The 144,179-nt window shown below is 41.3% G+C and overlaps 1 protein-coding gene across 1 annotated transcript; it reads left to right on the top strand.

Annotated features, from left to right (window-relative positions):
* Window positions 1-63,572: 63,572 nt before the first annotated feature.
* On the top strand, window positions 63,573-135,649 carry MAP1B (microtubule associated protein 1B). The gene is made up of 7 exons (XM_074856715.1): window positions 63,573-63,840; window positions 69,262-69,363; window positions 114,685-114,767; window positions 119,648-119,788; window positions 124,015-130,516; window positions 132,660-132,898; window positions 133,631-135,649. The coding sequence occupies exons 1-7, from the start codon at window positions 63,663-63,665 to the stop codon at window positions 133,784-133,786; spliced, it is 7,401 nt and encodes a 2,466-aa protein (XP_074712816.1). The 5' UTR covers window positions 63,573-63,662; the 3' UTR covers window positions 133,787-135,649.
* Window positions 135,650-144,179: the final 8,530 nt, after the last annotated feature.

Genomic DNA, 144,179 nt, shown 5'->3' with positions numbered 1-144,179 from the left:
CCCATTGGCATAGGCACAGTGGCTAAGACTACAAAAGTGTGCATTTCAAAGAGTCTTAAACTTCACAGTTACGGAGATCTTACTGAGAACTAATCCTTCATTTCAGTCTGGATTTAGTAAATAAAGCACCAGTCTGGGAGAAATTTAATAATGATGAGTAGACTTCCTGCTCTACCCATAAAAAGGGTACATCTCGGTTAATTACATACTAAACATTCCAGTTTATGGGATAAATATTAAAATATCAATCCTTTTGGCCCCACAAAGATCATGCAAGAAAGATATTGCTGTCTGCTCTGGTAGATTGGCTGGGACAAAGGTGCCAAATCAGAGAAAGTATATATGTCAGAAACATTTATTCATAAGAATTGAAAGAATTTTTATATTCAGTCTGTGTGATATGTACTTACTTAATAAACCATATATTTCATATCTGATATGGCATATTTAAGAAATGTGTTTAGCCATGTAAAAGTAGCTATGTAAGCTGGATCACACACACATCTATATAAACACACACTCAGAGCTAGGTAGATAGATATAATATGGCAGAACGACCACAATGGCAAACTATTACAGAACTGTCTGATGCACAATATAAAACAAAGTAAAAATGTAAATGGGACACTTTAGGAAAATTGTGAATGCCTTCTATTTCTGCCTCTGGAAGCTGAATGTTGCCTTGCTCTGGGTCTGGTTTTCCCAAAGGTTAGCAAAGTGCTAATTACAAAGTGCAAGAAGCAATCAATTTCCTAACAGAATTTATTTTGAAACCATTTTTAGTATGAGCCTCCTATCCACTCTCTCCACAATTTACCCTCTTCAGTATTGTTCCTTCATGTTTTTTGGAAACAGTCTTTTAAGAACTAGAAAAGCTTCAGCAAATCTACCATTCAGAGAAAGGGAATTTCTGAAGTACTAAAACAGTGTAACATCTCTGTTCAAAGAAACACACAACTCAATCAATCAATGGAGGATGAAAAGCATGATAAAAATAGCCTAAAAGATAAAAAAATGTAAAAAAAACTTTCAGGGATTGAGACCATCCTTATTCAGTTAGCAGATTTTGGTTACTGAAATAGGAGCAGGAACAGGGCCAGTAAACCAAATCACAATGGTGAATGAAGGAAATATCTATGTCTACAGATCATAGCTGACACATTTTTAGCCTGAAATGAATTTTCTGGCTTGTAAAAGTTCTCCCACAAATCTATAAGTTTAAAAAGTGATAATATTTTGCAAGCAGACTAATAAACCTTTTAGGAAGGTTTTTTATAATAGGCCATACAATATAAAGAGAGGTTAATGAATCAGGGGCCAGTTGGTCTCATGAAGGATATTACCTATGTCAGATGTCATCTGGGCATTAGGGCTGTGATGCTCTGAGGCACCCAAAGAGGCAGGCTGAATTCTCCAGGGACAGGAAGTGTGCACTCAGTAGAAGGAAGGAAGAAACTACAGGTCTTGATTCCTAATCCTAATTAAAACACTGAACACTATGATCATAATACTTATTACTGCTAACAATTGTTACTTGAGGCAGTAGACATGCTGATCCACATGTGATGTGGAAAATGATGAATACAAAAGAGAACTCCCAGAGCATACATAGACTAACACAACGGGGAAAAGATCATGCTATTTCAAGGTTAATACGCAAAACTGTTGAAATGACTGAAGATATGAAGCAAGACACTTTTAAGATACAAATAAATTAATTATTGAAGACACATGTGAAAAAAAAGATGGATAATATCAAAAAGTTTTTAATTATTTACACTTTATTGCACTGAATCTGTAAGTGATGTGTCATGCTTTGTTTGTCTCACACCAGAGTTGTGTAGAGAGAGCAACCACCAAAATAACACCACCAGAGATTTCTCACCCATCAAATCTATGGTCCTACAGATCCACTTCCTCATTTACAAATGAGATTTCACCCAGGAATGACTTACTGAAATGTCACCTGCTGGGAAAATAGCTTCATGATCACTGGTCCAAGTGTGTATAGGCATAGCAGGCGGCTAAAAGGGTGTTATTCAGAAATATCCTTTATTATGAAAAGAAAACAAGGTTTATGCAATTTCTGTCATTGTGAAACATGGTACTACTTACTTATCTGGGTTTTTATTTTTAAGTAGTATTCTGATAGTTTGTTAGGTGTACTTCATTCTATTGAGTTGGGCTATGATTTCTTGGATTCTAATAAAATGTCTGATTTTTTTCCACTGATAGCTCTCACACATGCTTTCTCTCTCTCTCCCCACCCCCCTCCACTTTGAGGTAAACCCTGCAGTGTGCCAGCAGTGTTTGGCTTTACACATAGAATGGCATATCTCATTTGTGTTAAGGAGATTACACCCACTTTAATAATCTGTATTTTACTGATATACTTAGGCATGTGTTTTAGAGTAGACCAGAGAGAATATTTTAGTCATTATAGAGAAACCAGAGCCCAGTTGTAATGTTTCAGTTCTTGTCTGGAGTCATGGTGTGTTTGTTGGCTATTTACCTCTAGCAAGGGAGATGCTTGCCTGGGAGAAAACCTGCCTGAAAGTCAGCACCTGCCAGGTATTCCTGCGCTGCTCCTTACCAGGTCTCAGGCTTCATCCCTTCCATTCACTGAAAGTATTTTGGGGATCATGTGGCTTCACTGTCCTCATGGAGGCAGTGTACCCTAAGTGTGCCCCTTGCAGCTTGGTACACCTTTCTCCAGGAAGCTCAGATGGGAGTGCTGGTTCTTTATTTGATAAGACAAAAACTGAAGCATCTGGCTGAAAGTGTAGCAACAAAAGAGTACTAGTAAAATAAAATTTAAATCACAACTCTAGCTTAAATTTACAATGTGTTTAACAGTCTATTAATTAATGTTTGGCAATGTGTAGGGCAGTTGGATGCTATGGCTGTGTGAGACACCTACGCACTGTTGCTCTTTTATGAGTCCATCAGCAAACTGCTCCTTGGCCCATCAACGTGATGCCTGTCATAGTAGCTAAAAGGCTGTAATTATTTATATAGATCTGTAAAGTCATGATTTCTGAGATGTAATCAGCATGGTATAGGGTCCACACCTGATACATAAATGATACTGATGACAGAGTAAGAACTTCCTTTGCACTAGCACATTGCATCTTCTGACTTGAAAATATTGGTAATTCAGGATGAAGGTTTTACAAAAATGTTAAGTGCTTGTGTGGAATTCTCCTTCAGAGAAAGTGGCAAGTGCTACAAATTTTCTTGCTATACCAGAATCACAAAATTTGAAATGTACTTGTGTATTTCCCTTGAGTCATAAAAACCCCAGTCTAAAACTATTTTTAAAAGCCCCAGGATATTTTATTCTATACTAAACTAAACGTGCACTTCATTCAAGAAAATGATCCCTTTCTTCCACACAGCAAAGAACAGAGATTCAAACTGCTGGGCTCACCAACTTTTGTGAGCAGTCCTTGCTGTGCCCACAGCAAGGCAAGCCTATACTACTGTCAGATGTTTCCTTATTTCCTGTAACAGGTGACAGTGGAAGCCCCTGAGCTCTAGCCATGATTTGTGGGTATTCCTTCCTTATTGCTGCCCCACTTTTCCTTTCTTTCATGTTTTTCAGTGTCTTTTCCTTAGAAACAAATTGATTTATTTAATAAGCACTGATTTTAGGGAATGTATTTTTTCTTTTCCAAAGGGGCTGGAGCCCTGACTTATAGAAGCATTGACTGTCCCTAAGTCATCCTCAAGGACCAAGGTACATTGGTCTTTTAGAAAGTTACAATCTAAATTTAGTCAACAAGGAAAATCATCTGAAGAACCTGCTTAAATAGTGCAAACTCATTTTCTGAACTGTGTGAAATCTTACTGACGTGTCTGGGGGGAAAGAAACCACCGAGATGAGACTCTGAATGTGAAACATTAATCCTGAATATTACATTTCATTCAGAAAGTTGCAAACACATGAAGATGAGGGTTTCAAGTGAAAACACCTTTCTTTCTGACCTGAAAACATTTCTGGTGGACTGATAAACTCAAGATGTGCATGTATCTAGGGAATGTTTGCATGTGTGTGTGGACACACGTGTGCACACACAAACACACAGACAGACAGTCAGACACACGGACACACACACAGATACACACAAACAGTCTCTCTCTCTCTCTCTCTCTCCCTCTCAGTCAAAGAATTACCCAACAGCCTTTCATTTCTGACAGGTAAGATGAGACTGGATACAGAGTAATTGTGACATGCTCACATCTGACGTGTGGGTCCAGCAGCTGACATCACGTCCGCATTCTGCTGGAATGAGGAATGAAGTAAGTGATTTTTTTATGTCTTAATGAATTAGTTTTTGATGTGGAGGCTTTTCTCCAGGGGTGTGTGTGTGCACAGTCCATAACATCTAGCATGAGTGCATGCCTGAAAAACACTATCAGATTTTTATATCTTGCTGCTGGTACTCAGGTCTTCTATAAACACAAATCCTGTGATTACATCTCATTTGAATAGCACCTGTACATCAATCAGGGCTGCTGTTTCTGCCAGGCAACCACAAAGGTCAATCAGCAATGCACAGGAATTGCAATTATCATGGGAATCTCCATGAGCTCTTGCCGAAGATAATGAAATACCATGATCTTTTCCTATCACGTGTACCATGTTATTTGGAGAGATGCTGAGAGTTTGCAAAGCTATAAGCATGTCCAATGCCAACTCATGCATGAGATAACCTAGCTCTGCCTTTGAAAATGGCAACCTCCTGCACCTTTAGCAGCCCTGAGACTAAACATTTCAAACAGTGCTTTCCAAGCTCCCTCTATTCTCCTCCAAAGCTCCCAGTCTTTGTGACTGAAGTAATTCACTAGTTAGGGATCATTCACTAGAGAAATATATAAATACCTTTTCTATACCAAATCTTTAAAAACAATTGTTGGTGGTATTTTTGCTTCAGCTGTGGATCATAATTCCCATGGTGCTGTAATATGGATTCCCCTGAGCGCTGCCTGGCTGAAGGATTTTGTTTTTCATATGTCGATGCATGCTCTGTGATGATTTAAAAATACAACAGAAAAATAGCTGTGAATGGTTTTATCTGTGATTCTCACAAGTCTTAGAGGACTGTGTACATTGCCACATTCCTAATCACTTCTGTAAAGGCAGCTTGTTGTCTTTGCCCTCTGTCTGGTGAACTTTGGGAAGAAAGTAGGTAACAGCAGCAGAAAACATGCTCATTGGCAAATACTGCTAACATGAAAATAGCTCTTAATCCTGCTAAATATCTTCCTTTTTCTCAGATTTTTCCTCTGTGCTTTCCAATGGGCACTAAATGATGAAGGGCACACCAGGTACTGGGGGCACCACAGGGAGTTACGACCTCCCTCTCCATGGCCCCAGGTGAGGCTGCACCTGAGGTGTTGTGCAGGGTGTTTAGCCCCTTGTTCAGGAGGGATGTGAGGAACCTGGTGAGGGTCCAGCAGAGACCTTCTGAGACTTAAGGTCCTAAGGCATGTGGAGAGGCTGAGGGAGCTGGGCTTTCTTGGTCTGCAAGGGGGAGTCTAAAGTACAGTCTAAGAGTGGCTTGCAGTTGTTCAAGGGGTGACTGCCAAGGTTGGAGTCTGACAGCATCTGGGTAGCAGCAGCCGGTGAGATGAGACTGCAGCATTGCAGCTTGAGAGCTTAGTCTGGGCACCCTACTCACTAGGAGGTGGCACAGCACTGGCACAGGTGGGCCATAGAGGGTTCTCCATCCTTAGACGTTTTAAAGGCTTGGCTAGGCAAAGGCCCAGCAACCCAGCAAGCTGGAGAAAGTCCTGCCTTGCATGGGAGGTTAGAGGGAAGATCTCCAGGGTGTCATCCCAGCCAACACTTCTGTGATTCTCTGATATTTGAACCCATGTACCATGCCACTGTGCTTCAGACCTTAAATGCACAAAATATTTAGCTTTGTTATTTAAAAGTTAAATTCATGCATGATTTCTGCTCATTGTTCTACAGTCCTCAGTGCAGGAGGTGTACAGCAAACTGATCCTTCTGCCCCTCCCCAGGACTGTGTTCATTCAAATGTCCCCGACAGAGAGGCTTCCTGGATGTGAGGTTTGCTGTTTGTGCAAGGCTCATCCTTTCTCTCTGACCTGCCAGCTTGTAGTTGTGGAGCTGGATTTTAACCCTTTGAATGCATCTGAATGCAAATCACAGATACAGTGTAGGTGCAATTTTTCTTCAGAGCAATAACATATCTGCAGCAGCTAGATGTCTCAGCAGCAGATTTCAAGGTTTTACTTTTGCTTTTTCAATCTGAGAGTTCATGCAACTGTGACACAAGGGCAATGGGCCTGAGTTTCTCAAGCAGGATTGAATCAATTTGTGTGTACTAGGGAAGATTTTCCCAAGAGGATTTTCTGAAACAGTGAAGAAGCATGTAGTAGGCTTTCTCTCTTTGACATTGCAAAAACATATTTGCTCAAATTTTCTGAGATGCAGAAATTAATCCACAGGGAAAGTGATGAACCAACATCACACCGACCCACAGATGGAAATATCTCACATATGAGTACAGAAGCAGTATCTTTATGTCTATTTATATCTGTCTATTTATCTGTCAAACATCTAACAATGATGCTTTCACAGCAACATCAGAATTACATCTGAAATCAGTCCACCTAATGCCTGCACCTAGACTGCTAAAAATCACTCTCACTTCAATCAGCTTCTGCAACTGCCACTGGCATGAACTACTTAATGAAGACAGATCCGCACATGAATGTCTTCATCCAGGCATTTGTTCATTTACTTGCATAATTTTTATGGCTTTTTTGTAATGGGAAAGTCCTCTGTGAAGACATGTTAGCTAAGCTTACAAGCATAGAGGAACAGCGAAAGTAATCCCCAATGGGCAATGTTTCAACTCCCGCTGTAAAAAGGGATTAATTCAATTACATTAAATATATGGCATACAAGAATAGGGGTCAGGGTCAATGACAGGAACAAAATGATGGGAGCTAGTCCCTTAGTATAGCAGTGGTGAGAGAGAGGAGAAAAACCTATGGCAAAGACAGCCCTTCAGACAAAGTATTTGGGACTGATGTACCTTTAAGATTTTTGCTGTGTACCTTCTAAAGTAATTTATAATCACATAAGAATCTCCCATCTTATGTAGCTTCTATTTCTGGTGCTGCTTTTCAGTTACTTCCTAAACCAATGTAGTTGGTTGCTATCCTTCTTCTTTGCCAGTGTTTCCAGTCTATCTCCTCTTTATCATATTTTTTTTCTCGATAATAGTTATTATCGAGATAAATGTTTCAAAATAGATCCATGTAACCTGTAGACTTAGATCATTTGCAATAGGAGTAAATTCAAATCCAGTACTTTTTGTCTAGGACTTAACCTTAAAACCTACAAGTACCTCACAATGGAAGGCAACAATAACCCATCATGATTAAAATCTATGCATTTCTTCTTGCGTAACATGAGCACTTTTGTAGCTCCATCTGCATTTAAGCACCTATCAATCATCACAAGTTTTAGCCAATTCTGCAGGCAACTCCAGAAGAAAGAAAAAAGCCCGTACCTTTTCCCATTCTTTATCTCTGATAATATAACCAGCCATTTCTCTTGCCTTTTTCATCCTTGTTATTAGCTCTGACACAAAGTATTAGAAAATTCTAGACTGCTGCTTAGAACTCACACCTTTCTCAGAAAAATTGTTCCATCACTTTTCACAAGCTAACACATGTGGATTCACTGCATCAGGCTTTTGTTACAAAATTTACTGCAATATCCCGTTGCACTGTAAGAAGTATCCCAGATGTGACCATAAGGACACCTCAGCTTTAACCTTGTCTTTACTCTAAGTTATTCTTTACCCATTAGAAAATTTTCTCTCCAGCTTTTGACTATATTTCTTGTCTATAGCTACCTTCAGAGCAGGAGTTGGCACGCTCTTTTTGCAGGGATATGATTGAAATGAGACACCTGCAGTTTCTGCATAGTGTGTGCTCTTAAGTTGGAATTTCAGTATGTGCAAAAATACTGTCTCGATTGAGGGTTATGGAAAAAACTCCCTGTCTTTTTAAGTGGATGGCTATTTTAGCTCTGACTGCTGTCACTAAAAGGGTTCAGCAAATGTGTCTCTAAAAATATGGAGATTATTTTTCAGCTATAAATAGACACTTTTAGAAATGAATACAAACCTCAGAGAGATTTTAGTGGTTGCAGACACATGTAATGGCTTGTCCCATGGTAGATGTAAGCCACCTTGCACTTAGAGCAAGAGGTAAGAATGTGCAGCTGGGTGATGGATAACCACTGATGAGCTGCATGTACAGCCTTTTGCTCAATATTGTTTGTTTGGGTATCTGGCCTGAGTCTTTTGAATAAAATACAGCTACAAGCTTCCAGTCAAAGATGGTATGAATTCAGGGTCAAACTGAGATGCATCATGTCAGCCCAGCTGATGAGCTGATAAGTATTAACTCCACCATGTCAATAGGGTTCAGACCTATGGTTCATCCACCTGTGCAAAAACTACAGGAAAGTCTGGGGGATGCACAAGGGCAGTGCTTGTCCACTGCCCTGTGATGTCTCCTTTACAGCAGAGGTCAGATAAATCAACCAGTCACAACCTGAACTGTATTTGTCATCTCTGTCATGGTTTAGAAACATGCACAAATTTTCATAAGCATGCATCTGGCAAGGTAATGAGCAGTGCTATCTCTTGAGCATGACACAGTCCCCAAATAATGACAGCTTAGTATTTGTTCATTTTCTTTTCATTTTTCTAATGACAATAACAAAAAAAACTGACAAGAAACTACTGATGCTTCACATTATCAAAACTGAAATAACCAAAATTCAAAAAATGCCAGTTGAAGTGGTCTGCTATTTTTACATAAAATGAAGATGTGCCAGAAACTCCTGCAAGTGTATGAGGGGCTTCGCTAAAATCTGTTGATTTATGTGAAAAGCACTGAAATGGCAGAGTCTTATAAATGCCTCAGATCAATACCGAGCTTGGCTTGCGAAGCCCACAAAGGATGCTGGGGTTGGAAATCAAGAGCCACTGACTTCCCTGTCTGTTGCTAAACTGCTAGCTCATGTCTTTCTATTAATATTAGTAGTATTTTTAGAAATGCTCCATGTTACTCTTTTCACTTACCCATTCAAACATAGTTGTTTTCTCTTGACCTGTTAGCTGAACTGTAGTTACTATTTTCACATTTTACAGAAAAAGTGACTGACTTATGGAGATACTGCAGCATTCCTCTTGCTGTCTTCTGACTGTAAACTATGGGCAGGCTACCATAAAAACAGCATCTGCTGTCTTTGCTTCTGTTTCTCTCTGTTTCTTAATCCTTAACTTTTGCTAGGCCAATTAGTTTTTCGTGTCTTATTCAGTGCAGTTTGTTGAGAGAGGATGTTTTGTGCTTATAAAGATTTTAATTAAAGGCTAACTCAAATATCAGGGTTTAACAGCCTCTAGAACTCAATTTACTATATGCTGATCTGTCTGACCTAGCTAATCATGCTATGGGCTAATTAGGGCCATGACGGGCGTAATGCTAGCCGGGGCATGATGGGAGAGATGGGGTCTGTGCCTGCATAGGTAACCCATTTTGCTCAGTGATGCTGGGAGGAGCACAAGCTCTTTCACACAGCTTTGCTCAGGGTAGAAACTAGCATTGTGAAAGAGCAGATGACAGTAAACCTCATAGTTTAGCCTGATGCCCGTGGAGGGTAGGTGTTTCTTCCCAAACTGGCTGGGAATTTTTTTCAGCAAAGCCTCCCATTTTTTATGAACTTCTAATGGGTTGTCAAAACTCAAACTTTTCATGGGGAAGGGACAGTTTCCCTTAGTCTGAAGATTGGGTTGAAGACATTTCTGCTATGTGCACTTGGAAATGAGATTGTGATGTTGTACTAGATCTATGAAAGCATAAAAAACCAGAAGCAGTCCAGTAAATAAACTGATTTACTCAGAAAGAGGATAGGAAGAATGTAGTTGTAATTCTGTGCAAATCCCTGGTGTGCCACGTGCTGGATGTGCAGTTCTGTTTCTGTGTCTCCAAGGGGATATGGCAGAAGTCAGAAAAGTCTAGCCATGGGCAGGAGATGACCAGAGGCAAGGCACAGCCTCTACCCAAGGATTGAAAGGGTTTTACCTTGGAGAGGAGCTGACAGGGTGGAGGTAAGAGGGCCTTGTAGACACCTGAGAACTGCAGGCATGTGGGGAGAGGAACAACAGCTCAATGCCTTTTCCATCACATGCTGGGCCACAGGGACACTGATCTTCACACAGCCTGCAGCTGAGCCAGGGAACTCCTGGGCATGGGATACTGTAGGTGCGAAAATCCCACAGTGATGTAAAAGGCACTGAGCTTCCCAAAGCAAAAGCCACTGGGAGCTACACCCAGCTGCCCTGGCTGAGGAAGTCCTGTGCTGCCAGCTGCTACTGGGGCAGGGTTCAGGGGCAGCTTCACAACACACTTGCTCTGCCCTGCCCCAGCACTGGTTTTTGACAGCTGCCAGTGATGGGACGCAATGTGAGATGAAGATTTAGCCTAACCTGGTACAACACTTCCTATGCAATAACTTTTTAAAATTCCTTACCTGCTTTGTTTTGATGCTTCCTCAGCAGAAAGTGTAGTTTCAAAGAACAAAAATATTAGTTGATATCTGGATGAAATACTTAGAAATTATTCTTTGCACATTTTTCCTCACTATCAGGGAGATGCTTTGTAACCCAGCTGAGCAGGGCTGTGTGAGATGCCTGTTGGGAGGTTTCTCAATGACACTTATGTTTTAAAAGTCTATTAAAACTGAACACTTCTTAGTAAGAAAGATTTATGCACAAAGGACTGTAGTTTGCTTCAATGAGAAATGGAAATAAACAATTCTTCCTTTAAAGAGCTCTGCTTTTTCAATGCACATACCTTTTTCTATATGCACAGTACCAGGAACTGCTACTAGTGGAACAGCCCCTCAGACATACAAATATAAAACATACCAAGCATTAGACTAACAACTGTATAAACCAGACAAGGTTGAACTCACAGGATACCCGGTCAAGAATTTTGCACTGATTGATTGTAAAAGGGAAAAGATACAAATCTGCCAAAATGGGAAATCCTGTATTCCCCATAGAAACAAAACTTTCTCTCAAAGCCAGCATGCACAGAGGTAAAGCTCTAACTGCTATTACACTGGGGTGAAGAGAGTTTACTATAAAGAACACTAATGAAGCTATCAAGGGTGCAGCCTCATAAACCCACATCAGGCTACCTTCGTGGCAACAGACACAGCTCAGGATCTGACGTGAAGAGCAGTTATGGAAGCCTACTGGAAGCAACTGTGGATACCTATAAACTTGCTAGATTCAGCTAAAGCACCTCTCAAACTGATAAGAGAGGAGAAAGAGACAGGATCACATGCTCATATCCTCATCAACATGTTGCCTACTGGCCTATCAAGGAGGATACTACACAGTTATTTTCCTTTAGGGAAAATTCCTGATGGAGGGTGAGCAGGGTAAACAGCACTTTCTTCACCAAGGGGACAGGCAAGGCAATCCCTGTGGAGTACAGCCTGCAATTAAAAGCCTCTGTGACTGAAGAAGGGGAACAAAAATTGTATGATAAACTGTCTCCTGTCATTTGTCTGTAGAAGAGCATCCTGCTTTCACAGATTACAAGAAACAGGGCCAACAGTCTTTTAATTGCTGAAGGATACTGCATGGCTTTTAGCTGCAGGGATGTGAACAGTTGGGGATGTTTCTCACCCACATGGTCTAGGCTCTGGTGGAAGTCCACCCCGTGCTGACTGTAGCACAGGTCACTTGAGCAGGCATTGAGATGACCTAGGAACCCAGATAACAAATCTACTAGGATTTGCCACAGTGAGGTTGTCTGTGGAAGAATATTCTGCAAATGCCACCCAGGTTTGAACGTGCAGATCAGTGATGAAAATCTTGGTGGTGGATGGCAGGATCCACTGCTACTGTGAGGGCTGGTGGCCAGCTGTTCAGAGAAGCCCAAGGCTATGGTCTGGTCACTGAGATTTATGGTCTTATGTGATACATTTCTGAACCACAGACGGATAGCTGACAATTGCAGAAGGAAGGTGAAATACCCTTTTTCCCAATGGAGATGGAATTTTCTTCTGATAATATTTTGCAAGAAATAATGATGCTTGAACAGACGCTTTCTAGACAACTGTCTAGTTCAGTCACCTGCTCTTTCAGGAGTTGTTACTCTAGTTAATTACTGAGACCCCACAGTGTTTCACGTTTACAAGTAAGCAGACTTTGCTCTAAAGAACTGATGAGTTTATATATGGACAGCACAAACACTCAACTTACCTAGTGAAGTAGGACACACAGCTGTAACGTTTCCCAGGTATGTTGTGTGACCAGGTCTGTAGTTCTGGTACCTGCGACAGTCTTCTGGTTATCTACAACATCCATTTTTGCTTGTATTCTAAGTCCCTGTTTCCCTCTTTGCTTGTCAAAACTTATATTTTTTCTCACATAGCTCTTGTTTTGAATTTTTTTTCCCCCTGTGCTTTTATTATTTTTTTACAGCACTGGATAATTTCTAGCTTCTTACCCCAGGCACTGACTGTACTTTCCTTTTCATGTATTTTCATGGCATTTGTTACATTACGCTTTTCAGAAGCTCTGTGCTAAACTCTCACCTTCATCACACTACATGTTACTAAGAGGTGTGGGGAAAAGGGGGAAAACTAGGGAGATGAAGAAGGACAGTGATAAGGAGCAGGTGGAGGCCTGATGAAGAAGAGCTGATAGGTAGTAATGCCTAGTGGCATTAGAGCATGAATGAAGGAAGAGGTAAGAAAGAGGGAGTGTCTGGAAATGGTCTGATATCTCTGCAGCAACTGTGTGTCTGGATTGATGCTAGTGCTGCCAGTGAGCAAACAGGACCCAAGGGACCATGGCAGCAGCTGCTGACCATGGGGGGCAGGTGGCCTCAGGGGAGGAGGAAAGTGGCTGAGCTCTGCAATGCCCTTGGCATGAGGCCCCAGCGGGGAAGGTGCTCTTTCCCAGACTTCTTACTGCCTTTGGATGTCTTTCCTAGGCTTGCTGGTTTGGTCTTTCTTCTGATGGCATTTCTCTTCACTCTGTCTGCTGGTTTCCAAGGGACTGGTCACCGTGCCTCTTCTTGTGGTGCAACAGAGGCTAGCAGCTTGCCCCAGGGATGTGCAGCTCTCTTCAGGCTGGTTCCTGGCAGTGCCAGTCATGGGAACAGGGCAGCCTGTCCTGTGGAAGCACTGCGGTGTGCCTGGCCCCTCTCATAGTCCTCCCTGGGCACCTGCAGTGGCCTCTCCTGGAGAGAGATGGGAGATGGAGAGGGGAAGCAGAGTGAGGTCAGCACCATTGAAGAGGAGGTGGTCAGAGACCTGCTACACCACTTGGATGCACACAAGTCTGTGGGACCGGATGGGTTACACCCAAGGGTGCTGAAAGAGTTGGCAGATGTGCTCGCCAAGCCGCTTTCCATGATTTACTGGAAATCATGGCTAACTGGGGAGGTCCCATCGGACTGGAGGGTGACAAATGTGACACTCATCTACAAGAGAGGCAGAAAGGAGGATCCAGGAAACTATAGACCTGTCAGTCTGACCTCGGTGCCAGGGAAAGTCATGGAGCAGGTCATCTTGAGTGCCATTACAAGTCATATAATGGACAACCAGGGGATCAGGCCTAGCCAGCATGGGTTTATGAAAGGCAGGTCCTGCTTGACAAACCTGATCTTCTACGACAGGGCGGCCTGCTTATTGGATGAGGGAAAGGCTGTGTATGTTGTCTACCTTGACTTTAGTAAGGCCTTTGACACCGTTTCCCACAGCATTCTCCTAGCGAAATTGACTACTCGTGGCTTGGATGGGCACACGCTTTGCTGGGTAAAAAACTGGCTGGACGACCGGGCCCAAAGAGTTGTGGTGAATGGAGTTAAATCCAGTTGGCGGCCGGACACGAGTGGTGTCCCCCAGGGTTCGGTTTTGGGGCCACTCCTGTTTAACATCTTTACTGATGATCTGGATGAGGGGATCGAGTGCACCCTCAGTAAGTTTGCAGATGACACCAAGTTGGGTGGGAGTGTTGATCTGCTCGAGGGTAGGGAGGCTCTGCAGAGAGATCTGGACAGGCTGGAGCGATGGGCTAAGGCCAACTGTAGGAGTTTCAATAAGGTCAAATGCCGGGTGCTGCACTTGGGCCACAACAACCCCCAGCAGCGCTACAGGCTTGGGGAGGAGTGGCTGGAGAGCTGCCAGTCAGAGAGGGACCTGGGGGTGTTGATTGACAGCCGGCTGAACAGGAGCCAGCAGTGTGCCCAGGTGGCCAAGAAGGCCAATGGCATCCTGGCTTGCGTCAGAAATAATGTGGCCAGCAGGGACAGGGGAGGGATCTTACCCCTGTACTCGGCACTGGTGAGGCCGCACCTCGATTAGTGTGTTCAGTTTTGGGCCCCTCACTGCAAAAAGGACGTTGAATTACTCGAGCGTGTCCAGAGAAGGGCAACGAAGCTGGTGAAGGGTCTGGAGCACATGTCGTATGGGGAGCGGCTGAGGGAACTGGGGTTGTTTAGTCTGGAGAAGAGGAGGCTGAGGGGAGACCTCATCGCCCTCTACAACTACCTGAAAGGAGGCTGCAGAGAGCTGGGGATGAGTCTCTTCAACCAAGTAATAAGTGACAGGACAAGAGGTAATGGCCTCAAGTTGCACCAGGGAAGGTTTAGACTGGCTATTAGGAAGCATTTCTTTCCAGAAGGGGTTGTTAGGCGTTGGAATGGGCTGCCCAGGGAGGTGGTGGAGTCCCCATCCCTGGAGGTGTTTAAGAGTAAGGTTGACTTAGCGCTTAGGGATATGGTGTAGTTGGGAACTGTCAGTGTTAGGTCAATGGTTGGACTGGATGATCTTTAAGGTCTTTTCCAACCTAGATGATTCTGTGATTCTGAGATTCTGTGATACATGGACCTTTAAGTGAGGCCTTCAGTGACTCCTGTCATGCTTTTGCAACTAGACCACAGAAGTTAACCGAGTTAATCCTACCTCAGCTTAACTCCTGACATATCTTTAGAGAAAGACAGGGAGTTTTGATTTAAAACATTGAGGTGAGAGCATTGCCCTAGAAAATTGCCCTATTGGTTAATTACATTTACTGATTTTTAAAAAGGAGCCTTTTTTTTTACTTTGAATTCAGCTGACTTCTGCTTCTAGGCATCTGGTGTTGTTAAGTTTCTGCCTGCTGAAGAGATCTCTGCTAGTAGTAATCACATCCACATGCAGCTACTCCTGGACAGGGAGCAAGTCACCTCTTAACCTCTCCTTTGCTAAGTTGACTAGACTGTGCTTCTCTGGTAAATACCTTTACCTGGACCACCTATCTTTCTCCTTGGTTTCCTCTGAGCTCTTTTCAATGCCGCAATATGTACATCAAGGAGGCTTCCGGCAGCGGTGTGGGATTCCATAGTGGCTGTACAAATGACACGTATAGCTACAGGGTAATACCTCCCTATTTCTGGTCATAGTTCTGTGCTTATTACTAATTTTGTTAGGTATGCTGGCAGGGTGGCTTCAGTGGGTTAACCTCCTTGACTCTGAACTTTTTTGAATCCTGGCTTTCCAAACTATGACTGTATATGTGTGTCCTATAGCCTTCAGTCCTATATGCATATCTACAGACATAATGCAACATGTTAATATGAAATTGTTTTACCACTGGGATACAGATCTCACAGTAGTCATGATCCAATCTATTCATCATTCCACCACTTCTGCCTCATCTTCCAACTTTTCCAGCTGTATGTTTGTCATCATCTAGAGGAAAATACATCAAATAGCACTGGACTGTGAACAGAGTCCTCTGGTCCACCATAAATGTCTCCATTTATCATCTGTCTGTGTAACTTTGAGATCTAGCAGCAGGCAGACATCTGAATATGGGTCTGCCAAGCTGATACACAAAGGTATCTTCTGGCCAAGTTTATACTGGTGGGTAGGGTTTATCCAGTATCTGACTCAAAACTGGACTGAAAACTCTGCTGAAGTAATGCTTGGTAGAGATCCAGGATCTGTGTGCTTCATAATTCATTCCAGTTTTCAGACCATGGCCAGTCCCCTGTGGCTGATTAACAGTAATTTTCCAGAAGTTAAACTACGAAGTATATTATGAAGGCATGCTTAAAAAAAAAAAAAAAGAAAAGAAAAAAAAAAGGAAAAAAAACAAGCCAAAAATGGAGAAACAAAAACCCCCAAAAGAGCCCTTCCTGGATTTGGTAGCAGCAGAGTGAGAGCTGTGATGGTTCTAAGGAAGAGCATAGAAATGCAAGCTTGCTAGGTGTGCATTTCTGTGCAGGACAGATACAAATTAGGCCAGCTGTTGCCAGCTGTGTTGGGTGGGTTGGTCAGTTTTTACACTTGCTGATCTGAGCTCCTTGCCCAGCTCTTGGGACTGTTACCACCCAGGTAGCTGGGGCCAGGAGGAGTGGTTAGTTTCGTGCCCTCTGCCCTCCAGCCCCACAATAAGGTGCAGGGCCCAGCCCCAGGCATGCTTCTTCCTCTGCCTGCTGCTTTCTGCCCCAGGCACACAGGGTGCAGAAGGCAGCCTGCAACTTTTGGCTGAAAAAAAAGGCTTGGTAGCTCTGGCAGAGATAAGCAGGCAAAAGCCTACTTTGAGGCCAAAAGGGGAGCTATCACATGGGAGAGATTTCAAGACAGAGAAAATGAAACAGGTAGCAACACGGATGGGGAGAGTACCATCTGAGGATGAGGAAGGGTGTTTGAGCCTGTGTGATGGAGCTGGAGGGCATAGAGCTGGGGGAGCAGGCTGGAGTTGGCAAAAGAGGTTGTTTTGAGCTGGAGGCTGTGTTAAAGGAGAGGAAAACATTCAGAGCATCTCATGAAATAGTCCTCCACCTCTGAATACATAATGCTTTTATTCAAGCAAATGTCCCAAGAAACACTTGACAGAAGAAAGACATTCACTGTCAAAAGACATTCAGGCAGCACACACTTCAGTCAAAACTCCTCCTTTCAGTGGAGAGAAATAGAAGAAAAACTAGACTTGGGTAATGAGAGGTGAGCATTTAAGCAAAGGGGAAATTCAATGGGTTTGTGCCATCAAATATTTTATATCTTCTCAGCTTTATTGTGCTGAAGATAATGAAATAGAAGTAGACCACCATAGTTTAAAAGTGAATGATAGCTGGGAGGTTACATATGCTGTGTGTTTCTTAATGTATTTACTGAAAACTTCAATGACTTTGGGTATCTTGCACATATCAGTGCTTTTTGTAAGGTCCTATCTTTATGTGACAGCTCAATTACCTATAAAGTCAATGCAAACAGCTAGGGCTTTTTTTTTCCTCTGTAGACATTTAGATTTGAATTACTGATCATCAAACTAGGACCTGCTGGACTTTTGTGCATGTGGTCTCTTCACCTCTCCTTCTTCTCAATGAGCTGCGGATTGACTGCTTAAATATGGCTATTTTTGTCTTGTTTTTTTTTGTACCTATCCTGCAATGTGAATTCTTCCACAGTGATAAGAACTCATGTTGCTGCTAAAAAGAAGCTCAAACAGTCTGATATCATTGTATATTTATCACTTGTGAAAGTTAATTTCCAAATAAAGTCTTGTGTATTGTTCTGCATTCAATGGTGAAAAAACAAACCTGAAGAAATAATAATAGTTTTTTTTTTAAAAAAAACCCACACAAACCCACACAACAAAGTCTAGCTATTTACTGTGTAGTGTTTCCTAAAGGCAGAAAAAAAAATACAAATGTCTCATTAAAAAGATATTCTATATCTCAGAGGCAGCATAAACAACCATATGATGTGGCAGTTTCTATAGTGACTACTCGCTTTCCTTTGAAAGCTCGCTAAGCAGTCAGACAAAACCAGAGCGACTGGATGAGGTGTTGTATAATTATTTCCTCACTTCGCCCCGCCCCCCCCCCCCCCCCCCGAATACACAGATTTTCTACCCTTGAATTGGAAATGCCCCTCCCTGTGAAAGAGCCTTTGTTACACGATAGAAAGGAGAGGGAGGCTTCAGAAACAGCTCAGCGGTGGCGTGGAGAGAGAAAACCAGCTGAACTGTCTTCTGGCTTGTGGTCTGGCATTTGGCTGGCTCCAGCGGGACCCTCGGTGGGACCGCGGCCCTCCAGGCATGCTATCCCTGCCTCCGAGGCATCGCAGCCATCTCAGTCTCTGTTGTTGGAGGCAAATCACTAAGCAGAATAACGTAAAGAACATCAACAGAAACAGTGTTACACTTGGGCTTCCCGAAAACCTCTGGGCTGTGCTGTGGAGTGACACAGAGCGCAGTTACAGACCTTGGGGGAGAGAGACATGCTGGTAGTTTCAAGGAAAGAGAAAGGAAAAGCTGCCTTTTTTTTTTTTTTCTTTTTTCTTTTTTTTTTTTTTTTTTTCCCTTGAAGCCCTCTGTTCTCTTCCAACATCTTTGTCCTACTTTTATTTGATAGGGATTACTTTCTTGCTTTGTGATATGAGCACTTTATGGCAGAGCACTGAGTGAAATCACGTGCTTGATTCCTGCTGTAAGTTTTCAGCTGATTTTTATGAATGCCTTGTTGAGCACTAATTCTTAGAGAACGGAGAACAGAGACAGGCTCAGCAGAAGTTTAGGTTTCTTTTCCCCCCCATGGTTGCTCCTACTATATTAGTAGTGTCCTTCTTGACGTTGTCACTCAGTGCTTCAAGAGCTGCCAGACAATCCCCCGTGGCTGACAAGAAGTGGATATAAGCACTTTAGTCATGGAGAAAAAAAACCAAACCACTCGGTGTCCAAAGAAATATGACTCACCTGACAGAGCAGGCTGCAGTAACATTGAGTTTAACCTCACCTCTAAAGCAATACTGCTCCAAATATGCCCTGGCTAGTTCCAAGTAAATAATTCAGTGGTGCATGATTTTTTTTTTTTTTTTTTGCTTTGTTTCAGCTCTCCTTCTGCTTATAAAATGGTGATGAGACAATCCTGATTTCCTATCCTTGAATTTCTCAGTAAAATTTCCCCTTTCTTCCTGAACATTTATGATTTTTGGCCAACATTTTACTGTGAGAATCCAGTGCTTAAGACTGGAGGCACATTGACTAAAGCACCCATTATATGGCATTGCTCTGTTGTGTTTTGGGTTTCATGCCTTTTCGGGATGGATATAGCTTGTGATCAAAAGCTTGGGAGATACTTGTTCGGAGAGGGGTCTTTTGGGTATCAAACCTGTGAATTTAAAATTTGCTCTCTGCAAGTATCATGGGAATAAAGTGAAATTGCACCAATAATCATGGGAAACGAGCACAAAAGGAAAGAGTGTATTTCAAAGAATAGTAAGAGAAAAAAAATGTGCATACCTTTGCTAGTGGCACTTTAAAAGATAAGTTGGCACACTGACCGTTCTTGTGGTAATTAGTTCTGTTGTTTCTGAATGATGTTCTGGTGCTAAAACTGAGTACAATTATGCTGTGCCTTTGGAAGGACAATCCTGGTTTTGATGTATTAATATACTAATATGGAGTAGCACAAAAGCTTTGAAAAGGAAAAAGGGATGCTGCAGGGTGGGTTTTTGGAAAGAAAAGCATCATCAAAATTGTTGCTCTTCTTAACAGACAATGCACTTAGATAATGTTTCAATTGGAAAAAGAAGTGTGCTATCAAAGTAGATCTTAACTGCCTTTAAATTGAGGAGATTGTGTTGTGGATGAGATTACAATCTCAGTAACTCATCTTCAGTCTGATGCAGTATTTTGCTTCTGCATCTGTGACAAATCCAGCTGTTCTAGACACACTTCATAAAGAAGCACCATAAATTAATGTTGGTATCAACACATAAATACTAAGAAAGGGTGACAAGCTGGTAAAAATGGTGGTTTCAGCAGTGCTACAGAAATTAAAAAAGCTGATTTTAATATCTGACTCTGCCACAGACTTTCTCTGAGACCTTGAACAGATCTGTGAAGCCTGGTCAACATGAAGCCATCGGTGGTGCATGGTCTGACCTGCAATACTCTAGCTAACTGAGGTAGCAGTCTATAGGACAGGGTCCAAAGTGAAACTGGCATAAAGTGCTTTTTACTGGAATGGTTTGTTGCCGTCTCAGAGGGGAATATACTTTATGAGTGAGAACAATAGTGTTTATGGCTGGGATTCTCAGTATTTCTGAGCTGACCTAATTTTTTTCTGTGGGATCAGAATCAAGGTAATGCAAGCTGACTTTGAAAATCTAGCCCTACAGTGTCATTTCAACAGTACTGCTAGCATTAACTGGTTTGTTTGTAACAGCAACACAAAATGCCATCCACATCATTTGTGTGACTTCTATATTGTCATTGTAAAGGTGTTCAAAGAACATAAATAAATAATTTCATATCAAAGTTTGTTGGTTTACTACCTGCCAGGGTTTGCTTATAGATTGTAAATGAATACACTAAAGAAGAAGTCAGCTATGTGATTTATTGAAACATTTATAACCTCAGCTGATTTTACTTGATCCCAGATGCATTTGTGAGATTTACACGCAGGCTGGAGACCAGCTTGGAGAGACCTTGCATTTTTTTCAAGATGCACAGGCAGATTTTAATGTGAAACAGCATGTTCCGTTTCAGAAAACACCTTCCTGGTATGTATCCATTCTTCTCAGGAAACAAGAGCAGCAACAGGCCTTGCTGCTGTGACTTAGTTGACTGCTCTGTAATCCTGTGCTCTCTGCTACGTGGAACTAAGCTGCCACGTCAGCATTTTCTGCACCTGTAAGGAGTTGGGTTTCCTAGCTTATTTCCTCCCTGATCTCAGCCTGAGTCCCTCTCACAGAGTGTAGTGCCCTGTCACCCACCAGTGCCCAGGCAAGCAGTGGACTGGACTAGTTTTCCTCTTGCTATTTGAGCCTGGCCGTGCTGATGACAAGTGCATCTACACATTTCTATCACGCAGGGGAGGAGCTCTGGCAACTTTAAACGCAGGTCTAGGGTCTACTTCATTCCACACCAGGTAATGCCTCGCCCATTGCGTTTTTACATCTTTCATGCTTCGTTTTGCAAGTACATGTGCTTGCTTTCAATGAAAACTCTCGTTTCCATGTTGCAGAACTGAGTTTTGAATTGCTAGCAAGGTTTTGTCATCAGCTGAAATCAGAAGAGATATAAATGATAACAGGATTTTTCAAGTTACTGAATGCACCTTTGCAGGTTGCCCTGTGCAAATATGTCCCTTCACAGAGGGTATTAGGGTTGCAGTGACCTTACAGGCAGGTCAGATGGGATGCAAAACAGGCAGCACTTGCTTCAGGCAAGGGCAGGAAAAGGTTGTATACATGGTCTTGACTGATGTATATCTGGCGGGGGGGAGGGGGGGGGGAGGAATTCATTAAAAGAGCACTTTCCTGAGCTGCAGGTGAGTGCTGGGGCCCTTCTGAGGTAATTGCTGTGCCATGTTTTATGTCACGAAGAGGTGCCTGGAGCCTGAGCGTCATCAAATGATAAACTGATAAGAGACAGGAGGCACACTCACTGCTACGAAAGCTCCTACCTCAGCAAAATCTTACTTGTTGCAAAGAATAGCCTGAACCAAAACCTGAGATGTGAGTGGTTGTGAGTGCAGAAGAAATATGGAACCAAAGGTTGTGGCTAGCCCATCAATGGGAGTGTAGGAAGCCTGCAGGTACAGGTACCCAAAGATGTCACATCCCAAATCTCTCTTTCCTGAAGTATTATAAGAAACTCTGGTATATCTGGTATTAAAGAAATACCCAGTACTATAAGAAACTCTTCTTGCAATGACATTTGCATCATGAGAGTGGTTAAAATTCCCTGTCCACAAAACCAGATAATTTTTAGCATTGGAAAACTGTTCTGTTCCAAACAAGAAAGCAGAAATATTTCTCTTGGATTAGATGGAAAGATGCAGTAGCTGGAAATATCATGGTATCAAAAGAGGGAGTTCCCAAATTGTTAGTGAGACATCGTTTGTCTCAGCTGATAATACTTGCAAAAATTGTTTACACACTGAATTACCAAGGAAGTTTTTTAGCTAACTCTGGCTCTCTGTAGATACTTTTACTTTTTAAATAATGAAACAATATTGTTCTGCATTGTTGGAAATATTAAAAACCCAACTGGACATGCTCTGAGGCAACCTGCTGCCCCTGACCCTGCTGGGGCAAGAAGTGGGACTACAGGATCTGCCAGACAGTCCCCACGATTTTGTCATTCTTTTTTTCCTAATGCTAAAGGTGCTATTGATTTTTTCTTTTCCCCCACAGAAATAAATAGACTTAATAGGTGCATCTGTCATCTGGTTTTAGTGAGCAATTATAAATTATATAGAAAATTTAAAGGGAGATAAATAGGATTTTAAACTTAAAAATATGGATTAGAAAGAAAACTAAGGCTGAAAACAGTAAGTTAAAGCAAAAAGACCTGAAATTAGCTTATTCATTCATTGAAAAACATATCAGAGTATTCTAACAGTAAGTCCAGGGAAACTGAGGCAGTCCAGGATGGGCCCAGGTTGTCAAAGCTGCTATTGGATGCAGGGGTCCTTCCTCCATTAAAGACATCAGCAGGATGGCTGGCGGAAGGGAGAGCAAGTCTCCCTGGGCCATCAGTTAACATGAGTTAATTGTGCTGCTGCTCTGCTGCTGCTAATACTCAATTAGTACTTGTTGAACTGTACTGTGCCAGACCTTAGTCCAGGTGATAAAGTCAACAAAGAGTAAAACCAGACATTGCTTTTAATTCAGCTTTTTCAGTTGTCAAAAGAAATGTACCATTCTTCATGGGTGGGTGCTGATTATAGGACTTGCAAAGGAGTAAGCGGAGTAAGATTTCTAAGCACCTGGAACCAAAGGAACAGGAGTTAAATATGTAACTGTTCTTGCTGATGGCACCAGTAGAATGTGAGATCTATCATTTTCCTTGTGTTAAGAATAAAAGACAGGCGGCTTTGGCAGTCTTGATCAAAATCCTACCCTGAAGCAAAAAAGTAGGGTTCAGTCACTTGAATTGGTGATTTCACCCTGACCAATCTCTCTGTCAGGCCACCAGTTCTTTCATCATTTCTCAGTTATCCAGGATACTTTGGCTGCAGTAGCCACATGAGAAATGTCTTTGCATGAATCCTCTGTATGGTGAAAAGCTGCAGAACTGTAGTAGCCATAGTAAGTGTAGTGAAACTTCATCTCCACTTGTTGCAATAGATCCATGCCCTGTAATAAATGCTGCACAGGATGAAATTTCTACTACCAGCTGACCATGGCAAAAGAGCCGGCAACAAGTTTAATGCAGCAACGTGTCTTGCAATGAGATTTTATTGTGACCAGATGTCCATGGTAGTGAGTTTGTAATCAAAAATATGAAGGAAGAGGACAAAAATCAAAATGGCACTCTGTCGTTCCTGATGTCCAAAGGATATTTGGAAGAAAAATAATTCTTTTTGGGAATTAAATTAGAAAACACTGACATGCGTCATTAATTTTTAACACTCAACCTTAATAAAAAGGGGAATGCTAAAGGAAATTCAGAAGTGATTGATGCAGGCCTGGCACACTTCAATTCTATTAAGGCAGCGAGATGACTGGTAAGCCTGAAATGCTCTGTCAATGCTACTTGAATTAACTTGCCAACTCCAGTCCTTCTCTTGCTCCTGCATCTGTGCCGAGTCCAGTAGCCAGAGTGTGGATGCTGCTGCCATAGGAAGAAGCAACACTGTCATGTGCTGTGAGGACTCGGTTTGTGACCATTCCTCCAGCATGGCAAGATGTCCTGCTTCCCTCTAATGAGACAGGTGGGAAGAGGTAGAGGGACTGCAGGAGAGGCAGGGAAAACCCTCTTCTGTTCCGATAGCAAGATTTATTGATTCTTGAGAATGTTGCGTTTTACAGTGATCTGCCTCTTCCAGTTAATGCAACTTGAATCTGAACCTGTAAAATTTATGATGGCTTTTTAGATCAATACAAGCCTGCCCAGAAGCACATCATTTATGCAGTGACCAAAAAAGGGAGAGGAGACAAGGTTAGGTATTTCAGCTGCAGAGCAAGGAACAATAAATATGCTTTGGAGATGAAGCCTAATTTTGTTGTGAAGGGATCCAGCTGTTTGAGACTCCAAGAAGAGACCACAAAATATGCCACAGCATTCAACTAATCTTGTTTAACTGCAAACAAAAATTTTGAGCTAGGACAGCATTGAAATAACATCCTTAAAAAGAAAAAAAAGGCATCTCATCTCTTTCATGCAGTGCCAGAGACGACCTGTACAGTTTTCTAAGGGAAGAAAAGCATTGGCCTTAATAGTACAGCTGAGTTCTGAGGATGAATTTTCCACATAAACATGCAGTTTACACATTTCAGAAATCCTGTCTCCTACTGACATCTCAATCCTTCTTTGACAGTGGGCCAGTCTAGGTGGCTTGTGTAGGTCTCTACCAGACTTACCTTCATACTCAAGGCTGCATCTCAGGATCTGAGAGGTAAGAATACATGTCCCTTTAAGGCAAGTTATACCATAATTATCTATTATGTTTTGGGGTGGGTTGTTGATTTTTTTTTCTTTTTTTGGGGGGGGGGGGGGTGTTAAATCAAATCATTGCCTGAGATAGCCTGCTGAGGCAAATGAGAACTCATATGAACAGCTAGAAGAGTCCTGAGGGCTCCATACATTTTTTAGTTAAATTGTTTGATTTCAACAGCGTGCCATATTACAGCCATAAAAATAAATGCTCTGCAATGGGAAATACTTCAGTATAGGAATAATGATTACATATGGTAACCCTCCATGATATCTCATACCAGATAGAGTTGCCTGAACAATGGTATGTGATCAACAAATGGTTGAGCAGTGTTCTCTTTTAATTGTATTTTTTTTTCCTCTTCCTTTCATAGCCATAATGATGGGCATGCAAATTTTGAATATCTCTTCTCAAGGGCGTAGAATCAAGTGACACCTCCTCCCTACTCCTCCCTCTCCCCACCCCAGCTTAACCTTGATGAACTGGTGTTGCTCTGAGCTTTCAATAAACTCTGGTAAGCATGAATTCCTTGTTCTACGAGGATGCAAACTTAACTCTCAGTTGCATGGACCACACATAAGTGCCACTGTCAACTTCTTCACTGTGTCCTTATTTTTTTTTTTTCCCAGAAACATGCTCCAAACATACCTATCATAGAATCTCAAAGCCCTCCAGCTCCAAACCTTCAGGTTCAGCAAAGATGCTGTTACTGTTCTGGCCAGTGCCAAGGTCATTAGAACTTGTATGAGTTGTCAGCACTTGGCATATAGTTAGCAGGAGAGCCTAAGCACCAGCTCAGTAGCCAGGTAAATAAGAGAAGGCTTGTGCCACTGACCTCATTGCCAATTTTTTGTGTTTCAGCCCTTTGCCACTATGAAGGCAGTGTCCATTTAGGGGAAGCTGCCACAAGGATTCCATTTTGGTGCACCCAGAGGAGCAAATATATCCAGCTGTGGCCTGCGAGGGGGGCAACTGCACATGGCCTTGCCACTACACACTTCCAGAGCATTACCGGTGGAGTGGGGGGGCAGCAAGCAGAAAATTGGCTTAACCTGCACTTGTCTTCCACAAATTACTTAATCCATTGTCAGCTTCCACCTAAAACCCTGGAAAGCTGTGCAGCCTCCTAAATGGTGCTCTCATATAGAACTTCCTTAGCTCCAAGTCTGGGTGTGAAAAGGTTTTTGTTAGGCAAATATCTGCAGCAACGGCATACGCACACAAACATTCTCATTCCCATTCTCCTCCTGGTAAGCGTGCTAAACCATTCCCCTTGTCAGGGGCACCAGTGCAGAGCACCAGTGCAGAGCTCACCCTGCTCTGCTCTGAACTCAAGATGCATGCATTTCTTAAACTGAGAGCATCCTCTAGGTTGTTGAGAAACAAGGCATACGTAAGATCCTGAGTGGCTGCGGTTTAATGAATTGCTGAAATAAAAGCAAAATGACTTTTTGCCTCTGTTTTGTAACATGTGATGTCCTGGGGCTGCAGTCAGGTCCTTGCTGCCAAACACTGCGGAGGTCTGGCACTCACCCAGTACCTGTTCAGCTTCTGCAACACTTTGTGCAAGCACCTAGGATCCACTGAGGAGGACTGTGAGTCTCATGAACAGTAAAGACATGAAGAAAAGGACAGAAATGCTTTTAAAAGACTCAAAAGTAAACAAATGTGTTAGGGAAGATCAAGATGTCCATTCCCAACAGGCCTTTGTTTTTATTTCGATGAGTGTTTAAAATGCACTTACCTTCCAAAGGAAAGTTAGGGTCCTTGATAATAAACTTCTAATCTCAGGCAGTTTATGGTTTTCCATCACTGCTTTTCTGATACAACTGCAGTGGATTGCAAAGCATTTCACAGATGCCAAGCCCCCATGATTCAACCCTTTCTTCTGACAGTCTGCAGATAAATGCGTTCATTTTCAATAAAGGTCATAAGTTAAAGGGAAGCTGGAGAGCTATAAAATGAAAATGTATGCTGTCTGAAACACTGTGACAGAAACAATATAGAGCAGATATTGGTAATGCAATATAAACATTGGATGCAAGCCCAGTAACAAAGCTAGAAAAGCAGCATTTCAGATAGCAAAACCCTGAAAGAAGAACTGGAACTATGAGAAGGAGTTTTAAGCTTGTCAGCCTCTGTTTTGCCCGGATGGTTTGAAATTGCAGCAGCAGGGGTTCTTGTTTAGAAGGGACATCTTTCATCTCCATGCTGTCCGGGACACTGAAAGGCTTCACACATTTTTTCTTCCATGGCCACTTTTAACACTGAGGCAAATCAGAAGGGAAGGTGTATTAAGGACCTTTGTGGAAGAAAGGGTGAAATCATGTGGGAAAATAGGTAGTGAGCTGGACATGGCCTTGCAGGCTACTCTCCGCAGAGCCAGACCTGCTTTCATTTGTTGCTGCTTTGTGCTGGATGGGCATTTCCCAGGGGGAATGTCGCAAGGGCGCGCACATTTGTGTGTGTCTGTGTGTGCCTGCGTGTCTGTATGTCTGTGTCTATGTTCGTGCCTGTGTGTCTGTGTGTCTATATGCTTGCTTTTCTTATTCAGCTCTCCAGAGATGACAGCTGAAAATGGTGAAGATCCTGGTTAGCAGCCCCAATTTTGATTGGGGATGCTCACTTGCCAAGTTTAGAGTTTATTCAATGTTTGATCTAGAGGTTATTTGCTGCTTATTAAAGGTTAGACACTATGATGTGAGTATTTGGACTCAGTTGCAGAAATTCAGTACTGAATTAATAATTGTCCTTGGTTCGTAAAAAAATGTTGATAAATTTTCAATTTTATCTCTCCAAATGAATGGTAATTGTGTCTGCTGTGTTTCAGCTGGGATTAGTAACACTTTGTGCTTTCATCCAAAATAAATCATGAATAGCTTCACTCTATTGGTGCTTAAATGATTGCCCAATATCAGTAGTGTCACTTATTGCTCATATTTTGGATGAAAACTGAGCCTCCTCCTCTTCTTACTTTTTCTCATTCCTGCCTCTGAATTTGACCGGGTGAGTAGTAAAGGTCAAAATGCCAGAGATTCAGATATTTGAGTTCACGTGTACATATGCTGAACCTTCCTTTATTTCTGCTTTCAGAATTAGCATTTTTGTATGTGTGCAAAGGCCAGCTAGGAAGCATGTAACAACAAATGTATGAATTTTAATTAATTAATACCCACTTGCATGCAAAAATACATGCCTGTATGTTTAACATACAGTTTTAGAGGCAGGAATTTAGAAACTAGTACTGAAATTAGAACCTTGAAGTAGGTAGAAGTGGCAAGAGACTGGAGACAACTTCATGTGGTGGCTATAAAGAACTGCAGGCCTATCATGAAACATCTATGGTACCAAAGTTGACTTGCATGAGGGTAAACAATAGCAAAATTACTATGGGTAGTTCAGTGGGTAATGAGTTTCAGGTTTTTAATGCTGTGTCAACTATGGAACATACTATTACATGGCCAAAGGGGTTTGACACGAACAGTGATTAAATCTTACAACCCTTTAAGCAAATTCAGTATTAGAGATGCAATGTGCCAAATCTGTCACTGAGTGTTATGCTAATCTCCCATTGACTTTAGTGGCAGTTCCCCTTTCAGGGTGATGGCAAATGGCCAAGGGCTCTGAGGCAAGTGGCAGTGTCCCAAATAATATTAGAAATGGAAAAATAAGAAAATGTTGTTATCCAGCAACTTTAGGCATGTTGGGATTCAAATCCTGCTGCTATCTTTAAATGGATCTTTGTGAGGGATACTCTAGGAAGTACTTCATCCTCAGTTTGAAGACTCCCCAACAATGGAAACTGGACAACCCTGAGAGTCTCCAAAGGTTCTGGTAGATGACACTAAATACACTGACAGAAAAAGAGCCCAGAACATCGGAAGTTAAGTAAAGTGCAGTGCTTTTGAAATGAGAGGGGGAGAGTATCTGAGAAGACTTTAGAGGGCAGGGCAGACAATAAGATTCATCTTCTTGTCACTGCATCCAGGCAGTTTGTGAGAGCTGCCTGGGCAATGTCCTCTCTGAAGCCCTATGATATGAATGTCCTTACCTTAGAAAAGGGTGCAGGGACAGGCTTAAAATCCTCCCTTTTCATTAATTTGTTTTTGCAGCTTGTCCTGAGATGCTATTTATCTGTGATTTTGCTTCATACAAGTAGGGCCTCCATTGCCCTGATTAGCTGATTTCGTAGAGCTCAGGTGTTCCTTTCACGCGGCGCAGTAGGGTGGAGGGTATCATTTCATTACAGATCCACCGTGACTTGCAGTTTCCTGTTTCCTTGCATTTCTCCTGAGGGCTGTTGTTGCTCATTATTTAAATGCCCTCTTATTAGCAAACGTCCTCTTGTGTTGAGCCAGCAGACATCAGCTTTATTAAACAAAATTTCCTCTACAAATTTTGGCAATTATAAAGTCATTAGAAAACATAGACAGCAAAAAGTAAGTTAGAAAGCTCATTTAGCAGAATGGGAATATTAAAATAATCATTATGGCACATCAGTTTGTGCGGTAGTTCACACAGAAGGGTGCACAGGGCGGGCACCTCTTCAGAGGAGGGACATTCCACTGGCCAAGTGGAAAGGCCTGAAGTCCACATAACCCAGCAACCAGACACTGCTCTGTGACCCAAGGGCACTCATGCGGCCTGATCCTCAAGTCAGAATGGTGGGCACTCATCTGAGAGCAAAGGCTGCAGCTCCAGCTGCGGGGCCTGAATCATCTATCCCAGCGGTGGCCAATGCCTCCACCCAGACAGACCTGCTGAAGGAAGAGGCTGCAGCACAGACCTCAGACTGCAAGAAGGGCCTAGACCTTTCTCCTGGGGCAGGGACAGGCAGCAGACCTGCCACCAAAAGGTGTGCCCAGGTGGAGGAGCTCCTGCAGCAGGCAGTTGAGCTGCAAAAGGCATTGAGAAGGCTGCATGGCATCAGGAAGCCTCAGAAGAAGTTAGATAGATGGTTCCAAGCACAGTCTGTAGCGGACTCACAGCCCACAACCACACTGCCAAAAACTCCCTCACTGGCACACAGGGAAGGGAGGGGGGCCAATAATGCAGAAGAATGGAAGCTTGCAACGGCAAGGACCTGCAGGAGGAAGAGACTTCCTCTGAAGCCTGAGGTGCCCTTGCAGAACCACTTCACTGTTCTGCAGACTCAAGAGTAAAGACCTGTCACATCAGGAGAAACACTGGAGCTGAGTAAGGCAGCCTGACCTGCTCCCCATATACCAACCAGCACAACTAGGAAAAGGAGATTGGTGATAGCAGTAGGCAACTCTCTTCTGAGAGGTACGGAGGCACCATCTGTTGACCGAATGCACTGTCTAGAGAGGTGTGATGCGTACAGGGGGCTCAAATCAAGGATGTCACCAAGAGACTGCTGAGCGTCATACAATCCACTGACTATTATCCGCTGCTGTTGTTTCACGTGGGCACCAATGACACAGACAGGTGAAGTCTGAGTAGTATCAAGAAGGATTATAGAGCCCTGGGAGCAGTGGTAAGAGACTCTGGAGTGCAGGTAGTTTTTTCAGCAATCCTCTTGGTCAATGGGAAGGGGTCTGAAAGGACCTGCTGAATCTAGAAAATCAACAGTTGGTTACAGGACTGGTGCCACAGCCAAGGGTTTGGATACTTAGACCACGGGACTCGCTTTGAGAAACCTGGTCTACTGGGGGCTGATGGGGTCCATCTGTCAGAGAAGGGGAAGAGCATCTTTGGTCATAGGTCATTCCCAACATGATGAAGGTGCACAAGCTCATAGGACCTGATGAGATGCATCCACGGTTCCTGAGGGAATGGGCAGATGAAATAGCTAAGCCACTATCCATCATATCTGAGAAGCTGTGGCAGTCTGGCAAAGTTCCCTCTGACTGGAAAAGGGGAAATATAACCCTCATTTTTTAAAAGGGGAAAAAGGAAAGCCCAGAGAACTACAGGCCAGTCAGTCTCACCTCTGTGACTGACAAGATCATGGAGCAGATCCTCCTGGAAACTGTGCTAGGACACACTGGGAATAATGAGGTGATTGGTGATAGCCAGCATGGCTTCACTAAGGGCAAATTGTGCCTGAAAAATTTGGTGGCCTTCTATGATGCAGCTACAGCGTTGGTGGGTAAGGGAAGAGCAACAGAAGTCATCTACCTGGACTTGTGCAAAGCTCCTGACACTGTCTTACATGATATCCTTGTCTCTAAATTGGATGGATGGACCACTTGGTGGATAAGGAATTGGCTGGTTGGTCACACGCAAAGAGTTGCAGTCAACGGCTCAATGTCTGATTGGAGGCCAGTGATGAGTGCCGTTCCTCAGGGGTCAGTGTTGGGACTAGCGCAGTTTAACATCTTTGTTAGAGACATGGACAGTGGGATTGAGTTCACCCTCACCGAGTCTGCTGATGACACCAAGCTGTGTGGTGCGGTTGACACGCTGGAGGGAAGGGATGGCATCCAGGGAGACTTGGACAGGCTTGAGAGGTGCGCCCGTGCAAACCTCATGAAGTTCAGCAAGGCCAAGTGCAAGGTCCTGCACATGGGTCAGGGCAATCCCAAGCACAACTACAGGCTGGGCGATGAATGTGTTGAGAGCAGCCCTGAGGAGAAGTACTTGGGGGTACCAGTGAATGGAAAACTGACTCTGAGCCAGCAAAGTGCACTCACAACCCAGAAAGCCAACCATGTCTTGGGCTGCCTCAAGAGAAGTGTGGCCAGCAGGTCGAGGGAGGTGATTCTCCCCCTCTACTCTGCTCTCATGAGACCCCACCTGGAGTACTGTGTTCAGCTCTAGGGCCCCCAACATAGAAGGACATAGACTTACTCAAGTGGGTCCAGAGGATGGCTACGAAGGTGATCAGGGGCCAGAGCACCTGATTTATGAGGACAGGCTGAGAGAGTTGGGGTTGTCCAGCCTGGAGAATAGAAGGCTCCGGGGAGACCTTATAGTGACCTTCAAGTTCTTAAAGGAGGCCTATGGGAAAGATGTCGAGGGACTCTATCAGGGAGTGTAGTGATAGAACAAGGGGTAATGGTTTTAAATTTAAAGAGGGTAGATTTAGATTAGATATAAGGAAGAAATTCTTTACTGTGAGGGTGGTGAGACACTGGAACAGGTTGCCCAGAGAGGTTGTGGCTGCCCCCTCCCTGGAAGTGTTCAAGGCCAGGTTGGAGGAGGCTTTGAGCAACCTTATCCAGTGAAAGTGTCCCTGCCCATGCAGAGGTGTTGAAACTAGATGATCTTTAAGGTTCCTTCCAACCCAAACCATTCTATGATATGATTCTATGATTAACAAATGAGGAGGTTTGATCAATTTTGAAAGTCCTTAATTTGTCACAAAAGTTTTTGTGCTCACATTCTCCCTACAGTAAACATGTGAAGTAGTGGTTGGAAGTTACAGTATAGACAGTACCCAAGGCTGTTTAAAAAATGAATCTTGGAAGTATCTAGCCTGGAAAGAGAAAAGGGGGAAGAGAAGAAAGCAGCATTGAGAAGATATGAAAGATGGATTGGACAAGGTAAAAATCAAACACACCAAGACAGAAGAAAGCAGCAGAGATGGAGAAGATGTCATTTACAAAACCCAAACCTGAGGCTTTTCTGCAGGCAGAGGCCATGTAGGAGGCTGCTAGAGTAGAGGAGACCACCACTGCACTCTGTCACAGAGCTCACCTACTCTGCTCCTCTCCTGTTGTTAAGCAACAAGCAAGGGGACCAGCTCCCAACGCTCACTCGAAACCACACAGGCCTGTGCAGGTACTGTGTCCCCTGTAGTGTTTTGGATTTTGGTATTTTTTCCCACCTTGACTTGTAAAGGAGATTTTTTTGGGCATGGAGGAATATCTTGGGGAATGAGTAGTGTCAGGGCCAGGACGTCCTTGATTGCTTATAGCTGAGAAAAACTGGAAGCAGTATCTTTGTGGTTTTATGTTTTGTGGGACTCTTGTGAAGCCAGAAGGGTTCTGTGGAGTGTAAATTAGCAGTCAAAAATATAGATGGGGCTATTTCTGAAATGTAATAATAGACATATGGGGCCTGAATTATTCAGCTCTATGTTTTGCCTTCAAAACTCATAGCAAAGCATCATGTTTGCTCACAAAAACCCTAAAGCTACATAAGTGTGAATGGAGAGCTGGGATTTCATGTGCTCTTGAAGCCAATTCACTTTCACTGCTGATCAGTCCATGCAATTGGAAGCAAACGTGGTCTACAGAGTTTTGTATCTGCAGGTCTGGGACACCCTAATATGTCTATGACCCTTCCTTCATATTTCAGAGCTTAGAGGATGCTTCTTTATGCTTGGAAGAGAATAGCCTTTATAAAAGCTCAGCGGGTGTGACTGAGATGTGCGGGTGGGAGAGGGGCAACTGGTTCTTCAGGGTAGGAAAAGCCCTTTCCTCTGGAAGCCAGCAGCCCAAGGAGCCATGGGTTCAGCTCTTCCAGTGAGACTGCTTTGAGTCTAGGTCCAAAGGTTGCAAACCAAAGCTGTAGCCATAAAGTGAAAATTACATCACCCATTACATTTTTAGCCACTGCTTTATTTTAAGCAGTTACTTGCAAATGTAATTTTAAGAGAGGTTAGTCAATATGTTTGTTTCCTTCTGATACAAAGCTGAATAAGCAACTCATGCATGAGATACATCAGGGCTTGTTAATTTTCCATTAATTCTGTGAAAAGGAAATTTTCCCTACAGAAAAGGTGTTTATTACAATAATTAAGAACTAATGTGCTGGAAACCTGACTTTAGATCTCTGTTGCTGCCTTTCTCTCATGAATGTCCAGGTATACACTTTCAATATACCTTTAAAGGACTGTTCATCCTACAGAACTCTAATGTGTAGATGCATGTATGTAGAGAAAGGTGTTTGTGTCTGAGTATATTTGTGCATGTGTGCAGAGATAGCACATACATGTAGACATACATATTAGTCTCTCTACATAGCATATATGTTATATCTATATTTAAAGAACTACAGTTCAAGTGTACAACGTATATTTTTAGCATGGCTGAAATGCAGCCATCATGATGGGGCAGAAAGAGGACCATCAACAAACCACTGTATAGGAAACAGACTTTTCAGCCAAATGCATCAGGCAAATTCTCAGTCCTTTGTGAAACATGTAGGTAACAAGGGGGCAGGTGGTGAGTTACGCTGTGCACAGCTTATCTATGTCAACGCACGCTCAGGTTATCCCCATTTTATCCTCCTCCTCATGCATCTATTTGTTTGGGGCAATTGTTTAGTTCTATTATTTGTGGAAAAACATTGGCCTTGAATACTGCATAGTTCATGCTTTTATAGGAAGAGGTAGGATTAAACCAGAGAAGGACATTTTCATCTGTCTGAAGTAGTTACTGTTGTTTCCTTTAAGACTTCTGCAGCACCCAGCACCAAACCGTTCACCCTGGATTTGGGCTAGAGGGTAGATGAAGCAAAACTGAATAATTTAACAAAAAAAAAAAAAAAGAAAGAAAAAAAGATAGATTTTTCCAAGGAAAAAATATACTTCTAGCCAGGCGGAGTAAGTAAGAGTTTGTAACCTCTGTGTGAGTGTGTCTTTGCTCTGCATAGCACAATGTGCTTGTTTCTCACATTAGGAAAACTGTGTTTTCTTTATCATGGCAGACTTTCTCGAAGACTGAGGAATTAAGAGGTTATAACTTCAGTGTAGCTATGAAAGTAGGGTGAACTTCACTGGAAATTTTTATTCCCAGCCCCTTTGCAGTGTTTTGTGGGATGGATTCTTAGCTGCCTCTGTGCTTTCCCAGGATATTGGGTGGGCAGCAGTCCCACACACATACACACTGGACTGGGACTGGGGCAGGGTCCAGCCTTGTGTCCCAAAAAAACCCAGGAAAGCACTACCTGGAAGTAGTTACTCAGACTTCCAAACTCCTGCTGGCCCCTGGGTGTGCATCCAGGGAGCCCACAATATACCATGCATGAGGCATCACTTGATACTTGATCAGTTGATACTCTATTGTTGCCACTGATGGAGTTTCAGCAGGGATCTTACTGGGGAAGAAAGGCTATTGTCCAGCCTGGCTGCAGCTGTGGGGTGAATGCAAGGGGGATGGTGTTTTGCTGATTAAGGATACCAATTAAACTCAGACACCAGAGTGAAAAAAGTAGGTGTACTTTACTGGTAATAACGAAGTAATGTAACAGTGTAATACAGAGAACATGCAGTAAGAAGAAGCAGAATACTGCACTTAAAGTAACAAACAGAGTAATGCATCAAATCATTACTACACGAGAGAGAGAGAGAATAGTAATTAAGAGAAATACATCATCACTTGCATATATTATCATCACCATCCAGATCCGCAGTTGCTGGGGAGCCCTGGTTACAGCGAGGATTTGTTGAGCCTGTCCCGGCAAGTGGGAAATCCTACGCGGTGCGTCCACCCATAGGTGAGGCATCCGAAGTCGCTGCAAACGGGCCCAGACTTACATACCAGAGATCGACAAAACAGAATAGCTGGCACCTTTGTTTTGAGCGGAAAGTTTGTGGTTTCATTCTCCTGTTGGATTCCACCTGAAGCCTGACCAGGGCTCGGGGATGGAACCAAGGGAGTTTCTAACAAGGCCAAATACTTAGGTTCTCAGCCTTGAACAAGGCTGCAAAAGGAAAGTTGGATACATTCTATCCCCTCTACTGATTATATTTTGTCTTTCACTAGCGAGTTTACATATTTACTAATGACTACATGCTAAGTTAGCAGCTTCAGCTTGGGGCCTGTTGTTCAGGCTGCAGTATTTCAATGCTTTAGCACTGTTTACACCAGCATAAATAGGTTGTTATAACTTAATACAATACCTACTAGCACAATGGTTATCAGTTATAAAATATACAGGATTCATCTATAGGTCAACTCAGGCTTGGGCCTGTTGTCCAAGCCTTAGCACTTCAGATGGGTAGGGGAGCTGCATGGCTACTGGCGTCTCCCGTGCTCCCAGACATATGTGGGGCTAGCGTGCATGCATGTGTGATAACACAGAGCACATTTCCATACCTCTCCCTCCTCATCCTGTAGAAAAAAGGACATTGCCTGACTTCAGGCACATGGCCACTCAGATGGCGGGGAAAAAGGGATATCCTTAGAAGGCTGTGGAATAAAATGTATCTAATACAGAAGATCAATGTGCAATCAGAAAAAAAGTGCATATAGGACTGCTATTTTTCTTATTTTTAGATCCACATTGTAACTATTGTAAGTTAGTATACTACATACAAGATCCAGGCATATGAGCTCAGTTCTGATTTTTTTTTTCTTTTTTTTTTTTTTTGTAAATGAGATGGTTTCTGTGATACAGAAGCCACTTTGAAGTTAATCAAACTGTATATAAAAGGCTGGCACACATTTCATTTTAATATGTTATCCTATTCTATATTTACAGTAGCAGGCAGGATGGTGATCTCATGTCTACCAGTATGAATCCAGAATAACTCCACTGGCTTTAATGTCAACACATGGCAATGAGACTCTGACAGTGCAGAGTGCTCATTTATTTACCAGCTGTCACCTATTAATTGTGGTTGCATGCTCCTAAAATATTGTTTAACCTTAAGAGCAGCAGGGCTGTCCTAGTCAATCCTATGGCCTTGGGCCCAGGCCTTGCACATGTGTGATGTTATGTACATGCAGAAGTGCCTCTGACAGGACCCCTGTGCCTATGCAGAGCCACTCTGAGCTTCTCAGAGAGAGATGGTTCTGGGTAGTACGTCAGGCTGAGCTGCAATACCCATACGAGTCTCACTGGCCCTGCCTGCTGTGGGTGATACAACTAGCATCAAAGAAAAAGCTAGATGCTTTCTGTAAGGCAACCTTCAAATTCTTGGGTTTTTATGCGGGGAGGGTATGCATGGAAATGAGATGGCACTGAGTAGAAAAGTCTCCTTACCAAAGAAGAAGAGATTTTAACATAGCAGACAGCTAAATGCACATTATCTTGCCTGATGGTTCAAAAGGACATTCTTGCCTGAAGCCCTTAAATTCTGAAGAGCAGGAATAAGTCAGCTCTTCAGAAATCTCTAAGTCACTTCGGAGCCCTCGAGACCTCATTTTTGAAAATCCTGGCAGATGGGTTTTCTCTGCCCTGTATCTGAAACTTTGCTGAACCACTTCTGTCAGCTCAATGTAGTCTCAGAATAGCATCACAAAGTGGAAACTCTGCACTGTTTCTCATTTCATGAATAAGAATTTGACAAGCAGTGTAAATATTATGATCAAATCCAGTCCCATCATGATTCCTGCATGAATTTTCTAACCCAAATGCTAGTAAATTTCATCTGTGTGCAAAATTAAATAATGCCTGCTCCAGGGATGGGATTAATAAATTAGTATAGATCAGTACAATGTCTTTTGAAAGCAGTGCCCAGTCTCAGACTGATGCGATTGACTTTGGACAATAAGGCAGTGGCAATGTTTTTTCTGACAGAAGAAAGACTGCTCTGTAATTCTGCTCCTGGTGTTTCATTCTGATGCATCCAAATGCCTGCCAGCCTCCTCCAGCATCCACTGAAAAGCAAGATTTTTGAACATAAATTAATAAATAAAATAAAAGAACTGGCCAATATTTTGGAACCCTAACATTTCATTTATTTTCTATTACTTTAATCCAGAAGCATGGTACAGAAGCTGTAGCTGCTGTGAATCAGTGTGTCACTACTGTGATATGAAGCATATGTGTCTGTGCTTTGAAAGAAGACATCACTCCTTTGTAGTTTTTTCCTTTTGCCAGTTGTAGCATTAAAAACCTTAATTTTTTAACCTCCATGCATTAACTATGAAAGGTAAACACCATTTATCAGTAAAACACAACATGATTTTCCATTTTCACAGACAAAGGATATCTCTTGTTTATAGGAAGATCTCTGTATGCATCTAACTTTTTTTATTATTGCATTCCCAGGATTGCCAGCTGAGGCAGGAATGTGAACACCAGTGAAATGGAAGATGTTTGGGTTTTGGCAAATCAAGTAAAGGACTTTGATACATTGATACTGAAAAAGGAATCATTCCACCGAAGAGTCTGTGTTAATGGGCTACATTTGAGTGAAGGAAAGCCAAGTCCATAAGGTAATGATTAAATAAACAAGGGAAAAGCACAAATAATAAGGTGTCATTGTGGTTCAAAGTTATCATTAAAAATGAACAAATAGTGAGCCTTCACCACATATGTGAGCTATTTGTTGTGTGAATTGACAAGCACCACATACACAGATTCCAGTACACATATGCAAGAAAGTGCTAAATGACACACGAAAAATTCAAGTAAAATGACAATACAAAGACCATGACTCTATCTTAAAAGGATAGAAAAAAAGGGACCTGTAAAGGCAGGAGCATGGAAGTGTTCCTTTCCAGGACCTTAGATCATAAGCTCATGACTGCAGGGTATAAAAATCAAAATTGCAAGGAGTGACATGCCACAACCATAAGAAATCCCACCATCAGCCTCCTGGGATATCATTAAACTGATAGAGGAGACGGTCAAAATGGTCTGAATACTCATTTTCAGAGTTATACCGATGACATCCATCCAAAAGTTCCAGCATCACCCAGGTTGCAAATTAAAGAGTTGCTGTCAAAAAACATCTTATGGAATCTTAGACCATTGTTTTGCATGAAAAGTGCATACTTATACGAAGTAATCTTTGTGTCACTTTATTTTTTTCAAACATCGAATGCTGTTGTACATACATATCAAGCATGCAGAGACCCTTAAACTATATTTTAGCTCAGCTATCACCAGCATATCCCATTATTTTTTTGTTTCAGTGGAAGAGAGAGAATAATGAACATGATGGGTTTAAGTGAAGACAAAATTATACCAATGGCATATGACTCTTGAGTCTTGGCAAAAGAAGGAATGGAATATTTCTTCTATATTTATATTGCTACTGTAATATAAATTCTATATTCTATTCTACAAATACATCGGCAACAAAAGGAGTGTTAAGGAGAATCTCCATCCTTTACAGGATGTGGTGGGAAACATAGTGACAAAGGATGAGGAAAAAGCTGAGGTGCTTAATGCCTGTTTTCCTTCGTCTTTAATAGTAAGACCAGTTGTTCTCCGGGTGTCCAGCCTCCTGAGCTGGAAGCAGAATGAAGCCCCATAATCCAAGAGGAAATAGTTAGTGACCTGCTACACCACTTAGACACACACGAGTCTATGGGGTCAGATAGGATCCACCCAAAGTTACTGAGGTAGCTGGCAGAATTGCTTACCAAGCCACTTTCAATCATTTATCAGCAGCCCTGGCAAAGGGAGGATGGCCCAGCTGCTTGGAGGTTAGGAGGATCTGGGAATTAGACAATTCTACAAGGAAGATCTGGGAATTAGAAGCCTGTCAGTCTGACCTTGGTGTTGGGGAAAGTTATGGAGCAGATCATCCTGAGTGCCATCATGCAGCACATACAAGACAACCACGTGATCAGGCCCATTCAGCATGGATTTATGAAAGGCAGGTCCTGCCTGACTAACCTGATGTCCTTCTGTGACCAGATGACCCATTTATTGGATGAGGGAAAGGCTGTGGATGTTGTCTACCTTGACTTTAGTAACAACTTTGACACCATTTCCCACAGCATTCTCCTGGAGAAACTGGCTGCTCATGGCTTGGAGGGACGTACTGTAGCTGGGTAAAAACTGGTTGGATGGCTGGGCCCAAAGAGTTGTGGTAAATGGAGTTAAATCCGGCTGGCATCCTGTCACAAGCGGTGCTCCCCAGGGCTCAGCACTGGGGCCAGTTCTGTTTAATATCTTTATCAATGATCTGGATGAGAGGATCAAGTGCACCCTCAGTAAGTTTGCAGACACCAAGTTGGGTGGGAGTGTTGATCTGCTTGAGGGTAGGGAGGCTCCACAGAGGGATCTGGCCAGCTGTATGAGGTTCAACAGGGCTAAGTGCTGGGTCTGCACTTGGGTCACAACAAGCCCACGCAGTGCTACAAGCTTGGGGAATAGTCGCTGGAAAGCTGCCCAGTGGAAAAGGACCTGGGGGTGTTGGTCAACCACCAGCTGAATATGAGCCAGCAGTGTGCCCAGGTGGCCAAGAAGGCCAACAACGTCCTGGCTTGTATCAGAAATAAATGTGGCCAACAGCACTAAGGAAGTGATCGTCTCCCTGTACTCGGCACTGGTGAGGCTGCACCTTGGATACTGTGTTCAGTTTCGGGCCCCTCACTACAAGACATTGAGGTGTTGAAGAGTGTCCAGAGAAGAGCTACAAAGCTGGTGAAGGGTCTCGAGCACAAGTTTTGTGAGGAGCGGCGGAGAGAACAGGGGTTGTTTAGCCTGGAGAAAAGGAGGCTCAGGGGAGACCTTATCACTCTCTACAACTACCTGAAAGGACGTTGTAGCAAGGTGGATGCTGGCCTCTTTTCCTAGGTAACAAGCGATAGAACGAAAGGAAATGGTCTCAAGTTGCACCAGGGGAGGTTTAGATTGCATATTAGGAAAAGTTTCTTCACTGAAAGGGTTGTCAAGCATGGGAACAGACAGCCCAGGGGTTGTATCACTATCTCTGGTGGTATTGAAAAGACATGTAGATGTGTCTCTTAGGGACATGGTTTATTGGTGGACTTGGCAGTGTTAGGTTTACAGTTGGACTTGATAATCTTAAAGGTCTTTTCCAATCTAAATGATTCTATGATTCTATGTATTTTCCAGTTTCACGTGCTGGCAGTGAGAGGTAGACTCCTGACTCACTCTTCCTGGTATCATGTCCCAATTATCAAATTCTGTGCTTGGGCAAGTGATTATAAAGGTATACATTGGATATCACACTGAACAACAGCAGTGAACAAGCACGCATTTAAAACAATAGACAAACATTCTGGTCATTTATCTCATAAAAAATCATTTTAGTTAACGTCCCTTTGCAATGTCCCTGCCAAACTATTTTCATCTGAATCAGAATAATTCCATTGATCACCATGGCATTGTTTTTATTTTCACTAACGAGCTTGGGGAATAGCTCTGGTCCTCATCTATGGTTGTTCTTATCCAAGCCTGTAATAACTATTTCAGAAAGTCAGACCTGTTTGACCAAATTTGATTCTTAGCCAAAAGTTGATTCATCAAAGTGGTTGCTGTGCTTTGATCAGGAAAAAATAAGAACCAGTAACTGAAACAATTCAAGATGAGAGATCAGAGTTAAAGATATTATTTATTTGGGGGGGGTGGGGTGGTGGTGAAAGTGTCCGTGACAATACCAAAAAAGAGGCTCTATGGCTCTTATTTTATATCTGTTCTCATTCTCCTGTTCATTTTGGCAGAATTTGGCTCTTGGTTATCCATCAAACTGAAGAGGCTACAGGAGCATTACCAAAGAAAGATATTTGGCCCCAAGCAATAGGATATTCCTAAGTGAAGGGTTTGGGGATTTTATGTACTTACTTATTTTGCAACTGCATAGATTTGAGATTTTTTTAACCTGGGGAGGTTGCCTGTAATCCACGACTTACAGCTGGAGTATTCTTTATTGCTGCTTTGTAGCATATGAAGTTATGCAATGTCAAAGCTGTGCAGTGCCTCCTTAGGTACAGAGTGAGGTTCACGTCCCATCTTGGGGCAGTTCCATGTGACGTAGTCCAGGAGTGATGATGTTATTGTGTGCATTGTACAGGCTGTGTGCTTCATCAAGGAGATGTTATAATGATACTTTATGAGCTAGCTGCAGTAATCTAAATAAACCCATTCAGACTAAAATCATGTGTGAGCTGTGAAGATGCATAATACTGGATTTCATGGAATAACACAACAGTGTTGGGCTGGAATTTCTAATGCAACTGGAGACTGTTGAAAATTAGGGAGTAAACTGTTTTCAGCGAAGTAGCGTAATAAATCTTGAGAATTGTTCTAGCTATAGAGCAAACAAGGCACAAACTTTACTATCAGGGTCTGCAAATGTTCTTTGTCAAAACCCACATAGTTTGAATTACCAGACAAGCCTCTTTTTGTGCTGACCCTGATGTCAGTATTGCTTTGATTTTTTTCATGTGTTGAAATAAACAGACAATATTCCTGCCTGCTAGTGACTACAAGGGAGCTATAAGGCCCTTGAATAAACCTTCTCAAAAAGACCTTTGAACAGGTTCGGCTTTAGAAAACTACACAGAATTAAAAAATTGGAAGGAAAAAATAATTTTAAACTTTATTTTAATTTGGTAATCTTTAGTCTTTCCTCATATTTCAGCTAATTTGACTTTCAAGATTTCTACATTGCTCTGAATGTGGTATTTCTGGCCTCACACTTACTGGTGACCTTACCCTTAAAGTTACCCTTACCTCTATTTTGTCAGCTTGACACTCTGTTATGTTCAGGAGTACCTGGGGGCTACTTGCTCAATATCAGATCCTTTCAACACTCTGGTGGAGGTGGCAAAATTTACCACTGCTGTAGCACTTCTCAGAGTTTTTTACCAACAGTGAATTAAACTAGCAGCCCTGAAAACATTGACATTTGAAAAATCCAAGAGAAAGGATTGAAGAAATTTCAGGAGAAAATCTGTAAGTCATGGCAGTCTTTTTTCATTCAAAGTATAAGATATTGGGAATTTAATTATCATCTAGGATTCATATAAATGCATTTACCTTAACAGGTCATTTTACAGGTGTGGATATGTGATGTTTGTCTGGAGATGGATTTTAGGTTGGTCCCTGTGTGATAAATATAGTGCAAGAAAAGGGGCTGGGAGGCAATGATAATCTGTAGTTCATCAACTATTTATATTTTTCAAGACTACAAACCAGTGTTTCATTCTATTGTATCTCAGAAAAAGGCTGAAGCTTGACTTCTTGTTTCACCTTTCAGGCCATAAGTAAATGTTGATGGTAATCAGCAGACACAGGGTGACTTCTGAGCATGCCTAGTGGGGAGGCTTGTTTCTTCCAAAGCACAGTTTCTATCTTGAGGAGAGAAGGAGGGACCTGAGTTGTGCTGCATCACTCTTGTTGCAATCTGTTCTGGCACAACTCCTTGTGCTGTGTGAGGGAGTTCAGACATCCCCCAGCATTGCCTTCAGATAAGAGTTAGGGCTAATGAAGGCTAAGGACTAAAAGTGCTACAGCAGAAAGAGATGAAAATACTGACTTGTTTTTAGGAGGTAAAGGGTGAAAATATTATCATCTGTAGCCCCTTATTTTGTACAAGCCTGATGCTGGAATGCAATATTAACCTATTTTCAAAGCAAGGTACTAGTGAGAAGTCTCAAGGTGTCCCATTTCACTGGTCCAGATAAAATGTGAGAAGAGCAAAAATTACAAAGGAAATCTTAAATGCTATTGTTTGAGACAAGCAATTTTCCTTGCCTGCATCAAAGAGACTACTCTCCGTTTAGCTTCGCTGATTGCAAGCTTTGCTTTATCATCACTGCTGAGCCTCCAGTTGGATGGGATCCTGAAGCTAAAAGCCTGAAACTTCCAGAGAAGGAGCACATTTGGCAGAAGTTGCTGATGGTATAGCACCTTTTAGAGCAACTTGCTTCTGAGCAATCAAACTAGAAATTTCTTCAGAGCTGGTACAGACCGTGCTTGTCTTCTGCAGCCACCTGCAGAGGTCTGGTTTTAAACAGGCTTTTGAGCTCATCACACCACCAAGGAGAGCAGCAGAATGGGAAAACCTTCACTTCATTTCTTTTTTTTCCTACTCCATTCCCCATTTACGCTTTGTAGAAAACTTCAGGGACAGTGCTTCCCCTTGGGCTTAAAATAGCAAATTAAAACTTAAAGCAAGGGGTTTGCTGTGTTTGTGTGTGCTGTCCAGTCTCACACACCATGCTGAAAGTTTTAATCACAAGGTGATGCTACGTTGGGCTGACAGCAGTATAGTCACACACTGTGTTTTTTCTAAGTTGCCAGGGAAGCAAGAGGCAGCATAGCTATTCAGGGAAGGACCAAAGCTGTGAAAAGGAGAGCGGCGATAGCTCCACTTATCTTATGCAACTCTGCTCTTGGAAACACAGTTCACAAGCCTCTGGTGACGGTGTTACTATAGAGACAATGTCCTGTGCCACTCGCCTTTTCACTGCAGTCAGCAACTTGCATGAATGAAGTCTGCCAAAAGATTTCTGCGAAGTGTTTTGTCTAAGATGAAGGGTTTATATGACATGGAAATATACATTCAGGTGTTCTCTTTATTAATTGTTACACAGAAATTTTGCAGGTTCCTGATTTCCCAATGCAGAATGTCAGTTTTACTTGAATTTTTTCTTTTACAAAGTTGATTTAAATGACAGGTTAATATTGTACTCTGCCAACTTGTGCATGGGCTCACAACTCTCTGCCCGCAGCACTTACCTGTTTTTACTGCAGCCCAATTATTGATCACAGTTATGCCGATTATTTTATTTTCCAGGTAATTATTTTACTAAGTGCTACATCGAGTACAATTACAAGCAAAGCAACAGACCATATGGCCACAAATAAGAAATCAAATGGCATCTTCTGTCCCCAGCTGGTCCCTCTGCTGTAATCCACCTGACCAAAGCATGTGCAAGAGCAAGCCATTGTTAAACAGCCACCTAAACTGGTCTGCTGCTCAGTCAGACAATGAAAATTACCATTGCATGTTACAAATTCCCTTCCGTGTTACAGCAAATTGCAGAGACTAGTGGAATTTGAGCTGTGTTTCCAGCTGGGTTTTGAAGGGCGTGGGACTGGCGTGATGGCACCGTCTGTCTGTATGTCTGCCAGCTTCCCTCCTTCCTCCTCCCTGTGACTTCTGGACTTCTGGACAGGTTTCAAGCAAGTTTGAGAGAGTGGATGATGTCGCAAATACAATTAAGTTCTTGCACATGTTACAAGCATTAGTGGCAGGGTAGAGAGAGACAAATTAACTCCCCTGTTTCAGAGAATGACAGTGAAATGTGATTATTACAGATATACAGTGTGGCAGTAATCTGTGGCTAGCCCGTGGCTGTATCCTGCTCAGCTGTATTGTATGTGTAACACTTCACTAGACCCAGTAGGCATACTCAGGTAGCAGTACTGCAGAAAATACAGCAAGGCAAAGCTGGGCTTATTGTAGCAGGGTTGAAATAAAGGAGGCAAAAGATGCCAAAAGGGCTAGAAATTATCCTTCTTAGAATATTTACCATCTTGTAAAGGAAAATGCCTGCTCCTACAATCCTGTGAACATGAGACTGCTTTCATTTAACAACAGTTTCCAGCTTACATGTCTTTTGAGAAAAGCTTAGAAACAAGACCTGAGTTTCAAAAGACAAATTAAAAGAAAAAACCAAACAAACCCAACGAACTTAGAAAGTCTGTCTTTTAAAATACCATAATATTTTAAAAAATCTCTTGATCTGAGGTGAGAGGACAGAATGTATTCCTAATGCAGTAAATACACTTAACTTCATAAGACAAGATCTTTATCTAATGCTTTGCTGAGTCTGGTAACACATCTGCAATCAAATTGCCCATTTACTTCCTTGAGCTGAAACCTGCTATTCTGTGCACTGTTCTACAAGTAGAATAGTTGACATCCAAGGAGATGGTCATATGAAAAGGACAATTTAAAGCAAGTAGTGAGCTTGTTTTTCAGACAGTGTGTTTCTTCTCAAAAAAAAAAAAAAACCAAAACAGTTTAATGCATTGGTGGGAAAGCAAGTCAATAAACTTTATACATAAAATACTGGCATAATGCTTTTGATTACCAAGTACTGTATATAGATGTAATAATGAACTAAAAGATTAGCAATTGTGGCTCTAAAGATAGAAACAATATTTTACTATCTTTAAGCTTCATTTCTCTTCATGTTTGGAAACAATATTTTTCTTTTATGTGGGCTTCTTTTAAATTACCAATTTTAAAAACCTTTTCAGCTTTCATAGTGTGTTATCTGAAGACTGAAGGTGCTGAAAAGTGTATGTCTTTTTTATAGATTTTATGTATGTTTAGAAATATAAAGCCATTAAAGCAAAGTATGTGAAAGTTTAGAATAGTGAAAAAAAGGAGTTTACTTTTGACATTCTTATTGAGGTGTGAAGTTCTTATTAATATCTTGAAGACAGTTGACTCAGATTCCCAAAACACTGTAAATGCCATAGATACAAAGCTGTTCCCTTGTTTTCACTGATGCTCCCTTCACAGCCATGGTGACTGTGCATTCTGCATGTTGGGTTTTCCCCCTTGAGCCTCACTGACCACGCAGACAGCTAAACACACAGAGAATCTGTTAGAAGACCAGGGCTTCAGTCAGCAACTAAATACTTTCATATTTTATTATATTATGAGTTAAACATCAGGAAGGGTGTATACCAAATAGAGGACAACTGCCAAGATGCTCCGATGCTTGGGTTGAATATGTGAGGAAGAAAGTTCTAGGACTCAGAAAGGTTCAAAAGTTGCTCTGGACTTCAGTGGCATTCAATTGTGTAATGAGTGGGAATTTATATTTCTCTACAGTTTAGTTGGGAATTATCTTAGAATCATAGAATCATTTAGGTTGGAAAAGACCTTTAAGATTATCAAGTCCAACTGTAAACCTAACACTGCCAAGTCCACCAATAAACCATGTCCCTAAGAGACACATCTACATGTCTTTTCAATACCACCAGAGATAGTGATACAACCCCTGGGCTGTCTGTTCCCATGCTTGACAACCCTTTCAGTGAAGAAACTTTTCCTAATATGCAATCTAAACCTCCCCTGGTGCAACTTGAGACCATTTCCTTTCGTTCTATCGCTTGTTACCTAGGAAAAGAGGCCAGCATCCACCTTGCTACAACGTCCTTTCAGGTAGTTGTAGAGAGTGATAAGGTCTCCCCTGAGCCTCCTTTTCTCCAGGCTAAACAACCCCTGTTCTCTCCGCCGCTCCTCACAAAACTTGTGCTCGAGACCCTTCACCAGCTTTGTAGCTCTTCTCTGGACACTCTTCAACACCTCAATGTCTTGTAGTGAGGGGCCCGAAACTGAACACAGTATCCAAGGTGCAGCCTCACTGGTGCCGAGTACAGGGAGACGATCACTTCCCTAGTGCTGTTGGCCACATTTATTTCTGATACAAGCCAGGACGTTGTTGGCCTTCTTGGCCACCTGGGCACACTGCTGGCTCATATTCAGCTGGTGGTTGACCAACACCCCCAGGTCCTTTTCCACTGGACATCTTTCCAGTGACTCTTCCCCAAGATTGTAGCACTGCGTGGGATTGCAGAACCCGGCATTCAACCTTGTTGAACCTCCTACAGTTGGCCTCAGCCCATCAATCCAGCCGGTCCAGATCCCTCTGTAGAGCCTTCCTACCCTTGAGCAGATCATTGATACTGAGGGTGCACTTGATCCCCTCATCCAGATCATTGATAAAGATATTAAACATCTTGAGTGCCATTAAAAGTCATATAATGGACAATCAGGGGATCAGGCCTAGTCAGCATGGGTTTATGAAAGGCAGGTCCTGCCTGACAAACCTGATCTCCTTCTATGACAAGATGACGTGACTATTGGACAAGGGAAAGGCTGTGGATATCATCTACCTGGATTTTCAAAAAGCATTTGACACAGTTCCCCATAGTATTCTCATAGAAAAACTGGCTGCCCATGGCCTGGATGAGCGAACAGTCTGCTGGGTCAAGCACTGGCTGGATGGACGGTCCCAGAGAGTGGTGGTCAATGGAGTTATATCCAGCTGGTGGCCGGTCACAAGTGGTGTTCCTCAGGGCTTGGTGTTGAGACCATTTCTGTTCAACATCTTTATTGATGATCTTGATAAGGACATAGAGTGTATCATCAGTAAACTTGCAGATGACACCAAGTTAAGCGGGAGTGTCGATCTGCATGAAGATAGGGAGGCACTACAGAGAGACTTGGATAGATTGGATCGGTAGGCCAATGTTAACAGGATGAGCTTTAACAAGGCCAAGTGCCAGGTCCTGCACTTGGGCTACAACAACCCCATCACTACAGGCTTGGGGAGGTGTGGCTGGAGAGCTGTCTGGAAGAGAAGGATCTGGGGGTTCTCATTGACAAACAACTGAACATGAGCCGGCAGTGTGCCCAGGTGGCCAAGAAAGCCAACGGCATCCTGGCTTGTATTAGAAATAGTGTGACCAGCAGAAGTAAGGAGGTGATAGTCCCCCTGTACTCTGCACTGGTGAGGCCACACCTGGAGTATTGTGTCCAGTTTTGGGCACCTCAATACGAGGGAGATATCGAGGTGCTGGAGCGAGTGCAGAGGAGCGCAACGAGGCTGGTGGAGGACCTGGAGAATAAATCCTATGAGAAGCAATTGAAGGAGCTGAGACTGTTTAGTTTGAGAAGGAGAAGCCTAAAAAAAGCTACCTGAAAGAGCACTCTAGAGAGGTTGGTGCTGGTCTCTTCTCACAGGTGATTAGCAATAGAACAAGAGGCAATGGCTTTAAACTCCAACAGGGGAGGTTTAGACTGGACATTAGGAAAAAATTTTTCACAGAGAGTGGCCAGACAGTGGAATAGGCTGCCCAGGGAGGTGGTGGAGTCACCATCCCTGGATGTGTTTAAGGGTCATTTAGATGAGATTTTGGGGGATATGGTGTAGGGGAGAACTTTGTAAAGTAGGGTTGATGGTTGGACTCGATGATCCCAAGGGTCTTTTCCAACCTGAATGATTCTGTGATTCTGTAAACAGAACTGGCCCCAATGCTGAGCCCTGAGGAGCACCACTTGTGACAGGATGCCAGCTGGATTTAACTCCATTTACCACAACTCTTTGGGCCCGGTCATCCAGCCAGTTTTTACCCAGCAAAGACTACGTCCCTCCAAGCCATGAGCAGTCAGCTTCTCCAGGACAATACTGTGGGAAACACATTTCAGAAAATATCTTGATTTACCACACATTCCTCTGTGTATCTATGGCATACCTATTATTGATCAGTCTGTGATCATTTAAACCTGAATAACAGATTTACAGGACTCCAAGGACAAAAAAGATTAGAGAATGTAATGCAGGGAGACAACAGTGTTGGCAGTGAGATATGTTAGATGCCTGGTCTTTTCTGCTTTCAGTGTCTATAGCTGAAATACATGTTGGGATATGTATGTACAGCCAGGATTATTCTCTTTTTTTTTTTTTTTTTGTAGGTGTCTCCAGTAAGATTCCTTTGCCTATAGGAAAGCAGTGGGGAAACTTCACTTAAAAATTAGATGAAGCTTTAAATACAGTTATGGGTCTCTAGCTTCAGGTGCACATCTTTCAAAATCTCTGCTCTCATGCTCCCAGAGTTTGACACAGACGTGACTTGCATCAGTTTATAGCAATATTTTCAGAAAACATGGTCCTTTTTAGAATGACATGAAAGTACAATAAATCCTCTCAGTGCACACATGACTGTGGGTGTCCACACACATACTTGTGTTTGCAGATGATCACCATTTCCCTCATCCTGTGCACAAGGCTCACCACGGGAGCAGGTGTCAAGCTGAGGTTACAGCCAAGATACATCTCTTCACAAAGCTGCTGGCTCATGACTTGTAGAGAAGTGCATGCATAGACCCTGCAGGTCTCTAAGCATGCGGAGAGTGCATGTGGAGGGAAAAGAGGCTGATCAGTGTGGTTACCCCATCTGGCCCTGGGGTCCCACGGCTGAAAATAGCTGGGGACACTGTGCCTGGAACTCAAAACCTTACATAAAACATGTGAAATATTCCCTGGAAATACAACTGCACTGCTTGGATGTTTGTGACTGTGCCTGAATACAGCCCTAGTAGCCTGAGACTGGATAGGAATTAAACTTTGTATGTATAGTCTGAAATTTATTAATGTTGTATTGTGACCTTGGAATATGTAACTATCGTTGGACTAACCAGCAGGACTCTCAGCATAGAAATAACGTGTCCTTCCCACAGACTCTTGGGAATTTGTTCAAAGATGACTTGATGAACAGCTGATCCAAAGGGCTTGGCTTAACTTCTTGTGAAGTTCAGGAAATAGGTGGTGAACTGTGGGGTAAGGAGATGAAAACTGCCAAGACAAAACTTTGCTATGTAAAAAGTGACTAATTTGCAAGTGTTGTTTGGAAGCTCTTTCAGGAATTAGACAGCTTGTCTAGAGGCTTTCCTCTTCTTTTATATCCTGCTCTGTTCCTATCATCAGGTTGATCAATACATTGTTTTAAGGAATCTACCATATTCACCATCAGCCACAGACTCACAAAGGGAATAACGTCAATACAGGACCCAGTCAGACCTCCTGGGTAAGGATGAACACTGCTCTCATTTAGCACTTAGCATAAAAATGGGAAAAGAGCATGTTGTTTTTTCTGAAGGGATAACATTGTAGAATGGAGAAGCTGAGTTGCAGTTATTTGCCTAACCATGAACACTGTTAATTTATAAAATATCTCCATTCCAATTTTAGTTAGAAATATTTTTAAAGACAATAAACCTCATTTGTAACTGATGCAGAGCCTTGTGTTAATGCATTTACTGAATTTGCATTCTGAAGCATAGAAAAAGTAGTACTAAATGATGTTCCAGAGGCAACACTTGAGACAAAACTGCTTATAGGCCCCTGACTTATTAAGAGCAGAAAATCAATTTTCCTTCAAACACCTTATCGGACAGTACTTGTAAGCATGTGAATAACGGCATTATTAATGATTTTGTAGTGTGACCCACTGGTTCATAGTACAGAACTGGAGAGAGCTGAAAGCTTAGTAAAGTCCCATCAAGCTTTTTTCATTCAACAAGTAAAAACGCATGGCACAATCTCCTTCTCTTTGGAACTTTGCTCCAAAACAAGGATTTTTAGAAATCCAGCATAATTTTTATACTGCTCAGTACATATTCACTGTAGGCATTTGTGGTAGAGACCATAGTTAGAAGGCTTGTCTTTCTCACCTTTCAGTATAGTCAATGCAGTGGAGGGCAGGGGAGCACTTGCACAGTTTAGTTCAACTCCCTGACCTGCCCAACAGCAAGTAAGATTTAAGTAACCTTTCTTGCTACAGTGCTTGTCCTATGCACTGTAATGATGACATAGTGGTGGCGCAAATCCCTCCGTGAAAACAGGAAGAGCTAAATTGCAGTGCTGTTATGTCTGAGGGAAAGAATTTGTATTGAAGAGATATGAATGCAGTAATGAATTATTCAGTCACTGTTTGCACATTTCAGGTACCTTCCATTATTTCATTGAATTTCACTTTTGATACCAGTGAAACTTATTTGATAGAAAACTAACCTTTTATAGAATGATCTGCATTACAGAGTGGCTGTGACCTGTGTGTGTTGCTAAAGAACCAGGTGATATTTGGTGAGAACAAACCCAAATCAATATTATAGGATGATGTTATGGGTCAGCATCTACCAATGTGACATATACTCGGAGGAAAAAAGCCAAAGTGAATGAGCTTTCTTTCATCTAACGTATACATCAATGTTTCTTCCCTCAGGGCATCCTGGAGGTCAATCAATATTTCAAGAAGCAAAATCAAGAGGTTCATCTCCAGTCATTTCATTACCTACCTTTTTATTTGGACAGTTAAGTTTAGATGAAACTCAGAATGAGACCACTGGAAAAGTGACGAAGTGTTCATTCACTTCAGCTGGGTTTCCTTTACATACCAATGGTGGATATTCAGTATCTTCTAAGAACCAATGAGTTGTCATCAGCTGACCACCCAAAACTACTTTAGCATTCATTCAAAATTAGTAACTCAGCCACTTTCCATATACAAAACAAAATTTTAACATTATAAGCTTAAGTTACAACAGTTAATTTTTGAGGCATTTAATCTAGTGTCCTGAATGGAAAGGTTCAGCATCCTCAGTCCTCACTGCACCAAGCAAAGGAAAAGGGACGCTCCCACAGAATGCTGCTCACAGCACCCCAGTTAGGCTCCTGCTCTGAACACCATCTCATCCTCTCCTGAGGATACAGGGAGCAGAGAGAGAGATTTCCTTTCTAACCTAGAAATCCTAGGTTTCCTTCCTAGTCTAGAAACATTTGGTGTCTTTCTTAAGAGAGCTTGACTGTTCACAATATTCACAGTGCAGTTTTCAAACTTAACTTGTAATGGCTGTTGTTGGTAAATCCTGATGTGATAGTTACCCAATGCACATGTATGCAGCATAAGTAGTAATGCACAAGGACAGACCATTATGTTATTAAGGCTGCAATGAAGACAAGAGATGCAGTTATTGTGGTCTGGACTAGAGAAATGCTGCAAATTTTAACCCACTAGTATCCTGAAGCTGTAAAACAACCAGGCCTCAATTCTCATCCCATTAAAACAACTGAGACTTTTGCAGTGACTTCATTATGCTCCAGATTAGATGGAGTGTGAGATTAGATGGAGTGTGAGCTAAGGCTTGAAAAGGTGCACAAACACATTCAAAAACCAAGGCAATATTTGACTAATCTGAACATCAGAGGATGAAATGTCCATATTGAGGATATCCCACTTTCTAGAATTGTAACCCTTTAGGTCAGATTAAGTCAATTGATTGCAAAAATCTTAAGTATTTGAAAAAAAGACAACTAGAAGCTATTCACGTCAATTTACACATTGTTACAGTTCCTATGAAATGTTGAGCTTAACCAAGGATGCTCCCTTTTTCTGGCCCTTCCTCCAAACCTGAAATACCTGCAGTCGATCTCAGCTTATAATAACACCCACAACTGCATTTTGGGGCTTTATATGGGGACTAAGGGCCTACTGTTATGCCTTGGGCCATGTGTTTATCCCCATCAGCCATTAAATCAGCAGCATTGTTCACCCCTGCTCATTATTACTTAAGTCAATATCAGTCATGTTACTAAGCAGATGAGGTCTTACCAGGGTGATTAGGATGTGATAACTGCATAGCTGCAAGAAAATCAGATCATTCCCTACCACTATCCATGATATGTGTAAAAATAATTCTTCCAGGTGGTTCAAAGTAGTTGGCCATGTGCCTAACAACTCACCTAGGCATTCTGGGATGGAATAATAAAATACTACTTGTCATGTCTTATTGCTTAATTATTGTTATCAGCTTCCAGAATTTCAGTAAACTGGGCGTACTGCATAATGAGGTTATACTAAGCCAGAGGCACTGTATCACAAGTACAAAGAGAACTACCCTACTACATTGTGATGGATATACTATTATCCCAGCACAGTAAACTTTTTAGTCTCTTAAATTTTTTTCTAGTGAAAAAAAACCCAAACAGTTTACAGTAGACTTTTCTCCAGTGTGCCTGTATCTTAAATTATCTGAGAATATTTAACTCTCCGATATGATAAACTCCTTTTGTTAATATTATCACAGCATTCTTAAAATGTACTTGGAGAGTAGGTGAGGAGACCCCTCAGGCTAGAAGACAGCGAAAGGGAAAGCAAAAGGAGAATGATCATCCACTCATGTTATGAAATCTCACCTTCACTCATTTTCATAGTGACAACATCTCCCTGCTTTTTGAATCAATGACATCAAAAGTATAAATGCTTAAGGCAAAAAAACCCGAACAACTGAGTAACATCAGCAGAAAAATTCCTTAAAAGCAAAACATACATGTAGGAAAACAAGCAGAAGAACATAAATGTAAATAAAAATCCAGAGAAGAAATACCTCTGCTTTTGCTGTTCTCAGAGAACTGATATCTACCTTTTATCCTACGTATTTCAAACAGTTTTACAAAATCAAGCAAATCTGCAATTTATAAATGAGAAAACAGGAGAATAATGAAGGTAAAATATATGATTTAATATAAATACATCTATACAGCATACGTAAAATACATTGTTTCCCTTGGCAGGTGGGCTCCTCTCATTCTTTCAGAATTACCTAACTTTACTATACTCAGTAAAATAAGATTGTATTAATTTTTATTGCCATTAGCAGTAGAGAACAAATTCAGCTCTTGGAAAATGAGCTGGATTTTATTCTGGTTTATTTATCATCAAAAGAACTGTTAATTAAATTCTCAGTGCAAAATATCACTGTAGATGCAATCAACCCAAAATAACCCAGCTTGGCTTTCAGTGTTTATTAGATTCTGGTGTATGTTTCCCTGTTCATGCTCAGGAAAAAAATAGCAAAAGAAAACAAAACCCCAAAAAAAGCCTTTAAATTGAAACTTGTCTAGAAGCCACTGGAAAAAAATTCTCATGGAATGAAAATTTTGGTGGCTACCCCCAGACAGACAGCAAGGCAACACCAAGTTGGAGATGCCCATGATTAGTCCTTGTGCACTTGCTGCTGGTGCAATAGTGGATGGACAGGCCAAACCACCAGTGGCACAATGCAGAGATGGAGGTAGGCAGGGGTCTGCAAGCAATGTTGAGAAATTTCTCCCCAAAGATGTGGAGTTTAGAGAGATCACAGTGCACTCAGTCTGGAAAATGCTTACTCATGAGAGCATCCCATTAGCTTTTGGACTTGGAGCCAGAGCATGTTGGCACTGCTTGAAAAGAAGAGCAGCACTCTGTATAGCAATCCTGCAACATGATGCTGTGCTCCCGCTTTAGACAAACAGTCCTACTGATTGCAGCAGGGGTTTTTGTGTGGTCTGTAGGTGTATGGGAATATTCAGGTGCCCTCTCAGGAGCTGTAGAAGGCAACTCTGAAAGTCTAGTCTGTTGTCAATAGGTTTAAATTCTCACTGTGGTAACCTGCACCTCTGCAGGACAGCTCATACATTTGATAAAGGCTGAAATTGAATGAAATCATAAGGAGTTGTTTGCTCAGTCTTAAAATCCTGGAGGCAATTGGTGAGCACAGTCTGTGTCAGTCACCTTTCATAAGTTCCCAGAGGAGAAAATGAGCAGGGATCCTGAGAGTCAGCAGATGCCAGAGGTGCTAACTGCATGGTGGTGCTCTGCTCCATGGTGAACACAGACAGCTGTTGCTGCAGGAAATCATTCTGCTTGTCTGAGGGGATGAAGTGACTCTTTTGGCCAGTGCCTACCTGACTTACACTTTGTGTAATGCCTTGGATTTTGCAGGGTTGAGGCTGAAGGGGAGTTGTGCCAGAATCAACCCTCACCCACTGTTTCCCCCAAATGATGAATTCCTATAACACATCTGGGACACTGATTCTCCCGAGGAGAGCACATGGTAAGAGAAGTGATGAGGTTTAATGTTTGCTTAGATACCTGCTACATCTGTCCAAATTTCTTCCTACAGCTGCCCACCCTTTATTTATATAACTACTTTCCAAATTCAACTGAAAATGCCACAGCCCTCTTGCTAGTCACCTCTTTGCTCTTACTCTACTTTTCCCCCAGTGCCCACAGCCTGAAAGTGGGTACTAATAGGTATTACCACAGAAAGTTGCACAGTATCTGGGGCATCTTTCTCAGACAAAACAAACATGACTTTTGATTTCATGTTGTTCTTAGTCAGAAACTTTTTTCTCTTTGAAATATTTCACAGACCTTGATATTTACCTCTTTTCTGTGCTGGATGCTAGTAGAACATGGGCTTTATCAGTCAGCCATGCTCTTCAGAGCCAGACTAGCATGCTAGCCACCTAACTTGACTTTCTTAAAAGACAATGGCAAAAAAGCTTATCATCAACCCTGATCGTGCTTGGAGGACAAAACCAAAACTTAAACTTCAGAGAATATTTCCAAGGGAGAAAATATCTCTTTGTCCATTTTATTATAACTTCATCAATGTCTTTTGTATTTTGTCTCACAATCTTTTCTTCTTCTATTCATGACTCTTCTCAGTACTTTGCAGTGTAAGGTGGTTTTAGCAGTTTTCTTCTAGATATAGTTTTACTGGTCTTTCTACCATGGTTTCAATTTAGTTTTCTATAAAAGTGGCCATGGACAGCTGCTTTAAACTCCCTGCTGAGTTTGTTAATATCAGGTGAACTTGAGACACTAGTTGAACCTAAGGAAAATGCTCTAGTTGAACTGGAAGCCTGAGCCTACAGCTTTGAGATGTTGGAAAACGAAAAGGTAATCAGAGGCTCCTCTGGAGATAATCAAAACTTTTAATTGAATGAATCATCTATAATGATTTTAATGCTGTTAAAAACAGAATGTGTGAATGCAGGAATATAGCACCAAAAATTTTATGACCTGTGGGTCATAAGGAATTGTTTGGGTGTTTTTTCTCAATAACAACAAAAGCTACTGTAACTGAACTTACCCAGTGCAAATCCTCCAATGAAAACATATGGTGCTTGTGGTAAGTATATCTAGATAAATAACACTGTTCACTCAATTTATTAGTAAACCTATTTTGTATTACAGAGTTGACACTTTATGGCTTGTGGAACCAGGATTTTCTCAGTGAAACGTGAAAAACCAGCTCTGACCATGTGTTGTTAAAATCCAGAGCCTTTGTATTACCCCAAAATGGAGATTACATTCTGTCTGTGCAATGTAATTCCGTGACTTTGCTTGGAAAGGATATATTTGTTCACATCTTCTCACAAAACTGAGTGCAATTGCAGCATACTGTGTGTTATCCCAGAAATAGCAACATTTCAGTGCTAGAAAAAATTATTCCTGTATGTAAGATGTTGTAGTTGCAGAATTACTGGGAGAAGAAAGAGGCTTTACATATATCATGTACATGATATATACAAATACATATTATTGTGCCACATAATGACAATATAATAGCTGCTATCTCAAAAGTGTGTATGCAGGGTAACTGCAGTAAAATACATCAGATCTGGCTAATATAAATCTTGCCTTCCTTGAGTTTTGGACACTACCATGACCTTTCAGACTTGGAAATCAAAAAGTTGTTGGAACCAGCATAAAGAGAAGTTGGAAAAAAAATATAACCAAAGAAGTTCAAGCTATCTTGGGTAAAACTGAATGGAGTATTTGGAAAAGAACATTAAAAATAATGCTCCTTTCCTGCATTTTGAAATCTGCTTTGTCGTGGATCTATATTTTTGCATTGAAAATCATACTTTTCATCAATGGCTCTAACACTGTTGCTCTACTGCCTTTGCAAGTAATGAAGAACAAAATTCTCTGTATTTCAGAAATATGAAAACAGCACTCTAACATTACCCAAGAAAGTTATCATGCGACATCTGGCAAACAGGATACCTGTCAAAAATCAGGACAAATCTTAGAGAGAAGTCATGGCAGACCCTTGTTTGTCCCATGGCATGTTTCCAGCTGCACAAGGACTCCCATGGGTGCAAGGCAAACACTGACGGTGATCCCCTGTATATCAGAATGCACAGTGGTGGTGGTCTCTGCCCACTCCCAAAACAGGGCTCTTACCAAAATGCTCAGCTTTCTGCCCTCTCTGGGCAGCACTGCTGCACGCTTTCCACTCAAGCCATTCACCAAATTCTTCAGTGTGACATTTAGCACATCCCAACCTACTGCAAAATACTGATGACTAGGAATGACTTCTTACATTAAAGAGCAAATGAAGTAGAAAGGAAGAAAAGATCAGAGGAAAAACATACTTAAATCATCTTTACTTTGTATCAACCTACTGGAGTGAATGGAGCAGACAGATAAATAGTAGACAGAAGCCAAAAGGAAGCCAAAAAGAAGCTAAAATGATGTTGCAAAATTATACCAATAGTAATGTTGCCATTAAGTCACAACAGAAAGTGCAAGAAGGTGGAATGGAAATAAATGGTCAACCTTGTAGGTGGTCTGAATGAACAACTTTGGAATTTATTTTGAGAGACGTGTAGAATGAAGTTAACCGTTCCTACTGTTTATTCTGTAAGAGTATCAAGTTCTATGCAAAAAGTATGAGTTTTTGTTGTAGTTGAAATTATTAAAGAATAGGATTATTGTGGCAGGAAGACTACAGGGTACATCAACAGAATGGCTAAAACCTGTTTAGGCATATCAGAGTCACAAATTATTCTTGTAGGAATAGGCCACATTTCACTGTAACTTACTACATGTATTTAGGTGAAATCCAGAGTCTCTGAAGGACTAGAATGAAAGGCCCCATCCCTTGCAGGATTGTAGCTTGCATGCACAAAAAATACTGGACAAGTGCGCAAAATTATGCGCTACCCTGGTTGCAGCTATGAAATATGTGAAATAGCTGTAGCCTTGAAGAGCTCGGATGTTCCCAGTGCAAGATCATGGTCTGCTGGACCTCTGCAGTAGGCTGATCCAGCAGTTCTCCAGTTTCCATGTTCAGAAGCCTGTCAGTGCACTCTATGAAATAATACTTGCCTAGATTTCTTGCTTCCTATTCTCTATGCAGTAGCAATATGCCATTTCTATCGTAGTATGCTCAAGAGAACATGAGGACCCATGTAAAATAACAATAATCAGCAGTGTTAAACCCCACAGAACTAGCGGAGCTAGGCAACCTCTGCAAAGTATTTTAAGGCATGTCTTAAAGCTAGATGAGAGTATCATAAAATATCTACTTGCTGTTGGGTTCCCAGAGGCAAATTTAGATTATTCATCCTGGGGGGAAAAACAAAAAAAACCCACCCTTTGCTCTAGAGCACCTCCACGTACTTCTGCTACCCAAGTAGCTAGGATGGAACAGTGTGTGACCAACAGCCCCTCGATATTTCCCCCCTCTGTGGTTTCAGACAAGACTAACACCTGGCACAAGACAGCTGATGGTCTTCCAGCTGGGCCACAGACAGGGTGTGCTGCCAGGGCAGAGAGGTTTCGGGCAGTCTGCAGCCAGGCTGATCATCGGTGTTAGAGCAGCCAACACCACCTTGCAGGAACTCGCAGCTACCCTCCAAATTAAGCAGATGCGTATATACACAGAAGCATATATACATATAATCACTCAAAAACCACAGCTCGATTTGCCCTGCCCTTAAGTCAAGAGGAAGCTCTAAAACTGGCTTGAAAAGAAGCGTATGTTGAACCTCTGGACTGCAGGGCTGCTCATGTTGGTGTGATAGGAGATAAATTGTATTTTGTCCCTAGAAGCCAAATGTAATTCTGTAACTTGCAGTCCTTCAACAAGAATTAAAAACCTGCAGAACCCACCTCCTGAAACCCAAACTACATCCTGTATCAACAGATCATTCTTCTCCATTTGGAAGGATTCAAAACTGCTCAAAGGAAGCTCAAAACTACCATCTGATGTCAATTCACATTGTCCTAACATTGGTTTTGTTGCTGCTGCTGCTGTTTTAATTACACATCCTGCTTTGTGGTACAATGGGTATCATTGCTTTCAATGTTTTTATTATCATTTATTGCTGAATTTTAAGTGTCATCCTAATTAATAAACAGGATCTAATTACTTAAAACTGCCTATTTTCTCCCCAACAGTGGAGAAGCAATCATTTTATTTTATTGCAAAACTATGTGTTTTTTCAGAGCAAGTTTCAGGATAAGTTTATTCAAAATCATTAATTCCTAATTTGTCTTTTTTAATAGTCAAGCAGAAATTCATTTTTTCCCCCATTTCATTCTCACTGAAGTTAAATAAAGTATTTTTCCTTTTTATTTTTCTGTTTTTTACTTCTAACTTCTTTTTCCACTGAATAAAAATGGGGAAATTACTCTGATTAAAAAAAAAATAAAATTAACTTTTTCCATTGGGAACTGAAGCAAAATGTTACTTGGTGTTATTTTTCTCTCACTTCTAGAAAGAAAGTTGAAAGTGAGAAAAAACATTATTTTTAAAAGCAATAGTGTTGCTTTCCTCTCCTCTTTTTTCTTTAATATTTAACTTTTCTATGGAGAACGTGGGACGAGTGGGAAACGACTGAAAGACCGACTGAAATGGATACTTCACTACAAACAAATAAAAACTTTCTTTTGCTATTTAAAAAGTAATAATTAAAATTGAAGTGATATAATTTAACATACTTGAAATGAATGTCAGACAAGTAATTTTTATTTTGCATGCAGTTAAATATAAAGCTTGCCATCTTTAAAAGTCAAGTAAGCATTTCGCCTCTTAAAGAGTCTCTCCCAGAGTCCAAGTCCCTGGCTGCTTACTCAGGTACAGCTCACTCTGGTGGCCCTGGTCTTTGCCATATCACTGCTGCAGGAGAAGCTCCTGCAGCACTGCCAGCTTGAGGATGTTAGGGATGAGGATGCCTCCCTGCCTAAAAAAATGGGGGAAGGCAAGAGGAGTTGTCTTTAGGAATCACACAGACAGGTTCTTGCAGGGGCATGCCAGGGTCCTGACATCATGGCCAGGGGCTGCAGGATAACATGTCTGTTCTGCTGGGGTCAGGGAGATGTGTTGACTGTCCCTCTGTGCCTACACTGCTGCTGCATGCTCTGCTGGGTTGCCCTAAGGGAGCCCTGGATGTAAAGGCTAGACCATGTAAGGATGGTGGAGCTGCTGACTGCAGGAAATGGGACTTTGGGGTCACACATGGGGGAGTGGGAGTATTGAGAGTGACAGTAGGTCACATTTGGAAGGCATCAGGTAAGGTACAAAATGTTATGGGCGTTATTTGCTATAATATTGGTGGCATATTCTTGACTTCATCATGCATCAGGAAACACTTTTTCACAGTGAGGGTGTGAGAACACTGGCACAGGTTGCCCAGAGATGGTGGAGTCTACATCATCCATGGAGATACTCAAAGCTGACTGAACACAGCTCTGAGCAATCTACTGTAGGTGGGCCTGCCTGAGCACGGGGATTAGTCAAGATGACCTCCAGAGGCCACTTCCAACCTCAGCCATTCTGTGATTCTGTCCCCTCTGTCGCAGACTGGCAAAGCTTAATCTCTAAAATACGTTATGCCTTACTGCCTCTCCTTATGAAAACCTATCCACTTTAGAAACCTGCTTCATGACAGACACATTGTGCAGTCTTCAGACTGACATTTCTCTTGGTGAAGACAGCCTTCTGAACCACTTCACTTTCAGTAAAGTTCTTAAATTGGTCTGAAGTAATGCACATGGATATGTATTTCTTTTATGCTAGGGATGACATTTGACCTCAGACAAAGGGCTAGCCTAAGGGTTTGTGCATCTCTGAAACCTTGTTTAAAACCTGAAGAGAGGACTTGAATGAAACCTGAATATCAGTGAGTAACAAATGGCACACACCACCAAGAAGTATTTAAAACTTTATTTAAAACTGCCTGTTTATTTTAAAGAAATACCAGATCCGTAAGAAAAATACAGCTCTACATGTAATTCAGGTGGGGAACACCAATTTGGTATAGAACATACTAAAGGAACAAAACCAAACTGAAACAAAGTGAACAAAAGCCAGACAGCAGTAAGTATCAATCACTGTGTCTTTAAAACAGCAAGACATATTTCATAGTCTGCCTGAGTTTTGCTGTTTCTCCTACTGAAGTGGTGTATCTATGTGATTTAGTTGCAGCTAGGAAGCTGGTATTGCTTTCTAACAGTGAGGGTCACATGACACTCAGTCAGCTTTATACAGCACATCTCCACATTTCACCCAGCAGTGGATCTGTTGATATGCTCCATACTGCAGAAAATAAATGGGTTTCCAGATAGGGAAAGATGATGACAAACAGAATTACCTGAGTGAGATACCAACAGGGCAAGTCACAGCGTGAACACTGACCATGGAGCTGGGAACCTGCAGCTTCCTCAGAGACAGGAAGTTAAAGCATCTTTTCTTGTCTAACCTCCATCTCAGATGAAGCAGCATATGCTTGTGAATAGATAAGGGCAGAGGTCTGCATCTCTTGAGGAGTTTAGTGTAAGACCATTTTCTTCCAAAGGCAGCCTCTTGTCCTTAGGGTTTTAATGTGTGTGACATCTCCCATCACAAGACAGTTTGACTGTAACAGTTCACCTTTCTATTTTCTAGCTGCATATTACTTTACAGTGCAATACAGAGGACTACCTCAGCAGGCTACTTCAAACATCTGTATTACCTACTTGTATGTAAGCATTTTCTTCTTTGATACAATACATCCTTTTCACCTCTTACTTTTCAAATTCACGGGCATTTTTCCAGTTATCTATGTCTTCATTTTTTCTTAAAATAAGAAAGTGCTAAAAAGCACATATAATATATTTTGTGTACTGGTATGCATTTCTCAGAGTAATGCATTTAATCTGCTGTGCTTGTGAGGAAAGTAATTGTTTTACCTCTATGTCTGGGAACCACTATAAGTCTATTCTGCAACCAGTCAGTAAGTCCCCTTGGCAAGCCCCTTCCATGCTCCAGAGACCAGCTGCTCTTGTTGGTGATTGAAATAAAAGCATGCCCCAAAGCTACATATTGCAGTGGGAGAAGCCAGAAGCTGGCTTTCTCAAGCAGGCATCATGTGGCAAGTCTTGAGGGTATCAATAATTAGAATAGATTATTAGGGTGGGGGTCTTAAAGGACATGGCCACAGGGGAGTGGACATTATTTCTAGGCAGTCATCTGTACTACTGCCAGGATCAGCAAGGAAACACCAAAGTCACAGCTGGGCTCAGATGAACGGTGGTACCCAAGGAGCAACACTCCGTACCTATGAATACCTCACCAACTTTAGAAGAACTGCTGCTAGTTCTTCTGTATCTACACCGCTGCATTTGTTCTATCAGCTGTGTCAGCTCTAGTGAAGAATGAGCACCATTGCTCTCTACCTCTGTGTCATCTCAGCCACCTGACATGGCTGTAAAAATGCTTGTCTGAACTCTACAACCTTCAGACTAATGGCAGCTCAGAAAAATAATCTACTTTGGATGCAACATCCAAACGCATCATGCCGTATTAGCCAAGGCTCTCAATGCTGTATTTGCAGAGACGAACTATTCATACTAAAAACACTAGATGTTATAGGCAGATACAACGCTATGGACCAGCACCTGCAACAATGGTGTTTCAATCTTCATGGGTGCCTCTAGACAAGTAAGACAAATAACTTAGTGGTGACAACCTGAAATGCACGTTAATTAGAAAGAGTCTAGTGTGCCCTGGAACAAAGTAGCTAGTCTAAGAAAACAGGGCTGATGTATTGGTTCATCCAGGCAAGCTCTCTGTGCTTCTGAGCGGCAGACAGTCAATTTGAGCAGTCAGTACTGCTGAAGGAGCTGCACACAGAGGAAGCGTCTCCTGGGTCAGGGACCAGCGGTTATCTTAAAATCCAGGCTGTAAAAGTTTATACCCTTTCCTGGGTCACAGCGACATTTCTTACACATCGCTTTAGCCATATAAACAAGGGGCTTAGTGTAAACCAGTGCCTTGCTTCTCTGAGTAAAGTGAGAGGAACATCTCAGAGGCTGATTTATCGGACTGCTCTATCCCATTTTAGGAGAGGATATAACAGTTTTAGGAGGTGATTATCTCTTGAGTGGGTCTTGGTGAGTATTGGGCAGCAGATGTCTAACCTTTACGTGGAGAGGAACGAAACCTTTGGTTTTGTAATTGTAGATGTTTTCCGATACCATTGCTCCCTGGAGTTGCTTGAGCCTGATCAAAATTAGTTACCCAAAGCCCTTTGACCTTCTGGAGCCTTAAGAGTATGGTTTTTGGCAGCTTGTCCAAAACCAGCGCTTTTCTGGTGTAAGTTGTATATCCATAGGCCTTCAATATGTGCAGAAAGGCTATGTTTGAAGTACCGTCTTACGTAAACTGCTTTCAAATGAAAAAAGGCAGCAAGCATATTCAGATTGCTGGTTGCATGTGTGGGGGAAGTATGACTCAAAATTCTGCTGCAGTGTTACAGCGAGGTGCAGGAGACAGGACCCTCGGCCTTGGGCAGTGGTGCTGCTTTTTCACCGTCGGCGTCAGGGGTGCAGCTGGAGCCCCGATGCCGGCTTTCCCGGAGTTACTCCCCAGATCTGCCCGGCCATCCCCTGCGGCTCCTCACCGCCGTGCTTCAAGGCCGGGACGCCGGGTGGGCCTCGGGAGCCGCGGCACCAGCCCCAGACCCCGGGACCGACCAGCCCGGCGGGCCAACGCCCGGGAGGCCACGGACCCCACGACCGGCGCCGCCCGAGGGGTGCCGCCGCCGGGGCCGGTAGCCGGGGCGGACCCCCCGGCGTCCCCTCGGGGCGTTGTTCGCCCCCCGCGTCCTTTCTGCTTCCGGGGGCCGCCGCGGGGAGGATTTGCCGCAGATGACATCAGCCGTGGATGCTGGAAACGCGGCGGCGGCGCGGGGATGCGCCGGCTCCCCCCCTTCCTCTTCCTCCTCCTCCTCCTCGCCAGGTCCCTGCCCTGCACCGTCTCCGTATAAAAGCGCCGCCGCCTCCCCGCCCGCCCTCACTCCCTCCCTGCCGCCTGCGGAGCCGCCGCCGAGCGGCCCTTCTCCCCTCAGCGCCCCGGAGCCGCGGGGCGGAGCGGGGCGGCGGCGATGGCCACCGTGGTGGTGGAAGTGGACTCGGAGCCCTCCTGCAGCATCCCCAACCCCACCTCCCCCTCGCCCAGCCTCTCCCACCGATTCCTGGACAGCAAGTTCTACCTGCTGGTGGTCATCGGCGAGCTGGTGACCGAGGAGCACCTGCGGCGGGCCATCGCCAACATCGAGCGAGGTGAGGCAGCGGGGAGCGGAGACACCGCCGGCAGCGCCGCGGCGCCACCCTCGCCGGCGCCTTCCCCCTCCTCGGGCGCAGCCGGGGCTCACCCCCACGCACCCCCACCCTACGGAGGGCTCAGCACACGAGTCGCCAGGACGCGATCTCCAGCTCTTTCCTCCGCGAGGGTCCCGCCGCAGCCGCCCCCCCCTCCCCCCCCGCCCCGCCGGTGGGGTGCGGACGCTGCGGAGCAACGGCTGCGGGCCGGGCCCCGCTACCGCCCGCGCAGAGAGCCGCCGCGGGCTGCTGGCCCGCCGGGCCAGACCGGCAGCCAGCGCCCTGCCCGCCTGAGCGGCGGAGGGGCCGGGGCGGGAGCGCAGCCCCCGCGGCGGGCGGCCGCCGCCGCCGAGCCCGTCTGCCCGGAGACACCGGCGGGTGGGCGTGGCGCAGTCCGCAGTGCGGTCCCTATGGCAGCCCGGAGCGGACAAAGGGCGGCCGCCGCGCCGGCGGTGGCGATGGGGATGCGATGGGGATGCGGCTGCGGGGCGGCTGCCCCCGCATCCCCCGTCCTCCGCCGCCAAACCGAACCGGCGGCGTTCGGGGCGTTTTCCCCCTCGGCGTCAAAGACTGCCCGAGCGGGAGCGCAGCCCTGCCTTTGTGTCTAACTTTGGGCGGTGAGACTTTTCTCTTGGCTGGAGAATTTTTTCAGGACCCAACCTTTATATGCGCATTGTTTCTATTTCAATAAAGAAAAAACATGTGGGTAACAAGACTAATACCTGAGTGCTCAGCCTCATTATTGTCCGGCCACGGGCTGCTTTGACTCGCTGTTTATTTGTCCTTTTCTTAAGACGGCCATACAGGAAGGTATTGCAAGTGAAATGACAGTTTTATTAAAAGTTCTTGATATGGTTTCTGATACAATAGATTGCAGTGTAACTGCAGCAGGGGGGGAAAAAAAAAGCCCTCTTGCAGTAATAGTGGTATGAAGCACAAAGAAAATTATTGCTGGACCCCACAGTTTGTTAAACTCAACTGATACCTGATTTTGTAACATATATTTGTGTTCTGTGAGGGTGAAAGCAGAGATTTCAGAAACCTGCCATTGTTAGAGGAGAGGAAGAGACCCTGCAACAGGGAACTGGTAGCAGCCTTGTCATGTAGGTGTGGTTCAGCAGTCCAGCTAGGACTTCATTTGTCTCTATTGTTGCTTTCTCAAGCATTGTTGCTTTAGCTGGCTGTTTCTGGTGATTATTTTTTATGACTGTTTGTGGTAAAGGGCTGCCTCATCACAGCTAACCAGCTTCACCACGACCTGTTCATCTTTATTGCTACCATTGTCTCCTAGGGAGAACTACTGAGGCAGATGCTTTGTCATTCAGAGCCTCTTCAGCATTGCACTTTCCTAATTCTATCTAATTTTCCGTTGTGTCAGAAGTGAATTGGCTGCATTTTAATTAAATTATTAAAAATTATAGAGCAAATGGATAAAACTTCTGCCCTCCAGACAGCTGATGTCATTCTTCCTCTGAAGAAATGCTCTTCAGTCTCTTCTTGAAGCTTCTATTGTACAGTTGCTGCTGCATAGCTCTGTTGCTGCTGCCTCCTGCCACTAAGCATTACACCCATTTACAGTTTTAGATGTTCAGAGGAAATGCTTAGGCCTTTTTATTCATCATTTTGGATTAGAAGTCACCTCGCTGCTCCTGGTGTCAAATGATCTGATTGAGATTTTTGCCTGCTAGGAAAAAACCGTGATCAAATTTTGAGGTGCATTGTTCTGGATGAGTACACTGGGAGTCTGAAGCTCTATCTGCGTGAGGCAAATATGGGCTCGACTAATCTCTTTCTCTTTGGAAAGTGTGCTATAGTCTGGAAAAACCCGCTGCTTTCAACCTTTATTTTCAACAGAGCCTTAAATGCATTTTGGGTTCTTGATAACTCTGCTTCAGTGTCTTCTCTGGTACATCTCCCGAGTACCATCACTGAAAAGTGTGGATTCATGCGCCAAACTGCAGAGCAACGTGTCAAAGAAAACATCTGCTGATAACACATCAGTGGTGTGATGCTACGCAACCTGGTGGAATGCAGAGTCATTTCTTAATATATCATGAAGAGGAAATGGCGTGGTGAGATGCATTTTCAGTAACTACATTTGGGATGTGACTTTGCTAAGGGGACAATCCTCCAACCCACCATCCACCAAAAAAAGAGGGCAGTGAAGAGAAAGCTTCAAGATTTTTCCACTGATTTGGCAGATGCCCTGCTGGGTGTGCCCTGCCTGCTCTCTGATTAGTCCTGTGTCTAGTGGCACTGTACTCCTAAGACTGCAGAAGGAAAGAAATAGCTCCAGTTCAGCCATGCTTCCAGTAGTTACGTTCATGCTGTTAATGATCTACATCATTGGACTGACCTTGGATTTTAGTTCCAGATTTACCTCCGTTCTACCCAAACCTGAGTTGGTTATATAACATATATAATACATTATGCTACTTTATAATGTACATGCGTAATTTTTGCATCCAGACTGCTGAATCATGCAGCTGCAGATTTGGGATACTCTGTCCAGGTCCCAGCTTCAGTTTCTAAGACTGCTGTGCATATGGGGCATCTAGGCTTTTTTGTTGTCGTTCTAGCTATTTATTTTGTGTTGAGTCCTGTATTTTGGACATTACTGGGCTCAGCAGTCTTGACTACACCTAGTCAGAATCTTAACCCTACAGCAAATTTGGATGCATGACAAAAGCAGCTAGGGATGGTGGACAGGCCCTATCATTAGCAGCATTGCTGAATCATAGTCCATATTGCTCAACTGACCTCCAGAAAGCTTTGTAGTCTCCCTGCAGAAGCTTGCTGTCAGAGGCCAGTGAGCTGTTTATCTTCTAGCTTCTTGAAGTTCAGTGTTAATTCAATGCACTTCAGCTTCGTAATTGATGTTGGTTTACTAGTTATAGTTTTCATATGCACTGTACGTGCATGGGATTATCATCTTTACTTTCTTGCTCTCAAATACTCCAACACCTGGATAACATTAAAGCCTGCTGAGCTGTATTTGTCTGCCAGAACTATGCCCCAAGAATGTACCATATGGCCAAGAGATTTCTGAGAAATGAGAATAAGGATACGTGCAGAAGAGACTCACTGCTTATGCCTCTGAACAGCGATGTATCAGTCAGGAAGTGGAGGTGGCTGGTTATAGCTCAGTTATTTTTCTCTTAAGTGGTTATGAAACACAGGCAATACTGTATTTCCAAATTTGTTTAGAGTTTCAGATGGCAGCTACTTAATAGCTGGTAGCATAGCCCAGTAGTAAGCATGCACCTACCTGGACAGGGATGCTGAGAAGGAAAAGCCCTGGATGAATTCTCCCTGAAGAGGCTTCAGGCTCTTCAAATACAGATGTTTATATTTGCATGAAGAACCTACCCAGAGCTGCAATGGGAGATCGGCACCGCAGATCTGGTTTCTCTGCTCTTCTCCCTCTTGTCATCCTTCAGTCCTACAACATGGCTTCTGCCAGCATGAGTCCTGATATTTCTGCATGGGAGGTATTACTGACAGTAACATTCACAGCCTGAAACCCTGACCGAGTTACCAGCAGAAGTGTGTAGTGTTAGTCTCACAGTGAGGGGTTGGCTACACACCTCTTCAGACATCTCCTTGCCAAGCCCCAAAGTGATTTAACTCAACGATTTCATGCAAAGGCACAGTCAGGCATGTGGGGAGGGGCCACCAGACACTTCCTCGCCTGCAGTCCCTTCTGTGTTTGCCAGCTAATCTGTTTAAGTCTAATGATGTTCATTTAGGAAAAAAAAAATCACTGTAACATTGGTGTTCAAAATGGCAACAGTGCCTGGACTTACCTGTAGTTTAACTGCCTGCTCATTGTTTTTCAAAAGGAGAAGATTTTTCAGAACAATTTCAAAAACAAGAAAATTACAGAAAAATGTTAAGCATGTTCTCCTGTTTGTTTGGAGGTTTTTGGTTTGTTTTTTGTTTTATTGAGGTTTTTTGGTTTTTTTTGTTTGGTTGGTTGTTTTTTATTTAGTGATCAAAATCTGATGGAAGGAAATTTGTCTTTTGGTTACAATGTTGGGTTTTTTTGCCTGGTCAAATTTCAGTCCTTAAAAATATTTTTTGGAATAATACATTTTTTAATCATATGTGTGTCAATTGGCTCACTTTCCAAGTAGCTGGGGGGAAAAACAGTAGGGACGAGAGATCTGGAGTTTAGTTTTTAGAAGAAAAAAAGATGAGGCATAGCATTTTTTAATCTCAAAACCAGAATTTTGATACTTCATAAATAAAAGATCACTTAAATTTTAATTTAAAATATGGGATGCTTCAAAGCTTTTGACTGAAGAAGTCAGTAATTTAATACTTTGTATTTACATATTAATTTGCAACATGCTAGGTGATGCTGTCTTTTTTTCTCAGAGGGACAAATACAACAGTCCTGCAATGTGACTAAAGTGTCCTCTGAGTGATTCACTCTTTCAGTTTGGTAAATGTCGTGGTTTAAACCCTGCTGCCAGCCAAACACCACGCAGCTGCTTGCTAACCCTCCCCCACCGCAGGGAATGGGGAAGAGAATTGGAGACATAAGGGTAAGGAGACTTGTAGGTTGAGAGAAAAACAATTTAATAATTGAAATAAAATAAAATGAAAATAATAATAATGATGATAATAGTAATAATAGAAAATACAAATAATAGTAATAATAGAAAATACAAATGCCTAATGCACAACATGATTGCTCACCGCCTGCTAGCCATCCCAGAGAAGCAAAAATGCTGGAACTGCAATCCCAGAAGTGAGAGGGAGCTTCCCAGTCAACCCTCATCCATATACTGAACATGAGGTTGTATGATGTGGAATATTCTATTGGCCAGTTTGGGTCCATTGTTCTGGTTGTGCTCCCTCCCAGCTTCTTGTGTACCTGTGCATTAGCAGAATATGGGAACCTTGATTTCTTAGCAACAACTAAAACCATCAGCATATTATCAACATTCTTCTAATTCAAATCCCAAACTGAATCCAAAACACATCACTATTCTAGCTTCTAAGAGGAAAATACTAGCTTTATCCCAGCCAAAACCAGGACAGTAAATCAGTGTATTTCTATTTTTAAAGTCAATTCAGGGACATCAGTAACTTTTTGTAATGTGGCTACTAGGATGTGGGACCAGGAGTCCTAAAGCAGGGGCCTTAAAGGATGGTCACCCTTTGTAAAGGCAGATTTTCTCTTGCTAGTGACTGATTCCTGTCCAGAGTGCTCCTTCTGAGCACTCAGCACTTTCCAAAAAATAGCTGTGTGCCTGGAAAGGAAGAGAGGCTGGGTTTGGAATTTAGAAATACACAAATAGCATGAATGTCACTCAGTGACAACTTCCAGCACCCATGTATCAAGCTAGATGTGTTTTGTATTTTTAATTTTAGGAATCCGATCATGGGACACAAACTTGATTGAATGCAATTTGGATCAAGAACTGAAACTTTTTGTGTCTCGCCATTCAGCTCGATTCTCTCCTGAAGTTCGAGGTAAGTTTTTGGTGGTGTTTGACAAAGGTTGGTTTTGTTTGTTTGGGTTTTTTTAAGAGCAGAATTAATAAATACACTTTGGAATTGTATTCATTTATGATTATTTACAATGAGTAGGTTTTTTTCCTTTATTTTAAAATATGGCTTGAAAATTATAATTTGTTTTAACTTTCTCACAGCTTAATTTTAAAATAATCAGCCTTTTAGGTTAGTTTCATGTATATCACCATGATTACTTTGGTAGTAGATGTTAGCTTTAGGGCCACACTAAAGTTAGGTAAAACTCAATTTTTGGCTAACAGTTTGTTTACGTAGCACCAATCGAGTAGTCCCAGAGACTGAAGCTTATTGGGGTAGGTAGAGCACATACCAAAAAGTAACCTGGAAAGTTAGCTCTACAGTTTGATAGACTCAGAAATAGTGTCACGGTTGTTGTGCAAGTGTGACTCAAGCCCTGTGTTTCTTCCCAAAGAGCTTAGACTTTTCTCTTTCGTGGTATGAAAAGCTGAGGGGTGGAGGGTTTACCTTGATTCACAGGAATGTTCTTTGTCTTGTATGAAGAAATTAGAAATTTACAGCACTCATAAGTCTAAATCTCTTCGCCTGCCTTTTCTTCAAGCCTGTTCTTCCTTTAGAGGATGCATACAATAAAGTAAAACAAAACAAAAAGTCCCATTTTGTGAAGTGTAAAAATTGATTTTGTTCTGGTTGCATGGGAATCAAATGCCTGATAAGCTTTCTAACATCTTGTTACCTTAACACAAATGCTGAGTGACCATGTGTGAAATTAGTCATGGTTTTCATGTAAAAATATATAACCTTCTCAAAGGAGTAGAGGTTGCTTTCATTGGTGAAATCATGGTGGCCATGTGCACATTGACTAGTACTAGCACCTAGTACTGATGAGTGTTATAAATTCCAGCTTCAGGAACATCTCTTAAGTGTGGTGAAAAAGGGCTATGAAATGTTGTATCATGCTACGATATAACATTCCTAGAGTCAGTTGATACACACTGACAAAGAGATCCTGATGTCTTGCTAGCATGACAGTATTGACATGATGGTTTCAAATAATGTACAAAAATGTCTTATGTAACTATTTCTTCCTCTTGCAGCATAGGTTATAGCAGATTTTGCCATATTTCCCCATATCTATAGAGTAAAACATTGCCAGAGTTAAGGAAAAAAACAAAACCTCTACAATTCTTCTGGTTTGAAAACCAACAGAACCAATACAACAATACTCAGTGTGACGATTTAGAGTCAAGGCATGTACTTCCTGATTTACATAGAAGTAAACTCAGGCCTAGAATTCATGTCTTTCATTTCAGTTTAAGTGTCATGAAGCCAATTCAACTTCTCGGTGGCACTAGTACCCTTGTTTTACAGAGAGGGTATTCTGATAAGTGAAATTATCACAATTTATCTTTAAGGAATGCAAGATGCAGTGCATCCCATTTTTAGCATGTATGTGTTTTACTTTAAAACTTTAGGGAGAAAAAAGATCTGGGGGTTCTCCTTTAGCAAAATATTCCAATGTGTCTAATATTTTTTGCTGTCTTGTTTAGATGATAAATCCTGATACCATTGCATGAATTAAAATAAAGCAAATGCTCTGCTTTCATATGGTAAATAAAATAAGATTATGCACACCTTTTTTCAACAGAAAGATTATAGAATCCTCTAGGAATTTTTCTCTAGGAATTGTATTTTGGGTTGATTTTTTTCTTGTTTGTCTAGACTTGCCTGTTTAGTCTGTCATTGTGTTGAATTACAGCTTAATTGCGTGGGACTGGAATTCATCAACATCTCTATGACAAGCAGTAATGAATGTGTTTTTCACCACTGCTCAATCTTTAAACAATAAACAGCCAAACTCTATTTTGAAAGAGCGTTAAGGGAGCCTGAAACTTGGATAAAGGGAACATCCAGGAGTAAAACTAGCACTTGACCAATTTCATGTCTAAAATTTTGTGGGGAAGCACTCTAGAATCCCTCTGCACAGGTCAGATGATCATTTATTTTAGTTTCTCTCTGTGGTTCTTGGATGAGGCTTCTTTGTATCCTTCCTACTGTTTCTTAGAGAGAAGGGTTTTTTGTTGCTGTTTGTTCATAAAATTTCAGAATGTTTGATTTGTGTTACAACACTCAAATATTGGATTTTGAGTGTTTAACCAGTGAAATGGTTAATGTTCATACTAAAGAGATTATTTTAAGTGCATATTCCTTTATGGTCCCAGACTCAGAAATTCTTCAGAATTTGGGTAACTAGGTGACATTTTGTCCAAGGAAAGTAGTCATCCAAGGTGACAGGGTAGTCTGGGTTGTAATTAAACAGCCTTTTTTTAGTCCTTAGAGACTGAACTCTTTGTGAGACTCATACGTAGGGACAGTTTACTCTTGAGGAAGGGTAAAGTCATCTAGTGTGTCTGCACAGCTCCTTGTGTAGTCAGGTCTGACTGCTGACTGAAGCCTGTTTGATTATAATGTTTAATTATGGTAATTGCAGTGCTGGCTCAGTACATGCTTGTGTGCTTCTCAAAGCAGCTCGAGGATATGCACAGCAGCAATGTGGAGGGTAGGACTCTTTCCCTCAAAGAAAGCTTGGAGGAAATGGGGCCAACCCTGTCCCCATGCCATATGCCTGTGATGTTGAAGGAGACACATGTGAGAGAATATGTCTGTCAAAGCATTCATGTGTTTTCACTTGGGGAGTTCAAGATCTAATCCTTCTCCCTGGGTAGTGAATAGCAGTCTACATGTTGATACTGCAGGGAGCGCAACTGGATCCCAACACTCTTTTTGTGTTCTTTTCAAGGGAATGGATTGTGACAGTGGTATTTGTGCATCCTGTATTCAGCTGCTGGGCAATTTATGGAAGATTTATGATTCCTGAAAAATAGGATTCAGAATGGAAATGACAGCAGATCTTTTCTGATACCTTGTAAAGCAGCTGAGTTAGCAGACTCCTTAATAATATCAAATCTTGTGGAGATGGTGTCAGCTGCTGGTGAAAAATGAGTTAACAGAGCTGGTTGCCAAGACAACAGGCAACATAACTTAAAATGGGTGCTCCACTACTTCCTTCTGTTTTCTCTGTCATGTACTGATAACTTCCATCTTATGTTAACATCGCAAGGACAAAAAATTAAAGCAATGAGTTGTAACATGTACGTGCTGGAAAAGGGAGTGTGTATCTGGTAGTTAGGCAGTGCAAGTGGAGAGTCTTGGAAAGAGCTCTGTTGACATTGCAGCTATACAAACCAATCTCTTCTTAATTTAAAAAAAAAAAGTTTCAGCTGCATTAAAGCAGCTTCACAAAAGACCGAGTAAATGAGTTTTTGGGGTGGGGGTGGGGAAGGGTGAAGCCATTGAGCGTCAAGACTTCCACACCTGCTGTTTTGTCCCTCAGCTTCCACCTGGGGACACTTGACTGTTGCATTGGTGCGTATTCAAGCCCTTGTCTAGATGAAATCCATTTTATTTAAATAGCTGTTCAGTAGATAGTCATCCATAACCTTCTAAGAAACACCGCTCAAGCAATGCACTCTGCCTACATTGTACTTTCTCCTGTTGTTATGAAGAATTGTGTCTGTGGAAGACATGTTTACTATATGAGTAGTACCGGGAGGTCTCCTGTTGCCTAAATCAGCAGTTGGTGACTGCACTGGCTTCCTTATCTGTGCCCAAGCCTATTTTCACCAGCCTGCCTGTGGCCAGGGGAGACCTTGGCAAAGTGCAAGACATGTTCAGTATTCCCTGGGCAGCCACCTGCATCATCATCAGCAGTGGATTTGCCTCCTTTAGGCTTCCTAAAGGAAGTCATTGTTCTCTGAAACTGTCATGACCCCAAAAAGCTTTAACAGATGTCATTCTGAAAGTTACTGTTTCAAAAGTTACTGTTTAGGACTGTTAGTATCCTGTGAAGAATTTTTGGATCTGGGAATTTTGGTCATCAATGCCCACTGCTCCATACTTTGCCCAAGTGGTGCATGGTCCCATTGCCTTTGTCAAAGCAGATCTAAAACCAGTTAATATCACACATAGTAGCTCACAATGTGAGCTTGTGGAATTGCTGATAAAATCCTGAAGTTTTAGTGCTCTCTTACTGAAAACTTCAGTTCATCAAAATTTGTTGAGAGGACACAGGTACTTGAACAAAACCTGTCACTTAAAATGAAAGAAAGAGAAAAGACCCAAGAAGTGAAGACCAGACTTCTCAACTGGTATGAGAGCACCATCACTAAGTGCCTAGGAGTTAATTTTGCTTAAAATACCAAGTAACCCGGTGTGCACATTTAGGGACGTCCTATAAATATGATTCTTCAGCTATTAGAGACTGCAATAGCTGGAATAGCTATCAAGTGGAGGCATTTTAGCTCATTCTATGTTTGAGAGGTTAATTTTATTTGGCTACCAGGCTTGGTTTGTCTCTCAAAGTATTTGTGCCTTGGAAGAAAGAAAATGGAGGCAGAGTAGTACTTGAACAGGGAATTGAGCTGACTCATGCTGCTGCGGCTGTGAATGGTGTCACTGCAGGGTGTTGCTGCAGTGGTGGGGACCCCCAGTGTCCTCACTGGAGCAATTGGCTGGGGAGAACATGCAGCGCTCTCATCTGTTCCCAAGTTTTCTTTGTGTGGGATGCTAAGATTTCAGTGGCTCAGGAGAGGATTACAGTGTAACAGGCTATATGTTTGCATGAATTGTCAAAGGCTTCCTTTCTTAGTACTAACCAAAATTCCAGAGATGGGCTAATAAGTGACTTTATCTTTTTTCAGTGAATAAATTGTTGCACTTATGTGACAATCATTCTGACACTGAATTCCATTTCTGCTTTTTTAGGAATGATCTCAAAGAAAATTAGCATGAATTTACATTGCAGCCAAAACACCAGTACCTTCTGGTGCTAAGCTGTTAGTGTGAATCAGCAAAATGACTGAGAGGTTTTTTTTAAATGCCTTGTATCACAAGTACATACAATGAGTTCAGTGGCCTTAGAATAATGCATATTTTATGGCAACAGGTTTTTGACCTGTGTAAGGCAGCTACCAGAGACATGGGATTAAGTTAGCTAGTTAGAATTTTAACTCCACTATGAAATTTGAATCCCCATTCCTCTTTATTAGAATGATAATTCAGTATGCCTAATGGTATATTCACAAGGGTTATTTTCTTAAGGGTTATTTAACAAAAACTTACAGAATTATAAATTTTAATTTGCCCATTATGACACTCCTCAATCTTTCTTTCCTAACATTTTGTCTGAAATGGAAGATTTTTAAACAACATTTTATTTTTGACCCTTGCCCAGTATCATTTACAGATGACCTATCTCTCATCTCTTCTATCATGGATTTATAATAAATGTGTAACCAGAACATCATTGCCCCTTTTTTCATCTCGTTTCTCGTTGCCATAGGCAACATCTTTCTCAGATGTCTGTTTTTCTTAATTTTGTTAAGACTTACCTTTTTTTAATTGCCTGGATTTTCTGTTACTTTCTGGTACAGTTTATCAATCATGTGAGAGAGATATTAAATGTTTGTAATTGGACTTTATAATGAGAAAAGACTTGATCCAAAGGCCACTGGAATAAGTGAATTGGATTTTGGATTAGAGGAAATACTATCTAGTATTTTTAAGGTAGAACAAGGGCGAAATTTTCACATAACGAGGGAGAAAATGAATACTTAAACTTCTTTCTTTCCAGATAAAAAGTGGTGCTTTATTTGCAGTGAGTTGCCTACCACTGTATTAAGTAATAAGACCAGACCCAGAGAAGAAGAGTTTAGACACTCCTTGTCTCTAGACTGAGTGGAATGGGCAGCACATGTTCATCCCTGTTGCCAGCTGTAGAATGAGAGTTGCCACTGTGGCTGCTGCTATCAGCCTTGCAACAGCATGAGGAGCTCCAGCTGACATCTACCTTGTAGAGACAAATACAAGAGATGCATTAGTGCTGGCTGCAGATCCAGGTGCTCCTGTCTGTAGACTGCTGGGAGTATCCCATAGTACTTCACAGTCCTTATGACTAGGTAGGGAAGATACACACCTTAGTCAGTGACAAATAGAAAGCTGGGTAGTTCTGTAACAGAGACCCATGCTTTTGCATCAAACCCCAAGATGGTCCCACCAAAAGGACATGATAGTCACTTTTAGGTCTTGTAGTTGCTGGTGGCAATCTGTTTCTAGAGTTAAGAAGAAAAGCCAGTGCTCCTGATGAGCTTGATTTGCATGCTGTCTGTGTGTGCAGCGTAGACTCATAAATGTAACGACATGATTCTTCTGGTTCCTGACTTTTCTACTGGTTGCAATTAGTCTGTCTATGATTCAAAACTAGTTGCTGATACAAGACAAAATTAAGTTTAAAAAAAATATTGAAAATCTGTGTGAATTTCAGCATTATTTTGATGTTTGTTTTGACATTTTGACAACTTTAAATTTTGACAACTTTATGTATTTTGGTACTTGAGAGCTTGTCTATAGTGGTGAGATGAGTCACTGTCCTGTGTCCCTATGTCCCCATCTCCTGCATAGTTGTATGTGGGAGATTCTGCCCATCAGAACTCTGGGAATCTTAGGGCTTTTTTAAAAAAAACCAAAACCACACACACCAACAAAAAAACAAGCTAAAAAACTCTTCCAGTGAGAAGCCGTATTCTTAGGCTGTGTAATCTCTTGAGTGATTCTAATGAGCTATGGAGACTTTCACCTGGAAGTCAACACCCCCTGCCAAAGGCAGACTTTGGAAGCTGTCCCAGTTTTATGGCATTTCTGTAGCTCTTCTGGAGAAAAGACTCATCTCAGCTTCAGCTCCCATATCCTGAGTCACAAATAAGCTTTTCTAGGTCTTGTAAACTCTTTATGGTGGATTGAGTTGTGTTGTCCGTGTCATAATGTCCTCCCACCAGCCCCCCAAGGGACTAGAAAGCAAAAGCAAGAAAATGCAATAGGTCAAGATAAAGATGATGTAATAGGTGAAGGAAAGAGGAAAAAAAGAACAAGCAAAGCAAAGGAAATCACTCACCACCTCACACAGGCAGACTAATGCCCAGCCAGTCTCTGAACCTTGGAAACGAAAACCACCACGTTCTTCCTCTACTCCAGCTTTGGTTGTTGAGCGTGATATTATATGATATGGAACATCCCTTTGGCCAACTTGCGTTAGCTGTCCCATCTTTATCTCTTCCCAAATTCTTGTCCACCCCCAGCTTACTCATTGGCAGGGAGAGGGGGGCAGAAGAAGGCTTTGGTGCTGTGTAAGTACTGCTCAGCAACAGCAAAAACGTTGGTGTGTTATCAACACTGTTCTAGACACAAATCCAAAACACAGCACTTTACTGGCTTCTGTGAAGAGAGTTAAGTCCATCCCAGTCAGAGCTAGTAAACTCTTCTAGAAAGAGTTGTTTCTTAGCATTCATATGTGTATCCATTAAAAGAGCAGGGCTTCAGTCTTGGGTAAGTCCTTTCAAGAGACCATCAGGAAATAACTGAAGTTTCCTGGATCACTGTAAGTGTGAGGAAATTGACATCATGAAAACTGCCCTGGTCACATGGGACAGACAAGACAGACAAGACTACAAAAATATTCAAACGGGGAAGAGAAAAGCCTTGCTTTCATCTTTTTGTGTTCATGGTTTTTTTGCTGGCACTGTTGTTGAACTTCAGGAAGATAAGTATGGGATGAAGCCTGACAGACCCCTAAGAAGAGAGCCCAAGTAGAGGGGTCTTGCTTCTGATCTTGGGGCTTTGAAACATCCAGCACACATCCTGGCATGGGTATTATGGCCATCCAGCATGCTTTCTTAACCTCAGGCTGTGTCCTGAAGTTTTCTTGGTCTTCTAGAACATGCACAGAATTTAGACGAGTACTTTAAATAGATACAGAAGGCAATGCCTTCAAGAGTATCTCTGGATAGGATTTAATGTTTGTCACAAGCTAATAATTTAATGGCATTACTCATAATCATTTATCTAGCACTATTGCATTTTTCAAACTTATCATTGCTAGCTGTAAAGCTCAGATTCAAAAAGTTCATTAGACTTGGAAGATTTAAATATTTTTCAATACTAATTAGGCTTTTGTACATTTACCATTTCCTAACAACTTAATAAATTTTAATATTTCTGTCTACTTTTTCAGTAATTGTATTACAGAAGGCCATTCTTTTTACATTGCAATCCACTATATATAAAAAAGCTTGAAATGGTCTTTTGTTTATTTTATATTGTGCCCCACAACGTGAATTGCTGGATCAAATGAAAAACCTACCACCTTTCAACATAACACATGGAAAACATGGAAGTCATCAAAAAGAAATCCAAATGGATATGGTGTATTATTTAAGTGAGTCTTTAAAAGTAAGGATGTGCTCCTTTGATCATAGCACTGTCTCAACTGTATAAGTAGTTTGGCTGCACCAGTTGTATTCCTGAAGAGTTCCTAGGGGGAATAGTTACTCTGCACCTAACAAGCCGCTACACCTATTAAAGCCTGTAATTACAACAAGAATTACAATTTGTTTCCAGCTTTGGTGGGGTGATGTCATTGTATGTCAAGTAGGGGATTATCATGTGGAAGGAGACCTTGCCACATTCTCGTTTTGTGTTGAACAGGAGGATCTGATAGTATTAATCTGTTAGGAGGAGCTGTTGAGTGGGGAAAAGCCATTTATTGGCCTATGCTAATGGGTGCTGGTGCTTGTGGTGGTTTAGCCCCTGCCGGGGTCTGAGACCACGGGGCCACTGCCCCTCCCCCACAAAGGGAGTGAAATACAAAGCCCCGGGCTGAGATAAGGACAGGTTTAATACAACAGTGCGACAGCAACACAACAAACAACAACAATAACAGTAACAGTAATAACAATGGACAGAGCAAGATATCTACCGATACAGCAGTGAGAGAACCGGCTGCACCAACCCACGAGCTCACCGATTCTTCCCGCGCTCTGGCGCCCGGACATGACGGCATATGAATAACCCGGCTAGAGCTTCCCCTCCACTGCTGGGGAAACTTAACCCTATCCTGGCTAAACCAGGACAGTGCTCCACAACCATTTATAGACAGCAAACAGAGGAAAGAGGAGATGCAAAGCATTCAGATTTCCTTAAGCAGTAGAGACTTACTATTCAGTCCATTTAACAGTATAATACAGCCATGGATTAGAGCCATGCTTACCTAAAAAGGTATAGTTTTGACTTCTGGATTGTTTCATGGCCTGTGTGCTCCCTTTGTAAATAAATTGTTTTAAACTGAATGCAAATTCCAGGCCAAGGAATCAGTTTTTTGCAGAGAATCTGGAAGAAACTTAGAGATTTACTTTATTTTACAGGTCTCTTTTTTTTTTTTTTTTTAGTTTCCCAAAGCATGTTATGTATTTGCAGAGTTGATGCTCCTCTAACTTCCAGTCCATTCCTAACGTGTCTTTTTCCCTGCTGATGTTGGAAACAGCTGGGCATCTATGAAATTACCTGTGTTCTCCCATGCTTTTCAGGCCTTCCTGGAGACCTCTGAGACTCAAATGAGTTTTTAACACAGCACCTGCTGCTTTCCAGGTGGGTAGTATTTAGTGTGGTATGTTCACCCCAGGGCAATGTTCCGGTCCTGGCATGGTAACATTTTCTCTCTTCTTGTCTTGACTTGACGTCACAAAAAATCAGGGATGACTTTAAAAGAACAGGCCATTCTAAACACTTTCTCTTGCTATTGGAAGTGAAAGAGTGGTCATGCAAGGCAGCTCTATGTAGAGCTACCCTACCAACTCCAGATCAACTGGTACCTCTACCCAGGACAGTGCAGCTCTATGCAGATGCAGCCCCAGACTTCAGTCCTAGGGAGCAGAATGATCTCTTCAGTGATGGGCCACTCAGAAGACCATCAGGAGGGTTTTATCACATCAGTATTTAGCTTTGCCATAGCTCTGAGTTGGCAGGGCTCTACTGTCATGTTTCAGAGACAGCTTTGGTGTCTCAGCAAGGGCAGTTTTTGCATGTACAAAGCATAAATCAAAGGCTTTATACACTGATGTCCAAAACTAGTTTTCCCATTTTCATGATTTATATTTTTATTTCTTCAGCTTATTTAAACACTGTATCCTATTCCCTTCTGCTTTCCTAAAATGAGTGAAATGCTGAGTTTTGATATTAGCAGATGCTTTCAAGACTACAGAATAGCTTGTGTTCATCCTAGATGGCACTTTTCTTCCTTTCCCCATGCTGTTCCTTCTGCAGTCTTCCTGTATGTCACAGTGAGTCATAGTAATTTAGTGGTAAAATATGAATGGCATCTTGTCATTACTGGGCACTTCCAGGCTTGCTGCCTTTCTTGGAGCCACACCACAGCTAACAACAAAGACATGTTTACTTCTTTAAGAGATGAGTTTAGAAAAAGCTGTGGTCAGAGATGTCTCTGCTCACAAATGATGTTTTGTAGTTTTTCCTTCTTCTACTTCTGGCTTCCCTCTGATATAAAATATGTTGGAGGCTACTTCTAGCACTTCCAGATTTTTGTTGGTCTTTCTTTTGAGCAGATTGCTGCCTCTTTGTCAGTGACTGTTACCTTAATCTAGGCAATGATCAAATTACATTTAGTCTGAAGTTCTTGCTGAACTCCACCAAGTATTACTTCCTGTACTATTCCATGTCTGTGACTTACTTGCAAAGATGGGACACTCTCAGAGAATATTGGGTCGATATTAGACCAACTATTTGTCATTACATAGTCTAGGTGACCTGGTTGTTGGCTAGGTAGGGACTGGACACAATGAAAAATCTCATCAATAACCACTGGGGAAAAAAAAAAGGAGCAGATGTTTTCAAACCAGCAGAGATGTAGCTTACATGGATCTGCCTTGCCATAGTACTATGACAACAGTTACTGCTTTGTAAGTGGAGTTAACAGGACAGATATTCTCCACAGAGATGATTATTTATGATCAAATCACAAATTGGCCACATAAAGCTTAGAATCGCGCTTGCTATAGCTGATGGCACAGTAACAAACAGATTCACTGTTGAGTTTGAGGCTTTTTCAGATTTTAATGTCAAAGCATTAGACTGAATATTCTCACCAAATATTTAAAGAACTCAAGAGTAATTTTTGAAATCCTGTGAAATAAGAGGAAGCGTAGGAAAGCACAATCAATCTCAGTCTTGCAGCTGTCATTGATGATATTTTCTCATTACCTCTGATGTCTTTTGAGTTGTTAGTATTTTCAAACATTACCCTTTTCTGGTACAAAATGAAGTTGTAATAATATACATCAGGTTCAAAACTTTCCCACCAAAGTTTCTACACAAAATTCAGCATCGTATCATGCAGTTACAACTACTTAATTTAAAAATGCAATTAAAAAAAAAAAAAAAAACAAAAAATGAGCCATATCATGTTTTCTTACCCTTTCCCTTTTTTTGGAAATTGCCTGCCATAGAATTACCCTCCCTCATGCTTTTTTGCCAGTAGATGGCATTCTCAATACCCATACTCACTGCTGTGCAGTAAATGAGCATAGACTGAAGTCAGTATGAATACTTCTGTAGTGTTTTTAGGTCATAGTACTCAATATGAGACATGTTTCTATTTTGCTCTGAGATCTTGCTTGGAGTTTAAATTTTATACAATTCAGCCCTGTTGACTGTGAAGGACAAATGCCTCAATGTGAAATGAGGTTGGCAAACTTCAGACCTCTCATAGACAACAGAGGAAAAGCAGAGAATAGCTCATGCAGGGTGAGAGCTCTCTCAATTTGAAGACCACAGATAGTCATCATCTATGAAAATGCTTAACAATACATTCACTCTGCAGAGCCAGTAGGGAGAAAAACGAGACCATTATACATACAGCTACATTTGTGCATAAATTAACACATGCTGTAGATATAGCTGAGGAAATCAGCCTTACAGATCATGTATTCTCTGTATTTTCAGAATGCCTCTTAAGAAACCTGAGCTGCTGTTTTGAAGCTGCAATATAACCACACCAAGACATATAGTAGTGCCTCCTCTCCCATGCTGAATTTAGAGCACAGCATAGAATAAAAGTCCTGAGACCTAAGCATGTAGACTCTGACTCACTTGTCAAGCTTAGTATATCTCAGTTTTCTTCCACTGTCTCAGTCTGCTATGAATGTCTCTTAGGAATATAGGAATACAGTAGTATGTAGTTTGACAAAGCATTTCAGTATTGCTGTCTAAAAATACTTGCTCATACAAGTGAAATCCCAGTGTGGCCTTTTGCCTTTCTTAGGGATGGAAAAAAAATCATGGCTTTCTAAGTGATTGCAGAACACATGATATATTCTAAATCAAGAGACCTGAAGTTTAGTCCTTAACTTTGCCCTTCAACTACATCAAGAGTGACTGTGGCTATCACACTCAGATGCTGTGGACAATCCTTGATCTGGATTATTCAGTGGCAAGGATGTAATGACATTTAATTCTTTTTGTCTTGCTTCAGCTTCCCATTGAGGACTGCTCTGCCAAGTGTGTCAGTAGGGAATCTAATGTCAGTGATTTATGCAGCGTGGTCTTCATTAGAATTCAAAATGAGGCCACCAGCTCTCTTCAAATAAGCTACCAGCCAGATGTTAGAAAGTAATCACTACAGGAATCACTCAACTTGATTTGAAAATAACACTGAAGATGAAAAGCTGAGATTAGCCATTCGCCAATTTGTGTAATTCCTTCAGATTTCTGAGCTGTATTAAAAAAAAAAAAGTGAGGAACATTTTGTGAAACTGAACACCTGCATACATCTGCGTGGGCAAAACATTTTGATATATGCAAATACGGATAAGTGGACATTCAAATACTTTTCTGTTAATTTGATTGCGGGCAAAATAGCAGAGCTCTGGATGCTCACTGGGAGCAGCTGTCTGTTACCACTTATTAAAAAAAACAACCCAAACAAAAAAGAAGAAACCAAAAATGCCCAAAAACATAGCCAGCATTTTATCTTAAATTGTGATTATTACATCACTTTGAAAACTTCTGCTTTTAACAAGTGTAAATTATGGGTAATTTTACTGAAAACAGAAGGGGTGTCTCCAGGTACACCCCATTATATGTCAGGGCAGCATTGGAGTGCTGTTGAAGAATTGTAATTTGTAGATCCCATCTATAGAGAGTTGGAGGGAAATGGTTGTGGGGAGCTGGTCTATAGTTTGTAACAGGGTTCCACGTGAAATGAAATGCAGCACTGCTGGGTTGCTGTGGCACCACTTGAAATAAAGCCCAGCAATTCTCTTCTGGGTGGTGCTGGAGTTGGCAATAAACAGCTGACTTCTGATAGACCGAAACCTGTGTAGGAAGCTGAGTGTCTGTGCAAAGCATAAGCCAAGCTGGTGAAATATTGTCTGCCATCTCTAACAAAGCTCCATGTCAAGTGGGAGTGAAATGCTTTTAAGCACTACAGCATGTCTGTGGAAATGTGTGCTTTATGATTACTAAAACGTTCTTGCCAGTCCTAAATCCAGGAATGCTTATAGGGTAAAAGTTAAAATGCCATGGGGAGATGAAGTAAATGACATTTTGATTACCCCTCTGAGTTTGGCTTAGTGACTGACACAACCTTCAAATCCCGGGGGAAGAGAAGTGGCAAGGAGTAGTCTTCTGCCTTTTGTCACCTCTGCTGTGCCATCCCAGCCTTTGCATGGCTGCTTATCTTGGGGCCAAGGGTTAATTAGAAGACTTTGAGGATGAAGTTGTGGAAGGGAATTTAAATTGCATCTGTATGGATTACGATCTGGTGGAGTTCATTAGCATGCAGGCGGAGTTCATGCGCTTCTCTGCCTCTCCTCCGACAGCTCGCGACTTCCAGGCATTTCCACACTCCAGCAGATCTGTTGTGCCTTATGGGCTTGGCCCGCATTTTCATATTAGCACAGTTTAATTAGGCAAGGAGAGATTGATCTGTCTCCAGAATGATCTACAGATACGATAGATCAGTATTTATTACAAAAATTCTTCCAAATAAATGTCTGCTCTGTTAGACAGGTTTGCTCATTCGGAGGCCCTAGAGCCATTTAAGAAACAATTAAATCCTCTCTGGTGTGAAGCAGAATATTAAAAAGGATTAAGACTGACAGGCTACATATTCTCTCTAGTTTCGGCTGTGTTCCTATGCCTTGCTATTCTCATCTGATACGTAGCTTTTGATAGAGGGAGTTGGGTTCTGGAACTGCTCTGTAGAGCAGAAGTGTAGCAGAGTAGAGCATAAGTGAGGAGGTAAAATGGGTAAAGGCATTGGCTAAAAATGATCAAGCCCAAACAGAAATATGTAGCTACAGAGGAACATACAAACTCTCTGCTGGGAAGAACTTCTGATAGCTTGATTCCATTAAATTTATCCTGGTTATCCACATTTGATGTGAAAGTCAAGTGTGAAGTGATCCAGTCTTCTAAACACTCATGTGAGTAGCCAGGGTTACAGTGGCTGTCCAGTAAATGCCATATGAGGAGAGCTTCCACGATCAGGTCACTGTTGATAATTTTTTTTTCTGATTTTTTTTTTCCCCAAATTAATTTTAGAGTTCTGTGCAAGGGAAGAAGTTTTCCCTTTAGGGAGCGTGTTGGAACAATATGCAAAATCTACTCATTTGTGAGGATTCACAAAGGACCTTAAACAGCAGCGGTAAATCAAAACTTTTTAACAGAAAAAGTCAAGGTGAAAGATGTTGTGATGTCAACTAATAAGAAGAAATTATTTAAGTTGTACAGAAAACAAACATTCCCTTCCTAAGTTTTGTGCAATTTGGATTTATTTACATGATTGAGTTTGCTACTCATGTCATTGTGAATATTCCTTTATTTAATATATAAATATACATATATTTTATATAAATATATATAAATATTTAATATGTATTTATTTAATATCTTTACAATACTGTATATTATAAATATTCCTATTTTTAAGTTTGCATTTTTTAGGTTAATGCCTTATGAACTACACAGTAATGTAACTTTGTAAAAGTGTAGCCATCTCAAAAAAATGCAGTAAGTACCACAATCACCAAGTATGCTCAAACTGGCATATACAGCTGATTTGACTAGTTCAGCATAAATTAACCTCCCTTTTCTTTACTGGAGTCTTCAAGTATAAACTGAATTTGTAACAATAAAAGTCTTTTATCCAATATTACTCCTATTGGGAATTGGTCAGAATTTTGCTCTTGATCCCAGTGAAGGCAGTATCAACCTCCACATTATTTAATATTCCTGTTCTCCACAAGTAAGTACTTTTTTCTTAAAAAAGAATACTTGTGCAACTGCACAAGTATCATAAGGTATAGGGCAGTTGATTAATATCTAATAAGAGTTCTCCTTTTCGTGTAACTCCCTTAGCAAATTAAGTGTGCCAGACTTAAAATGTATCACGTTTCATATGGAAAAAGAAAACTAATGCAACTCTGCCTATCATGCAAGTCAGTGGAAGCTTCTGAAGGAAATCTAATGGCAAGGTTTACATTTCTTTGTTGAGACAAAATATTAAAACTCACAGGATTTTTCTTCCCCAAAAAGATAAAATAAATTAAATTGTTTAATCTTTGGCTGAAAAAAATGCAACTATATTTGTATTGTGTTCCTTAAGCTTTCCCCTGCAATGTTTTTTCCAAATGATGATGATCCTAAAAGTGTACTTGAGTTGTGTTCTTTTAATACTGGGTGGGTTAAACGTCTCACCAATGCTGACACTTTGTCATTCTAATGAAGTACAATTCATGAGTGTCTGTAATTACGCAGCCTGTGAGCAATCAGCAAGATTTCTAAAGGGAGTGTATCACATCTAAAATTTTCTTCATTGCATAGTCTAATTTCGCCTGACATTTGCCAGCCAGGACACAAGCTTTCTGCAGGAAGCAGCAGAGTATCTCCGGTCTCCTTTAGACAAAAGAAGGTGAAAAATTAAGTTATTATAAATCTGCTTCTAATTATGTTAATGAAGTATTACATCATGTAGATCGACCTGCTGTAGATCTTAGATACTTCTTTTATTGTTTTAGTAATTTGGTCTATTTGTTATGCATGAAAAATGCTTTTGATAAGCCATGTCGATCATACTTGCTAATGAACCAGTGCCTACAATTATTGCACTTAAGGATATATGTTCAGAACATACAATGTTAGAGGGTTGATAATAAGCACAACAGTAGCTGAAGACACTGATTAATCTAATCAGGGTTATTTTGCCTGCTGCCAAAGTGTAGGAGGATGGATGCTGCCACTAAGAAAATGCTGGAGCATTTAACCTGTGGGTATGTATTTAGGGAAAAAATCAGTCCAGGCAGCCTGTTTCAGAAACATTGGTAATGCAAAATGTTTCCTCCATTATAAAGGCAGTGGCTATTTACTACCTTGTTCAGATCAATTTATTATGAAGCAGCATGACAGTTTGTACTCTGAATCTTAGTAATGCCCAAAGGCATTCAGATGAAAATTGCTTGTTTAATTTTTACTGGATTACTTTTCTCATTTAAACAATAATAATGTAAAATTTAGTGCAGAGCTCCAATAGCTTGCAAGGGTCCTTTCCCATTATTCTCAACCTAATTTTGAAAGATGAATCTTTTAAAATATCAAAGATCAATTTTTGTTTTCCCTTATGTGGAAAGCTGAATATTTGATACTAGTTCTCTTAGTTCAGCCAAAGCAGTGTGCTTGTCACCAAAGGATAAAGGACATTTTTTAAAGCAAAACTTCTGTCAACCCATCTGATTGAAAAAAAATGGGTAATACACACAACTTGCACTAGGTTAGTGATTTCCATTGTCAAAAAAAGAGGCACAGCACAACACTTATATCTATGTGGTTGGAAAGCAGACACATAAAAGACATACTTTGTCATTGAGATGGATACTGCTAATGGAATTGCCTGTGAGAGCGTTGTCTGCCAGATGATGAATAGCCCAGCCCTAGCACAGCCTCTCAGAGGCTGCAGATACCATCCTCTAAGGCAGAGGAGAGCAGCTCTCGAGGGAGGGATGATAGGAGCTGAGGAATATATCAAGGGGAAGATCAGAGGTAAACAGACAGACTGGATATCTTTTACTCACCTTCTATGAAATCTCTGGATGTCCCCTGTGGCTATAAAAGAATAAAATGGCAGAAATTTACTGTCATTGTATCATTCACTAATAGATGGGTTGAAAGAATGTCTTTCAATTCCTTTAGATTTACTTATGTCCAGTTTTCCTATATTTTCATGTCAAAACAACATGAAGAATTTTTCTTTTTTCTTTTTTTCTTTTTTTTTTTTTTTTTTTTTTTTTTGTGGCTGCTACTAGCAGAAGCCCTGGAGAGACAGAGAGAGAGAGGGATTTTTTGCTTCCTCTTCTGCCCTTTGGTGTGCTATTTCTAGCAAAATGTGTCCAGTCATCTCCCCGTTGGGCAGGGGCTATGGTCTGCTAAGACTTCTTGTGGTACCTGGTCACGTGTCTTCTGACAGGCTCAAGCGTTTAATGAGAATGGCCCAGCAGCTAAGATGATGTTGACCAGAGACCCCTCAGTTTTCACAGCTACCAGCTGCTTTCTTGCTCTCTCAGTGATAAGTACAGATCACAGAAGCCAAAATTGATGCAGACATTAAAATAAGAGCCAAGTTTGCCCACTACTTTTCTGCATTTTCTGATTGAACATCATCCAGGTAGGACTGCAGAACAAGAGCTCCAGAATCACTCTGGATGTTGTAGAAAAGGCTTGGATTTTTCTCTTGTGCCAGCTTTGTTTTGAGATAGCTTTTAAAACAAGACCACCCCAAAGTGCTAGACTTCATACGTCCATCCACCCTGCAGCTAGCCCTAGAAGAGAATTGGGTTAATGCTGACTGAGAAGAAGACGAGAAGCAGGTGATGACGGAGACTAGAAGTAACTTTTCTTTTCCTGGGTATTACTCAGAGATTCACTGAGCAGGCTTTACTCCTTATTAGGGAAAACGTTTTCTTGGTTATATCAAGCTGCAACATAACTAATATCATAGAATCATAGAATCACAGAATCATAGGATGGTTTGGGTTAGAAGAAACCTTGAAGATCATCTCGTTCCACCTCCCGGCCATGGGGAGGGACATCTTCCATTGGATCAGGTTGCTCAAAGCCCCATCCAACCTGGCCTGGAACATTTGTCTTCATTTATAGAAGAAATAAGAAGTATTGTCTTCATTTTACTATTATTTGAAAAAGCTATTTTAAAAAAAAATGTTGAATCTAGACCTTTAAAAAGCCTGTTATTTCTCTGGTATCAACCCAAAGGAAATCTTGCTATTTCCAAAGTAATATGAATTTTTCCCTGGAGGCAATACTGATTAATAGCCTATACTGAAATTCAGACCTGGAAATTGCTTTTGTGTTCCCATTAAAAAAAATCAGTGCAATACATACTCCATATTACATCTGCTCTTCAGACATCATTTTCAGGTTAATCAGTACTAAAGGAGAATTCTTAGAAAGCCTAAACCTTTAAAATTTTACTAGGTGAGTGGCTCTTCAGATCAGTCGCCAGTGTAATAATATTTGAGGGTAGAAATAATTCACTACTGTTTCTTTATAGTTGTGGGTTTTTTGTGATCCCATTCCTTTGCTAACAGCTCCCTTCTACTGTACTAACCTGATAATTGGGCATAAATTGCAGCAAATCTTGACATGGTCACATACTTCAGAACTTCAAATGGTCGGTTTAATTATGAAGAAATCTGCATTTGTTAACAAAGTAATAAAATGCAGAAATAGGGAATAAGTCCCCAAGTGGGAGACCATACATGTTACTACCAGTCTTGCACAGGAATGCTTGCTCTGCATAAATAGCAGTTTATATGTATATGTATAATTTGCATAAACAATGTAAAAGCCAAAGTTGACACAAGATGCTTTGAAAAGTGATTTTAGTATTGTTTTCCTTTCCTCTTTAATGAAACATAAAAGATGGGAAGCCAAGCCTTTCCTTTGTGCCTTATTTAAACAGATTTCCATTCTGAATTTCTGTAGGAAGAAGGCTTAAAAGATTGTCATTAATATCAGAGGAACTCGGTATAGTCCATGTATTATCAAATATGACTAGTCAGTTCTGCTACAAGCTGTTATATCTATAGATAACTCTGCTGATGTCACACTGGTTATATGGCCAACAAGGTTATATGGACCGTAACATACTGCTCGCTAACAGAAATGAAGGTATATAGGGGATTTGATTCCCCCTGTGGAGCATCCAGGTGTGCCCTTGTTCTCTAGGAATCTGGGACCCCGGGGACCTATGGTAGTGCTTGTCCTCTTGGACATGTGTGGTACTCCCAGCCTGTCAGATCTTTCTGCTGGCAGCTGCCAACTCAGTTCCTCTTCCATGGAAAAGGATCCCCAGTCTGCAGTGCTCTCTGTCTGTGTAACCTCAACACTTCCTTGGACTCTCTCATATGTTTCTTATGTTACTCCATGTCCTTTGTGGGTTTCCCATCAAGTTAGGCTCTAAACCTGTCAGCATAGGAACTATATAATTTTCTTAAAAGACAAGACCACCAGATTATTATAAAGGCCAGAACTAGATGATTCACAGGAAAATTTTAAGCTGAGGGAGATAATTTTAAATGAGAGATGTCTTTTTCTTTATTTGTAGAAGAGATAAATACAATTTGGGCATTAGAAATGTAACTAAAGCCTAATGTTTTGGTGAACTTTTATTACTCATTTAAAAATAGTACAAGAGACTTTTATCTTTCCATGCTTTTTTCTAAAGGAAGCAAACTACAATAGTCAAATTATAAACTACTCAAAACCAGTAGTTTATGAAAAAAAACCCTGAAAATATTTTATTTATATTTATATTCCTGAACCGTTCCTCTGATGAGATTACAACCTAGCTTTGACAGATATACTATAAAGGATCTTATACTGTCAGATAAATTCTGAGTAGAAATATATCCAGATGCCAGAAGGAAATGCAAGAAAACAATTTTTTGTCAGGAAATTATATTATGGTTGTATCTCATTCTGTCAACTTGCTTCGCTGGACCACTTCACATAGGTTGCCATGGCTCCAGACATTGACATCCAGACACTTCTTCCTACTCCACACTGAAAGTAGAGGTGGCAGCTCATGATAGGTCTAGGTGCAAGTCCTTTACAGAGGTAGTGAAAGATCCATGATAAGAAGCTCAAGGCTTTGGAGGCCTTGTTGTGTCTTACTAATGGTAAGTTTCTTTACACTTCCCTTCAGACTCCTAAGCAGCCATGGCATTAGAGTGGTTGTCCTTGATCTTGTGCTGACATCTGCCCATGCAAGGAAGATTCACACTCCAACTGGAAAGCCTGTTGTCTCCTTCACAGACTGTCATAGAATCATAGAATTGTTAAGGTTGGAAAAGACCTTTAAGAACATCAAGTCCAACTGTTACCGTAGCACTGCCAAGTCCACCACTAAACCACGTCCCCAAGAGTCACATCTACACATCTTTTCAATACCTTCAGGGATGGTGATTCAACCACTTACTACTTCCCTGGGCAGTCTGTTCCAATGCTTGACAACCCTTTTGGTGAAGAAATTTTTTTCTAATATCCAATCTAAACCTCCCTTGTGCAACTTCAGGCCATTTCCTCTCTTGTCCTATCGCTTGTTACATGGGAGAAGAGACCAACACCCACCTCACTACAACCTCCTTTCAGGTAGTTGTAGAGAGCAATAAAGTCTCCCCTCTGCCTCCTTTTCTCCAGGCTAAACAATCCCAGTTCTCTCAGCTGTTCCTAATAAGACTTGTGCTTGAGACCTTCACCAGCTTCGTTGCTCCTCTTTGGACACACTCCAGCACCTCAGTGTCTTTCTTGTAGCGAGGGGCCCAAAACTGAACACAGTATTAGAGGTGCAGCCTCACTAGTGCTGAGTACAGGGGGACAATCACTTCCATAGTCCTGCCAGCCACTCTATTTCTGATACAAGCCAGGATGCTGTTGGCCTTCTTGGCCACCTGGGCACACTGCTGGCTCATATTCAGCTGGCTGTCAACCAACACCCCCAGGTCCTTTTCCACTGGGCAGCTTTCCAGCCACTCTTCCCCAAGCCTGTAGCGTTGTGTGGGGTCGTTGTGACCCAGGTGCAGGACCCAGCATTTATCCTTGTTGAACCTCACACAACTGGTCTTGGCCCATTGATCCAGCCTGTCCAGATCCCTCTGTAGAGCCTTTTGACCCTCAAGCAGATCAACACTCCTGCCCAACTTGTCATCTGCAAACTTACTGAGGGTGCACGTGATCTCCTCATCCAGATCATTGATAAAGATGTTAAACAGAACTGGCCCCAACACTGAGCCCTGGGGAACACCACTTGTGACCAGCTGCCAACTGAATTTAACTTGATTTACTACAACTCTTTGGGCCTGGCCACCCAGCAAGTTTTTTACCCACTGAAGAGTACACGTGTCCAAGCCATGAGCAGCCAGTTTCTCCAGGAGAATGCTGTGGGTAATGGTGTCCAGTGTGTTTAAGTAAAGTCTAGGTAGACAACATCCACAGCCTTTTCCTCATCCACTAGGTGGGTCACCTTCTCCAAGAATCAAAAACTCCATCATTTCATGATTACTATGCCCAAGGCATCCTCCAACCATCATATCGCCCACAAGTCCTTCTCTGTTCGCAAACAACAGGTCCAGTGGGTCACCTTCCCTAGCTGACTCACTCACCAGCTGTGTCAGGAATTTATATTCCACACACTCCAGGAACCACCTCGACTGTTTCCTCTCTGTTGTGTTGTATTTCCAGCAGACATCTGGGAAGTTGAAGTCCCCCACAAGAACAAGGGCTAGTGATTGTGGGACTTCTCCAAGCTGCTTATAGAATATTTTATCTGCCTCTTCATTCTGGTTGGCAGACTTCCACCATGATGTCTGCCTGGTTGGCCTTCCCCCTGATTCTTACCCATAAACACTCAACCCTATGACCATTATTAAGCTCTAGACAATCGAAACACTCCCTAACATACAGGGCTACCTCACTGCCTCTCCTTCCTTGCATGTCCCTTTTGTAGAGTTTATAGCCATCATTGCAGCACTCCAGCTGTGTGAGTTGATTTTAAAATAGCTCTGTGTAGGAATTGTTGCCTTTTTTCTCTATTGACACTCAAGGCATCTGAGGACAATTACTAGTTGCTAGTAGTGCTTGAGACGGCGCTGCAAGAAGTTGAGATGTGTCAGAAGACAACAGTATTTACCCTTAGGGATGAGGATAGAAGTCTGACCAGGCAGTTTGTTTATATTTAGCAAACCTCTTTCTCTGCTCTTGTAGAGTATTTATTATAGATTTATCTTTGAGTCAGTTGATAAGCTGTGTACTGTACAACAGGAGATCACAGAGGACAGGCATAAATAAAATCAGACATGCTAGGAGGTAAGAGAGGGAAGTGAAATAACTTTTCGTCTTTCACTTGTCCTTAAGTTGGATAAGTATTTGGTATGATAGGACTTGTCTTCAACAGCAGAAGAGAACATAAACTAGAAGGTACAGTTTCTTTGTGGAGCAAAGAAGCATGGCAATCTGGGTGGTGATTTGCATGTACACTTAGAGAAATAAGCACATGCGAGAGTTAAAAAGTAATGATTGAAAATAGTTAGCACCTTCCCAAATATATTTCTTAAAAATACATTTTAAACATTACCACAAGACACAATAAAAAGCTAATACATGGGATGAATAGATATGAAAGCAAGAGATTGTCTTCTGAATTTTTAGAAAAACTTTACTATTACAATAGCTATACTGCTACATGGTTGCATCTACTCTGAACTTCTTTCTCAGGTGACTCATACAGTGGACTTACAGATTTGGCTGGATCCTATCCTTCAAAGATTTAAGCACTTGCTTATGTTTTAGCATAATCATTTAACAAAGATTTTTAAAATAGCACTTTGAAGTGTGTTTTTTAAACTTTCCCTTGGTCTTCTGATTTGTCTCTTTAGTCTGATTTTGTTGAGAAAAGCTTGAATGAGGTGATAAAAAAGGACATACATATCTGCAGGTGCTTGGATCTAAATTAGTAAAATTAGACCAATGCCTTTAATTTAAATCGGTTTTAAGCATTGTACTGAAATGCTGTTTTTTCTTTACACTGTGTACTACAGCTCTCAATTAATTTGGTAGACAAGCCAGAGAGTTTATGCTGGGACTGCTGCTGCATGTGTATATTGCAAAACTTAGTCCACGGGAGCTGTTAAGTTACTGAAGACATTCTTGAGTAGAATTTCTTAGGCCTATTGCTAAGTGCGTGCTAAACGCAGGGTAACTGTGAATTCATTGTTGCTATGCCAATTTACATTAGGTGGAATCTGAGCCAGAGGCTAATTTCCATATAGAACTATATGGAAGAGGATGAGTAATTTATGTCTGAGTTCACAATATTACACCAAGAACCAACTCACAATTAATTTATTCTTGAAGCCATGAGAAAATTCACATTGTGGTACATGGTGAATGTATTAATTCATTGAAAATCTGTCAATGTTAAGTTTCCTTGGGATTGCTAATTAACAAGTTAAAATATTTTTGGCAGTGTGAAAAATCCTGTATTTTTATCTTGTAAAACATATTTTCTAGACTTGTTTTTAATTATGCTATATCTTTAGTGAGTTTGTCCAAATCCCACTGAAGTCAGTGGAAGAAGTTCTGTTGTCTGAAGGCCAGTTGGATCAGCCCTTATTTGGTGTAACTTACGATGTTTTTCTGTTTCCAGCATCTGTGATAGATGGTGCATGAGAAGTATATACAGTTGAATTATCCCTGTACAGAAGAACAATATCTTATATTTCATAGTGCTTCTGTTCTTTTTTATTATAAATCCTACACAATAGCCATAACTGGAACAAAGACCCTTGTGCACAGCAAGTTATAAAACACAAGTATTTCCAAAATGTTCATTAAACAACGTTACAAATAGAAATGCAAACAGTAAACAGACATTACCTTATTTGAAGTGCAGCCATGGAGCAAAATGTGTGATGACTTTATTAACAGCACCTAGAAAATTGTCACAAAAACTAGCAAATATATTAGCTAGGGAGATACTAAGCAGGTGGAAAACAAACTACTTCTGGGCAGGAATTCAGTTGTGACACACAAACTGTTCTGGAAGATGTTAAGAGATGCCTTGTGGACAGGACCTTGGTTTTGAGTCTAGCTGAGTCACCACAGCTGCAAGTGCTTCCTGACATCTACAAAAAGATGAGATGAGATGCGATGAGTCTAGGTATCCTTTGAACATTTCCCATCAGGGACTGGAAGGCAGAATAGTAACCTTGATTCTGCCACTGTTTTGCAAAGATGATTTGTCTAGGCCTACCTCAACTCTGAAGAGGAGAAAAAAGGGAAAGAGTCGAGGGGAGGACTAATGTCTTAATTATTCAAACCGAAGGTACACTGAAGAACCCAGAGGTCCATTAAGAAACAAAATACTCTCGCTATTAGTGTTCCAGCCATCAGTTTAAGAGGTCTGATGTCATAGCCACAGGCTCAGTGTGGCCATTTCAAATCCCAGTGTTTCTCCACTGCCCCACTCCCCAGGGAATAGTTTATTTGGGTTTTTTTTATAACACTGCCTGCAGTTACTCCATTATATCCAACACTAGTCTCCAAAGTAAGTTTTCAAATTCTGGATCAGTGCAAGTGAGAAATGACCTAAAGGTCATGGGAATAGGGCTGAGGTAGGTATCAATCTATGAATTACAAATCAAGCTTCCTGATAGGAAATGCAGACTTCTATAGCACATGAAACATTTGGTAGAGCAGTATAAGATACTTGGGGGAAGAGGAAGAGTTATTAAGCCTCAAATTCTTTTGTATTGCACTGGTTTTGGAATCATATTTTAATCTGTTTAAGCTTGGCAACAGAGGTGATTACCTATTGAAGACTAGGTTACCACCAGCTGTAGAAAAAGTTTCCTTTCTAAATTACAGTTTTTGACTGTTGATCTCACCTGAAATGGTACTCGTCATTACAGACTGTGCAATCCTATCAAGTTTTCCATGTTTCAGTACTTCAGCAGCTGAGTCAGATTAATAAAAGGCATTTTTTTTTCTATGCAGAACTTCAATTGATTTTGTAGTTCATTGCTTCCATTGATTCTGTTTGAAATGCAAATAATGGCAGAAACGGTAGGCCAACAGCTGCAGCTGTGAAACATGGCACTCACTCCAAATGTAAATGCGGCACACAGGGACTAACCAGCACACCCCACCCCCCCAACCCCGCCGTGGCCCGGAGGGGTTTTGTCAGGAATAAAGAAAGCAAATGCTCCCAGGAGCTGTAGCGGGAACTGAACTGTAAGGAACGCTGAAAGGAAACCAAAAGTAGAATTTTTACCTCTGTCACTAAAAATAGAGGCTGCAAAGCTGGTCAAAGATTTTAGCTATGCATATTTTAATTGAAAAAACCCTTTCCATAAAATCAATATTCTGCTAAAATATCTTTTTTATTCTCCTTAGATGAAGGATTTTTCAGATATAAGCTAAATGTGTCAAATCTTATCTTCCTTTTGCTGCTCTCACAATTTCCAAACTGAACGTGGTGTAAAAATTCAGTTCCATTTAAAAAATATTCAGAAGAGCATTGTTTTCTGTATAGTGTAAGACTGGCATTACCAGGGACATTTGTACAAAGGGTTCCTTTCCCCCAGTCTATTCAGCGAGCAGGGTGAAGGAGGAAGGTCTGCACAGCTGAGGCATGGGACTTACTCAGGTCATAAGTAGTAGTGACAGCTGTGGCCTGATGTGCTGATACCTCCCACATCCACTCCTCTGGGGGACCTGCAGCCAGAGAATGTCCTGGCTGTCTACATTGCCCCAACACACCTAATATACGCTGGGCGCATGGGCAGCACGTGCTGCTTTTGTGTTACTTGTTTATATTGCATGTTTGTGTTAGTTCACATACTCTCACAATAGTTTTTGCCCTTGAAAATTACAGATAAGACAGAAAGAGCACAAAGCAGAGAAAGGGACGAGTGAGGCAAGGATGAAGGTTTTGTAACTAATTAGCACAAACATATTCAACATTTTGCGAGGCTGGTGGTGCAAAGGAAATGAAATTCCATGGTGTAAAGTGTGGGGTCCACCTCAGCCTGGTTGTAAGAGAGCCAAACCTTCCCAGGGGATCTAGTTTCTTACAGCTTTCCTATTTCCTTCCAGTCATCAGGAGCTGCAGGTAGTCAGCACTGGATTTGACCAGTGAAAACAGACCCTTGCAAGCTGCCAGACTGAATAGCAGCAATTCCTCTGACGGGTCTTCAGACCTTTAGTTTACTAACAGAAAAGAGGCAAATGCTGGAATTAAGTTGTTCAGAGCCTAAGATCTTTTGTGATTCAGAAAGGTCTAGAATTTACTGTCTTACAAACTGTGAAGATGTGCTGCAATCTGTAATTGAAATGAACCTATTGTTTAATATACTATTTGATGCTAAGATAGGTAATGAATATTTTTCTTGGAGATTAAAATGACAGAAAGGAGGGCGCTCTAGGAACTGTGACTATGTATGTGGATGTAGAATGACATATATAATAAGTCTGACAATGGTGGAGCGATAAGTGCTATTTGGAGTGGATAGGGAAAAGGTGGGCATATTAAATGTTAGCATAGATTAACTTTCAGAGACATGAGAATGAAGTACCATCTCATAGGTATGTTAATATATAGGAATGTTAATATATAGAAGTGGGGGAAAATAATTTCTGATATAAGATGGACCAAACTGTATCAGTGTAATTAAACTTCAAGTCAGACCTACTAACTGATTTTATGCTCGTGAATATATCCTTCCCCCAAACATAGTTTGCACACACAACTCACGTGGCTTGAAAACTGACATGTACTCTGAAGATACAAAGAGGCCCTTATTACTTTTAGGAACTGTCTGGTCTGACTTAGTTGAATGTTATAAAGTGTTTCTGAGAGTTTTTCATGCATTATATGTAATATTACAATGCCAGCTGAATTCTCAGTATCCCTAAACAGATTATGAAAGCAATTTATAGCATTCAAAGGAGAGTGTTATGGGACATTTTATAACTATATTGAAATAACAGCAAACATGCTGTGGCTTGATGATACATCTATAAAATATAAATCTACATGCTTTGATCTGAGGGAACAGCAGAGATGTGTTTACAGTTGCATATCAAGATCTAATATTGACTAACAGCAAATAGATTAGATCTATATACAGTGAGAAGTGTGCCAAAGAACTTGTGTTTTTGTTTTATAGCAACCAAGCCAAGGACAGTTTGCAAATATATGTGCCAGTTTTCTTGGGATTCTTTGATCATTTCATTTTTCAGTCTTTGGCATATGAAAGAGAAAATATTTCCCTCAACTGTAAATATCATTATGAGGGTTTTATTGATGAACATATGAAATGTTAGTGCCAGTCTAATATTCACTCCAGACAATATCTGTGCTTAGAATTTGATTTGACTCTAGCCTGTGCTTCGTTGTCTTCAAAATTAAAAACAAAAGCACATTTACTGTCTCACAATACTTGGGGAAAACAGGGTAAGGAAGACCTGTAGGAAATCCATGAATCTTGCTGAGACTTTCAAACTGGGAAGTAAGGGAGGCTAGGGAGGGAGCCAGAGGCATTGTTTTGAATCTAAATCTGATTTATTCCTACCCTGTTAGTGATTACTTATAGCACTGGAAAGTATGACTCTGAACCACCAGGTTTTTCCTGGAAGTGATGGTGAAGCAAATGTACCCACCTTGGCAAATCTCCCTGATCTCAGCTGATCCCAGTGCCCATCATCACCGAGGATGGGTCCTAAAACTGGGATGAAATGTCCCCATGGATTTCTGGTATGAACTATCCTGAGGTAGTGATAAGGCCCTCCCATGTCTGAGTGATACCTGCGCTCCTTGAGGATGACCTTGGTTTGTTGCTAAAAGCTCCATGCCTTGCAGATCAGTAAATGGGTCGTCTTCTGCTTCTCTCCTTTAACTGGGTGTATATACGCAGCTTTAGGATAAGTGCTGAGTGTTCCCAGCAGTGCAGTCTTGGTGTAAGGATAAACATATATGTTTTTCTTTTTATCTTTCTTAGCTATATGCAAAGAATAAATAACCTCTGTGTGAAACGATACAGTTGCTTACCCCATGCCTGCCAGTAGTCATATCCAGTTTTTCCTTTGGCATTCATAAAAAATGAATGAAATTTTGTGCAATGACTTATTAAAAATTGAGTAGCAGTGTAAGGAATTTAGCCCGCACTGCTAGGCTTACATGGGGAAAGCCACTGTAACCAACAGCTCTTTTTATAATGACTATTTATTTTTTCCAGGTGCTTAAAAATCAGCTATTTCAGTGTTGCGCTGTGTCAGTTCTGTTTCAGATGAGGAAGGTACGTGGTTCTCAGGATTGGGTGAGGTTTTCATCAGTTTAGGTAGGACTGTGTAGTAATGAGGAGTGTGGGATATGGAGCACATTCTGCAGCACTGTGTGGGCTAGAAGTTGAATAAGAGTCATTTTATATATCAGCTGAAAATTAAAAAAAACCCAACTCTGCACTGACTGTTCTTTGAAGAGGAAATTACCTGTTAAGAAGTTAAGAAATGCAGGCAATATAGAATGCTTTTTTTCTTAGAACACAGTGAGATCTCACCCTTTGTGCAAAGGTGATGTTGCCTTGCTTCCTGCCACATGTGCAGACCTAGTGCATACTGTTCACCATAAGACACATATGGCTTGAGACACATTCAGTCTGAATTTGTACAGCACTCGACTGTCCTAATGCTACTTCTGGACTTGACTTTCTTCATTTATGCTGTAGACATCTGTTGTTAGACAACACACAGCATTACACCATTGTATCTGAATCAGGAAAATGTTTTTCTCTTGATTTTTCCAGAGGTCTTCTTCAAGGTGTCTTGGAATGGGCCTTAATTTGTGCATGCCTGTCCAAGGGCACACTATTAAAGCTTATGAATATCCTCAGGGAATCTTGCCAAATGCTATAAAATTCCCATTTTTGCTCCTCTAGATTCAGCAGAATTTTGTGGGGGAAACCCTACAGGAACTTTTGAGACTAGATAAATCAAAATTAAGATCTTGGTTATTGATAAATGATTTATACGTACAAAATTTCAACAAAACTGTCCTTACTCTTGTCTACTGAATTTACCACACTCCCTCATTCTCATCTACTGAGAGCTGAGATTTTTTTCCCTGTTATCTGGATCTTCTGGATATCACCGACTTTTAAGAAACTCCCAAGACCTGTTTTTTTTCTGGCTCTCATGTTCCCCAATTGTTGTATCTGGGGAAAACACAGCATGAAGATAATTCCAACAGTATGACCCTTGGGGCTACAGATAAGAGCCTCTAGACTTGACGACTCCTGGACCACATTTCTAGGGACAATCAGTGCAGGGGCTTGGAGGGAGCATCTTTATAAATGGCAAAGTGGGCTGGCTTTCTTTAAAAATCTGAACTTTTCTAGATCCCCTGATTTAAAGAGAACTTTTACATCTCTAGGATCCACCCCATATGGCTCAAGAGCTACCACTTTAATAAATTATCAGTGTCAATCGTTATGAAATCCCCAGATGGAATATGGATACAACACATCTTTTAAAACATGCGAAATAAAAGTACTGTACTTTTCTTTCTTCAGTGTTTCAATTTTAATTGCAGCCCTCATTTTTCTGTGTCTGTATCAACACATCAGCTCTATTAATACTATTCTGCCAACACATCTCTAGATTTCAGTTTTGACATATTTGTAAGTGCATCCTCTCTAATTATCTTTAAAGTCTCATCTTGGCAGGAGACTACTTGGTGTCAATTGCCGAAAGTAATTAGATGAAATTTGTTTTAAAAGTTGGTGATCACCATTCTTCCTGCTTCTACCCTAAAGCGTCGCAACTGAATGCAAGACAGAGAAACTAATTCTAATACTGAGCCTAGTGTGAACTAGTGTCTTTCTTGAGTTTGATTTTTGTAAATGTCTAGATTTCAGATAGAGGGGTTGCTAGCAGTAAATTTGTTTTCACAGCATGCTGAAATCTGTATGATGAAACCAGCTTTAATTATTCAGTTGGTGCCTGTGAACAGTTGCTTAGTGATTAACGGCCTTTCTGTTCAAATCTGCAGTAAAACTGATTTGTGGGCTAGGTGACTAGCTGTTTCAAGTCGGCATGAGTCTGCTGATTTAATTGGTATGCACTAAGTCAACCTAGTTAAAAATATCTCTGTGTATTTAAGAATAGTATGGATAACTTCTATAGACAAGACAATGCTGACCGGTAAAAGAGACATTGCATATGGTTTTCAGTGTACTAGTTTCTCTTTTACAGATGCCTTTATTTTCTCTGATTGCTGTCTTGAAGAGTACTTAAGATCAGTCCTGCAGCCATTTTACTTTTGGAAAGTATGAGGTGAAGCCGACCATATGGTAACTCAAGAAGACAAGCCTGTGTGAAGTTTGCACTGAAAAGCAACACAATATATTCATTCCTAACAAAACACCTTTGTATTTGAATCCATGATTCTTCAAAAAAAAATTTTTAATGGATTTGTGTAGTTAAAAATTAATTAAAAGTGCTCTATTGTTTAATTACAAATATTCAAGCTGAAAATAAAATCACATGTTGTTCTCAGTGGGAGAGAAAGTGTCAGGAGAATAGATTCATAGCAGCTTACAGATTAATCTCCTAAGGAGGAGAGACTGGTCTGTGCATGTGTTGTGGAAGCAGCTTTCCAGTTACAGGGCACCAGGTGGTCACCTATGGTTGATTTAAGAAGCAAACACTGCCACAAATGCTATTAGTAGTGTGTAATGAGATTAACTCCTCATAGCACTTGCAGTATCTTTGAGGTTTTACCTAAAGCAGCGCAGGGCTGATCACCACCTCTTAAACAATGAAGAGCTTAATCTTTCATAGTTGAATGCACCTAACTCTCATTGGCATTAATAGGAGTTAAGCATGCACATAAAAGGAAGAATAGGCCTTAAATTTTAAGTAATCATGGTAACCTAAAGGTTTCCAATAATTTCACAAAGGACCAGGACAAAATTTTACTACTATTCCTACTGGGTGACATTAAGTGTTTTCAGATATTTGTATTTTTGAAGCATAAAGGGTGATTAGAGATTCCAAAAAAGCAATGAAGATTTAGGAAAAGGTAAGATTTAGCTGCAAGAGACAGAACTTGAGGTAGAGCTCATATTTAATTAAATGTTTTTCCTTTCCATGGCAGGGTAAGCTTTTGCTTTCTTTCATTTTACAGTAACTGGTTTTGATGTGTACTGAGGATCGCAGTGAACTTCATGGAAGTTTGGTGGATGCTTATCTAGTTAGAGGTGACACAGTTCTCTGCAGCAGTTCTTGCATAAACAGGAGAAAGCTATTTCACTAGGTGTGAATTCTGTGCCCTCCTGAAAAAACTTGCTGTGACTGTGTAAGCAGAAGGGATCCTACTATTATGGGTTAGCAAGGATAGTCCTCTGCTTCTCTGCCCAGAGGCTGCCTGAACTATTTCTAGGGGCATCGTCTTCTTCCTAGGAAGAAGACTGCGACTATGAAAGGGTATCAGAAATGGTAATTCAAACACTTGAAGATTAAAATAGGTGTTTTCAGAACTAGGTCTGTTCCTCACTTATTTTTCCATACAGAAGGTAGGGCCTGTAGTACACAGTACAGGGCCAATAAAGATAAAAAATAATCCAAGCTAGACTCTTGACTGGCCTCTGGAGTCTGTCTACTTTGTCATTTACAGGTCCAGCTTTTGGTTTCACATTTGCCAGTTCATTGATTTCTGATTTCCAAGCCCTTTGACTTCTGTTAGCTGGTATTTTTTTCTTGTATCGTATCAGTGGATATGAGCTATCACTATCTGTTTTTCATACATTGCTTTTTGATATTACAGTTTCTACTACTGACTAGGGTAATTCCTTTGTTAAATTTTAGAGTTTAGGTATTGAAAGACATTGAATTTCAAGATAATGTTTGGCTGTAGGTTTGTATTTCTTGAAGAATCTTGCCATTTTTTTCCTCCCTCCCTGTTTTTGATGTTCTACTTACAGGATAGCATTGACTTTTCCAATTTTATAACATAGTCCAGTCGGTTGTACTTAAGCACATCATCAGAAAATTTAAGGCCAAAGACTGGAGAGACTACTTTACAGCTTGTTTTAATTCCAGAAACGAAAGCCAAAAGAATGTTCCCTTTGTGCTGAAACATCTAGCTGGCAGGTGCGCCTTCTTATTTTCTTCTTTGTAAAACCTGGAATTAATTAATAGTACTTGCCTGTATTGCACACAGGGGTAATTGGTTTCATATTACATTTGCAATCTGTATAAAACCATCACTATGGAGAATTCCACACATCCAGTAGAGAACCAGAGGATGAAGGTGTTGTGAGGCTTTCAAGTGAAATCCCTTGGCAGAGTGAGATCTCTGCCTTGCTCTGCTCTTTCAGACCAGGAAAGTGCTTGCTGCTAGAGTAGGACAGTGAATCCACATCCAGAAATTGATTAACAACACTAGTTGTCTTCATGGCTTTTTCCACTAACTATATGAAAAGCAAATGAAAAACTTTGGGCAAATTGTCCTATGGAGCTGGAAAGCCGGGTGGTTGACCAAGGAAAAGCTTAAACCCAGTTCTCATTAAAGGCATTCAAATAGAGCATCTTGTTAGGTTTTGCAGCAGTTGCAGAGGCTCAGGGATATTCCACAGTTGGTAAATCAGTTGATAGTAATAGTACGTTTAACAGAATGAATAGTTTCTAAAATACACAAAAGTAAACCCAGGTATTAAAAAATAGAAATTTTCCACTGTAATACAGCTATTATGTTTGTGTGATTTGTTCAGGAAACAGCAATAAAACTGTGATGTTACTTGTGAAAGAAGAAATTCACAGTCCTTCAAAGAGCATCTCTAGCTAAATTATGTTTAAGGAGGTATTTTGGCAAACATCTGGGATTTTTATTGTACATAATAAACATTACAGTACAAGTATCAAGGGTAGGTTATAAACTGTGGGTTTTTTCCCAGGAAAACTTAGTGATTGCCAGACTGTAGAAAGATTCAACCATAAATAATTTTATATACTGCAAAGTTAAGTGTCTAATCTGGAGTGCAACGCTCCCTGAAACAGCCCTTATTGCGTGCAAACAGATTTGTCATTCATTATTCATAGGTAGCCAAGGCAATGAAATCTTTCTCTGATTTGAACTAGGAGGAAGGATAGAAATTATGTGTAAACTGAGAAACTTTAATAAATACATCTCAAAGAAAATGTACCTGAGGGAAAGAATGGATTCCCCGTGTGTGAAACCCCTATAGGTTGTATTGACTTGTCTGACTTTCAGCAGGGATGGCAGATGAATGTAAAACTAAGTTTCATATGCAATAATGACCCCAAGACTAGAAATATCCCCCAGAGGATTTCAATTGGAGCTTTGGGTTTGGCTTCAGCTGCCATAGTGGTGAAAACCCATTAGTAAGTAGGCTGTGGTAACGTTTGGAAACCTTAAGGGAGACCTTCTGAAATGATCAAAATTCAGAGACTTCTCCCTGAAGGGAGGGAGTAAAAGACTAAAAATGTATTCAGGTAGAGATGTCTGGGAAGAGGAAAGGCAGTCTTCTGAAATTATTTTTTTCTGATGTATTCATTTCCTTATTTATCCCTTTGCTGCACATTTTGCATTTACATCAGCTTTTCCCTGATGCTGCTGTGCTCCATTTTCCATATGAAGGTGGGAGTTGCAGTGAAGTGCAAGGAAGCATCTGCACAGTGTGCTGCAGAGAAAAGGAAAAAACTCTGAGCACACTTCCCTTCCCTGGCTGTTGGGTTAGTGAGGGCAGAATGGTACAGCCAGGCACTGCAGCACAGGGAGGTAAAATAGAGGGATGTAAAAAGGAGGTTTTAGCAGTGGCAACATTTGAAAGGAAATAAAGTACATTTAACTGAGGTTGTGTTTGTTTGTGTTTTGTTTTGTTTTATTTTACATACAGGAAGTATCTTGTCTCCTTGCTTGAATTCCATTAAGGAGGAACATAATGGTAATGTTCTCTTATCTTTTTTTCAACATCAGATATTTATAATCAGAGAACCTTTTCCATTCCTTATTGAGTTCAGTGGCAATTTTCCAGTAGAGTGCACTTGGATTTGCGTTAGACATTATGTTATTTAATGCAGATTGGCACAATTGTAATTTGTTATAAGAAGTCATTAAAATAAATCTGATGTTTGTTTTCCATAAAAAGCAGCCCTTGGAAAAAGTGCTAAGCACTTTTCATTTGATGCACACATTCTCTTAGTCTTTAATAGCCCAGTAAATGGTTTTGTTTGTAGTGTGAATATACTGGGTACTGGGTATAAGGAAAGAACATTTAAGCTTCTAACCAGTCCTGTGAATCATGATGTATGGTGCTGTTCGATAAACAGTGGCATGTGAGCCACAGAGGTATTGAGAAAGAAGTAGTATTTTTTCCAAACAAGATTTTATTTGGCTGTTTGACAGTTAACACTGAGTTGGAATGTGAAAGAAAGATTCCTTTTCTGAATAACTGAGCAAAGTTAAAATATGACATTGTGGAGACTATTGCAAATACATTATACTGGGAAATTGTCTGTTCTGTTCAGGATTATTTTAGTTTTTGGGTCTGAGCTGTTTTCCAGTAGTAAAAGAAGACATTTCCTTCTTTCTAGACAGAGAAGGTTGTTTCTGGAACAGGTTTGATGTTGCACAGCTCTCTTTGTCTTCCCTGATAAGTAATACACCCAAAAGCAGACTCAGACAAGGACCTTCATTGACCTTCAGGACTGATGAGTCAGCTCTGTATCACTGTAGTCTCCCATCACGGTGCATGTTGGCTGCCAGTTTCTATGCAGTACCAGTGCAGTGTGCTTTGCAACTGAAAACTAAAGCTCCAGGTCCACGGATCAGTTCTGCAGCGTATCATAGAGCTGCCCTTGCCATTTTCTATTCATCTAAGGTTTAAGGGTAGGAGAGAGATTAATGTGAGACAATGGAAGGATTACAGCCTAAAAATATAGGCCTGACCGTGGTATACATGACATTAATTTACTAACTTGCTGTTAACAGCTTTTTAAGATTATTACCTGTAATGGAGCCAGGTAATAATCTTAAAAAGACAACTGCTTACAGAGAATCTCACATTTGCCTACCTGCCTGCCTCAGGTTTATGAAATGCAAAAACTGAGAGAGGAAAAGATCAAATTGCTTTGCTTTTGCCTAGATAGTCCTAGACAAATTTCTCATGGATTTCAGTGGTTGGTTGTTTCTGTTTTCTGCTGCCATTTGTAGCTAGAGTTTCAAGGTCTGCAGTGATAACATTAGTATTTGTTAAATAATATAGATATCTTAATAGCTGGGCAAGTAGTTAATGGTTACTTATGGGGTTTGTCTAAAAAATTAATCCATTATGCACAGCTTTTTAAGTATTCAGTATTTTCTAATGCACAACATAGTAATGTACTTTGCAGAACCAAAAGGATTGTGTAGCTGCAGCACTCTGCATGGCTTCTAAAGATTCAGGTTTGTGTTTCTATATGACCCCAGAAATTGTTTCCTTATCTCTATTTTACGGGGTTAAAATACTTTCACACCTATCAATCAGATGTGTTCTAAAGATAAAATTCATTGTTAAAGGAGTTGCTCAGAGATCACAGTGTCTCAAGTTTTAAACTACAAAACCAATATGTGGAAATATTCCTAAACAAGATTAAAATATGCATTTCAGGAAGCCACTCTGAACTGTGAATATTTTGGAGGAAGGTCCTAAATTTTGTTTATATGGAGCATTAATAAGTGCTACATTTTGCCTTGAAAATAACGGAAAATATTACACAATTTATATAAAAAGGCTTTAAGGTCAAAACAATTGAAGAATAAGACAAAGGTACATATGAAGATTTCCATGTTGATGAGTGCAGCGGTCTTCTAGATTTGTCTGAAACCTCTTGTTTCAAGGCTGGAACGGTGATTCCTGAAGGAGTTGTTAAATTTATGTAGATGAATTGTTGGTGAAAGTCCATGTCAGACACTTGGGATGGGGCTTCTCAAAGCCATGGTGACTACAACCATGCTACTTAACAAGTCAGTTCTTATGACTAGGGACATTGCATGGCCCTCTGGTAAACAGTCATCTTTCTTCCCTCTCTTTCTCCCCAGATGTTAAGCTGCTCTGCTCTGTAAACTCTCCTTTTTTTTTCCCTTCCTGTAATTACAGGAGATCATTTATTGGAGTAGGGTCATAAAGCTGCACTCACCTGTCTGCAGAGCGTAATTCCAGCTGTGCCAGTTCAGATTTATGTCCTTTGCTTGCCATCCTCTCACAGAAATTGCAGTGCTGCCAAATAGTGGCAGATAAGGCTTCTGGGATTTGAGTTTCATTAACCATGTGCATTGTAGATGACACAGGTCAATGAAGGAACACCAATGGCAGAGCTCAGAGACAGACATGCCTGACTACAGCAACAATTAGGCATCAAATAAGAAAACAGACTGCTGCCATGGACCTGCTATCTCTACAACAACTGGTTAGGATATTGGGTAGTTGCCCCAGAAATACGAAATCTTAGGTATTGGGAATAATTGGTTGTCATAGGATGGATAAGGAATGTTTGGTTTCCTAATCAAAGAAGTATTCCAATAATTAAAGGCAGTCACTTACTTCAAGAAGAGGCTTGTCTTTTTCCTCTCAGTAGCAAATTTTAATGCTCGATAGCAATAACTTGCAGCTGAACTAATTGAACAGATTGGTCCTGTTGACTGACTACTGGATATATTTTTTTCTTAAGTGAAGTCAAGGGTGAACCCATTTATCAGGAGCATTGGATTCCACTACTGTTGCAAGTTCAATATAGAAACATGAGGTGTATTCTTGTTCTCTTTGACTGATTTTATCGAGTCTTCAGCAATCCTGGTTTTAAATTTCACTCCTGTCCAGAGTCTCAGTGAAATCAATAATGAAATCCTTAGGGTACTTGATTCAGTTTTTGTAGCATATTCCCATTTTGGGAGATAAACCTATTTTAGTAGGCATTAAAAATATGATATATATACTTTTATTGTTATTGTGCTTTACACTGATTTGCTTCAACTTTTCTTCAGAGTACTTTTTTAGTACTACTTTATTCAGAAGATATGATTAATGCTTTAACAGTCCTTCGTAGAGCCCTGAAATTATAAAACATCAAGAATTATGTGAAAAATACTGTTTCTGGAGGTGAGGAATGACGGTTGAGGGTAATAATTTGCCCTTGACAGTAACAGATGGGAGTGAAAGGCCAGCAGTTTGCTTCCACTTGATAAATGGTTGTATTTTGACAGCAAATTACATGTCACACAAAGTTGGCAAGTAGTGCAAGAAATCAATATTTAGTGTGAAAAGTTGATACAATTAGTCTGTTGATCAACAAGGTGTGTGAAAACATGATTTAATGCCTTGAATTTACTAAGAGATTTCAGTGGGAATGGGTTGCAGAGCGGTGAAGTCCCCTACAATCACTTGTAGTTCTTGCAGCAGCTCCTAGCACAGCTCAGTTCATAAGTCTGCAAGTATTAAAGATTAAAGTTTGAGGCAGAAGATACAAATCCAGCTATAAATATTAGTGCAAACAGGTCGGCTTGCTTTCCCTCACTGCTGTTTAAGAGTCCTGAGCAAGGATTGGTGGACTGGGTATGTGTACAGTAACTGGAGACTGAATCTTGCAGTTACTGGTAAGGCTGCATCATCATCTTCTGCCTAGCCTTCTTCCACTTTCATGGCTGTATTATTACCTGGATGTATAAACCCAAATGAGATGTGACAGATAAGGACTTATCCGAGAACTAAAATGAAATTACATGCAACTAGCCTTATTTCGTTAAATAAGCATGAGCTTAAAAATCCTAAAATACAACATGCTGCAGGACAGTGCCTCTCAGGACTTGTAGTTAATAAACTGTTGCAAGTCAGATGTGAGTAGGAAAAACATTTAACTATCACCAGGCTGCAGCTGAACCATATGAAAGTTCAATATGAATTCCATTTACACAGGAAGAGGGAGAAGATAAAACAGTGATCTGTGCTTCCTGCAGAGTCACAACACAGTTCAATATTCCAGCAGATCTGATGCAAGAAAGATTAACCTTACTCTGAGGAGACAACACATAATTCTCTATAAAAAGCACATAATATTAGATATGAATCTGAACTAACCATTGTGTTCAGAGCAAGTGGGTTCAAATAATTTCATGGAAAACAGTCACACTTTGCAATCAGTGTCACTGTTCCAAATCTTTTCACCATCACAGGGCTCAGCAATGTTAGTAGAGCTGACTTTTTGTTCACAGCTGTCATGCCAACTCAGCATCCTAGCAGGTATGGATTTTATTTTCACCTAGAAATGTGTAGAGTACTCCAGTATTCATACATATCTAAGAGTTCTTGCTGGAAAACATTACTATAACTTCCTTGCATCCAGTTTAAATTTAAGAAGTCATTGGGCTGAATTGAGCCCTGGAGGCAGTGAATCTATCTTCTCTGATGTAACTGGAGTTGTGCCTGTGTTATGCACTCCCCATCATGTCAGCTAGTTACAAGATTGACTGATTAGGCTCTGCAGCCCCCCGCAGGGCTTTCAGAGCATGCCTGGAAGGGGCTTTCTGAAGTTCTGCTCTCATGGTCCAGTGCCTGGACATTATACAACCGTTTCTCCATCAAGTCTGCAAATAATTTTCTTCTTACTTTCAGATACAGAACTCCAGATTTTTACAACATCAAAATTTGCATTAGCAACTCTGTAAAATCCACCACCTCGCTTAATGCTCTGCACTTACCTATTCATCCAGCTTGCAGTTTAGGTCAGCAGGAAACTTAACATGCTCTGATGGCCCTGTCTCAACAGAGAAAGTGAAGGGGATGGAGCACTCCATATCATTTATGCAAGATTTCTTCAGATAATTGATAATCTGCTGTAAAAGGGGATCTTGATCCTTTCTCCTTGGCCTGGAATCGTTGCAATGTAGTGCCTTCAGGTTGACAGTTGGGAGGTCTGGGAGCTGGTCACAATTACAGCATTATTTGACAAGTTATGTCCATTGATCTTTGTGTTCAAAACAAGGAAAAATAGATTTATTCAGTTAGTATAAGAAATAGTAACCAGTCATCCAGAATTCTGAATACTCTGTTGATAACATAGAATAACCATGCTGAACAGTCGGTTAATACATCATTTTTGTAGGACAAATTTCACAGAATCACAGAATCATCTAGGTTGGAAAAGACCTTGAAGATCATCTAGTCCAACCATTAACCTAACACTGATAGTTCTCAACTACACTATCCCTCAGCACTATGTCAGCCCGACTCTTAAACACCTCCAGGGATGGGGACTCCACCACCTCCCTGGGCAGCCCATTCCAACACCTAACAACCCCTTCTGGAAAGAAATGCTTCCTAATAGCCAGTCTAAACCTTCCCTGGTGCAACTTGAGGCCATTCCCTCTTGTCCTATTGCTGTTAGTTCATTAAAGAGACTCATCCCCACCCCTCTGCAACCTCCTTGCAGGTAGTTGTAGAGGGCGATGAGGTCTCCCCTCAGCCTCCTCTTCTCCAGACTAAACAACCCCAGTTCCCTCAGCCGCTCCTCCTACGACATGTGCTCCAGACCCTGCACCAGCTTCGTTGCCCTTCTCTGGACACGCTCGAGTAATTCAATGTCCTTTTTGTAGTGAGAGGCCCAAAACTGAACACAGGAATCGAGGTGCGGCCTCACCAGTGCTGAGTACAGGGGTAAGATCACTTCCCTGTCCCTGCTGGCCACGCTATTTCTGACACAAGCCAGGATGCCATTGGCCTTCTTGGCCACCTGGGCACACTGCTGGCTCCTGTTCAGCCGGCTGTCAATCAACACCCCCAGGTCCCTCTCTGACTGGCAGCTCTCCAGACACTCCTCCCCAAGCCTGTAGCGCTGCTGGGGGTTGTTGTGGCCCAAGTGCAGCACCTGGCATTTGGCCTTACTGAAACTCCTACAGTTGTCCTTAGCCCATCGCTCCAGCCTGTCCAGATCTCTCTGCAGAGCCTCCCTACCCTCGAGCAGATCAACACTCCCACCCAACTTGGTGTCATCTGCAAACTTACTGAGGGTGCACTCGATCCCCTCGTCTAGATCATTAATAAAGATGTTAAACAGGAGTGGCCCCAAAACCGAGCCCTGGGGGACACCACTTGTGTCCGGCCGCCAACTGGATTTAACTCCATTCACCACAACTCTCTGGCCCCGGCCATCCAGCCAGCTTTCTACCCAGCGAATTTGAAGTCCTCGCTAGAAAAAGAAGGTGAAACAATTAGAAGTTCGAAGTTATTTAAAATGTATAGGTTATTGCATTACTATTGGCTATGCAAAAAGCTGCTTTTTTTCTGAAGTAATTTATTGCTTTAAATATATCATGTGCAAGGGATATGATAACCTTCCAATAACCTTCATTAGACATGGTAAATTTGAAACAGATGTAGTTTAGATGATTCTTGAATATCAGTTATTGCTTTCCAACACAGTGTCTCACAAACCCCAATACTGTCTTTCAGAGTCTTAGCAGCTCAAAACCATGCTCCATCTGGTTCAGTGGTGAAGACTTTTGTTGTATTCCTCAGGCTATTTTATTACTTCCAGTTTTGCTAAAGGCATGTTTTCTTCTACCAAATTAATTAAATGTAAAAGAGTGTCTGATTTGCCCATGTCTTGACCTTTAGTGCTTGGATGCATAGAAACAGAGTGTAAAACCCCTCCTCTCTTCCCACCTCAACTCCAAGACCCCTATATACTCACATATATGAAATCCTTAGCTGGATCAGTTATCCAGCTCTTGCTTACCATGGATGTAAATGCAATGAGAACTAAAGCTTTTAAGATACTACTCTGTGTGGATATCAATAATCAGGGTATTGTCCTGAGTAGGAGTTAAAATACACCAAACCTTTCCTGACATCTATACCCAGAGATATAAAGGAAAAGGTTGCACATTGCTGCTCCTCAAACGCAGCATTGTCCTGTTGAGAAAATGTCTTTTCCTCAGTGATTGTATTTGTCTGTTGAAGACATCTTCTCAGAGTTGAAGAAAGAACGCTAGGAATGGATGTTTTATGGTTCATTTTGAAGGATTTTTCTCCCTTCAATGTACAGAAATTTGTCCATGAGACAGGGGCAGCTGGGGGAGCCCTGGAGCTATTTTCAAGTGTGGAGCACTGAACATTTCCAGCTGCAGAGAGTTCACTGCCTAGTCATGGCTGATGGAAGTTTTGTCAGCAAGCCTCACAAGCTGTGCCATCTGCTAATGCCACCACGGTGACTGGTGTAACACAGCAGTCATGTCTTCTGACAGTGAAACAACAAAGTTCTTTACAATGAAAAAGAAAAGATGTTTACAGTTGCCAAAGAGTTGTGTTTGAATGCCAACTCAGGTGTCAAAGTTACTATCTTCAGGGAGAAGGTATTCTCCCTTCACCCTCTCTGCCAAGAATTCTCACAGGAAAGATTTCCTTCTTCCTCTGTGTTTACTTTGTGTGGGAATGGCACTGATGGGGAGCGATTGAGTGCTGGTGTCCATCCTGAGTGGAGGGAAGGGCTGATGGGAACCCCTCTGTTGAGTAGCTTGTTGCCTACAGTGTGCACTCCCATGGTCTGCTGTTGCACAGGCATGCCCAGTAAGAAGTGTCAGTAGTGATCCTTGATTAAACGAAACTTGAAGGAGGGCTTGCTTTCTTTCCCTTGCCATTCATTTACATGTTGTGTTTGCACAAATTTAACATAATCACTGTTAAAACTGGGCCCCATGATAATGCTGCTTGATTAGCCTGGAAAGATCAACTGTGTAAGTTAGGAATCTCTTCAATCACTTCTCTAGGAAATGTTACTGACACCATCCCCATCTCAGTAATCCTGCTATGAATGTCATTGATATTTGACTGAGTAGGGAAACAATAGGATCCTATGGCCATAGGAACTGGGATGATGCATGTAGAAATCATCCTTTAAGCAGTTGTCACATGCTGTTTACTTCTCCTCTCTGTTCTGGTTCTGAATCAAACAGCTGCCAAGACTATTCATATCTGGTTTTAATTTGAAGCTTTACTTAATAAAATCAAGGATGAGCAGATACTTAGACTTCTTCCAAACACAATATTTATTTCTGAAAGTCTTTAGATAGGACTATGACTTGCTTTCCAGAAACTATAAGCAGGTACAGTCTATCCACTCAACCACTTCTGTGCAACCTGGAGGTTTCTGCCTTTCTTGAAATATTCTGTCAAATGTGTAGAGATGAACTGCAAAAATCCAGTAGGGTTAATTTAAATCAACCCCAGATCTTCTACATGAGTCTCAGATTCTCCCACTCCATCTGTGGTTTAGCAAGTTGCTGTGCCTTGCCAGTGTGTGAAATACTGCTGCTGCTTTCTGCTCCCACGGTGTGATAGTCTGTTTCTCTTTGATAAAACTGTTCCTGTGGAAGACTTCTTCATTCCAGCTGGGCATCTCAGTGCATCAACCTGGGCAGTAAGCCTGTGTTGCTCTTACAAAATTGTAAATAGCTTTTAAAAAAGAGGTATTTTTTTATTTCTCAAGCAACGACACAGGCTCATGTTACTGGTATCAGCAAGTAGCCACAAACTTCCCAAGTTTTATGGGGGATGGGAGCCCTCATAGTGACTCATACCCTGCCAGTGCCGAGTCCCCACCCTCTGCGATAAGCAGCAACACATGTTGGTGCTGAGGAGTCAAAGAGGGAGGCAGCCAGGCATGAGCTCTGAACAGGCACCGTGTATATGGTGCAGACCTCTACTCTTGCCTCTGGGAATCAGTCTCAAGGTGTATGAAACCTTGCAACCACTGGAGCTGGGTGTCTGGCCCACAGGAGCATAGGATGTAAGTAACCACCATCAGTGCCGGTTCAGCAGGAGCTGTGACTCCTCAGGTCAGATTCCTCCCAGCTACACGGATACATGACTTGGAGCAGCTTCATTGAAGTCCAGAGTGGGTGTTTTGAGTCAGGTGGACACTGTGCCTATTTGTCTAACTTTGCATGTGGCTAATTGCGTTTTTCTACCTGTGTTTAATATGTTAATGTCTAATCATATGTGAGGCTTAGTCTAGCCTGTAGCAAAGTGTGTGTTTGGTGTCACTAACTATTAAGCGAGAAATTTCTGTGGCAACTAAAGGGTGATGATTTCTTTTGTTTCCTTTACCAACAGTAAAGACTAGGTTGAATAAACTCTGCCTAATCTCTGAATTTGAGGGAAATTTGTAGAATATCAAAAAATTAAGATTGCAGAGCATCTTCTGAAGGAGTCTGTGGTAACAGAGCCATCTGGATGTTTTTTGAATGTAGCCTTATATATGCATTCCTGTTAGTCAAGAAAGCAGAGCTATAAAAATAAATTGAATTACAAAGGGTAATGCCAGAACTGGATGCTGCAGAGGGAGATCTACCCTCGCCCCCTTTTGTAATATGCAGTCTGTCTCCTTCTTTCAAGGAAGTATAGCAAAAGCAATGTATGTTAAGAAAACTAAGTTTCTTCAAATGAATTAGATTATTATCTGCAAGTCATGCACAAGAGAGTAAACTACAACCCCGTCTCACATTTCACTTGAGAGATTAAATTCTTTTCTTCTCCTTCACTTTCTGTCATTTGATTGTAAGCTCTTATGCTTATAAATGCAGAAGCTTCCCCAGACCAACAGCAGAAGATGCAGCACATAGCCAGCTCAGTGGGCAAGGCAGAGGAGGAGGGCAAGAGGGATGCAGGCAGGGCAAGGTGGAGGAGGGCATCCCTGGCACAGGCAGGGCTCTATGCCTGGGGGGGGGCTGCCCGGGGAAGGACCAGGGGCAGCACCGACCCAGGCCTGAGGCAGGGGCGGTGTGGGAAAGGCCGGCTGCCCATCGTCTCAGGCTTCCTCCACGCAGCCTGGCATTCTCGGAAATGCAGAGCTCCTTTCAGCGTGGCCATCCTCAGCCTCGTTATTTTACATGTCTTTGCAGGGGAATTTTTCTAAGTTGGTAAATAAGTGGATTGTTCTGTGTCCCTCGTACTTCCTTGTAAGCACAATTAATTATTTTAATTGATTAATATTGCACTGAGCAGTTTGCTTAGAAGGGACAGCTCTTCTGGTTTTTTGGACTAATTACCAGTCTGGATTGCTGAATGACAATACGGCTGCTAATTAATCTCACTGCAGTTCTCACAGAAAGAGACCCTGATAAGAACTTGCCAATTAACATAAGAAAAAAAAAATGTCAAGAGTCCTGTTGTGTTTTTCTGGCATCCACTCCCAGTCAGATGAATATCACTATTAAATACAGAGACAGACTAACAACTAAGCAGGAAAGCCAGCAGGCTGTGAGGCAGCTCCAAACTTGCCCAGACGTTATTCATTCATGAGTTAGCTGTTATTTGTATGCCCGTTCACTCTTGTTGCCTAACATTGGTTGCTATGGGTTTTGTAAGCAGAAGGGAGATGAAGCAGGGCAGAGCAGCAAGTGTCTGACCATCCCCATAGGGAATTTCTCACAGTGTCCTGATGTTAATCAATATTAGCAGAAGGCTGAAAGGGGAGTTTTGGCAGGGTGGGTCCCAGGTCTGGTGCATATGGGGACCTGGAGTCTGCATGGGGCACTGCCTGGTTTGGGAGCACTCCCACTGTGCATGACAGGGAGCATGTGAGTGCCGTGCAGGACAGTGAGGGTGGGGGTGGGCAGCAAGACACCCTGTGACTCCTTTGCATGTCTCACAAATTGTGGTTGTTAGCCATGGTGGGCAGCACCAGCATACAGCCCAGGTATTGGCTTTGCTTCTTGCAGGGGAAGTTTGCAGCCCGTGCTGACTTTCCTGCTGCTGCGGCTAAGCCGCTAATAGTTCCTGGAAAAACTCATTTAAAACCACCTGGGCATGGTACAGGACTGTGTAATCTCAGCTGTGGTGTAAGTACATTCATGAAAATACAGGGCCAGATGCTCAACTGGTGACAGTTACTCCCGTCCCTGATCCACATCAGCTCTGTGATACCAAGGTGAGTTACAGGGACTCCTCCAGACATGGGGAAGGGACAAGACCTGGTGCTGTTGCCAGTTTGTTTCCATTACCTTGAATTTTCTGTAGCCGTGTTTCTGGCCCACACGACCACATGCCATGGGTGTTTCCAAAGAGATGAGCCGTGCAGCAATTGCTGTGGCCGGTGTGCGCTTCTCTGGGTGACCAGAGAGATGTTGCACAGTGAACCATACAACAAGCTCATGGAAAGTGCTGCTTTAAACCATGCTGGTTGAATTTAATTTCTTTTTTTTTCTCTCTGTGTTTGCAGGTCAGAAGATTCTTCACCACAGAAGTGATGTCTTAGAAACTGTAGTCCTGATCAATCCCTCAGATGAAGCAGTTAGTACTGAGGTAAGTCAGAAATACTTCTTTGGATGTGTCAGGAAAGCTCCATTAAGTGGACAGGATGAGAGCAGTGAAGCAGATGTTGTTGAGATGCTTCTTGAATTACAGTTACTGCCTTCCAGCTCCCAATGCTGTCTTTCAGAGTCATAGCGGACTAAGAGCAGGTCCTAACTGTGAATGAAAGGATATGTTAGGAGCAAATACCATGAAAAATATTGGCCATTCCTTAATTTTCTTCCTAGTTTCCTAGACTCCTGACAAAACACCAGAGGCATAGGGCAGAAATAGACCTCTGATCCCAGCACTTCTTTTCTCATAATGCACCAAATTCCCTTCTTCATGAAGTGCAGGCAGGTGTGGTGAAACTGCATCTGCTTTTCTTCTGCTCCTCCATTGTTTGGTAGCTCTGGATGTCTATTTTACACGTGAAAAAGGTGACTGGAGGTGCAGTGAGACAAATTTAGGTCTTTGAGAAGAATTACCAGGTATGTGGTAGTGACTCTAGATTGATCTATATGTCCTTATAAAAGGATGTGACATGATCAATGGACTTTGGAGAGTGCCCCAGAAGACTGCCAATTCCTCATGAACTCAGTAGAGCAGAGTCAAAGAACTGAACGTGTAGCTCAAAGACAAAATTGACACATCTGACTAGTGAGACTGAAGGCTGAAAAAATAGGGATAATTGCTTTGCTAGCCTATGCTGGGAACTGCTGACATAGTACTGTTGGGAAATGAGGCAGCTCTGTTTGTAATATGTAGTGAAAAATCTGTTCTGTTACCAACCTTAAGTGATATTAAACACAAACAGGAGGAGGGACTCCGAAACAAATGAAATTTGTTTAGGTGGGAGTGTTGATCTGCTCGAGGGTAGGGAGGCTCTGCAGAGAGATCTGGACAGGCTGGAGCGATGGGCTAAGGACAACTGTAGGAGTTTCAATAAGGCCAAATGCCGGGTGCTGCACTTGGGCCACAACAACCCCCAGCAGTGCTACAGGCTGGGGGAGGAGTGGCTGGAGAGCTGCCAGTCAGAGAGGGACCTGGGGGTGTTGATTGACAGCCGGCTGAACAGGAGCCAGCAGTGTGCCCAGGTGGCCAAGAAGGCCAATGGCATCCTGGCTTGTATCAGCAATAGCGTGGCCAGCAGGGACAGGGAAGTGATCTTACCCCTGTACTCGGCACTGGTGAGGCCGCACCTCGATTCCTGTGTTCAGTTTTGGGCCTCTCACTACAAAAAGGACATTGAATTACTCGAGCGTGTCCAGAGAAGGGCAACGAAGCTGGTGCAGGGTCTGGAGCACATGTCGTAGGAGGAGCGGCTGAGGGAACTGGGGTTGTTTAGTCTGGAGAAGAGGAGGCTGAGGGGAGACCTCATCGCCCTCTACAACTACCTGCAAGGAGGTTGCAGAGGGGTGGGGATGAGTCTCTTTAATGAACTAACAGCAATAGGACAAGAGGGAATGGCCTCAAGTTGTGCCAGGGAAGGTTTAGGCTAGATATTAGGAAGCATTTCTTTCCAGAAGGGGTTGTTGGGCGTTGGAATGGGCTGCCCAGGGAGGTGGTGGAGTCCCCATCCCTGGAGGTGTTTAAGAGTCGCGTTGACATAGCGCTGAGGGATATGGTGTAGTTGGGAACTGTCAATGCTAGGTCAATGGTTGGACTAGATGATTTTCAAGGTCTTTTCCAATGTAGATTATGCTGTGATTCTGTGAAATTTAAGTTGTAAAAGTTTAAATAAGTAAGTCACCTTACTTAGTGGCAGCTCATTCACTAAAACACTATGCATGAAAATCTCTTACAAGGCATTAGAAGTACTTGGTAAGGAGCAAGGAGGGTCAGCTGGGCAGCAGCTCTTAATACACTAAGGCATTCAGAGTAGAAAGCTATAAACTCTGTGTGTGTGTGTGTGTGTGTGTGTGTAGGGAGGGAAGAGCCAAAGGAACTGCCAAATGTAGGGAAATGCCCATTCTGTTGCTGTTGCTCATTGTACCTTTGATGGATGACCACATGGAAGAGGATGGTCTGAGGCCCATTAATGACTTCTGAACCCTGGCTTTACTCCTTTGGCTCTGAAAGATGTTTGGCTAGGTTACTGTTAATGTCCTCTTGCTAGACTGTGGGAGGCAGTGTTCTCTTTTATCTTGCTAAACTGGTCACAGATAGAAGTTACAAGCTGAGATTTACCTTGGCTGGCTAAGCAAGACTCAGCTAAGCGAGACCAAGACTGGACACAAACCAGAAAAAGACAATAAGAAAGAGGCAGGAGATTTAAATTGGAGGTTGGAATAGACATGTTCTGCCCATTATGGCAAATAGAAATCTTAGTTTCATATATTGAGAGATTTTCAGGTTGCATCTGTTCAGACAGTGATATACCATGGAGCTCTAACTTCAACAGAAGAGGAACTTAAATCTATCCATTCAGAAAAAACAAAGGAAAATGATATTAAAAGAAATTCCTGCTAATCTCTCTGGTAAGAGCCATGCTGATGGTAGTCTGAGCACAGTTCTGCCCAGAGCTCCTGTCATGTTCTGTCAATTGCCAAAATACCTCCCAGAAGAGAGAGGCCCAAAGGGAGAGAGACTGTAGTTTCCCAAAGAAAACGAATTTCTGAAACCTCCATGAACAGTTACTTCCTTCTTAAGAAGACCCCACGCCATTGCTTTAACACTCCTGCGACTGTCCCATCAGTCTGGGAAACTGCTTATCTGCTGACTCTCCTGTCTCTGTTCACACTCCAACTTTACCTCCATTTTGACTGAGGCTACATCTTGCTGTTTGCTTCCAACAATTTGGGACTTCAAGCAAGTGTAAAGCTGAACAAAATCATCACCTTGTTACTTCTGAAATGGAGTGGTTTTGAAATCAGGAGATGAATTTCTGGTAGTCTTTTGGGAAGCCTTGGTTATACCCAGACACAGAATTTATGTGTCTCTTGAAAGTCTTCTGTGTGTATCATACATTATGCTCTGTAATCTGCAAGCATTTATTTACTTTTTTCTTGCCATAGTTTGCTAGCTCTGCAGAATGTATTTCATCATCAATTAATAAAATAGGTTGAAGGGGAATTATGTGACAGTCACACATCAGTGATTCACAAGTCAGGAAATAATTTGGCTGTTGGAAAACGTGGTGGGTTTACACATAAGTTGGCAGACTGCCCAGCACTGCTGCCAGCAATGAGAGAAAACATAGAAGAGGAAGCCAGTTCTGTCATGGTTTTAATACAGCTAAAACAGACAAGATTTTGAGCAGCACACATCAGACAGCCGGCTGCACTTATCTGTATTTTTATCTGAAATAGAAATAGATACACTTGATCCAGCAGGGTTATTGCTGATTTTATAATTACGTAGTGACAATTAATGACAGACCAGCATTAGTTCTGCATTTAATTAACAGAACTTTCTGCTGCTCAGCATCAGGGTCACTTATTTAATAAAACAACAATGAAAACGTGGTAGAATTAGGGTCTTCTTTCAGATACATACTTTTCAGTGCCTCTTTTCTACTTGTACTGAAAATGCAAGTTGTTCAGCAGAGAATCAGGCTGAGCCTTCCTGGCTCAGCCTCCCTGGCGTGAGCAGGAATTATTTAAAACAGCTGATTGCTTAACAATCAATATAAAAATTTGAAAGAATAGCTTGCTAGGAGAGCTGAGGTGATTATGTCATCTCCATAGAGATGAAACTTGGATGCAATGTCATGTGGAGTTGTTCCAGATGGACTCTGCTCATGTAGTTTAATACGTCGATAGCCTTGTTCTAAAATCACTGGTTTAACTTAATTCCTCCTTAAACAGAAGAATTAGTTACTTGAAATTCACACCTTACCATAGGCTGAACTGATTTTTTGGTGTTGGACAAGATTTTTGAAGTATTTGCAAAAAATGTACTCAACAGTACAGAATCTTACACAGGTTTTGTTTAGTTTTGTTCTTAAATTGAAGTTGAATTCATCCAACAGAAGTACACCGAATATATGGATTTCTCTTAGCATGCAAGTAAATCTCCTCCCAGAGGGGAAAGAAGAATTATTAGTATCTGTAGTGAGGGTCAAGTAAAGTAATGAGTATCTACTTTAAAATAGTTGAGTTATTTCAAAATGCAGAAGAACATTAGTTCTCAGTAGCAAGCTCATTTGTGCCATCAGGCATCCACTTAATTTACTACTGTATATTAAAAAAGGTCTTGGGTTGGCACACTTAAACTTACAGTGTTGATAGTGAGATCATGAGATGTAAATGGTGCATGTGACTGTATCTGTGTGCTTGAAGTTCAGGTTTATGATTATGGCGAGCGAGAATAATCCCTTAACTTTCTAGATTATTCAGGTTACAACAGAATGACAGTCTAAACATGACACTTTTGCATGTGATTTGTGGCTGTTACTTTTCAGTGATGTTTTCGCAACTGAATGCCAAGTAATGCTGTGCTCTGGGAAAAAAAGAGCAGCCTTCCAAAAACTGAGTCTGACACATGCAGTTGTCCCTCATTAGTGTCTGGGACACAGTTTACCAAGACTGTCCTGATACAGTGCTATTAAAATTCACCGAGTCATACAAGGAATATGTTTGTTCATTGAAAATATTATTTTTTCTTTCAAATTTTATTCTGTTCTGCTCCTTGCTCTTTTTTCCATGTCATTAGTGTGGTTTATTTATCAAATCTTTTCTCTAATTGCTTCTTGTCCCTCCTTTTTTCCCTTTACACCTTTCTCATTGTGATTTGTAAACAGCATAATAACTTGACAATGTTTTGACAGTCCTGGGAGACTCTGGTGCAAAATATGTTTTAAATTAGGAGAGCTACACCGCACATTCCCAGTGGAATATAGAAACACATGGTAGCTCCCATTATTGATGTATTTCTCTCCTTCGCTCCAGGTGCGCTTAATGATCACAGATGCTGCAAGACACAAGCTCCTTGTACTAACTGGGCAATGCTTTGAAAACACAGGAGAACTCATTCTTCAATCAGGATCCTTCTCCTTCCAGAACTTCATTGAGATCTTCACAGATCAAGAGGTGTGTTCAGAAAAGTGTCTTGCATGCGTTGTCATGTGATGGCAGAGGTTTCTAGAAGACTAAAACTGTCCCTCTGTGTTGTTAGAATTAGCATCAGCAGCCTGATGCTGATTATAGGCTTTCTTTCAAAACATTTAACTTACTTTAGATTTGATGTAAATTAACAAAATAGATTTTAATTTGGGGAATTAAATTGTAGCTTCCAGAAACAGAAAATCAAGGAGCCTTTTAACAATAGGAGATAGTGCTGTGTTTAAAATACAAAGCAGTCAAATTGAACTTGACACCATGTTCTTGTCTGGTGGCAGCTAAGTAATAGGTGACGTTAAATAAGACAGAGGCTGTCTGTTGGAATAGCTGTAGTTTTTTGCATCACCTACCTGCTTGACTTCTCTGTAGTAGTGTTTAAAATTTGGCCCATGAAATCTGTAAATCTTGTGATTTTTGCATACCAAAAAGATAAGTATGAAGTATACCAGTATTTAATGCCATTCGTTTCATGACTTATTATTTTGCTGTCTTGCTTAATGTACTGTGTCTGAAAGCTCCCATAGGGCAGGAACCCATAGTAAACAAGCTGTCACACTTAATTTGGCTGCTGTGTAAAGTATATATTTAAATAAACTATATGGCTGCATCCCTAGGAATTTAGTTTCCAGAATTAATTAGGAGCATGTCAGTGGAGTGAGATTTGAAAGTTCAGCACTGAAAAAGCAAAGTTTGCATGAGCTCCAGCATGACCTTATTGTATCCATTTGATCCTATTCTCAATGCCTCTTTGTTCAGCATATGGTTGTAGGGTTGAGGAAGAGCTGGATTTCTGCTCTCTGAAACAAGTGTGACACCTAAAACTCACTGGCAGTTTGCGGAGTTACTTTTCTATGATATTGCAAACCCAAGTTCCTTGCATATCTGGCTAATTAGTGACACATAATTACTTCATGACTACATGCAAAACTAGGGGCAAATCCTACCATCACTGTAAGGAAACAAAATTGTTGGCTGGAAAGCGGAGGGGTAGTGATTGCATATAGGTTAAAACTGCCAAGGGATTGCCACAGTGGTGGGCGTGCAAGGTGTACTCCCGTGGGTTATGAGTAAGGCTCACTTGGCTTATCTCTGTGACTGGCAGCATGTGCACCAGCCAGCTGGCTCTTTGAAAGTGTTGGCTTCCAGCTTATTGTTTCTGAAGCCTTGGGCTCTGACTGCTTCTATAAGATTTCACAAAAACAAAGAAGGGTCACTTTTGCCATACTGCCTGTGTATGTGACATCTTTTAAAGGGTCTCATTACAGGGAAATTTTTAGGTGGTCTACAGATTGGAAAAAAAGGTTAGAAAAAAGGGCTAGAAAAAAGTGATTAGTGGTTTTCTAAGTGCTGATCAGAAGAAAGAATTACTGTGCTGTCCTGACTCTGGTGGACTTGGCAGTGCTAGGTTTACAGTTGAACTCAATGAGCTTCAGGGTCTTTTCCAACCTAAACAATTCTATGATTCTATAAGCATGTAAGGTTTGATGAGTACTATGCAGAGTTGGTGTTTCTGGTCTCTGCTCATTTTTACATCACGGGACCAAACCTGAACTATGGTCAAGGAATGTGCTTACAAATAAGTAAATACCCTTTGGGGTATACTCCTATGAAGTCTCATTCAGAAATCCATCTCTAGTGTGTAGAATTCCATGCAGGCAATGCCTGAAAGTGGTGTTTTCAACCTCTCCTGTGCCAGAAGATTGAAGATGTCCCATTTCACTGCCTCTGCAACAACACCTAGCAGAGGAAAAGCTTTCTTTTTACCTTAGTGGTCCAGGATAGGAAATGTGTTTTCTCTGAGAAGTCAACTTGCTGTTTGCTTTCAACAGCTGTGGCACCTTTAAAACTTGAGGATTCCTCAACAGGTGTCTCTCAGTGCTTGAAAAGATGATTAGGTTCACAGATACATGTCATTGCTCACAGAGCAATGACTTTGAATGCAGACTTTGAATCCAGACAAGAGCAGAAGTTACATCTCTGTGTTATCAAATAACATAAGCAGTGGAACTGTCGATATCCTTGGTGTCACCAGTTGAAATGCAAATACATTGAGGCCTTTTCTGGGGCATTCCTGTACTTGCTATTCCTAACAGATATGACCTGTGTCGGGAATAATTTTTGTCCAACTTTTCATTGGCCTGAACTATCACTGGCTTAACACTGTCTGCATTATGTGTGCCAACTTTTAGGAGCAAAGAAAGTCAGAATTTTTGAGTATGAAGCAGAAATCCCAATATGGTATAATATAAACTGGAGAGGAATAACCCCCAAACCATGGCCCAGTATATTCATTATCCCAGTGTATTGCTGTATGATTTTTTTGAAAATTTTCCCTACTTGAGAAATAGTCTGTACTCAAATTATGTGTGCAACAGAGTTGGATTTATTTGTCCAGAGGAAGTGATATTTTACTACTTCTGTCTTTCCCTAATAATGTGTTTTCAGCTCTGATCAGAGTCACAACATAAGGGTTACACTCAAGATCCTAAATCCATGTCAGAGCTGTAGTTTGTGCTGGCTCTCTTTTCTTATTTCTGCAATAAACAACAGGAATGATTCTCCTATTTTCCTTATCTTTCATCCTTTTCTCCTTTTATTTTGTTTTGCTTTGTTTTTCCCTTTGCTCCTTTTCAGACAAAGCCATATCTGACATATGGGTGAGATTTATTTATACCAAGTGAGGCTGACAAAGATAGAAGATATTTACTTTCTGCTTTAATTAGGTATTGGTTGGATTATTTTTCTTTGGATAACAGCCATTGCTTCTTTGTTGACTTTTCTTTTTGTAAATGCTGAAAATAAATTATGTACAACAAAGGAAGTGAGACATACACACATGGAGGCCCAAAGAGATCTGATGCAATCAAACATCATTAATTTTTTATATATTAATTTCTTCTGCTGATTCAGCTTGTGGTCCAAGACTTTCAAATTATTCAGCTGTAACATATTCTTTATCATCTTTATGAAAACTGTTCTTACAGCTTGAACTGACAGTTGAGTCTCTGCAAAGAAGGTTGTGGTATTTTGCATGATGATGTGCTGACATATTTTGCACTGATATTTTATGTCTGAATTACTTCTTTAAAGAAGTTTACATAATTTGATGGTCTCTTTGTTAAGATCAAATAGAACAGAAATGGGCTACATTTAACCTAATTGTCAGTTAAAAAGTAAAATGAAAGTATTTCTGGAACTGGGAGAAGATATTATATATGTGATACTTTCTCAAGTTTGTCTGTCTACTATTCTGGAACCATCAAATATTGTATTTTAGATCGGACTGGAACAGAACAACAGCTCTTCATACTATGGCGTAGAACTTGTTTCCTGTGCCTTTGTTTCAGCATCTGGTCTTGGTACTAATGTTACCAAATACTGTCAGAATTAATGGAGTTATTCTAGATTTCAACTTTTGTGGTCCATGAGTTTAAAATCAAAATAATGACAAGAGCATTTTTAACCGTAACACTTTTTTTCTGGCTCTTTCTTTAGCCCTGTACCTCATAGTCTCAGAAATACAAACCTTGTAGCTGTTTGCATTTCTGAAGCAATAACTAATTTCTTAGTGTTCTGGAGAGTCAAGTCTCCTGCAGTCAAGTCTTGCTAATCTGGGAGCCATGCTGATTTTTCAGGAGCCAGCCTGCAGGAAGAACTGCAGCAACAATGGTGTAGTGGAATATATCCCAAGAGAGAAGAGGTGAGGAAGGCAGCTGCCCCTGGGAGAGTGCTGGCCTTCTCTGGGTTGCAGTTACTCTCTGCCTGTTAAGACGATATGCTTTGTCTGTTAGATATTTGACTGGGTCTTCTGAATGGACTGGGGCAGCAGGAAGTCAATGATAGAGGTAGTGGCAGGTCTGGCAGTGTTAGTCTCATAGTCCTCATGCCTTACCAATATAAAAGCTTGAACTATCCTCCTATAAAGGGTGGAGGAGGTATGGGGAAGTTTTGGGGTAGTGTTGTCCTTTGGACAATAGGGAACAGGAATAAGGTCTTCCTTTGTATTTAAAAAAATACAGTAGTAAACTAATTGCAGTAACAGGTTCCTTTAGCTTCTAGGACATTTACTCACCAGTGCAGAAGCAAATGAAAACAGTTTTTTTCTATCTGATCAGGAAATACTATGTTCTGACACTAATTGTCATTAAAAAATGAATTTACATGAATTTTGTTGTGTTTTTGTTTTACAATCCTAGATTGGTGAATTATTGAGCACCACACACCCTGCCAACAAAGCCAGCCTAACTCTTTTCTGCCCTGAGGAAGGGGACTGGAAAAATTCCAACCTTGACAGACATAACCTTCAAGACTTTATTAACATTAAACTCAACTCAGCTTCCATATTGCCTGAAATGGAAGGACTCTCTGAATTCACAGAGTATCTGTCAGAATCAGTAGAAGTGCCATCGCCTTTTGACATTTTGGAACCTCCAACCTCAGGAGGCTTCCTGAAACTCTCAAAACCCTGCTGTTATATTTTCCCAGGGGGAAGAGGGGACTCTGCATTGTTTGCAGTGAATGGATTCAACATGCTTATCAATGGAGGATCCGAAAGAAAATCTTGCTTTTGGAAACTTATCCGGCACTTGGACAGGGTAGATTCCATCCTGCTCACTCACATCGGAGATGACAACCTGCCAGGAATCAATAGCATGCTTCAACGAAAGATAGCAGAACTAGAAGAGGAACAGTCCCAAGGGTCTACTACCAACAGTGACTGGATGAAAAATCTGATCTCACCCGATTTAGGAGTTGTATTTCTTAATGTACCTGAGAATCTGAAGAACCTGGATCCTAATCTCAAAGTAAAAAGGAGTGTAGAAGAAGCTTGTTTTACGCTCCAGTATTTAAATAAATTGTCTATGAAACCAGAACCTCTTTTCAGAAATATGGGAAGTACCATTGACCCCATAATTTTATTTCAGAAAATGGGAGTTGGCAAACTTGAGATGTATGTGCTTAATCCTGTCAAAAATAGCAAAGAGATGCAATATTTTATGCAACAGTGGAGTGGTACTAACAAAGATAAAGCTGAATTCCTGCTACAAAATGGCCAAGAACTAGACATTCCATTGTCCTATTTCACCTCTGTCTCGTCCCTGATTGTCTGGCATCCAGCTAATCCTGCAGAAAAAATAATCCGAGTTCTCTTTCCTGGAAACAGCACCCAATATAATATTCTAGAAGGACTAGAAAAACTCAAACACTTAGACTTCCTTAAACAACCAATGGTTACACAAAAAGACCTCACTGGCAACATTGCTAGTCCAGCTGTGAAACAAGCAAAGTTGAAACAACGAACAGACAGCAAGGAGAGTCTCAAGCCTGCTGCAAAGACACCACCAAGCAAGCCTGTCAGAAAAGAATCTAAAGAAGAAACACCAGAGCCTGCAAAGCCTAGTCTGGCACCAGAAAAGCCTCAGAAGTTGGAAAGCAAAGAAAAAGTTCCAGTTAAAAAAGAGAAACCAGCAAAAGTGGAGACCAAACCTGTAGTGGTAGAAAAAGACGTAACAAGTAAAGAAGAACAATTAGTTAAATCTGAAACACCTGAAAAACAAACTTCAGATGTAAAACCAAAAGTGTCAAAGGAGAAGCCAGTGAAAAAAGAAGTCAAAGCAAAACCTGAAGAAAAAAAAGAGGAAAAAGAAAAACCAAAGAAAGAGGTTTCCAAAAAAGAGGAAAAAACACCCATCAAAAAAGAGGAAAAACTGAAAAAAGAGGAGATCAAGAAAGAAGTTAAAAAAGAGATGAAAAAGGAAGAGAAGAAGGAAACTAAGAAGGAGGTAAAGAAAGAAGCTCCACCAAAGGAAGCTAAAAAAGAAGCTAAAAAAGAAGAGAAGAAGGAAATTAAGAAGGAGGAAAAAGAAGCCAAAAAGGACATCAAAAAGATTCCTAAAGAAACAAAGAAGACAGCTACTCCTTCAGCTGAAGCCAAAAAGGCAGCAGCAAAGCCTAAACCACAAAAGAAGGAGGAACCTGCTAAAAAAGAAGCAGTACCTGCTGGAAAGCCAAAGGAAAAAGGAAAAGTTAAGACTGTGAAGAAGGAGATCAAAGTCAGTGGAGCACAAGCTGCCCTTGCAGCAGTTGGAGTTGCTGCCACAACTGTAGCAGCTGCAGAAATTACAGCCAGTGGAAAGGAACTTGAAGCAGAGAGATCCCTTATGTCTTCACCAGAGGATTTAACAAAGGATTTTGAGGAATTAAAAGCTGAAGAAGTAGAAACAATAAAAGAAACAAAACCTCAAGTTGCACTTATACAGGATGAACTGAAACTCACTGGCACAGTACAAAAAGAGGCCTTTGAAGTACAAAAAGAAAAATTAGATAATGAAGGACCTGCTGAGTCCTCTGATGAAGGCATAACTACCACAGAGGCTGAGGGCGAGTGCGAACAGACACCTGAAGAATTGGAACCGGTGGAAAAGCACAGGGTTGATGACAATGAGAAGTTTGAAGATGAGGGAACTGGCTTGGAAGAATCATCTGAAGCAGGAGATTATGAGGAAAAGGCAGAGACAGAAGAAGCTGAAGAACAAGGTGAAGATGAAGAACAAAAGACACCACTGGACACCACAAAACCATATATGGAGCACCCACAAAAAAGTGAAGAGAGCTCAGAAGAAATAATGGCTGAAGCAGATGATAACATTAAAGATGAAAAGTATATTGAAAAGGCAGATTATGAGGCATCAGATGAACGGGCAGAGGAAGACAGGGAAGAAGGAATAGAAAAGGCAGAAACTGAAGAGACTGAAGAAGATGAGGAAGACAAAGCAGAAGACATCAGAGATGAAGAGGAAGCTGAAAAAATAGAAGCTGAAGAAGATTATGTGATGGCTGTGGTAGACAAAGCTGCAGAAGCTGGTGAAGTTGAAGATAAATATGGCCTACTCATAATTACACCAACAAAACGCTCAGAGCCTCAGTCTCCAGCAGTTGAACCAGCCTCTTCTATCCATGATGAGACACTACCTGGTGGTTCAGAAAGTGAAGCCACTGTTTCTGATGAAGAAAATAGAGAAGATCAACCTGAGGAATTCACTGCTACTTCAGGTTACACACAGTCTACCATTGAAATATCCAGTGAACCAACTCCAATGGATGAAATGTCAACACCCCGGGATGTCATGAGTGATGAAACTAACAATGAGGAAAGCGAATCACCCTCTCAGGAGTATGTGAACATTACCAAATATGAGACATCACTGTACTCTCAAGAGTTTGGCAGACCTAAACTTTCTCCACTTCCAGATGCTTTTAATGGATTATCTGAAGGATCCAAAACAGAAGCCACAGAAGGTAAAGACTATAACGCCTCAGCTTCCACCATCTCACCACCTTCTTCACTAGAGGAAGACAAATTCTGTAAATCTGCATTCCAAGATGTATACCGGCAAAAAGAAAGTGAAATCCAAGGCACTGTCAAATTAGAAATCAAAGAACCCTATCAGGAAGATGTTGATGAAAAACATAGTCCAGCCAAGAGTCCAGCTGGCAATTTGTCCCCTCCATCACCTGTTGCCAAAACACCTCTGAGTGAACGTAGTGTGAACTTTTCACTCACTCCAAATGAGATCAAGGTCTCATCTGAGCCTGTCCCCATTGCCACATTGCCTGATGTACATCAAGAAGTTGCTGAAGAGCACTGTGCAAGCCCTGAAGATAAAACGTTAGAAGTAGCATCTCCCTCACAGTCTGCTGCTGGTAGTGCTGGCCACACACCTTATTATCAGTCTCCCACCGATGAAAAGTCTAGTCAGCTTCCCTCTGAAACCAGTGAAAAGTCAACAGAAGCTCCTGTTAGCTTTGAATTCAGTGAAGTCAAAGACGACTCTGCAAAACCCAGAATAAGCCCTATGGATGAGCCTGTCCCAGATTCAGAATCTCCTATTGAAAAGGTTCTCTCACCTCTACGGAGTCCACCACTGATAGGGTCAGAGACCACTTATGATACATTTTTGAGTGCTGATTTAAAGTCTCCCACCAGAGATTACCAAAGTCCTTCTGAGGGGAAACCTGAAAAAGAAAAGTCACCTGTTCAGATGAGCCCAACTTCTGAAGCCAGCTCTGTGGGCCTTTTCCAAGAAAAACAAGATGAAAAAAGCATGGAGTTTATGGTAATTAAGGAAGGCTTCAGCCTAGAAAGGAAAATGGAGGATACAGAACCCAGCAGCTCCCAGTCTTCACTGATCTTGGATGAGCGGAAATTAGCAGGTGATCTCTCACCTACTCAAATAGATATCAGTCAGTTTGGTTCCTTAAAAGAAGATACCAAAATGTCAATTTCTGAAGGCACTGTTTCTGACAAGTCTGCAACTCCTGTTGATGAGGTTGTAGCAGAAGACACCTATTCCCATATAGAAGGAGTAGCTTCTGTCTCTACAGCATCTGTTGCTACCAGTTCATTTCCAGAACCAACTACTGATGATGTATCTCCTTCTTTGCATGCCGAGGTTGGATCTCCTCACTCTACTGAAGTTGATGATTCCCTTTCAGTGTCAGTTGTACAAACACCAACAACTTTTCAGGAAACAGAAATGTCTCCATCTAAGGAAGAGTGCCCAAGGCCCATGTCAATATCTCCACCAGATTTCTCACCTAAAACTGCAAAATCAAGAACGCCAGTGCATGATCACAGATCACCTGAGCAGTCCACTATGTCTGTAGAATTTGGTCAGGAGTCCCCTGAGCAGTCTTTAGCAATGGACTTTAGTAGGCAGTCTCCAGAATATCCTACTGTAGGCACTAGTATACACCATATATCTGAAAATGGACCAACAGAAGTAGATTATAGCCCTTCAGATATACAGGAGCCTACTTTTGCACAAAAGATTTCCCCTGTGGAGCAGTCATCTTACTCCCAGGAGAAAGATATTTCGGAAATTATTTCAGTTTCTCAAATTGAAGCTTCATCCTCAACTTCATCAGCTCATACACCTTCCCAGGTAACTTCACCACTGCCAGAGGAAACTTTTTCAGGTGCTGTTCCACCCAGAGATATGTCACTACATTCTTCTTTTACCTCAGAAAAGGTGCAGAGCCTAGGAGAAAAGCTGTCACCAAAGTCTGACCTATCTCCATTAACTCCAAGGGAATCTTCTCCTCTGTACTCTCCTAGTTTTCCAGATTCACCTCCTGCAATCACAGAAGTGGTGTCAACTAGTCATATCCCTTCATTGCCACTGCAGGTGTCCTCTGTCAAAGGTTTTTGTTACCAGGAACACCTAACAAAACATGGTCCAGAACCTTTACTCAGCCCAGAAAAAGAAGATTCAGAAAAAAGCAGCAGGTCACCAGAAGAACTTAGTTATTCTTATGAGGCCACAGAGAAAACTACTAGGTCACCAGAGGATATTAGCTACTCCTATGAGGCAGCTGAAAAATCTACTAGATCACCTCAGGCCACAGATTATTCCTATGAGGCAACTGGGAAAACTACTAGGTCACCTGGGGCCACAGATTATTCCTATGAGATAATTGCGAAAAATATGAGGTCATCTGAGGTCACAGATTATTCCCATGAGATGACTAGGAAAATCACTAGGTCACCTGGGGATACAGATTATTCCTATGAGACAACAAGGAAAACCACCAAATCACCTGAGGTCACAGATTATTCCTATGAGACAATAGGGAAAGCTACCAGATCACCTGATACTATGGATTACTCCTATGAGACAAGAAGAAAAACCACTAAGTCACCAGAAGCCATTAGCTACTGCTATGAGACAACTGGGAGAACCGCAAGGTCACCAGAGGCCTTGGCTTACTCCTATGAGACAACTGGGAAAGTCTCCAGTTCACCTGAAGCCACAGATTACTCATTTGAGACAACTGGGAGAGCTACCAGGTCACTCGAAGCTACTAGCTATTCCTATGAAGGAAGTGCACATTTCACTCCAGGAAAATCGTTAGCAGAATCCCGTCAAGATGTTGACTTATGCCTTGTGTCCTCTTGCGAATATAAACATCCTAAAACTGAACTTTCTCCCTCATTTATCAACCCAAACCCCCTTGAGTGGTTTGCAAGTGAAGAACAGTCTCAAGATCAAGAGAAGCCATTAACTCAATCTGGGGGAGCTCAACCACCTCCTGGGGGAAAGCAGCAAGGGCGGCAGTGTGATGAAACCCCTCCCACGTCTGTGAGTGAGTCTGCCCCATCTCAGACTGATTCAGATGTTCCCCCAGAGACTGAGGAATGTCCTTCCATCACTGCAGATGCTAACATTGACTCAGAAGATGAGTCAGAAACCATTCCGACGGACAAGACAATTACATACAAACACATTGACCCACCGCCTGTCCCAATGCAGGATCGCAGCCCTTCCCCCAGGCACCCTGATGTTTCCATGGTTGATCCAGAGGCTCTGCCTGTTGATCAGAATTTGGGTAAACCTTTGAAGAAGGACCTCAAAGAAAAGACAAAGACAAAAAAGCAGGGTACTAAAACCAAGTCATCCTCTCCTGTTAAAAAAAGTGATGGTAAATCAAAACAAGTGGCTTCACCAAAGCCAGCTATAAAAGAATCTTTGGACAAAATTTCCAAAACAGCTTCTCCAAAAAAGAAGGAATCTGTGGAAAAGGCAACCAAAAATATCTCTAATCCAGAAGTAAAGTCTCGAGTAGAAGAGAAAGATAAGGACACAAAGAATGCAGCAAATACAACAACATCCAAGTCAGCAAAGACAGCAACCACAGGTAAAGACAATAGCAGTTCCTTAGTGTTAAGGTTTTCTTAGTTGTTGCAGTGAAGTTAGTTTGCCTTTATATCAGCTGAGAATGTTGTTTGTAGCAAATCCCCAAAGAAAGTCAAGGTTTTAAATATAAAACCAGCATGTAAAGGCCACATTTAAATGCATGAAATTCACTAATTTAACTTTTGTAATCTGAGAAACTTGATGTGTCAGTTTGCTCAAAGAGTACATAAAATATAAAGAATTTAAACTAGCTGTCCAAACTGTTAACCAACTAATAGAAGTAAAAGTATCACTTTTGTAGGTTAAGTGAAATCAGTAGCAGAGTGAACCACTTTATTCATTGTGAGAAACAAGCAGGCAAAATTCTCTTAACATTAATGTAATTCAATATTGTGGGAGGCAAAGGTACTATCAGCTGTTGGAAGCTCTTATTTGCTGGATTAATTTTAAAAGGAGTATTTTAAAAAAATATAACAGTAGTAAGAGCACTTTCAGTGAACTAAGCATGCACATTACATAATCTGGTTAAAGTCTTATGCCATCAGTGATGACTAAACATACAGAAAGTTAATGTAATTTTGAATAACTGTTGTGTATTCTAAGTAATAATAAAATATGAATTAGATTACTGAAGGAGGCATTGTGCTAATCTGTTGTTTCCAGCAGATCTTGTTGGAGTGTTTGGGGAATACTTTGATTTGCAGTTGTCAGGACTGTTGTCCTGTTGAAAGCTTTTTAGAAGAAGCAGGTCTAGGATTCAGTACAAACAAACCAGCATTCAACAACAGTTTTTAGCTGCCCCATTTTAAGTGGTCCACTGTTCCTTTCTTACACCATTGTTTTCATGTCTCTGTTAGTAAATGTGTTTCAAAGCAGCAGTATAGTTCCTCATGCTGTACATTTCTCCAGCACTTCAGCTCCATATGAAATTCTTCTTTAAAGCATACTTCCCAGGTAAACACTAGACCAGAAGACAAGACTTTATTTGATAATGACAATTAAAATGTAACATCTAATATTTTAACCAGTGTTGGTATCCACAATTCAGAAGGATAAATCACAGATTTTTTATGAGAAAAGGCAATAAAAGATTTTGTAACATAACCAATAGTAAAAACTCTCTAATTCATGAGAAGTTATATTATGGTGCTTATTTGGCATATAGCTCTATGATGAATGGCAGGACATGCTAGGCAGCTGTAATGGACTTCGCCGGCCTTACAGTATGTGACCCTAAATAGACTGTATTGCTCAGATAATTGTTTACCAAGCTTCATCCTCTGTAACAACATGAGAAGGCTAATAGAGTGTAAATGATGATCATCTGGATAAAATTACTGGTTGAATCCTCGTTTTCAGTTCACACAATGATCCAGTGCATAGCAAAAAACCCCCTTTTTTTTGAGCAGTACTTTTAATGTGTTTAAACTTCCTTTTGACTGAAGCTCTTAGAACAAGTACTATACTATGTACAGCAGCAAAAAACCACTTTCTCCTACTTTTTGTGATAAGTGGCTAGTTTGTGTATGCAAATAAGGATCCAGCAGGCAAACAAACACTTGTTCTCAGTTCCCTGAAGAAACTGCTTTACAAGTTTCTCTGTCCTCACAAGCTCCTCTTTGACCCTCTTTCTGCTCACATGTAGTAGCCTCCTGCTGCACCTGTAAGGGAGTCTGGACATATCAACAGCTACCACGTCTTGCTATGTGCTGATACCCCAGATCTCAGGACTGCTTCAAAACTGCATGATTCCCTGTGTGACCCTAGGTATTATAATTGTGCATACCTTTCAAAAAGCTGTACTTCTTAACCTAGAAAATAATACCACCATTTACTGGTGTGATTCAGTAATCACAGCCCTGTGTAGTAGTTGTTGGATAATAGTAGTATATTACTGGGAAGGGTTCAGCCAATTTTTGGTTATGTGGTAGTGAGTTTTTATTGTATTATATAGTTAACAATTATTAATGTTTTTCCTCCCATTACAGTCATAACTGGGATAAACAAAGCTGGAACATGTCATTGGATGTAGGAGGGTAATACCATAATTGGACACACCTCACCTCAGCAGTTATAACAGTAATTAATAAATGCATGTTTTTAAGCAGCCTGTGATGTATTCTTTTGTTTTTTGATTTCCAAAGGACCTGGGAATACTAAGGTGGCAAAATCTACAGCAGTGCCTCCAGGACCTCCGGTGTATTTGGATCTGGTGTACATTCCCAACCACAGCAATAGCAAGAACGTTGATGTTGAGTTTTTCAAGAGGGTGCGGTCATCCTACTATGTGGTGAGCGGGAATGATTCTGCAGCTGAGGAGCCAAGCAGGGCTGTTCTGGACTCCCTGCTGGAGGGCAAGGCACAGTGGGAGAGTAACATGCAGGTAGGTTCTTCACTGTTTTCTCTACCTGTAAATTTAACCTTCTCTGGGAAGCAACTAAGGGAAGCCAGAGCACCTCTGGAGTGGACGGTGGCTGCTGGGGCATGGGGTCCCAGGCTGGGCACCCCATTTCACAGATGATGTGCAAGGACACCTGAGTGAAGCACAGAGCTGCACTGCACTCAGCTGCTCCCCCATTTCTAACCCTTCTGACCTGATCTGGTGAATAAAACAGATGTGAGCTGGTTTACAGGGCCGTTCAGCTGTTTCACCTTGTTACTATACCATATATGATCCAAGTTTGGAAACGTCGCAGTTTGTAAGTAGGAAAGAAAAGTGAATGTTTTATGGTTTATATGGTAATCAAATAGCCTTGGAAACTTCATATGCCTTTCCATCATGATCAATAAACAAAATATTTGGCCATGATCTGAAGAGCTATCAGCGCAGACTGCAGACTGCCACTTCTCTGGAAATCTGCATCTCAGCACCTTACAAAACCAAGATTTTATTCTGATAAATTACTTTTTTGGCAGTCATTTTACCTTACCTTTTTTTTTTATTTATTTCCTTTTACCCATCCATTTATTCAAGTATTTATTGCATAAAGACCCACACTTTTCAAAAGAGAAACATATTTCTTGACCAGGGCTTCTTAAAAAGACATTTTTCTTATCAGCTGTTTCTGTTGTCCATTCCTCAGGACATCCATTCCTCTCCTGTTTTGTGTTACAGGTGACCTTAATCCCAACCCATGACTCAGAAGTGATGAGGGAATGGTACCAAGAGACCCATGAGAAACAGCAGGACCTCAACATCATGGTTTTGGCAAGCAGCAGCACTGTTGTTATGCAAGATGAATCTTTTCCCGCATGCAAGATTGAACTGTAAGAACAAGACCATGCACCACAAGATTAAACTTTGTTTCCAGAAATTCTTCAGTTTGAAAACACCTTTTCTAAAAATTCAACCCATCTATTTCAACTGCTGAACTATATACCTGCCAAATGCTATACTGTGTCACAGTGATGCAAGTCACTAATATTTTTCAGTCTTTGCTGATTGCTAAGGGAAGTAACAGTATTCCCATAGTAGGGTTCAAATTACTGCAAAAATACAGATCCAGTTTCATCTCTGCTGAACATTTGGAAACCATGCACTAGCAACCCCAACTGACTTCTGCCAGGTAGAGGCATTTGCCCTCTAAAGAAACAGAAAGAGAGAGAAAGAGAGAGAGGGGTAGGAGGAGAAAGTAATAAAGAATTAGATCTGCATTAGTTTCATGGCAATAGATGTATCGCTTACTGCAGTCTGCTTATGCTCTCACATGAAAAGGAAGTTTTAAATTGGTGTCAAGCTGAGCTATCACAAGGGGGATCCTTTTTTTACAGAATTAAGTTAGCTGGAAAAATAAAATGAAACAATACATGACTAGGAAGGGATGTACAACCTAAATGCTCATCAGCAGTTTTCCACTTTAATTTGAACTCTGTATACTGACATACCATAACAATCATAGGCCAAATATGCATGTAGTCTGCACTCCATCCAGAAGTCTAAAACCTCTCTTTCAACATGCAGAATTGTTGGTCTAAGGCATGCTCCCAGTGAAAGTCCACTCACTCCAGCCAGAACTGACCAGTCCACATGCTTAAACACCTATGTCCACTGTCTAACTGAAGCAAAATACCAAAGCGATTGGGAGTACATACAGTAGACAATTTGCCTTAGAAAGTGACTTGAATGTACAAAGAAACTTGATGCACTTATTTTTTAATGTTGAGACAGCAAATTTATAAAAGATCTGTGTAGGATCATAGTTACACCAGTAAAGTATGAGTGTGCATGTGTGGTACTAGAAACCTATCTGACTGGTCAAATGGCTTGGTGCTATGAATTACATATGTTAGTTATGTGAACACTTCATTGATGCTCCTGGACAGCTCAACAAGGCAAGATGAGCGTTTTTTTGAAAGCTTCTTTTGTACTGTGGAAGCAAGATTGAAGTGGTGTCCAGTATCAGAGTTACAAAACTTAGTGAAACATTCAGAATGATGAAAAAGGTTACCTGTGAGCCTGTACAGTATTCAACCTTCCTTTGTCATATCTTATTTTAGTTGTTTTATTTAAAAATGAATATGGGAACAAATGTACAGAAATCTTTTTTTTAGTGCTGTGTGAACTTTTAATAGATGAATTTTTAACAAACATTTTCATTTACAGGAAAATGCAAAGAAAATTTTTTCAGGTGAAGGCAATTTTTTTAGTAGTTTTGTAAGATAAGTGAATAATGTTGTTTAAGGTTCTAGTGAGAATGGATATTGAGGTAAAATTTATTGAAAATAGTCAACTGCCAATACCTTTTGGGGGGTGGGGGGGGTGGTTGGAAGGGCACCATGATGGTAAAATTAATCTATTGATGATGACAGAAAATGGGATTTGAAAAGCTGATTGCCTTTTTACTACAAGGGTTTAATCTACATTCTCAACCCTCAGAAGATCTTGAAAAAAGATACAATAAGCAATAAGCTAAAATAAGTCCCCCTTTCCTTTCCTTTCCTTTCCTTTCCTTTCCTTTCCTTTCCTTTCCTTTCCTTTCCTTTCCTTTCCTTTCCTTTCCTTTCCTTTCCTTTCCTTTCCTTTCCTTTCCTTTCCTTTCCTTTCCTTTCCTTTCCTTTCCTTTCCTTTCCTTTCCTTTCCTTTCCTTTCCTTTCCTTTCCTTTCCTTTCCTTTCCTCCTCCTTTCCTCCTCCTTTCCTCCTCCTTTCCTCCTCCTTTCCTCCTCCTTTCCTCCTCCTTTCCTCCTCCTTTCCTCCTCCTTTCCTCCTCCTTTCCTCCTCCTTTCCTCCTCCTTTCCTCCTCCTTTCCTCCTCCTTTCCTCCTCCTTTCCTCCTCCTTTCCTCCTCCTTTCCTCCTCCTTTCCTTGCCTCTTCTCTTACTTTCCTCCCTCTTCTCCTTCCTTTCCTTCTCTAGACTGCTTGCAGAGGAACAGCATCACTGTTCTCTGATTTAAGCAATTTGGATTTTTTAGTCACAGAAGTTTTACCCCAATTTAAAAAATCTAGTTACATTGTAGAATCTGGTTTGCAAATCTGAATTTAAAGAAGGTATAAAGGCCTCCAGAATGGAGATAAGTGCTGGTCTGTATGATTCACCATTATGGCTGGTATTATGTTTCACAATGTAGTGAACTATGACCTAATTTTATTTTCTTTACTTATAATTTATTTCAATTTTACATTGTTAGGATATTTTTGTTTAATAGGTATATGTTTGCACTCCTAATTTTTACGAGGGTTTTTTTAATACTGCTTTAGGGTTCTTTAAATGTGGGTTCCTGAGGCCCATTTAATGCTGTGAATTACTGTTTGTCAGTAGTTGAGGGGTTTGATTTATTTTTAATGTTTCTCTTTTTCCAGGTATCTCTAGCAATGCTCTTTTATTTATTACTATAACTTCTAAGTCATTGAGAATAACTCAGAATGACTATGGCACAAAAGGCAGATGGCAATGTATTGTGAAAACAAGCATGTTTGCTGGGCTCATAATCATTCACCTAAAATTGTTTTTGTAATACATAGTCTACAAAGCTATAGGCAAAATGTTTGGCAGAACAGTTGTACTATTTCTATAATTTTGCTTTGTCTACTTTCTTATATAGGTCAGATTTCAAACTTTTTGAGTGGGTGGGAACAGATTTTCTGATTTTCTGACAATATCTGAAATGGTTTGTATGTCTGCTTTGGTAGAAAATCTGTTTTAAGTACAGCAATGGTCCTGAGACTAATCTGACTTATGCCACTCCTGTGAATCAGGAGCAATTTCACTACAGTCAGGGAAGTTACAGTCATTTGGTCCTACTGTAAATGAAATTGGAATCAAGCCTTAAGTCTCCCCAAGCAAGTTTGTGATGGCTCACACATTTGTTTTACTTCTAAAATAATAGTAATATTTAGACCGTTATAGCTGATCTTAAAATGTACATTCACTTTTTTGCTGCTACAAGAATATTAAAACCCCAGTCTGGCTATTCTAAGGTATTTTAATGCCTGTTCCATCCATTCCCTTTCAAATGACAATGGCGCCTGGGTAAAACACAGCGATGAATTCCTCCATTAGCTCCTCTTGCCCTGAATGTCTTTCCTGCCTGTCGAGCTAATCTAACTGTGTTAGTCCTAGTACTACACAATTGGTTTAGTGTTAAGAGTCATCAAAATGTACCGTGTACATTAACGATGAGTGCTGTTGATCAGCATAGATGTCTAGGAGCATGGTTTGTTATTGATTACTCTGATTATAAAGATTCAATATCTGAGTGTAAAGGACACTCCATTTGAATGATGGTATTACCCATAACAGCATCCCCAGTCATGATCTTTATGCTATTAGTATACTGCTTCATATAATTCAATGAAGAATTAACTTTGGAGATCCCACCCCACTCCTGAACTTGGACAGGGCCTCTCTTGCATGCCTTTTCAAAGTCCTGTGGTGGGCCTGACTTCATTGACCTCTATTTTCACCCCATCTTTCATAGAAATCACTTTTGATTTATTTTTTTTTTTTTACTTACTTTACATACTGTGGTGAATGGAGATAACTGTGAATATGAATGTTGGTTTTTTTTAATTGTCTACGATAGCTTATGCATTTTAGGAGAGTTCTGGTACTCATTTGCTAAGATTTAATCAATTTGTTAATTGAATTTTCAATCCCTCCCACTACAAGCAAGTCAGCTCCAAAGAGTGCTTACTGTGCATTTGGGACATTTCTGTCATATGCTTCTCTTTGTTCATCTGTCACCAGAGGTTCTTGCTCAGTAATGATGTTTTGAGAGAAATAGTAATTTTGTTGGTCTGGATTTATTAGAAAAGGAAAAAAAATGTTTCCACTTGAAAGAAACTGTAAGCTTGCATCTTTTCACTTAATAATTGAACAAAACACTAAAAGCAACTAGGGGTAAGCATTTCTTAGAATGCAATTATATTATTCACCAGGTTTAAAAATGTTTGCTATTTAAAATAAAAAAAGAAAAAAGCCTGTTTGTTGTGACTTTACAAAAAAATCTAAAAAACTTAAGTAACTAAATAAAACAACGGTATAAAAATATAGAAAGGAAAAAAAAAAAAAAAAAAAAAAAGAATTTAAAAAGCAGCTTCTCTTCACTAGACTAGCTAGGAGCTCCAGATGGCAGGAGCTACCTCTTCAAGACTGGGCTGTCATCACAACTGTAAAAGAGGAAATCTGAAATATGCTTTCATGCATTTGCATGCAGCCATTATCTTTCAAACTATGGAAAGAAACAGTCTTGTTGCTGGCTGAGAAGCACCTCACACACCTCCTCTCTCTTGTTCTGAATGGTGTTTGTGTCAGTCTGCAGCTGTGTATGGTATTATGTCTTATAATCTTGCATCACTTCTATTCTATCCAGTCATATCTAATGTAGAAAATTAGTTTCCAGTGAAAGTAATATGTAGTGCTTTTATGATATTTGTGTGCAATATCCCCTCTTCCATTGAGGATATTTGATGTAAAGGAAACAAACTCAGTTCCACAATAAAATACAAAAGTGGTAAAGTGGTGTTGACATGTTTCTTGTCTTTGTGTATGTATGTATTTTTAAGTTCTCTCTTTCCTTCAATCATGATTATCTACTATATGGGTTTTTTCCTCAAAAGATCAATGACTATTTAAATGCTAGATAAGAACCATGTTTCAAAATTGGAAAATAAATTAGAAAGATTACTTATCTCTTGTGGTGTAAAACATTACCATGATGTACCATGATGTGACTTCTTTTTGTTGTTCTCATTTCTGTATCCCTCAGCAGCATGAGAAAACACCTCATTTTCAGTAAGTACACATTCAATGGGCTGTGTCAGAGATGATACCCAATAAATTTACATCAAACTGAGCCCACCCTGGTTTGGAAAAGAGGTCTTTTCCAAAGTTGTTGCAGTTTAACAAGAGTGCGCAGGTTGTCTCCAGTGGACGTGGACTCTTACCGACCGCCACTGCCCAGTGATCCCGGTGAGAAGGGATGGAGCATTTGGGCAAGCTGGGCTCTCAGTTTAGTTTTTTTGCTCTGTTTAGCTTTTTACTCTATACACATCAGACTTTTCCTCTACTGTTATTAAAGGGATGCTGTAAGATCAGGCTTTTGGCCTTTGTAGTTTGGCTTGTTCCTGTGATGCCTACTGTGACAAGATGCAGTAGTCAACGCTAATGTTTTTTAGCTCAGGGAGATGGTAATGACATGAAAGCAGGTAAAGGCTGAGGCAACAAGGAGCAAAGGGTGCTTGCTCCCAGGAGAAGCAGTGGACCTGTGGGATTTCCTTCACCCTTAGACAGCAGTCTTTTTTGTGGGCCCTTATCCATCTCCAACATCTAAGATTTCTTTTGTAACTTCTAATGACATTAATAAAAAATACTGTGTTTGGCCTGAATTGGGCTGAGTGTGGCAGAGAAAAACGAAGACCAGATGAGGGGAGTCAGCTGCTGCCAATATTGTATTTCAGGTATAATTCTGCATGTCTACATCAAAGTTTTTTGAGCTGTTGTGGTAGAGTAGCCTGATGCTACTTAAAATATATTAAAATGATTGTGCAAAGCAGACCAGGTCAGGTTTCAACTCCAATTATTCACCTGCACTTGCAGGGTGAAGTTCTGGATTTGCACAGATGGGACCACCCATGGTACCTGTGGCCAGGAGGTCAGCCTGGTTGTAGCATTTGGTTTGCTGCTTCCAGATGCCAGATGAAATCTCCTTTCTTCAAAACAGCTGCTGAGGAGGAGAAATTTTATTTCCGCTAGTGTTGTTAATGAACAATTTCAGTTAGATTATGAAGTATTTCAGATGGCATGGGAAAATGATAGTCACTCAGACCTTTTCAGACTGAAATGTGAGATCTGTCTTGTGGCATCCTAGACCTGGACACTGTTTCATACTGATTTCCAGTGTTCTGTGGTTGAGAAGAAATTGTAGCTTTTCATGGTTCCTAGGACAGGATGAAAAAAGGTGTCCAGGGGTCTCTTGAGTAATAGACATGATGACACCTCATAGACTCAGCTCATTTCCAGCATTGCAGCAAAGTTCCTTGGCTTACTAGAGAGTGTCTCTGGGCACGTGGTACTTCCACTACATGAGCATCGCCTATGTCCTTCACTCAGTGAACAGTTTTTGACCACTGCCTACTGTTGTGGTCCCTACTTTCATCTCCCACAGATACAACCAGTCTGCACTAGCATGAAGCCCTGAGGGCATTGTCCTCTGTTGTGCTGCGTTTGCTTTCTTCAGATTCAGCCCAAAATCACCAGAGGCTGAGTAATGCTGAGTGCCTTCAGCTTGCCAGAGGATTTGTTGGTTTTTGACTGGATGCTTAGCATCATTTCCACCAGAAATGAAATACAGAGAACTAAAGAACCAGATCAGCAGGTGCTGTATGTACAAGCTCTGTTCGCAGGTTCTTGTGCATCATTACCACTTCATGTAGCTGCTTCTCTACAGTCCACAGCACTAACAGTCCCAGTGTGAGTAGCTGGCAAGGCAGGGGCAGAGGTTGACTATGCATCTGCTGTCAGCTTCACTGCCAAAACAATTGCACATCACAATTTACACATCATACTGCAGCTTGACCCATCACCTCTGCTTGTGAATTATACAGGGAGGATAAATGAAATAGATGGAACTTATGTCCTAATACAAAGAAAGCTAAATATACATAACAATGTCTATATACACTGAGGTTACACCCTGTATACTTGTTAAGGTCCAGAAATTAATTTTGAGCTTTTACAAATCTCAAGTTATCCCAGCCCAGCTGCGTTAAGTTAACTTAAAGAGTTGAAGGTAAACTGAACCCCTGAGACACTTAAATACTTAATATGAACCTTTTGCCGAGTGCAACTCAGTATTTCCAGGAAGTTTACAGTTTCCAAAGATACAATTATAGCAGTGGTTACCATGTGTAAGGACCAGAACAGGCTTGAAAGTTTCTTTCCCAATTCATTCAAGGGAGGAATTGTCAGGATTTGTAATAAACAAGATATATTGAAAGCTGAATTTTGTCCTATAATCTAATGTGCTTGTCAATGGGGCTCTAATGCCATTTCTGTGCCTGGGGCATCTGCCATTTAGAATGGGTTGAGTTTATCAGAAAGGTTTAAAAGCAGCAACAGATTTAGTCCTATGCAATTGCTAGCTGAGTTCAGTGACAATTTTGTGATTACTTAAAGATATATATGTCCTTGTGGAGATTGACTCAGAGTAGATAGCACAGTTTGCTATCACATTTAGTATCTTGTTACTCTTGAATTAATGTTTTGTCACTAATTCTTGGCCTATACTTCATTCTCCAGTTTTAGTTTGAAAGAGTCACTATCTCAAGTTGTTTGCCACTTATGTCAGTAGTAGTTTCTCTTCTACAATCGAAGAGCCTTGTCCTCATCTCAACATTTCCTACTGTTAAATTTCTGGGGAAGGTAAATTTAACTTTATGTTCCACAAATGTGCTCACTCAATAGAAATGCATTTGCAAGGTTCAGTTGTAGTTTCTACATAAACAGCTCCAGCAAAAGCAGTAGTAGTACTTGCAGAATTGGATGCTGTTCAGTGGACCACATCTCGCCTCCCTCAAAGTCAAGGGTGCAATTCCCTTTTGTAACTACGACTCCAGCTTCCTGAGGAGGTGGGGGAAGAGATGACACTTGCTATTCTGTGCCCTGGGCTGTGTTCTGCCTGTCTCAGTGGCAGTGATGGCTGCTCAGGTCAGAAACACCCTTGCACCAGCCAACCAATCTGCAGTGGAGGTAGATCATCATCCTGGTCTCCCAGTTTTAGGATCACCAGAGAGCCCTGGGATGGGCAGGCAAGCAGCTGGGACAGGACACTGGGGGAGGGAGCAAGTGCTTGAAACTGTGGGAGGGGGCTTGACACCAGTGCTGTGTGTAGGACCACGGTGTCTGACTGGGTCTGAGAGCATCTAGTAATCTTATCTTGGCAAGGTCGGGTGTTACCATAAATAAGGTCCATCAGTGCAAGGCTTCAGGCAACACTTATTTGAGCTGCAAGGGAATAAATATGTAATTTTCCTCTTGTGAATAATGGATAGTGACCTTCAGTTCTTTGTTGGAAGTGTTCTGCCAGTAACACTTTCAGGAGAAAGAGTTATATATTTGCTTGCCTCAGCAGCAGCGTATTCGGTGTCTGCTGTGAATTTGAATTGGGAAGCTGATTTTTGAATTAAAAGGAAGAGCTTTAAGCTTTGAAGTGCTGTTTTTTTTCTCCTAACAGCAGCTCAATTCATGCCAACATACCAACAGGCTTTGCATTTATACAGGGTTCTGTTTCTTTTGGCTAGTATTGTTGGGAGAAGGGTCTCTCCCACACCTGGGAAAAACAGGAGAGCTGTTAAGGCTGCCTAGCATGTGCAAGTCTGGCAATGTTGCACCATAAGCGTTAGAGCAGGCAGGTATTATTTAGGCTGCTGGTCCCCATGTTTGCACGCACAACTCAGTGACTGTGCAGGAAAATGAGTAGGGAAATTACTCAAAAACTTTCATGAAGAAAGATGCACTCCTGTGATTTAGAAATATACTGACAAGGGAAAAACTGCAATAGCTTTTATCGAAATCACAGCTGTAGTTAAAAACAGGATGTGAAGGAACATTTCTAGGAGAGGTGATCAAAAAAAAAAGGATATAATGCTACTACCAAAAAGATTTTGGTCTGTCCCCTCCAGTAAATATTTCACCAGTCCCATCCACATACAGAAAGGTCGAGGCAGCTGTCTGAAACAGTGCACAAGGAGCAGCAACATTTCAAAACGCTTGAGAGTGTCCTAGTGAGGAAGTGCTCACTGGTTTGTGAGCGTATGCCAGAGGGCAGAGGGGGATATGGGAGGAGATTCGGATGAAGGGAGAGAAAAGTTCTATCTACACCGAGTTTAGGCTTTGGACTGGTCTCAGAGCATTCAAACCCACAGTGCCTGGAGTAAAACGAGGAGACTACCTGTAATACTAATTAACAGGCTTCTCATAGCTTAGAAGAGGATTTTTTTCTCCTATCACTGCAATGGTTAGGTCTAAATAAATGGGAAGACAGGTTAGTCATGGGGGAAGTGAAGCGTGCTCTGAGAGTGGGGTGCACAGCAGCTGGCAGCTTGCCCAGCTCAATTAGCATTAGCAGCCTATCTACCAAGTAGGGTGAGGGAGGGTGGAGGTGCGGCCAGAAACAGGCTCCTTGTACTGCCAAGAAACAGATGCTAACAAGAAACAAGGAGAAATGTGTCAATGCCCATTGTGGGCTAGCCAGTGTCTCATAAGCAACAGGATCAGCAGCTGCAGTGCCTAGAGGCCATGTGTCAGCAAGAAGGGTCTTAAAACTGTGATGGTGTAGAGAAGATCCCAGGAGAGAGAGTGTATCTGAAGAGAAGCCAAGAACCAAACCAGGATGCAGTAGTGACTGAACCTCTGGAGGTACACCGCATATTCTGATAGTGAAGCACTGAAATATGTGGTCAGGGAAGGGACACTTCGTTCTCATGTGGCTGGACTAGGAGTGATGACCTCTTTAAAGCCCCCAGTTTTAAAGAAATTGTTCTTAAGAGTGTGTTTGGCCTACTCTCCCTTAAGGCTCCCTAGACCAAGAAAGATGAGAAAAACTTCAGGAGACTTCAGAAAAGTTGCCCAGGAGAGTCCACTGCTAGTTCAGTTAGGCCAAGTCACAAAATCATTCACTCACCTGCAGACAGCACTCTCTTACTGCAGTATGGGAGAAACTATGGGACTTGCTGACAAGATGGGATGAAGGACCTTCCTGCCAAGTTCTTGGATGGGAAAGAGAAATAAGCCTCTGAGTGCATTTGCTGGGAATAAGAGGTATTTGGTGCATGCGGATAAGATGCTTTCCTACACCTAAAACAAGTTCACAGATTTGCAGCGTGTTCTCACTGGATTTACAGTGAGTTTGTGATGTGAGTTTTATCACTGTAAGACTAGACAGGTACATGATAAAACTAGACAACACAGTGAGACATCACATGTTGCCATGACAACCTGCAATATGGCAGGGCTGTTGCTAGGGTCTCCCTGTTTTCAAGGAACTTGCCCTGCCATGAGCTGCATAAAGTTGCTGGCTGCAGCTGATGAGATTCAGTGGTGACAGGGAATGTAAGCAGGGATGGAAGCTGATGTATCCCACAACCAATGCACCATGATCATTTCCTCCCTTGCCCGCCCCCTCCGTGTGCCCTGTGTGAATAGCTACATTGTCTTACTAATCTGAA

The sequence above is a fragment of the Strix uralensis genome, chromosome Z, assembly GCF_047716275.1.
Source record: "Strix uralensis isolate ZFMK-TIS-50842 chromosome Z, bStrUra1, whole genome shotgun sequence".
Classification (NCBI taxonomy): Eukaryota; Metazoa; Chordata; class Aves; order Strigiformes; family Strigidae; genus Strix; species Strix uralensis.
The sequence above is the reverse complement of the archived record's forward strand: the minus strand, read 5'-3'. Positions and strand labels throughout refer to the sequence as shown.

What these genes read in the sequence shown, in the direction of transcription:
- MAP1B (XM_074856715.1), top strand. Translation starts at nt 63,663, where the DNA reads ATGGCCACCGTGGTGGTGGAAGTGGACTCGGAGCCCTCCTGCAGCATC. An exon ending in AGCAAAGACAGCAACCACAG is followed by an intron (nt 130,517 to 132,659) that starts GTAAAGACAATA and finishes TGATTTCCAAAG; the next exon opens with GACCTGGGAATACTAAGGTG. An exon ending in AGTGGGAGAGTAACATGCAG is followed by an intron (nt 132,899 to 133,630) that starts GTAGGTTCTTCA and finishes TTTGTGTTACAG; the next exon opens with GTGACCTTAATCCCAACCCA.